The sequence below is a fragment of the Typopeltis vanoorti genome, chromosome 13 (assembly GCF_054136105.1).
Source record: "Typopeltis vanoorti isolate ZY-2024b chromosome 13, IOZ_Tvanoo_1.0, whole genome shotgun sequence".
In the NCBI taxonomy this organism is placed as follows: domain Eukaryota; kingdom Metazoa; phylum Arthropoda; class Arachnida; order Uropygi; family Thelyphonidae; genus Typopeltis; species Typopeltis vanoorti.
In genome coordinates this window covers 80,521,936-80,666,114 of record NC_143561.1, presented here as the reverse complement: position 1 = coordinate 80,666,114, position 144,179 = coordinate 80,521,936, and the positions used below count along the sequence as shown (strand labels likewise).

The 144,179-nt window shown below is 35.4% G+C and overlaps 1 protein-coding gene across 2 annotated transcripts; it reads right to left on the bottom strand.

The window, feature by feature from the left end:
- Positions 1–50,690: 50,690 nt before the first annotated feature.
- On the bottom strand, positions 50,691–93,987 carry LOC150100310 (cytochrome c oxidase associated subunit FA4L3-like). 2 transcript variants are annotated; one of them, XM_090402498.1, is made up of 5 exons: positions 93,926–93,987; positions 84,236–84,335; positions 53,193–53,281; positions 52,993–53,050; positions 50,691–51,008 (listed from the first exon to the last, which is right to left on the bottom strand). In XM_090402498.1, the coding sequence occupies exons 2-5, from the start codon at positions 84,323–84,325 to the stop codon at positions 50,925–50,927; spliced, it is 321 nt and encodes a 106-aa protein (XP_090258624.1). In that variant the 5' UTR covers positions 84,326–84,335; positions 93,926–93,987; the 3' UTR covers positions 50,691–50,924. The 2 variants fall into 2 exon arrangements, with proteins under 2 accessions (XP_090258624.1, XP_090258623.1); XM_090402497.1 differs by lacking the exon at positions 93,926–93,987 and adding an exon at positions 92,589–92,708.
- Between the last annotated feature and the right edge of the window lie 50,192 nt (positions 93,988–144,179).

Sequence of the window (144,179 nt, the reverse complement as noted above, 5' to 3'; positions counted from 1 at the left end):
CTTTTATTTCATTTTTAAAAGCAATGCAACGACGTCGAGTGAAATATACATTTTTCTTTGTTCATTTCCATGTTTATAAACTTCCTTTGGCTTAAAGGAAAGAATAGGATAGGATAGGACACTTTATATGTATGAATTTTTTTTATTTTATTTCATCAAGATAATGTTGTGTACAGTACAGTACTTTGCTATAGTTGTTAATCTGATGGCTAAGGTCTGATGAATATGATGGATGTAGATTTCCCAACCAAGCGTCTAGATTTTAGTATAACCTCATCGTAGAAACATGCATTATACCTGTGAAAAACGTATAATCTCTATTGATCAAAGAAGAAGAAGACTTTCATGCAGTACGTTGATAAACCTACGTTGAATTTGCTGAAACAGTTTAAAATAAATAACGACCTAACTATGCCTTCCAGCCCATATCTTTTGTGGGACGAAGACCAACTTTCAGTTATGGTGTATCGAATTGTCCACCAATAATTCATTGATATCACCATCATGATAGAGCACCACTTCTCATCTTCAATAATGAAGCGGTTCAGAAAATACTTGACGGTCAAGAGAACACAGTGAAACCCAAATGTTTACCTCCCTAATTGCCTGGTGACATGTTGAGAACTGCACATTCCAAGTTTTTTGAAAACGCTTCCTAGACTCTGCGGTGTGTACTAAAATCTGATCTTTTGAAAAAATATTTGAACAGCGATAGATTCTTATCAAGGTCAGCTATTTGGGTGAGCGAATAGCAAACAACAGGCTGTGTGTTTTGAATCTCGTCTTAGATATGAAATCTTTTAGGAAGTAAACAATTCAATTTTCATCTCCGAGGCTTGAATTAGTTTGAAAAAGTTCCATGTTTACTCTGTAATGCACTCTCCAAATTAACCCTTACCCCACTTACAAGGGGAACCAATTAGTTGTTCGATATAATTATATCGAACAACTACTTTGTTCTATGTAATTAAAAAAATATCAGTCATAACTTGTCTCACTCGATTAAAATTTTCATTTCGACAATTAACACAGTCGTTTTTGAGCTTAGTGGTAAATGTCGGATTCGTTTCAATATACATATATATACGCTATGTTTTCAGTATACATATATATAACCACACGAATACCTGCTCCTTCCTCCTGCAGAAAAACTGCTTGCTAGTGACAAATCGTGTGGCACAGGCAAAGTACAAAGGTGAGAATTCCCACTAAATGAGTGTAATTATGTACAATACTGGAACCGGAGCGTGGTTCGGAGTTAACCGATTTTCATAGAAATATTATCATAAGCTGTCAATTATCCATCAGTAATCGCATACAATTAAGTTATCCAAGACAGAAATGTGTAGTGAACAGTCACCTAAGAAACAAGCAGGTCACATCACATAAAATGAAGGAAAAAGAAAGTAAGTGCTGAAAAAGAATTGCACCTTTCTCTCACTGTGCATCAGCGAATTCCCTTACCCCGAAGTTTAGGACTTTGCAGCAGTAGAAGTTAGGGGCTAGTATATTACATACTGAAATCCATAGCTTCGATTTCGATAGACGAATTGCTACATCAACAAACATCGGGTTGGACTTATTTAGTGCGGAGCTTGCCAGAATTAGATGGTATACCATTGAAAAGCTGTGATACAGAGTGATGAATTACAACACATACCTCTTCAAATCAGGATGTGTTTAAGTATGGTGGTTGCCAGGAGAACGTCATTTATTAGTGCTTCATCCTGTTTAGTATGGCGGTGGTGTTATGATGTGGTTTTGGTTCTTGTGGTTATGATCAGGAGTGCCCGGAAAATGAACACCGAGCGTTTACATTGACACTTGAATAACTCTTGTGTTCTTTGACGCTTTGGCATTTTTATCACGGAAATCGATCCCGTTGATTATTAATATGGTCATGCACAAAATGTTGTATTGTAAGAGCCGCGACGAAAAATCGTTTAAGGAAATGGGTTTGCGAAGATTAGACTGACCGAGTTCCGATCTGCACCCTACAGATCATTTTTGACAGAGTTAGAATGCCTGTCGAGGACAATACAAAAACATCCAAATTCACTGGAACTCAGTGCAATTAAGTGGAGGAATGAATGGAACTGCTTGAGTCTATTTATTTGAATATTTAGTAGAAAGGTCTGCTCAGTAAAGTGGCATCTGTAGTCACGGTCAAAGGCAGATAAGGTTTTGTGAAAATAAAATCTTCATGAAACACTGCCGTCCCGTATAGTTTTTGTAACATGATATATATATATATATATATATATACGTCTGTCTAGGACACGAGGTACCTTTATAAGGGCTTTTCAAATGAAGTGAGTTAGTTGGTCTCAATACGGAGGCGGTAGTTTTCCTCCCGCAATCTCGAGTGTTTCTTTTTGCTTGTCTAACATGCTCAACTGCCGAAGCAAATTAGACTGTGAGACAACATTATGTCTGAGTCATTTGTAGAAAAATGTAGAAATATAACTGCATATACGCAGGAAATTTAAAGTCATAGGATACTCACAATATTGCTGCTTATTCTTGACAGTAAGGTAGAAGAGCTTCTTCACCGTAATTTTCTAGAATGTGAAAAAACACGTCATCTTTAAAACTATTATGGCTTATTTAAAAATTTCATTAAAACATTGGAAATAGCTTCAAATATCTTAATCTTAACATTGCAGAAATCTAATATTTTTGTTCGCGAAAAAAAAAAAAAGATAAAGAAGTTTTATAAAAGAGGAATATTTGAAATTACTTTAACTCTTATTGAACTAAAGGCGTAGATTTTCCTCTGAAGCATTTCATAAAACGTTATAGAAAACAAAATGGTCGCTCATTCACAAAAGTCTTAGAAAATATACTATAGGCTCATCACAATTATGACTGCGACTGAAAATACACTCTTCTCTCGCACCCTAGCTTTCTTCCTAAGCAGACCTCGGAGTCGCAAGTGGTGAGTTCCTTTTCCTGTATTTATCACAGGAATATCGTGATGGAACAGAGATAAACCAGCTAGTGACATAAAAATTAGTCGCTTAAATTATAAATTTTAGTGCAACATACATCACATATTGTTTACTTAAACTTAATATACTTACTAATTTAGCATTTCTGACAACCGTTTGGATTTTCAGAAATACGACAAATAATTTCTAAATTTGTTTCCCAGTGTTATCGCAGTAGTTAAATTCGTTGTAGATGCTACGCACAACGACCATTTCTGCACTTAAATGATGGTGATATTATGCAAAATGGAATTTACTTCTATAATGTCGATAGTCTCTGATCTAAAAATGCTACCTTGGTATTCTTATGAACTAGCGACAAAGCTAGATTTTTATTCATTTTTTCGTATGAAAACTGTTTTCGAAAATCTTAATACTTTGTTAAGAGTGAAAATGTCAGATTGCATTATGCGGTTTATGAGACTGTATTCTGGAATTGCATGCATGCGGCGCATGTTGGTGTAATGTATCATGTGTGCATTCAGTGAATGTGATAGTATTATCTAAGAAGAAAATGCAAGTAACATGCTCCAGTTTCTACTATCTATGCTGGTTATTCATAGCTGCCTAGATTCCTCGTTGGAAATTTAAAAATTCAACAGCCGAGTGGTTTCGTGCATATCGGGATTTCTCCGCTGTGGAGTTTACAATAGCGTACATTGAAGCAACTGTGAAACTGCCGCGCTATCTCTGTTTTCCTCGTTCAGTGAAGAAGCGAAGAGTATGGAGAAGAGCATCTTGTTGATGCTGTCGCTATGGAGCCATGGGTTGCGGAGCATTCTTTAAAACTTATTTCACTCCCATTGAATTTTATCCTCCAGGTCAGACTTATTGAAACTTACTAAGCCGTGTGCGTTGTTTTACTTTTGTTGTGGAATTTTTGGATTTAATGGGATTTAAACACGAAAAGAAAAAGAAAATTGAACAAGCATATTCACTTTTAAGCAGTAATGGACGAATAACTATGAAGAAAATACTGTTTAGACTTTTGTAGCATAATGCCATTCAGATAAAACCAGCACTCTTCTGTCAAACTGATTTTTATATGTTTTTCTTTGTTTTTTGCCAGAGCTTTTCAAATATCTATAATTTTTTTTATTCAGACTTTCATGATAATTTTTTAACAAATATTTAATAGATTCATATATTTGAAAGTGAGTACATGCACAATTAAATTTGATGGTGACTAGTGGAGTGTCTCACGGTTTGGTACTTGGGTCACCCTTTAATTTGCATATCAATGATAAAGATGATATAGATATCCTGCAGGATGATTTAAATAAATCGGCATTTTGGACAAAGGATAATGATTGTCAATTTAATGTTGCAAAATGTAAGGTTATGTACTTCGGGTTGGAAAGATTGCATATGGTGTATCATATTGATGATATCGGTTTGCAGGAAATTGATGAGACTAAGGACTTGGGGATAATGGTGGACAAAGAGTTGAAGTTCAGAGGGTGTGTTGCAAAATTTGGTAAAATAGCTCAACCAATAACTGGATGTTGAAAAACGCTAACAAGTAAAGATAAGGAAGTTATTATCCTCAAACATGTAGAAAGGCTTATGTGTTCATCGTACATGTTGTTTAATTTTGACATTATATATCAGAACACAGAATTATAAGTAAATAATTATTTACTGACTTATTGCTGATATTTCGCTAGTGTTATAACCAGCATCTTCAGAGCAAAAAAAAAAAAAACAGTTTGTCACACACAATACGCGAGGCTTTTTTTTTTTTTTTTAGATAGAGGGCGCCTAATTAGGATTTTAGTCTTTGTGTTGTTGCTACAATTTTGTTAAACTAGTCTGTTTGTTATACCATGTTGTTGTAGTCTCGCGTACTGTGACAAACTCTGTTTTTTGTGCTCTGGAGATGCTGGTTATAACACCAGCGGAATATCAGCAATAAGTCAATAATTGCAATATCAGCAATAAGTGAATCGTTGTTTAATCAAAATTAAACAACAATTCAGCCATATCTTGACTACTGCGCACAGATTTGGTCACTTGGGTTTCTTGGGGACCAGGAGGTGGTCGAGGGATTCAGAGACGAGTGACCAAGATGGTGACAGGTCTGTGGAATACTCCATACGAGGATAGGTTGAAGGTTTGTGGGTTACAAAGTTTAGTTGATAGGCAGAAAAGAGGGGGCATGATAGAAACTTTTAAGATATTTATAAAATTAACGTACATGAAATTTTTCAATATATGACAAATACTCAGAGAACAGAGGGCCATCCGTGGAAATTGTGTAACAGTGTGGTTAGTAGTGGTGTGTGTGTGGATCAGTTTTTTTGCGGAGAGAGAGAGTGGTGAGTGAGTGGAATGGATTCAAGGAGAGGTATGATAGGATTTGTGTGTACGATGGTTGATTTGGGTCTCCCGCGATGAGTCTCCGGACTCCATGGAGAAGGCGTTAATCATCATCATAATAATATTTTTTTTATTGATCTCAAAAATGTTTACATATATATACAATAATCGTCTTGAGTGACATTTCAACATGTTATTTTACAAAGTACAGCAACTAACTGCTGCAGATTATGGTTCATTTTTTCACATTAGATTTCTATAAAAAACAATTTTTCATAAATAATAAAATTATGATTATATATTATGGGTTAAAACACGTATTGTTCTGGTTTTTAACAATTAAATTCATACAGATTCCCCCCCCCCCTTTTTTTTTGTATATTTATAGTTGCGGTTGAATAAGATTACATTTTAAGTATTTGTACAATTACAATAAATTATATATATTTACAATTTTTGCTTTAATGTATTTAAGCGCTGTAACTACAGCATTTAAATGTAATGAATGGATTTTTTTTTTCCTTTGTGTTGAACTCGGTTGGGATATAATGTTTCAGCTTGCATCCTTGGAAGCTTTTTAGTAAACTTATCTGAGGATGACACTGATTAGTTATTGTTTATTGGGGCTTACAGTAGGCTGATGTTTGATAGGTCTGATATTCACTACAGCCGTAGGATGAGAAATTCTCTCACACACACACACACACACGCACGCATACGATAATTTGGAATGTCATGATTTGTCATGAATACGATAATTTGGAACGTAATTATTTTTATTCTGAGATTCTAATGTTGTTTGCCACGTATTATAGCAAATGCTTTTTATATTACAAATTGACACACTATGATAATATAACATAGTATTATATTATCCCTTGAGGAATCCCTTGAGAAGGATTCCGTAAAACGAAGTGTACGTGTCATTCCATAGATCTTTAAGGAAAGCAAAAAAAAAAAGCAGTGTTATTATCACTATTATATGCCTAAAGAAATCCATAATTATATAGAATGCATTTCTGTTCAGTTTGGAGAGAACACTTTCAGCGTATCAAATTAGACCACTATATCAACTATACATGTGACAAATATCAGACTATATAAATGCCAGTTTCCACACTTCTGTATTACTGCACTTTTTTTACATTATTTCAGCTTTCTTGAATAAATATTACTAATCATAAATGCATCAAAAGAATTTTTTGATGTATTTACAATTGAAAGAAAGAAGACTATCGTCGCTACTAATTGAGGCTAACCACGATTAGTAGCGACGATATTCTTTCGTCAGAACGACCTGGATTCAATCAATCCCCTCTTGAGCAACCTTTATAAGATTAAAGGTTCCTCTCACTTTTAAGTAAAGATGAGTTAGCTGTATAATGTGGAGATAAAAAAATTTCCTCCACTACCGTGAACATACACACACACATTCCTATAGACATAACATAACATATAATACCTGTCACTGCCACCCAAACAGAAGGGTAGCTAGGAATAAGACTAGTGCAAAGGCTGAACTAACACGCTGATCAGTCCAAGGATTGTGAAAAGGCCAAAGAAGAAGAAAAAGGGAAAATTACGAATACAGCCGAGAACTGCATTATTGGAGACAGCAAAACAGATAGCGACTCCTTACAGAATCCTTTTGGCAATGCAAAAGTCAGAATAAGTTAGGAATCGTGGGGTAATTCCGTTACTGTACGATTCCTAATTATATCTCAGGCCGGATGGGCTGCATTTTACATTGTGTGCTTTCTCTATACAAAGCATGCACATTTAAGTATTATTTTACTAGCAGTCTTTTTTATAATGTACCCTCCCCCAATAGTAGTTGAGGATGATGGCGTTACAGTTAACCTATTAATTGCATTTAATTATCAAAGAAATAACTGATGGCAGCTTGTGTCAAGGTCTAGGTGTCAAGGATAGTATTCGCTCACGAGAATGTGTTTTCAAGTGATTTCTTGATAAATCACTTATCAAGTGAGCGCAAAAAAAAAAATAAATAAATAAAATAAACAAATTAAATAAAACAAAGGCACGTCTGTTGTAAGTGAAAGATCTACCTCATCACTATTATTATTGTTTATTTATTTTATTTTCGCCGGTTCATTATTAAGTTATATGAAAAGAAAAAAAAACCCTCCAGGTTTGGTTGCTTTTGGACAATAATTCCTACTGATTATTGGCATGTAACAGGAGTGAAATACGTGAACTCACTGCTAGTTCGTCATACGGGAAACTTCTCTCGTCTCCTGTAAGGCACGCAGAGTAGGAATTCTACTAGCGTGTAGGGTGGATGTGAAGGCGCGGGTTTTTTCTCTCATTCGCGCAGCCTTCACCAAACGAAAGAACGAGATGTTGTTTATCGACGTAAAGGGTAAGTAGTACACTGCCAAGACAGACCGGGGTCCTTGAGACAGTTGCCTCAACAGTCACTTTCCTTGCCGTCAACAGTGGGTGCGCAGTCATAAGCACAGTGTCGCGACACGGAAGGTTCCTATCTCGCTCCGTTACCGCACAGTGTCAGGTCAGGGGTGAAATCACAATTGGAAACGACACCAGTCCAGAAACACGTCTCTGCACTTAAGGCTAGTCATCGTTATCTACCTCGTGAGCCGACACTTCCTTCCACCTCGCATGCCACTTCCTGTTCTGTTCGCCGCACACACTTGAGATCCCTGTTCGAGCCAGATAGTTGCAGGCGATGTGCGACGGACACACCGACACCCGACAGATGCCTGTGTATGGGTGTTTAGATGTTAATCTCTCATCTTTCTATTTCTCACTCTTCTGATTTTCTCTTTCGTTCTCTTTTTCTGCTTTTACTTTAGATTGGATTTTTATTCATCTCTACCTCTCCATTCCCGCTTCTTTTTCTTACCTCTTGTTTTCCTTTCTCTTCCATTCTACCCAACTCCCGATCCCCCAAGCTTTTATTTTTAAACGAATGCGAATTTTTTGACATTTTATGATAATTTCCTATCAGCACATTCCATAGGCTGCCTTTTTTTGAGAGTCTAGAGTGCTATGCAGCATTAGTTTTAGCGGAGCAGTCATTCAATCAAGTGTGTGTGTGTGTGCATGCGTGCTCACATAGAAATAGTTCCAACAACATAAAATTCTTAGCAGTTATTTGTATAATTCATGATATATATTTTATTTCTCCTTAAGACAGCACTGAATATGTCACATAATCATCCTAAAATAAGACTGCACATTGCGCATATCATACAACTTAAAAACCTTTTCAGTAAATGGACATTGTATTATGAGACATTGTAACTGTTAGAAATTAAGGATCTGAGAGAGAATTAATGCACGGCACTTTAGTTCTCTATCTCTTTAAATTTTACAGCAATTTATTGATATAATTGGATTGACAAAACTAGTAAACGAGATCTTAATTGTGAACTGGCCACTATCATTTCTATAAGCCTGTAAAAACACGAGAGGAGGATGAAAGGTTGGTTCGGCAAGTTGGAAACATCAATAAACAGGTTAGTTTCTAACTTGTCGAACCAACTTCTCATTCTCCTTCTATTTTATTCCATCTGTTTCTGTTTTCTCTCTCTAAGTCTTCTCCACGATTATCCCCCCCCCCCCAACAACAACAACTGTAACTTCCAGATGGTCAAGAAACACATCAATAGGTTCCTTATTTTTCACTAATCACTTGTCCATAAACAGCAATGTTTTGTTTACATGTTACGACTTCTACATAAAAAAAATAAAAATAAAAAAAAAACGATGAAGAAAAACTTGCCGATTGCAAGTTAATAAAGAATATAAGTCAATTTTATAGTATGAAAAAAAAAAACTTAAAAAGGTATTGACTGAAAGACATAAGTTACATCTTAGATATCCAATGCTAAGTAAATTCTCTTCACAGATTATTTTATGAAAAGTAGCAGATGACCTCTGCTTTTAGGTCTTTAACAACAATGTCCTTTGGTTGGAAAGATCTAGGTTACATTCTAGTTGCAGAACGAAAGATACCTTTATATTATAGTCCTTTATAAAGTCCTTTATATAGGACTTTTCAACTAAAGGGTGAATTGTGAGGTATCATATGGAGCGGTATGGGTTTACTCTCGTCTGCACTCAGGTAAAACTGTCCTGTAAATGCACATTGCAATAGTATCTACCACTATTATTTAGGCAAGCGATTCGAATGGGATCAGCATGTGTGCTAATATTTAACAAATATGTTTAACCATAACAACAGGAGAAAGATAGAATAAGAACACTTTGTCAACAGTAGCAAAATTGGCCTGGTGGTTGTCAGATAAGCCTACTAAATTAGACCTCCAACTTTTAGAGTATAGTAAAATTGTAAAATACTCGTATCTTTTATTATAAATGCACCATATAGAACACTTTTGAATGTAGTGAATCGCTGTGTATAGATATAACTGTCCTTGGAAGTTAATCTTGCCACGAATCGATGAAAAATATTTTGTATGCGTTTTCATATCACAACAATCGGTAATCAGTATCGCATAACTTAATTTTCTATTGCAGCATCAATAGAAAATCTAAATCCTCCCAGAAGTTGGGGTTTTTCATTTCGCAAAAGCAAATAGATCGCACGCAATTTACAGACGTATAACAGTGAACTCATAGCCATAGTCGCGGCTTCCGTAAAAATGAATAGAAATATTTTTACGTAGATTTCTACAAACGTTTCGTTTTCTAACACTTAATCAAAGATGAGAGAGAGAAAAGAAATTGCAGTTGCTAAATAATGGAATTCATACTGTGGATTGCTGATTTTGTGAGCGACATTCGAGTTATTGCAATTGACTGTTTCTAGAGTTTTTGATTATAACGTTAATATACTTTATAAATAATTATTTATAAAGTATATTAACAAGTATCTTCAGCCGAAAGTGGATACCAGTAGCGAAAGGAGAGCTTAAAAAGGTGACACCAAATGGAGATCATTTTCGGAGCATGTTTTGAGAACAGCCGGTGAGATGCCTCTGAGGACACTACTTTATAGTGATCAAAATCTTTTTGTGATCTTCTACGAGTTTGAAGAAAGACATGATGATAGAAGATTGTTTGTGTTATTTGGTGCTGCTGCAGAAAGCATTCGCCTGCATAAACGAGAAGGACGGGCAAAGTTGCAAATGGGACAGCTGTAGGTGTGAGATCAGCAATCAACTGCTGTTGAAATATGAGAGTTTTTCAGTTTTTGACCTTTCGGAATCGCGTTTTGATATTAATTGTTTTGAAGGTTTTGCTTTGTAAGTGGTCAGCATATCCAACCAGCAGGCTTTGGGTTCGAATCTCGCAATGGGCCTGGATGTTTGAGATTTTCTTTAGGTAGGAGATGAAATTCATCACCGAGTGTGATTATTAGAGGACTGAAGTGTGATTATTAGAGGACTGAAGTGTCTGCTTATTTGGGGCTGAAGTGGTTAGAAAAACTTCCACGTTTGGTCACTAGAGCAGAGTTTCTGGATTACGTAAAAAATACTAAAAATATATAAAATTATTAAAACAATAGAAAAGGTGCTTAACCCCACGGTACTAAATTTCTATAGATTTAAATCTTTCATGGATGGGTGTCATAAAAACGAAAAAAGAAATTTAAGTTTGGAAAATTTGGTTACAATTTTAACGACTCTTTAAATAACTTAATCATCGTGTACTTTCGCGAGAATAAGTTTCTAGACCGAATTCCGTCTAGAATTCGGGGAATGTTTATTATGCCTTTTGGAGTTTCATCTTCGATTGGAAAATCAGGAATTTCCTCCAGGAAGCTTAGTTTCCTCCTCCCACCGCATGCAAAGCAGATAAGACTGACCGGAGACTTTGATTTTTCATTCCAAATTAGGAAAAAAAAAATCATGACTAAATAAAACATAACATGCTTGATGTCATAAATGAATTTTGTGAAGGATTTACAAGTATTCTGAAATCTGCAATTAGGGTCATCAGCAGGCAATATAAAATACACCGTTGTATATCGAAATCAGTTGAAACATTAACTCAAGGACAGATAACAGGCTATTAGTGGACAGACGGCTTTCACTCTTCAAGATTAGTTTAACCATTAATTATTTCTTTATCAAAAGAAGTAATTCCTTAGTTAATGATTCCTTATTGGAAACACATACCTCACATGATCCACTGAGGGAAAAATGGACTAATTGAAAGTAGACGATGGTCTCTAATGGTACGCTGATGACGGTCTAATGATCTTACTTGGACTTTCCTAAACATCCATGTGGTGTCGTCTGCTGTCGCTCTGAATGGCCGATAACAGCGAAGGTTAACGAGGCCTTAGCGATGGCGTCGCTTTCGATTTGCAGCTGAAAATATCATCGAGCATGACACGCATACTAGTTAACGAAAATAGCTCTGGGTAGGGGGAGGAACTGGGAAAGAGAACGAAACAGGGACACGAAATAACGATTTCGTGTAATTGACATTTTTAGAACCTTTTTGTGTAATCTTGTTTCACGTAGTCTTAGTTGGGCGTGCAAATTTTGCACCCCAAACTGAGAACTACGTGAACATTTGCATCTGAAGATCTTAACTTGTCATCCAAACCGCCAATAGCATGCAATTAGTAGGTGTTGAAGGCTCATTATAACTCTTATAGGAGTAATTATTATTTTAATTTACCCTTTGTCTCAGATGAGGCAAAGGGTATAAACTAAATTAAACTAAAAAAGGGTAAATGCTTTGACAAGACGACTTTTAATTGACCTCTTTAATATAATCTTATTTTATAATATTGTAATTAATTTGCATAAAATTCTTATAAAATAAGCATTTTATTTTAATCATTCAATCGAACTTTTTTTCTTTTTTTTTTACCTCTGAAACATGCTTCTTTATACATGAAACGCGCATATCGAGTTCTGTCCTGATTTTGCACTGTTCTTGAAAGATGCTAGTCAATAATGATTGATTGTCTAATACGTTTTGAAGTACAGACAGTTTTAACACTGGGACAGCGTCGTGATAGCTGTTTATTCACATGTACTAAATTCAGAACATCAAATTTTGATGTTCTGAATTTAGTGAATAAACAGCTGTGGGTAATTACCACAGAACTCCTCAATGCACAGGCGAGAGCTTAACAGGCCTTAGAAAACTGTAAATGACATACTAAAAGCTTGTTACTGAGTGACCGAAAAATCATAGCATTTACGGTTCAAAAGGTTGTGAATGCCGCGGAAAAATCAAATGTATCTTGGTCGAAACCCATTAGGCAAAAACAGAAAAACTCTTGTTTGCCGATATTACGAATTCCATAAGACGATAGTCATATTTTAATACATTGGGAGCCCGTTAAGGATTGGGACCCTGGATTTTTCGATTGCTTTTATTCTATAAGCTAGTACTGTACTTTAATTGATATAGCATATATTAGTGGAAATCATATGATTCTTGTAAGCCCTCATAATGTTAAGAATAATTATTTTAATAAGGGAAAATTAGCAGGAAAAGATTGCAGTATAGTAGGACAGTGATAGTTGGCATATGAAAGGAAGCAAGCTTAGTCCGGTGAACTCGAATTTGTACTGTGGATGAATATTAGCAATTTGTCGCTAATATTTGAGTTTTGAGGGGAGAAGCGAAATTATTCAGTAGCTACCAATTAGTTTGATGAATATAGTACAACAGACTTAATGTTTATGAATTTTCAAATTTGAAAGCATTGAGTCTTTAATGGTGGCAATTTTTTTTTTTTTTTTACATTGTGAAACAGACGGATCGCAGCATAACAGTTTTCAATCCATTATAAAATCATTATTTACTGTACGTTAACACATTCATTTATCAGATACTTATGAAAGCAGGAAAATTTTGTAATTCTGTTATTTTTATTATTTTTGACGCTACATATAGTTTAACACTATGAAAAGTCCGAAGAATTCCCAAGATTAAATAATAAAATACAGAAAGGGCAAACAGTAGAAGAAAATATAAAAATATATGAAAGGAATGGGTGATTGCAAGAAGAGAGGTAGAAATGGCGGGCGGGAGCGAGGAGAAATGTACCTGACGTATTGGTAAACTGAATATAATTTCTTCATTACTTAATCATTACGTCGAAGTACAAACTATTTCGGCTATTTTAGAATACGTATCTGTACACTAAATGTATTATTGTGCCGCAAGTGTTTATAATTAGACAAAATAATTTTGATAACTTGTAGCAAATATTAAAAATAAAGGACTGCATCATGCATCGTTTATAACATTGGATAATGCACTTGTATATTAAAATCTGCATTTCCATCTCCCGTAATATTTTTTTATTATTCGTTTATTCCAACTTGTCTTTTGAAATTAAAGTTTAATTCTATTTGTTTCAAGCATCTTAGCAACATCACTTTAAAAGATTACATAATTCTTTTACTCTGCCGTTTATTGTCATAAACACTGAGGTAGAATAATATTTTAAATTCATTTGTTGTCAGCTGTATAAGAACGAAAAAAAGGAACGCTAAGTATTCATCAAAACAGCCTCGCTACGCTCCTTACAGATTTCTATTTTTACTTGTAAAATTCGGTGATAACAGCTTGCAATGGAAATGACTCTAGACTGATTCCCCCTTTAAAACACACTTCACTGCAGTGCTCACAGGCGAGCCGACGTTACAAAATTGAGTTGGCTGGTTATTTTATTTTATTTTTTTTTCTTCTTCCTCTCCCTTAAGAGCGCAATTTGATGCAGTCTTCCCGCTACTGACTTCACCGTTCGTTGGCGCATGTCGAAAGCGTACAGTGCCACCATTCACAATTCCCCAAGGAAACAGGAAAACGGCAAGAAAAGATTCATTATTTAAGGCATTTCCAACTCTTCCGAGAGTTCATTTGGGTTGGAAATACGATGACAGCGGGTAATTCCTGGCAGTGGTAGGCGCAAACAGCAGCTCAATAGAGGGCCCTATTACATCCGAAGACAGCTCCGAGAGTCTGATTCGCGCGTGCAAACTCCCTGCGGAGGCTATATATTATTGGCTATAACGGTGTTAGTTACAACCGTGATTATCCGAATGATCAATTAGGTGGGTAATTGTTAAATTCAGCTCGGGCGAAATGATTGTTTTTGCGCGGAAGTATTGAGATCGACGACTTAATTGACTCCCATTCTGTGGACGGGAGGCACACAGGGATCAGTAACAGTGAACGAGATAACTGGATGATTTGACGGAGGCGGAGCGCAACTGTGTTGATCGCCTGTAAGCGGTCAATGCTGCACGGGAGACGCCGGGGATTTGATCCAGGCTATTGTTGGCCAACTACTCAATTATCCATTTCCTCTAGTGTCAGCGTGAGAAACACCCGAACAGAAAAGAGAGGGCAGCTACGATGCAGGATGTCATAGAAGCAATAACAGTGCGGGATTGAAGTCGGGATTTAGGTAGCTGGCAGGCACCTGACCTTACGAGTTTGCAGGCTTTGATATAGCTGTCGGTACCTAGCGACGGGAGATTGGCTGTTGTTGGAAGGGACTTGTCTGTTCGGACAAACAGTGTTATCATAGAAGATCTAAGAAAATCTGCCATAGTCTCAGTTAGAGAACACGATATAATAAAAATGCTCCATGACGGGGATTTACTGCTGCCTACCTGCGCTAGAGGATGTACCAATTTAGACATACTATTTCTCCGCTCTCCCGGTTCATATCCCCCTGTTCCTGCAATTGAAGAATGACAGTGCAAAGAAAGTAGTCAAAGAGAGCGCGTATGTGTATCTTTTCAAAGAAATCCATTTATGAGTTGTCTCATCATCTTTATTTTATGACTTCCGGGTGAATTGGTGTGCTTTTGTAGCAAAACGAAACTTTTCAGGAAGTCACGCTGCTGTTGAATACATAAGAAAAAGAGAGGTTCAAGCTTCGGTAGAAAATATCGTAGCAATTGAACATGTATTAAATAAGCTGCATTCGTCTTTCTTGAAACGATATCTCCTCACATAAAAGTTACCTGTGAAAGTGGATTTTTTCGGAATCAGATGCAGGAGGGTTTGAAAGAATGTCAGAGAAAGGGAAGAGACTGGGATATAATCTGATTAGGAAATAAAAATGCTTTCAACTTCGCCCAAAACACGTAGATGGAAATTGTGAAAAGGGACAATCAATAAGTGTTCACAGAGACCTGGGTGTGTTGAGGGATATTAAAATTTTAATGAAATTATATTAGCGGACAGAAATAAACTGATAGAAAAATCAGCTTTTGACTTTATCATCACGTAGATTTAAATCAGCCTGTTGATTGTCGAAGATTAAAACATTTGATTCTAGGAAAGACGATTGAGTTTTTCTGAAATTTTTTTAATAAAACTGGCGCAGTTTTAGAAACACAGGATTCTTCACTTTTCATAATGCTACTGTTGAAGATCATAAAAATTTGGAACAGCGCCTCATAATGAATCAAAAGTACAATAAATTAAAACAGATATTTTATTTAAACATCAAACACTATCAAGAAAGACTATGTCAATATGCTGAAAATGTTTAAGCGCCTGCGCAGTGTAATTCGAAGAACAACAGGACATTAGGCGTTCCACTTGGAAAAGACGTGATTTCGATTATCGTCGTGAATGAGAGGAATCTTTATATGGACTTTTGCAGTTGAAGGTTAGTTAGAAAAAACGCTACTAAGGTAGCAGGGTTTTTCATCTCGCATACAGGCAAAGTGGCCATGAGAACACACAATTTGCAGACAAAAATACTATGTCGTTGTTTGTGGTAGGCAGGAGATGGCGTTGTGTATAGTTGGAGAATTAAGTAGCGGATACGATAGCAGAGTAGAGCGCCCTCCTGCGATGAATTCTTAAAGATGTAACGTGATACTAATAATGTTTTTTTGAGATGTTCACCTAATCTTTCTTGACATTGTTTGCTGTTTAAATAGATTTAAACTGCAACTTACGAGTTGAATTACGCAAAATCATTTCTAGTATTTATCATCACGAGTCGAAATGGGGTGATATAAAGAATCTGTTTTAGTTATGATGAGAAATGTATACATTATTCAAGATGTAAAGCGACCAAGGTTAAGTAAAATAACTCGCTAACTTAATTGCCATGTAATTTACTGCAACGCAAGCTCTGCAGTTTTTTGGTAGAAAATGCTTAAAATGGTGATGCAGGATATTGTGTTAGTACTTCATGAAACGTTTACAGCATTAATAAATACCTGTTGACAATTTTCCTCCAAATTAATGTTATCTGTCAGGGATTTTCTTAAATAATATATATTAATATAATTTTATCGTTTCTTACAGTGAAAATGTATATTTTTGAAATTAACCTAGTAATTCAGATATACTACAATACGTTGGCTGACAGAATTTGTTTATTCCTCCTCCCCTCTACTTCCCTACTAAATTTCAATTTTAAAACCTGCCAATACAGAGGGTCATCATTGTTTTGGGGTGTTTGTTTTTCGTAAATATTTCTCTAGCAGTTATTGTTAGTTCTTGTAAACGTAATAGGCTTTGTAACAAATGTACAGAGCTTATCAAAAATATTTGTTCACATACTAGGGAAATGGACCCCCCCCCTATTTTCTTGCTTTTTTTTCAAACACAGTAATGTTAAGACGATGACTAAAGAAAGTAATACTACTACTGAACAGAGCTCTTTCAATATGTAAGTTTGTCACATATCATGATGCGTCGCGCGAAAAAATGAAATATCGACACGAAATATTAACTCTGAACAACTTCAACTAAGAGCCTGCTCAGCCTAATGTTCGTTTGGTTGTGTACTTTACAGTCCATCCAGTAATTTTCGTTAAGGCAACCTATGTTGAAGATTGAAAGCTTTTTCTCGTTATAACAATTCTTATTTGAAATGATAATTTTTGTTTTAGTTCGACAATTTTTAATTAATTGGTAAAACGATTCGAAGTGATAATAACAATAATAAATGTATCCCTGATTGATATAATTTAATTAAATTTGGTATTTAGACTCTGTGGTAAAATTTTTGTACAATACACAAGTACATAAGCCAAAAGCTTCAAGGTTTGTTATTTTGATAATGAAAGGTAATGTCGTTATACAAGAACACGATTGCGAAACGAACATTTTTATGACTATATATATGATCATTTCCTTACTTGTTCTACTTATACCTGAAAGAACTTGACTTTGGGCACCAGTGTCAACGCAACATATGAACATATGCCAGTAAAAGCAAAACGGCTCTACATGTATGACACCTGTGGTACCTATTGGTTTTATTCCAGTTTTTCCTATCGTTACTCAACAGACATTGCTCATTCTCTCCAAATATTCTTTTTGCGAATTCTAATACTATTATTGGTAATATTGTAACTGACAAAATACAAAATTTATTCCTTAAATAGGTTATTTAAGGAATAACTTACGAAATTATACTTTTTTGCTGACTACATTTTGAGAAATTCATTCACTATACAGTGCTGTCATTTGCATAGTTGTGTAAAGAGAGCAGACCTCAGCTCAGAACAGGAATTGCTATTCTGTTTGTTATTTTATATTTCATGGCAGCCATTGCTAAAATAAATACTCTGCAACTGAATTCAGTTTTTATTTATTTTTTTTATTTTTATTTTTTTATTGAATCTTACATTTAGATCGTCTAAATAGATACATTAATCATCTAGGTCTTTCTGCGGGTATTTTTATTGCCATCCTAGCATTGATCATCTGTTTTACTTATCTCTCCTGTTCTATTCAGCTTAAGTAACTGTATATAACTTTAAATTTCAGCCCTACTCAAACCTTTCAACTTCTTTTTTTTTTAATGTCTTCATTTTTAAGATCATCACGTGATTCTACCATTGATGCCATTTGTTAACTCCCCTTACTGTATTTCCCTTAGTCATATCTGTAGTCTCCAGTCGTTGATTTTTTTTTAAACTCAGCTTTCAAATTTATACGTTAAAATTAATTTGAATACTGTCTTGGATGCTGATAATTCATAATTTTATTCTGTTAATTTATTCAGTCATTATTTTCTGTAAGTTTACTATTGAGAGTGCATTTAATGTTTTCTGTTTATGCTCATTTTTAGGTTTTTCGCCATGCTATTGGCAAAATGTTTACAGTAGACATATATTTAATAGAGTCCTGAAGACTTTTAGTGGATTTATTCAGATGTATAGCATTATCTTCATCAAGTAAAGAACTCAGTTTTATATCTGCGATTTTGAGGTCAGGTTCAATGTCACTTTCTAGGAAGCTTCCATAAATCAGTAGGTAATAACAATGCCCTTTGATTTGAAATACTGGATTCGAATCCGGTCTGTAGGACACAAAGAACCGTTATAAGGGCCTTTCAGCTGAAATTTAGTTAGCTGATCCAGTTTTTCATTCTTTTCCGAGTTTCTTTAGAAAAAAAGGGTTTTTTTTCACCCCACAAAATAGGCAAACTGTCTATAAGAACAATCGCAGCTAACAATAACAGCACCACTTTACTTCATATATGATGAATCAGAGCGAAATAACATGCATTTTTGCTTCATATACCTTATTTCACATCTTTCAATCCTGTAGGCTCTATATTTCTCTTTATACCTTATATTTTTTCCCGTTTTTTTTTTCGATTCCTGTTTTTCCACAAGATTTGAATACAATCCTTGTTTTGTTCTCACAATTTCTCAACTATTTCTCTTAACTAGTTGAGAAACCTGATTCTAATAATCCCTATTTGGTCTGGACGCATCTTGTTCTTTGCTGTCTTTTTTCCATAATTTTTTCTTGATCAAGTGCTTGCATAAATCTTCAGGTTTATTTCCATTTTGATAGAAGAGTATTATGATTGCTATATTCCATCATCCGGAATTCGATCCCTCTTACCACTGTGTTAACTTTTCCATATTTGAGCATTTCTGGTCAGATATCATTCAAATTTTCACATTACAGATTTCTAACAGCTTTTTCTACCTCCAATATTGAAATATATCCATGACTGCATTCCTTCTAGATATTTTCTACCATTTTGTTACTACTTATGTCATTTAATATTTAAAAGTAATTACTTAAGACATCTAGAATATCTTTATCTTCAGTTCTCATTTCACCTTTATCATCTCCGATTCCTTTTACAGTCCTCTTTTCCCCATTTCTAAGCTTTTTCAATAGTTTTCAGAATATTTTGTTGTCTTCATGAATGTTTATCCTCTATATTCTTTCCTGAGAAATTAGTCTTCTTACATTTTGCTCTGTATTCTCTGAGTGCACCTCTTCTTGACTTGTCAGGAAATTTCCATATGATTACTTATTTTCTAGATCTTCATCTTTATCATTTCGCTAGGAGGTTCTGATTTTTCAATCCTTATAGACAACTTTATCATATGCTTCCCTGGTTGAATCACTTGGTGCTTCCTTCAGATTTTGTCACTCCGTTTCCAAGGTTTTGATTTTGTTTTTTATACTCTTTCACTTTTTATCCGGTAATATTTGTATATTCGCTTTTGGAAACTTGACTTTTATTTATTTTTAAAACTTTCGTGCATTCTTTTCTTTTTATTATGATACTCATTTTTAACTTGCTCAATACTAAACGGTCATGACTTTTTATTCCACATCCTCTAAATACTGTTGAACCAGTCCAAAAATATTACTATCAAGAATAATCACTATATTAATATTAGCTTATTACATTGAGGTAGATATTTAATTAAGAGTACATAGAGTTGCGAAACATTTATTTTAGTCCCTAATTAGTTCGATTAATAGTCCTGTCTGATAAAATCATTATCAGTAGTTGATATTATTATTATTCGTAGGTTCTGGCTGACCGGGTTGTCTGGTTGTTAGTGTATTTGGTCTCCAACCTGTAGACTGTGAGTTCAGATACCGCCTTGGTATCGATGTCTGTGAATGTCTAAGTGGTCGAAATTTCATCGCCCAATGTCAAACCTCCGATCAGTGTGAAATTATCTAATCCTTACCCTATTCACGGTACTAATATACTACAGTTTTTAAGCCTGTAGCAAAGGATTCACATACGAAACAACAACAAAAAAGCGCAGTTTTTAAATGATTGTAACATTTGTTTGAAGTCTTTGTCATTTTGCAATAAAATATTTTATTATACTTTATTTAATACTTAATAGGATATTTAGAAATGCTTTAATAAGAAAAGCAGAGTTTTTGCATATCAAGAAATGATGAAATAGTTTATATCTTGATATTTGTATCGAAATTGGAAGGTTTCTCATGTATAGCTATGTTCCGGAAAATATATTTATAAATTTATTCTGGAGAAGTTTAATTAGTTTTAAAGAATTCGTGTGTGCCTTTCAAGCATGGAATTCCATAGTGCAGAGCAGCCGAATTGAAGAGCAGTGGAAAGTTAATGAAATGGCAATATCAGTGGTATGTGTTGCCATCTGTGTAGTATATTATTCTTACCTTTACTATTTCCATTTTACATTTTCCTCTGCTGTGATTTTAAAATAATGATCACTCGACATCCGTGGTTGAGATTTAGCCACCCATCACTTGATTGAACGGAGCTCAGTTGAAGTTCCGTCTTTGAACGAAAGAATTTTTCTCTGAGAGTTTTCTAGCAAGGCTAAATTATCCTTACCTGACTCCGTGATATTTTTTTTTTGATTTTATTGTGTTTTTTGTACTACCGAACACATTTATCGATTTCATTTTTTAAGTTTCAGCGAAGATTATATACAGAGATTGCTGGAAGATTATTTGTGCATATGCAGAATTTCATTTTTCATTAATTTTTTTTAAATATATCAGTTATGATACATTTATGAATTACTATTAAGTTATTATTATTATTCCTGACACCTCCAAGGAGTCCGAAGACTCATCGCGGGAGGACACCTACAACTGTGTTATATTTTAAAACGTAAATTATCAACACCATATCAGCAAATATATTTAATAGGTAGCTATGCATTTGCAGGTACAAAGTTGTGAATAATTTGAAATAAGCATTAGTAAAAATGAAATTCACAAAAAAGCTTTGATATCATCCAACCGATAAAATAACTTCGAAATTTTCTACAGATATCTCAGGAAGGAAGTGAATTAAGTTAATTAATGATTAAATTTGCTGTATAATTTTAATATTGTATGTAATTATAAAGAAATATTTCACAAAACGAATCACATCAACTTCTCTTAACTTGTTAGGCTCAACATTTCTTATTAGGTACAAGTTAACTAGTTTCTTAAATCCTAATTTTTCTGAGATACGCAGTTAATCATACTTCCACTTTTTCCCCTACGGAGCCCCCTCACCTTTTTTTTTTTTTTTTTTACAATTACCATATCATACTAGCTAATATAAAGGTTTCTCACATTTTAGACAGAATTCGAACCCCGCGTATTTCCGATCAAAGAGCTTCGTCGCTTAGCGATTGCGCTGCTGGAAATCAAAGTGCTTGATGAAATATAATGCTGAATTGATGTTTAATTATATGACTTCCGAATTCGGGCTGTCGCGATTTTTAATTTATTTTTTCTGAATATACCAGTTAATATTAAAAAAAAAACATTATGTGCTTTTAATATTAATATATTTATGCTTTTATCGGTATGGTCTTTATTTCTAATAATTTCATCGTTCCTTGTTTCAGCTTATTTTTCAATTTACATTTATTTATTCCAAATGCTGCTATAGCGCAATCAGTAATTTGTTCAGGATGTCAGGAACCTAAGGGCCTTCAAGTGAAGGTGACAGTGTTTTTCCTTCCCAAATCTTAGGTTTTTCATTACGCATAAAAACATGCAGATCGACCAGAGAACAGGTATTATTTCATAGACATAATATATTCGTATCACAACCTTAAATGTTTTGTTTGACGTAATCCAAAAGCTACCAACAAACTGATCGAATGCTACTACCAAAAAACTGATTGAGGCCATCTTTGTTAGCTCCTAGTTTAAAGCAATGTGTGTTTTATTATTCAAGTTTTATGATATTTAAAAAATAAAGTAATAAATATACAAATAAATAAATGAAACCTATTTTTGTCGTTCCTCGAAAACATTTTGCAATACCTTCGAGTATGTTTTTATTGTTTTCAATGAGTGGTTGATGAGTGCTGCCATCTAGGAACAAAATGTGATGCATTTATGAGTCAGTCATTACTTTTAGATCGCATTTATTTCTGTTGATCTTTTATTGATTAACACCACTGTTTTGCTTATCAGCACTAATGAAATTTTAATGTCATGTTACAATGAATGCAGCGTGCCAAGCCGGGGTGATGATAGAGGAAAGAGTTCAAAAGTCACCATGGCGCCATAAGTGGAATCTCTTCCACTACTGAATCTTCAATCAAAAAAAAAAAAAAAAAGTCAAGTACTGAGCAATTAGGAATTTGGCTAAAATTCGAAGCGATTCTTCGAATTTTAATAAATAGATAAAACATAGCTTAGGAATATTGGGAATCAGTTGAGTGATGCAAATTGGAGACGTTGACTTGTAGTTCGGTGGATCGGGAATAGTCTTCACCAAATACTTCGGTCGATTGCTGCACACAGGAAGTTCTGTTTGTCGGTACAAGCCTTCTCAGACTACCGCGATCACGTTCCTGGCAGACTGTCTTAGGACCACACTTACTCCTCTTAGACATGCAGGTTATTTTTCCACTGATTAGACGTCAGAATATCTCACCTTTTGAGAAACCACATTCGAACTCCGAAATATTCTTTGTTTTTCCCATTACGATCAACGCTATTGACTATTACTGACCAGCAGCATTCTTAAATAGTTACCTAGAAGACGTGGTGACGCATGACCAAGTATTTTGCATATATGCTACGTACGCGACGTATACACACATCTGCATGAAGGTTTTTAATTCAGCGGTCTGTATATGTACCTCAGCCATACGTATTTACCTAACTTGGCAATCTTTTTTTTTGCACATTTTGGATATAAAAATGCACTTAAAATCGGACATACTGTCTTACATTTTTTTTTTTTTTTTTGGTACTTAAACGAATAGTTTGATAGTTTCAAGACAAACGAAGAAGAAAGACTAATATTACATATTAAAATTATTTTTAAAAAAATGGGATTTTTGAGAATAGATGTCCCCGGCTAATTTATATCTATCGTCTTTTAAACTTCGTATAGAAATATGTAACATAGCAAGTGTATTTTCAATATGTAATTTAGTAGAAAAAATATTAGAATCTGTTAAAGTATAAAAATTAATGACACCTTCAAAGTGGTAAACAAGTGGCAGATTTTATGCTGAATCAGAAGCTTAGACGGGCTGCGTGTTTAAACTCAGTTCAAATCGTGTCTGGGAAGGCGAAGAACCGTTTTAAAAGCTTCTTGACTAAATGCGGATTAGATGGTCTACACACGGAAGTGTTAAGGTTTTATTACCTTGGAGTTTCTCTCTATAAAATGGACCAACCTTCCAGAGAACGCATGCACTTTACAAATTAATGAGAGGTCGTTTAGATGTTCATCTCAAACCAGTCTAAAAAGAAGCCAGGAAGCCAAATTTTCAAGTCCTCGTCTGACTGCAGACATGGTTTCATACTTTCTTTTTGGAGGGGGGGGGGTCTCGGCAGCACGGAAGAAAAAGAATGGGGGAAAAACGAGATCTTATTTTAGTGACCTTCGACGGTCATGGTGTACATCTTGAAGATGAATACATAATCCGTAGAATGTCTCATTCTGAGACACACAGAGTTCTGAGAAACACTTCACTCAGTAGGGAATTACTTGATAATCGCTAAGGATGGAGCAATACCTCCTCCTCGTGCACTTTGTCACATGCGCAAGCGAATGTATTTAGTATAGCGTCACTCCCACTTTCCGGTGTGAACTATTAAAAGCAACAATAATAGCTCACGCTCGCCTTTGTAAGACTCAATGTTGGAATTCATTGGAAGTGTCATTGTCTGACTTGTGAAGCAGCAAAACGAAGATAATTCGTGAAATTTACTTCAAGAAAGCCTGGAGCTACCCCCCCACCCATCCCCCTAACAATGTTGGGTAACGGAGAGTTAAGCATGACCTTCCCGTTTGGTCTAAAGCAAACTCCGTGTTTCTCAGTGGAATGATGCGCTTAAAGCTTTTTGTGGGCATTTTCAAAGAAGAGAAGATTTAGTGGCAGCAGGACGCGTGCAGGCATCTGGCACCTTCTAATTGGTTCTTTGCAGGAAGCGTCAACAAAACGTGCCACGCGATGGTCACAAAATTTCAACTACGCCATCAACGCCCGTGTCTATCTGACAAGTCATTGTTTGAGATGGACAGCTGGCGTGGAGGCTAACATTTCAATCACGCGCTCTGCAGTCGTTTGTAGCTTTAGCAGTCAGGATGCAGTGCGGAGGGAAAATGTGTTCTTTGATCTTGGTTTGTACAGAGATGCCATAACCGAGTATATTTAGAGCAATTGTAGCACTTCTAAATGTCTACTGAGTCATCTTTTGCAATCTACTATAAGGAACACAAATTCCGAGCAAGTTATAGCAGCCAGCAATGCAAGCCGTTATGTAAACTAAACGGTAAAAAAATAGTCTCCACTGAGTGGGTAATTAAGATACTTTTCTTCGAAATAACTTGATGTATAGGAACGTAAGGCATAATAATTAATAACATAAAACGGATTTACCTTACGTATATATTTTTATTAATATAATTTTTTCTCCCTACTGTCAAGGCTTCAGTATAACTTTCGAATTAAACAACCAGAACAGAAACCGATATATTCAATAATGACTCGAGCGAACTGCACGTACATGACTAATTATTTTTCATCTCATATCAGTTATATATGCCGATAACAGTTGCCAAAAGATCAGTGATAAATCTGGGCACCGCTCATTTTTGTAGGCCGATCTTGTGGCTAAGAAGTATACTTTCCTTAATAGGGGAAGAAGAGGCCAGACAAGTATGGATCTTCTTCTTCGCATACGTCGCCACGGTTTTCATTTAATTACATTTTTTAATTTGTAAGAAATATAGACAATAATGAATTTTCTAGATTTGCAATGTATTTCTTGAGCAATTAAAATTGAATTTGTTCTACAAAAAAGATTGCAAAATTTTTGCAAATATGTTTTGTTGTATTTTCTTGTACTTTATTCCATCCTATCTTCCTTTTTATAATTAGACACAGCAAATGAGTAATCCGGCTTCTTAAGCACTTTATTTTGATAATGATAGAACAATTAATCTTTGGTATTTTATTACTCCTTCAATTTTTTAAATTTTTAATTGATCTTTATCTTTTAATATTACGACGTTGAAAATTACTGAAAGTTCTAATCTAGAGAGTTCTTTGTCATTCAATATTTGATGTATAGCAGTGTTTGAAAGGAAAAAAAAAAAAGGCAGATCCTTTCAAGTTTTGCGCGGAGGTCTATCGGAAGGATTATTCATACTTCTTAGACATGTTTTGATAATCTTTCAAACGTCTTCGGTCCATTGAATATCCGAAATGTGAGCTAAACAAAGAAAAATTAGACGAATTTGGATAATTCGCTTTTAGGTACCACATCCTTCTTACAATAATCGGTAAACGTAAGCATTGCTTCCCAGGTAGAACTTGGGTCTAAATGCTTCACATCCTCATCTTTGAAGACCATTTTCGAATGGGAAATTATTAAGTTCTAAAGATACAGAAATATCGTGTTTGACAAAATGAGAGAAATGCCAACTAGTCTTTAGTGGATCGCTTGTTGACTCGTAAACAACTCGATTAGTTTTAGTTTTGAAAAAATGTCGTACCAGATGAAAGATCTGTATAATGATAGACACATTCTGCACCTAAAATTCTTCATCATGAACCTAACATTGTCAGGGATATGAGTTCAGTACATAAACCCCTATCTATACCCTCTTTTAGCTAGTCTTTATTAATAGCATCAGCAGCATTTGAAAATCCTTATCAACACTTCAGACATTTTAAAGTTTTCATGACGTTTAAGTTTTAAACTATGTCTAAAGTTTTTATCCAAACGTGGACATGATTGTGTCTGCAAGATCATTCAGTCGCATTCAACTTTATGAGAACAGACTTGTTTAGCAATCTGTCGTCGAATAAATTCTTCGGTTACTTAGTACACTTTGTTTCCTTTAAAATTCAACATTTCTTTGGGCGATCCAAAATTTCCATTTGGGACGTTTAGATAAGAAGAATTTTATTTTTCATCGTTGCCTTGCATTGATGTCAGTGCACTGATTGCAATTTAAAGTAGTGGCAACTTTTTAGTAAGCTGGATTACACTTTCTAGCCCCGGATTAAAAAAAAATACATATTTCAACTCGTTTTCTAAATCCTCTGAAAATCAATTTAAATCTTTGATATTTTTATTTAGGTTAAATACTGAAAACTTTAAAAGCAAGCCTGCAGGCCAGATTCCATAATTATCAAGGGATTTTTCAACTTAGTGTTGGTTCTTGGAATTTTCTTCATTCGTGTCGGTGCGAAACGGTTTTGTATCCACGAGGTGGCTTCTTAGATTGGCAGCACCGCGCCTTTTCATAACGGCAGGTTAAGCGAACTGAATGAGAGTATATTTTAAGGACACCTGCGATGCTTGTCTACTACAATAACATATGAAACGCGAATCTTTGAAAAACGAAGACTTCGTGATGGCAGATAAGAAGAACTTGTCGACACAAAGATCCAGACAGCTGATCGGTCACAACACAGGGAGGTCATATTTCTTACAGAAGTCGCACAAGGCGAACCCATTGTCTGCATCATCCAGAATGTAATGAATCTTTCAGCGAGTTCGAAGAAAGGAAAGGGTTAATGAAGTTGGGACCAGAGCCGGTTAAGCACGCAGGTCCGGACAGCTGCCAGGATGAGACTGCGTTGTGCATCTTCCTCCCATAAATCTCACCAACGATAAAGGCCCATTTCAAGAGGATACAAAAGGATGGCTCTGCCAGTTCGCTCGCTGCGTGTGACGGATGACCTCCGACTGTTTTATTGCCACTCATTATCTGCCATCATTGAGACTTGGCAGCGGTCAGGTTATCTTCTTCTAGGTGTGTCTTACGGCCTCTACCTGACCATATCTCATCCCTACCGCACGCACACTTGGTCAAACGATGCTCACCCCACCTTGACCAGTGTTTGGAATGGCTAGCAAACGCCCCCTAGTGAGATCCTTTTAAAGTGTCTCCATTACAACACGTCGAAGCCTTTTCGAGGGGGAGTATGTCTGGTCCGAGCTGTGAATAAGAGGTGTTTGTCACGTTGGCAGCTCCCGGCCGGACAGCCGTCAGGCGTGATAAACTCGTCGGAATGGCGTGAAAGGCCAGCGCGTGCCACATGTCTGTACTACAAGGTGACACTGATGTCACCAAGGTTGCTGTTTTACATAGCTCTAACAGATGGACGCATCTCTATTGTCTGTGTCATCTTGCTAACCTCCAGATTCACTCCCGTTCCTCCTTCTTTCATAATTATGGTGTTTAATGTTTAACCGCAAAAATGTGCACGACCAACTTCGTGTAGCACTGCTATGACATTGAACATTACCAACTCCATCCTGTCATTGTCTTCTGTCTTTTGTACTCAGTTCTATTTGATGCATCTCTCTCTCTCTCTCTCGTTCTCAGTAAAATACAGAATTACTCCTGTCTTAATTGATTCTCAACTTAAATTTAGCAACTTATAATTAATGTTGAGTAGTTTCGAAATTTAATCCAGAAGAAGTGGAAAGTAATTAACGTTGATACATGGTATATTGCTTTTAATTAAACATTAACCTATACTATATTATTACAAAGTTACTGCATTCAGCTGCTTGATTTTTTAACAAAATGCATTCTACATAGGGCTATTGAATTAGCTGTCGTAATGGGTGCTGCCATCTATCCGTGCACTAAGAAACTGTTTTCCTGTATAAAGTATTAACATGCATTCTGTTTTAATTTACGATCTCCTTGCACGATTAATAATTTAAACGGTATTTTATTAACTTTAATGGAATTCTTGTTTATTGCTCACACCGCGCACACATGTATAACTGATGTATAAAATTTGCCGAAATGAACAAAGGTTTATGAATCATAAAAGTTGTTTTATGCGTCTGTAGGACATAATTCTTCTGCTGTCAGGTATTATAGGTGACTAACTTGATTGTTGTGCAAAGTAAACGGAAAAAATTTAGCAAAAGGAATGTACTGGTAGAGTGGGCTTAAGTTTATGATCCCAAGAAATCTGACTTGGCAAACTTTCTCTTCTTATGAGAAGTGATACTGTGTTTAATTAAATCATAAAAATAATTAATATAAGAATAATCAAGCTTCGAAGCCACAATAACATTACGCTTATTTGACAAGAGGAGTCAGTTAAACCTGTTACAATGAAAAATACAGGAATATTGCAATTATCGCAATAAAAACAGCAGAAGAATTAGTGGTTATTCTTAATAATTCACAGAAGCAGTTATATAGTATTATATGAGCTATGCATTCAGGATTTTTGCTTTATATATTATAAATGTCGTTATATTTTTATTTCTAGTACTGTATATGCATTTTTGTGGAACACCTTCCATCTGAGTTTCTTCTTTATGATAATCTCACGTACATATTATAATCCTGCAGTACATTAATATCCGTAGATGTTTTTTTTTCCTGCGGTGTATTGGGGAAGAGGTCGTCGAATAAATGTAGAATATATATATATATTTACAATAAACAACAAAGAAAAATAAATGCTTGTTGAAGCTCTAAATTATGCGATGAACTTGCTGCATGTATTTTCAGCATATCACATTCTAAAACCATTTAAGCTTTTTTTAATGGACGGAGCTGTTTGAAATTAGCTGAAGCAACCAAGGCTATGAAGCTATTCATGGTCAGACCAATAAAATACATAGAATTTGTGCGTAATTGCTTAAAAAAAAACTAAAGAAGGCCTGTAATATATCGACGAAATACAGCGAACAATTTTCATATCTAACAACGCTAAATCTTGAGTCTAAAACAGTGACGATGCTGCAGTTCAGTCTATCTTTCCAATTTGGGTATATGCGAAACTTTGGATAAATTTGGTTAGTCTGCAGCCAGTGAGAAGTCAAGCAACCAAAATAGCCTATATATGAAGAAGAAAATAAAAAGGGAGGGAAGAGAACTCCCAATAACTTCCAGATTCACTTCATATATATACGTGCTCTTACTTTCAACCTCAAGAATATTCGTTTCCATCAGTTTTTAAAACCACACCTAGTTTCCTAAACAGAAACTCCAATTTCATCTCCTTCGAGTACTATTCAGTACTCGAAGAAGATGTACTTCGAGTACTTTTGCTTTAGGTTGGTAACATCACTTTATTGATGTTACCAACCATTCTGAACATTCTGATTTCCTTTTTCTAAATATTTCTTTTATCAAGTCAGGTTTCTTAACAGTGAAGTCATCTTCTTCAGAGATTTTAAATGTTCTCAATTCCGACTTCACTGATCCAGCAGATAGAGATGCTGAGGTATTTGCTGTCGCTAGCATTCCCACACAAATTATTCATATGCCTATCGGAATAGCAAACAGTAATAATCAATTTTAAAAATCTCTTGATCTGTTCTCATCTGTGATCCTTTTAATATATTGTAAATGTTGTTTATCCTGTAGAGTGCAGACATACAATATACTTATAGTATTGATTTCTTCTTTCATGGAACACCTAGGACTACGCATCTTTATGTAGTTGAATCTAATAGGTTTTGTGAGGTGAGGTTTACCTTTTCTTTATGTATCCTATTTCTCATTCTTGACAAAGCCACTCGCATGCACGTTGTCTGGCATTATGGGAATGCCAAGTGATCTTGATTCCATTTCCTTGGATTATTGTTTTGAGATTTCTAACTCAAATAGTTGTATTGAATGCATCACTGAAACAATTCTTATAGTATGGGAAATATCCATTTCAAAATTCCACTTTAAATTATCGTCCCCTATCTAAATCTTGGTCTCCAAAAAATGTTACATTTACAAGGGAGGAATCAGGCATGCTTAAGCTGACTTGCATCGAATTTCCATCCTCATTTTCTGCCTATATATATATATATATATATATATATATATATATAGGCGTTAGCTGAAAAATGTTAGGTGATATATATATATATATATATTATGCATAATATACCCAAGTTGAATGCAGGATATACCCAAGTTAAAAAACTTTCTACATATATATATATATATATATATATATATATATACATATAAAACTCTGAAACAGTTGCAAGAAAATTATCGCTGCATCATCCAAAATTAGCTTTAAAAGGACAAAAAGCGGAAACTCGCGTCGTGTGAAATGGTAGTCGTACTTTCTGCTCCTTTTGCCAAAGGTGTTAGTCGTTGGTTTTGTCTATCCCTGCTCCCATTCATTTTATTTTCTAACTTCGCACGTGGTCGCACATGTAGGACTAGAAGAGGCATAGGCCTCGAGAGTATCCTGTGTTATCCAACTCCAGACCTGGGGATTCGAGAAGTCATTCTTTGGCAAAGAGAGTGTCTAAAATAAGCCCGATGGTCCAAAGCTTAGTAAGTTCATAAATTTGCTGACACCATACACCTTTTAAGGATACAGTTGCAGAGGTAAATTTTGGATGGTTTTCAGCACAGTAGGCTGCTTTTTCATAATGGAGTAGTGAGTGGTCGTCAAACACCCACAATTGTACGTTAATAACGACTAGCTCATCTCCTCTTTTTACGACAAGGTTAGGCTTCCTTAATCCAATGTTAGTCCTATAGTGCGGTTCTACTGCTGTTATCCAGCCTTTGTTCTTCAACCTGTTCTCTATACCCTCCTACTGCATTGTGTCTTCTGACACTTACTTCACGTGTGTGATAACAACACTGAGCAACATGAGCCAAAATTTGTCTACTCCGCAGTTATTGTCATCATTTCTTCCTCGAGTAGAACACCGATTCTTCTCCTAATTAAATCTGTATATTCGAAGCCAGGCAGGAAGCGAGTTCCATCCTTGATCCATTGATGATGCTGAGAGGGAACGTGCTTAGATTCTTATGATGCAGCGCTATCGACTACACTGAATGGTGCAACATTAAAGCCCATCTCCTTACGACAGCCAAGGCAGTGGTAATCGGTGTCCTTCCATCAAGCACCCATCCAGAGGTACGTCGATAATCATCCTGAATACATGAAGGCAGCAAGACATACTTCTGAAGTGAAGAAAGAAAATTTCTGTAATCTGGATAGAAGTAATTTAGACAACTAACCATGGCAATGAGGGAATCCCAAGCCTCCATGTTTACAGTAGCATGGAAAAAACGCTAATGGCACATCGTGATGAAGACATAAACACGAACTGCTACATCCAACCGGGATGGATAGTACTGAGAAAGAGACTTTACCTAGGACTAAAGGTAAGAACGGAGATTGAAGGCAAGGACATGCCATGCAAGGAAAACTCAAAGTTCTCAACCTTCAATTTTTGCCTTGTCTCTGCCTGGGACAAGAGAAAGCGTACTCGACTTTGTCACACCATTGTTTAAGTCTCGCGCTTCAAAGAAGTTGACGGCCTGGTTGAGAAGTTCCCGCAAGCCTTGTCTAGTAGAGGCTATGAGTGTAAAGTGACCAGCAAATGCCATAGCATTAACAGTAGTTGTGTCAAGAGAGTAGCCAAATATAGATTGGAAGAGAGCAAAGGAACTCATCAGTGACACAAATGAAGAAAATAAGAAGGGGAGGAAAAGAGAGAGAATCTCCTTGGCATATACCCCTAAGTGCTGTGATGGACGTCAATTTGTGGATGCATGACTGTAGACGTTTAGCTACCACTTTATGAAAGAGGTGTACGAGAACAGGAGCAACTGTAATTGGACGGTAGTCAGATGCATCTTCCCTTTTTTGGAATGAACACTGTTCTTGATAAGATAGTAGACATTTGGTAAACAGAAGTAGATGAATTAAATCTTGCAAAATCTGATGAACTAGTTGGAAGTGAAGACTATTTCATCAAAAGAAGATGGACGGAAAAGTTCTGCTTCCGGAATTGACTTACAAACAGAAGGAAAGATTAATCAGGTATGGTAGTGGAGTGGAAAAGACATCCCTCCAAAAGCGGTAAACTCCTCTTGCATCTCACTTGGAGGAGAAGGAGATGCTCCATCTGGCATTGTTCTAGCACAAACGCTTCTATTATTTTTATATAATGCTTGCATTTGAACACAAAGACGCTTTCTCTCTTTTTCCGCTTGGATTGAACAGATGATACTGGAGAACGTTGCCTGGAAAACTCCATTTCCAAATATTGATTCAACTTTGTCCTCAACAAAGTATCTGTTACAGCAATCTAATAATATATTTTTAAAACCCTATGACTATAACGAGAGAGAGGAGGCTGATCCCAAAATTTTGTAAGGCATACTTGAAGAAGCGATGGAATTGTACTGGCCCTTCTCCTCTCTTGAGATGATAGCGATGGAACAGGGGTACAGGGACATTTCCTGCTTTTGAGGGATCTTCTAACATAGATGGTCGCACTAGCATCACTAGTTCTCTGTAGGATGGTAATTTACAATACGATCTGATTGCAGCCATTGTCCGCCTACGCACAACCGCTACCAAAACTTCATTAATATGAGCTATATCTTCTGTAGCTAACGAGGCTTCACGGAAAGCAAGACGATGTCAACAGTCCACCGTGTCTTTGCACGTTCAGTACAAATTTCAGCATCAACAGGATATTTTGCATGGACGTGAATACCATGACCGACAGTGATGGTAAAAGTCTCGCTGACACTCTAGGTAGAGTGTCTTTGAGATGATATTTCTGGTTGGACCAAGATATTTTGATAGTTGGATGTTGTAGGAACACTGGAAATTGCAGAATGTTCCTTTTCAATAGTCCATTGTGCTTTTGTCTGGTCGGTATAAACTTCAGCATTGGGATATTTTTTGCATAGAGGTCAACACCAAGACCAACATTGGTGATAAAGGCTATCTGATGGCCTGAACAGACAAAGTGTCTGAGATAATGATCCTGGTCTTCTCATGGATGTGGTTGAAGTTACATTACAGGGGACGAGTGACATGTTGAAAAGTAGCATTGCAGAGACATCACCATCCCATCCAAGTCATGAGGAAGATCAATCACAGGAGTGGAGTTCCATGGTCCCTCCATAACAGATAGAGAGAAGGACCTCATTTTACTTTGTTGAATTTATAGTGATGGAACGATCCCTATTAGGGCTACTAACCCCAGACTCCCGTTTGGGGGGTTAAATCAAATCAAACTGTTCTGTTTGATTTGATTTAGAAACTGACTGCTCATGAGGCAGTCAGTTTCTTACTCCAGCAACCCCCCCCCCTCCCCCGCCAACAGGTGATACCATATTGCTGTGAAAAATTTTCTGCTAAATAGTATAAGCATCTTAAAAATACTCCACTGACAATTTTTTTAACACGTATATTCTGCTAATCGCAAACCTCAACTTATTTGTTGAAAGCGAGATATGAGAGTTTCATTTTACTTGATGTGGGCTGCCTCCATTTTATGGTTGAATTCTGATCTAGTTTATCCGTTTTTAAGCCGAAATACATATAAATTTAATTTTAAGACTATTATTGCTAAACCACTTATTTATAGCTTATCTTATTTTCCAAATCTTCAAGGGTCACCTCAGTATATATTAATGCCATTGCATCAGCGAATGATATCATTTTCCTAAAAACGTTTCTACTCACACATATCATTAACACATTAAAAATAGGATTGGTCATAGCTTAGAACGTTGTGGGACTCCACATTTTATCATTTTTATGTGCGCTATTCAAGTTATCATAGTAACATGTTTTTTTTTTTTTTTTGTTGTTATTTAAATAGGGCTTACACCAGTCATTAGTAACACCTCTATTTTACTATCTAGACATTCTCAGGAGTTAAGTCATGATATAAACGGTCAAATGACTTGGAAAAGTGGAGAACCTCAAGCGAAACAAGGGTTTTGGCAAACTCTTAATATCTCTACATTTCATAAAATTATCTCAGGGATAGCACGAGATTTGGTACAAAAACCTGTTAAATAAACCCATGGCTACTTTCTGACTTTGGTAACTGAATCGCCGGCTTTCTCTGTGCTCACCCATTAAGTGTGATGATGGAGAGATCTTTATGCTCAAACTTTACAGATAATGCTGGAGTAAATAGGACTCCTTTCCCCACCCCGTTTTCTTAACGTGTATATCAGTGACCTTCTCCATTTGAATTCGAATCCGATTTGCGATTCTAGTAGATGCGCGATCTGCGATGACAGTAGATTAAATTATGATAGTGCGTTGTGTCCCTTTTTCTTAGGACAAACCACGCATTATTTAAATAATCAAAACCTCTAAAATAACCTTTTCTTCAGTTGTAAATTCTGATTTCCAAACAGCTCTTCATTGGAGTTCTTGACAACCATATTAACACTAGCGCTGTCTCACTTCTCGCTTTTTTTTTTTTTCTCTTCTAGTTTTAATTTTGAGAACACCTAAATCATTGCGCAAGATGAGATTTCTCATTTTGGGAATTACTCATTTTGGTAAAGTAACTCAGTGAGTTACTTTACATATATATAAGCAGCATTCGGCAATAGGGACTGATGGGATATCAGCAGTGGTGTAGCTAGAGCTTTTGTCGTCCCTCTCAATACAGACCAAAAATACTATAAAAAGTCAAAACGAAATAAATTAAAACACTATGTTTATTTTTCAAGTAAAACTTTAATTTCAACATTCTGAAATGTTATTTTTCTTGCTTTTCTGTTAGCAAAATCGTCGATGACCTTGGCGAAGTCTATTTCATAGTTATGTAGGTAATTCTTAATCAATTTTATTTAGAAAAACTCCTCTCACAGCTAGCAACACTTACAGCAATTGTGAGGAAAATTCGCAGTAGTATTACAATATTTGGAAATGAGTTCTCGAGACTGTATTTTAGAATTAACTGCAAAAGTTCAAAAAGATTCAAAGTGCCGCCTGGGGAGGATCGCTCCCTCCGCCCCCGCTAGCTACGCCTCTGGATATCAGCACAGATGTCAAAAGAGTGTCAAAAGACGGTCAAAGCATAGCCAGTTACAATGAACTGGCTATGCTTTGACCACACTATATAATTTGAGTAATATATATATATATATATATATATATATATATATATATATATATATATATATATATATATTGCTCAAATTTTGAATTTATTTGTTATGATTTTGATAATAATAATTTATATAATTTTTGAGCTTTGAGGATGTTGCTACTTTTAGAAACGACTTGCTACTTGTTGCTATTTCATATGATGATGGCGGGGTTTTTCCTTCTTGAAACTGGTGATTTTCATTCCAGGGACTGATGGGATATCAGCAGTGGTGCATTGGCAATTGAACATATTTAAAAAAAATCTAGTATTAAAAGTAGTTGTTATCATAGTTAAACATGTTCTGTAAATTTGTTCTCAAAAAGTAAACGAAATTAACGCCAGATGGCGCCACAATATAAATACGAGAAAGCCTTAAAATAGTGCAGATTTTTCTATTTCGACGCAACAAGAAATACAGTTAATATTCCTAACCGATCTGGGAGGATCTAAGATATAAAATACATCTTACTTTCTGTTTTTGCAGCTTACAAAGAGAATTTTATCGGAAAAAATATTACCAGCCACAGATTCTTCCAATAAATCGATTTTAACAAGAAAAGAAGGGGAAAAATCGGATTTTCGTATAAGAGATAAAAACGAGAGCAGTGATAATGGCCAGGGGCACTGCAAGGAGGGGTGGAACCATGTGTGAAGTAAGTCCCTTTTATACTGATTCCGAGATTAGTTTTATTTTATTGAACTGACAAACAGTAGAACATTAAATAGAGTAGGCCACTGCAGAGAAAAGAACTGCTCGAAAAGAATTTTATATACTCAGCGATAATTGGACTCGTTTGAGATGCTTTACTAAAGCAGCCAAGCCACGCGAACGTGCATTTTTTTTTTTTTAATATACATTTTTGGCGAACGATATATTTTTCGGAAATTATCCAAAAGCGTAACGAAAAAGTTAATCGTCCTAACTTGGTATAAATACTTTGTTTAAACCAAAAGTAAAAATTTTGTGAATTGATTGAACTCGGTAAAATAAAATTAAAAAAAGAAAAAAGAAAGATGGGAAATTCGACTAAGGACTCACCAATCGACCAAGAAATAATGTTAAAAGAAATGGACATATCTATACATTTCTCTGCTTGAACCTAACTCAAATTTTCAAATAATAGTTTTTAAGGAGCATTTCGAAACACAGATTTGCACGCTATGCAAACACAGGAAAGCTGGAACAGGCGATTGTTCCGTTGTCTTTTTGTATTTACGAGGGCTGTTCAATAAGTAATAAGACTAATTTTACTGTCGCGAAACCACTCATCACAATATTAATTTCTTTGGAATCGAGAAATGTTGCTGTCTGTATTAACAAAAGAGGTTGATAGATGGCGTATACGGACTGATGTGCCAGAGTTTCACGTGACTAAATGCAAGCTTGTTTCGGCGCGCCTACGAATCTCGACCAGTCGTTGAAATGGAAGCGTCCTTGGAACAGTGTTATGCGATTAAATTTTGTGTGCGTTTGCAAAAATCGGCATCGGACACTTTTAACATGACACGCGAAGCTTTCCACGATGAAGCAATGTCGAGGGCAAGCGTTTTTCGTTGGCATAAAACTTTTAAAGAAGGAAGGCAAAATGTGTAAGATCTTGAACGTGAGACCTTCAACGTCCATCACAGAGACAATGATCAACACAGCAGCGATTATCATCAAGGAGGATCGCAGAATTACAGTACGCCCAGCTGCATGTTGTCCTGAATATTTCTGTGGGAAGTGTTCACTCATTTGGGACTGAAACGTGTTTGCGCCCGATGGATTCTCAAACTCTTGACACCGGAGCAAATGCAGCATCGAGTGGATGTGTGCACAGAATGGAAAGAAAGACTGGAACAAGAAGGCGACAACTTCTTAAGCTTCTCTGATGCCAATTTTTGCAAACGCGCACAAAATTTCATCACTCGTAGGCGCGCCCAAACAAGATTGCGTTTAGTCACGTGACAATCTGGCACATCAGCCCGTATACGCCATCTATCAACCTCTTTTGTTAATACAGACAGCAACATTTCTTTATTCCAAAGAAATTAATATTGTGATGAGTGGTTTCGCGACAGTAAAATTAATCTTTTTACTTATTGAACAGCCTACGTACAACTTACATTACAGAGCAGTCAAAAGCTGTCGTTTGCTTTTATTGCACATTTTGTATATATAATTATATATGTTATTATTTCAAATATTATAAAGGATATATTGAGATTACTGTGAATGGCGATCGTGTGAATATACGATCAGTGATTAGCATGATAAATATTTGTAGCCTACGATGTGTGTCCAAATAGCAAGTCTATTTTTAAAGAAATTTGCAGTATCACAATTCATTGTTAAGTTATTTACTAAATGTCATCGAATATCTCTCTCGCATTGATCAATAAAATTTTCATTTAGAAAAATATGCATTGCTGGCCTGGTTGGCCGAATGTGGATGTTGGTGATTGTCTTTAGGTGCCCCACAGTAGTAATGTATGTTATTAGGTTTATAATCTTTCGTGGGTAAGTTTTACATTAAAAAAAAAAAAGAAAAAAAAAGTAAAGAACTCTTGGTTTGATAATTACGGAAGAGGCAACTAAAGGCGAAGACGACGTATGCATATGACTATTACCTGAGGAAATGTTTCAGGGCAGTTTTGCTAGATATGAAACATCTGGATGCAGGGAGAAAAAGTCCTGCTGCAACAACCATAAATGAATGCTAATTAGAAGTTTAAAAACTATGTGACATGTGTAGCGAGATCATTCATGCGGACGTGCCAGCCGAGTGCGGATTATATATAGAATGATGTGCTATATAGTCTGCACACAACTTTCGTGAATGCATACTGTATATTTTATCTGTTTCAGTATTATCCGCCCGGCGCGCATGCTGAATCGAATCTACACCACTGCTGCCAGTGAAGTCACTGTTTTGGTCCTCAGAATGTCTTGCTATGTGTAGCGGTGTGGTTGGGAATCTAAATTGATTGCCTCATTTAAATTTCTGCTCCAAATGGAGTGACCGTTGCTGGTAAAGTTTGTTTAACGGGTGTTTTAAGTGCACCTGCACCACTTCCACGGAGGTGATGTATGGAGGGTGTCGTGTTCATGAAACGACTCGGAAGCTGTCCTTTCATAAATCACTGGGTGACCTTCACAGCAGCCATTATTCCAAGTAAGAGAGAGAGAGAGAGAATGTAGTTTTCGCAGTGAGAAAACGAAAAGAAATAATGGAAAAACTCGTGAGCAACATAATCCGCAACCGGTAATTATCTTGCACAAACAGACCATGATAACGATGTATTCATATCTGTTGGAAGGGAAAGAAATTGCAATAATCTGACATCCTTGTAGTGGCTCTCACTACTAACCAATTGGTTTAAAACGAGACCAGCGTTCAAATCCCATCTGTAATGAGAATTTTTTTTAGCCCTTTTCATGGTAGCAGTGGCCCTGCAGAACTTTTTCTAGCACAAAATAGGAAACTAGTCAGTGAAGAATGCGTATCTACCGGACAGTAATAACAGACAATGGACGTAACTATGACAATTTTATCTCATTAAATTAGGTCTGAAAAGCCAGTTACTTGACCGCGGATGCTTCATTCAAAAGAAGATGTGTAAATCGTAGGTTTGCGCCATTTTCAGCTTACCCAAGAGAATGACTGCGCGTAATTACTTTGGTTGCAGTGCTGTGGAGAAGTAATTTAGTGTCTTAGGGATAAGATCTCATTACATTTCCTCTCCCCCTTTCCTGTTTCTTAATAGCTAAGGACTGTTCTTCCAGTTCTCTTGTACTCGAATAACAAAATTATTTCGATCTTCAAATCACTTCGAAGAATGCTCAAAAAATAAATAAATAAAATAAGTGATGATATTTAAATTTAGAATAATTTGTATAAACTGTGAATTTTCAGTAGATTAATTACAAAATTAATTATATGAGTGAAAGAAATATTATTTTAATACTAAATCTCGAAATCTGGGTTAAGGACAACACTTCGATAAACATCAATCTACAGAATGAACAGAAATACAGGGCGGCCTATAAGTCACGAAAGAGATTAAACATTTAATAACTTTTTTATTTATTAATTATTTTTATTCTTTTTCTGTTATAATCAAATAAAGAACCTTTAGAATTTTTTTTTATTAGTTATGAAAAACCACATCACGTAATTTCTACGGCATGTTCCATGAAACTGCTAATGTTTCTGGCTGCAGCAACCTAATTTCTGCACGAATGTTCTCCTTCAGCTGTTGGATTGCCTGGGCTTGTTCACATACAACTTTTCCTTCAGGTAACCCCCATAGGAAGAAGTCAGGAGCTGTCGGATCTGGAGAACGTGATGACCAGTTAATTGCAGATCTTCGCGAAATCATTGCAGATAATTGCAAAATTGCATGATTTTAGTTCGTTGTTGGGTTTTGAACTTTTCCATGATTAATTTCCCAAATGTTCCTTAGAATAAAGAAAAAATAAATAAAATGAAAAAATTAATAATCGAAAAAGTTATTCACATTTTTTTAGGCCGTTTTAGCCCTATCAATCTACTGCATACTTTATGGGCCACCTGTACTTGGAATTCGATAAAGCATTTCCAGATTTTACAAATCTGAAATGTGAATAATTCCACACATTCCAGTTCATACAAATCTCGAATGGGTGGAATTATTCATATTATTCTGCTCAAAGCAGGCTTAACTGTAGAAAGTACTGGGGGGGGGGAAAACGTCATTTTTGTTTTCTAGAGTTGAGCACGGATATCTTGTTATTGAGAAGAATCATTACCTTAAAGAAGGAGGAGAAAAAAAAACTGCAGTGTTCTTGATTTAATTCGAGGACATCACGAGACATTTTCCAGAATTTTTTTTTGGGGGGGGGGGGAGGGATCCAACTGCGGATTCTCTGAAAATTTATGCAAACGATTTTGGCTTCATGCTTTCAGATGTATAAAATCGATTAATTAAAAAATGAAGTACCTTTTAATGTGCGATTTAACTTGTGAGCATCTTGCAATCGACCAAACAAATTCACCTCCTACATGCACGGATGTAGATGGATAAAGATGGTGAAGCTAGAGTTCGCCGACTAAAAGCGTGGGCACCATTGCTGGGAAGTAGTTGCGTTTTATTATTATCACCATTATCAGCCAACGCCTTTTATTCTCCATAGCTAGTAGGAAGGCCGTTTTAGCCCTATCGATCTATTGGATATTTGAGAGGGAAGTAAATCTCCACTGTTAACCAATCACAGATAGTTGGCCCAACACTATCACTAATTTTAAACGGCATCTGGTAAAGAGAGGTAGGCAAGTACCGCTATAGCGTGTCCTCTAACCAAAACGCAATATATATTGTTGTTTGAAAAGATGTGGGTTCTATGGCCCGTTGTCTTGAGTTTACGGAACGAAAAATCGGAGTTTCTGGGGGAAAAACAGCTTGCCCATTACAGATCAACTAACTCGAAAACCAGTCGAAGAAAGGGATAGAAAAAGTTCTTCTTGCCGGTGCTAGAATCGAAACCTAGTGTTATGGATGCAAACGTCGTCCGCACAGGCCTTATTATAATTGGGATTTTTTTGCATGCCACTCCCGCTCACAAAACGGTGCCTATAGTACATTAGCACTGTGGACAGAACATGGAATTTTTTCAAACCACTTCGTCTTCCGATTAGCTCGTAGGTGGCCTCACACTGGGCATTAAAATTCATCTACAACTTAAACACAATCGCATACGTCCATGTCGACCACGAGATCCGCAGCCTATTGGTTAGAGCAGATTACCTTTGGCAGCATAAATGTATACCTCTTATGTTCCTTTCGATACGCTAATTTAGTCATCATAAATAACAAGCATTCTTATGTAGAACTGAAATTCATTCTACAAGGAATATAAACTATGTAAATCTAGCAACGCCATAAGTAAAATTCTCCCCTAGTGACAATCATTAATGAGAGGAAGCTGTTTGCATACAAAAAAAAAAAAAAAAAAATAATTCAAAAATATAATAGTAAACTGTATATTGATCATTTTATTTGTATTCTTTAACTTCTTAATTCAGTTATGCTACTCATTGGAAGAATTCGACGCGTGCATTTTGAGATTCTCTTCAGATATACAGGGATTTATTTCCAGCTTAATGCTTAAGTTTTTGTTTTGAAAGATTAAGCACCTCTTATGAGACAGTTAATATGCTTACAAATATATCTTCGTTTTCACCCTGGATCAGTCCACTGCTGGACTGTCTCTCCTGATTTTCCCCCCATTCTGTTCCTTTTTCAGCTTTTCTCATCAATTGCATTCCAGCAATCTCGAAACTCTTGCCATTTCTTCCATTTGTCTACTGCCTATAGATAGCAGTAGCCATAGTTCATCTTGCAATGTGTCCAGCCCGTCTTCATTTTGAATTCGTAATGTACACCCACTTGTTCTCGATCATTTCAAATGGAAGGGTACCCTAAGTGTTATACCAAGCATATTCCGTTCCAGTCCTCTCTGAGTAACTTTCAATTTGTGCGTCATATTTTAAGTCTACGTTTCACTACCATATGTAATTGCAGGTAAAACACCCTGATCGAAAGCTTTCCTCTTCCAACTGATGAGAATATCATCTTTGACGATATATTTAATCCTGCCAAAAGCCATCCATTCTAGCTGTATTCGTTTTATTTCTTCTATTTATTATTATTATTATTTGCCACCTCCAGGGAGTCCAAAGACTCATCGAGGGAGAGTGTGCCAACAGTATCGAACGATTGGTCCCCTTCCATCTTCTATTTGCCCATCTTTAATTTATATATATATCCCAGATAAACACACGAGTCTACCTCTCCACTTATCTATCTTCCAGTATAATTCTTTATTATAAAAGAAAGAATGAAACGCAGGCAAACATAAGAAACCAGTTGCCACGAAAAATGTCGCCTTTTATGAGTTCGCGTTCATGATTAACAGATTGCCCGTACGCTGATTCTGTTATTCCATTCAACGAAGTAAAGTACGACATTTCCCCACTAGATGGCCACACAGTTTTTTCCCTTAGCTTGAAAATTATTATCGGACATAGAATCGATACTTTACATCGAAGCGAGCTGATATCAAATATAGCAAGTTTTCAGATATTTACTTGGAGTGCTACAGCAAATGTAAGGAACTTACATATATGGATCAGGCACTTTTTCAATAACTGCACAGCTAGATCTGAATCTTTTTATTTCCGAAAATGATCATGCGTCGATTTTCTTATAATGAACCTGAAAACGATGTGCGAAATTCACTCTGGAAAGAAAAAATGGGGAAAAAATATCATTCATTTTACAGATATTCATGGTATCCGTTTATTGACGTACCAACTCGCACTAAATTCCACTTTTATGTTTTCTGAAGTTATCGAGTTGTGTTTCTTTATTCCGAATATTAAGCAGAAGGAAACAATTGGTGTTACAGTAATTTTAATCACCTTTCATTCGTTACGCTATCGATTAGATTGAGACACAAACTTTGCGTGAGAATTTTTGTACGCATTCCGGTTGGAAAACAACTGTAAGTAATCTATAAGGTTATGGATGTGGGAGGAAGAGTATGAATTTTTATGTGAGAAATACAATTTGCACGAGAAATAAGAATTAAACAAGATAAGTGTCTATAAATTTAGTTTGCACACACTGCGAGGCTTAATATTTTTCATTCTTTTAATCGTTCCCCCAATAAAAAAAAGTATCAAAACGAAATTAATGAAATGTTTTCCTCATTTTCAATAAAAATAAGGGGTGCTTTAAGAATATTTGGTTTATTACTTTTGATCAAATAAGGCTCTTAGGCAAAGATTATTGGCATAACAACCATTAGCAAGAAGGGGAATTTTTTTTTTTTTTTGTTCAACTTGGAAAAAAAAAACGGAAAATTTTCAGATATTTACTACATCTTTAGGAAACGACGTAAATATTTTAATATAATTTAAGTAGTTCAAAATAATAATTATATATAAGATAATTATCATAACATATAGACTGTATTCTTTTTATAAGCTTTAAGAAAGGTAAAAACGTTGATTTGAAACGGCTATCTAGAATATCGAAAAGTCTTCAAGTTCATTCCAAGAAACGCAGCAGATGCAAACTTTCTGGTTGAAAGTAATATTAACATATTCCATTACTTTGAAATAAAAAAAAAAGTTCATTTTGGTGATCAAGCTAACCTGGAACAAGAAACTTCTTAAGTGATGACAGGATAGTTGATGCTGCTGTTGCCATTTTTGGCGTGAGTTGGCATGGTACTGTTTTCCCGAGATGGACCATATATATTTGCTTCTATTAGTACTTTCAATCAAGGTTGCGCTGATCTGATTGATTGGCCTTTCGAACTCTTTTTCTCAGACCATGCAATAACTTCTTACAAGTTATTTATATGTAATTATTAGCGTGTAGCTCACTTATTTTATCCTTCTGAATTTTGATAACATGAATTTCAAGGTTAGGTCATTTCTCCCCAGTCAATGCAAATTTACAAAATTCACATATTTTTAAACGGGTGTCATTGCAGGCCTCTGAGGAAAACTCTAGCCAGTCATTTGCAGGATGAAAGACCCAAGTTTCCAAGAGGAAATGTCAGGCAAGTGAGACGGTGAAAACCATTAATAAAAATGACATATACAATCTCTTTTTCTTGGAATTCAGGTCTTGTTACTGTAGTAAGGTAAAACTGATAAATTGTTTTGTTTTTATTTCGTTGTTCATGTGACTAACAGATATCCATTTTTTTTTTGTGTAGTAGAATTCAAGTTAACTAAGTATTGCAAGTAGTTCACACCATGAAGGAAAGTTAATACTAAAGTCAACTCAAGTCATAGGTATGTTGTTCCAGAAGCTATTAATAATAATGTAGTGTTCGGAAGCTCTTAACATATCTTAATTTGTTTCCTATCGAAGATATATGTTCTTTTAAATATTCATTATATAAACATTATGTGACATTTATCTTACTCATTCTGTAAAAAAAAAAATTAGCTTTCATGTTGATTTATTCCTCTGTCATTATACAGAACAGGATTGTCTTCACTTGAAAGATTCTCGATATTAAATTTTCTCAATCTTTACTGACATTAAAAGTATTATTTTAGTTTTTTGGTTGAAATTACCATTTAAAGCAAAGCTAACTCTTTAAGATGAAACTTGCTTTCTCCTTGTTTGCCAGATCATTTTTATCAAAAAATGATATTTTACAAACTCCAGGAATATTTCACATAATTATATTATCCTAATATGTCTAACTGGCAATTTTAACTTAAAAATCCTGCAGAGCTTGCAGGATTTTTAAGATGCACTCTGCAAGATCTGTCCTTGTAATGTAAAAAACTAAGGTTGGTTGATTATATTAATGATCATACGGTGCCTGTTATTCATACTTGTAGCAGAAGGGATATTGACTGTCCTTAGGGCAGTCGATATGGCGTAGCTGGGGGGGGGGTCGCACTTTGAACTTTACCCTATAAGTCGTTTTGATTTTTTGTGTGTATTGAGAGAGGATGGCAAACTCAGGGACCGCCTTGCGCAGCAAAAGCTATAGCAACGCCGCTGCCTTAGGGATTAGTAATTCTTCATTGAAAGAAGGGTACAATACACTGATAGCCATACAGTAGATTGTCTTTTACTGAAACAGTTGTTAGCATATAACAGAAAGGTGTAAAGACCCACCCCAGATGAGGAAAATTCTGCATAACTATGGATGTAGTTCATATTTTTTCATAAATATGAATTACATCCATAATTTAATTTGTGTAGTGAGAATCAAGAAGAACACTTAATTTATATACAGTGTGTCCCATACGTTCCTAGATATTTCAATAATTCATAAAAATTATTAGAAAAATTGGTATATATTAGAGTGCGGTTTGCACGACAGTGAATCGCAAGGAGAGGGGGGGGGGATTACCTTAAATTTTCCCCGATGGAGCGCGCTGTACAATATGCATAATTTGCAAATACAGGTAACTCTCGTATAACGCAGTACTTATACAACGCGGTTTCGATATAAGACGGTCTACAAACTGTAGTAACCCTTTATCTTTTAATATATTTTTCAACGCTCGACTTAAAAATCAAATTTTATCTTCATTAAATTTGCGTCTGCCCGTATCGCGCATGTAGTTATAAGTTTAGCACAACATGTACGTCAATTGTTTACCGTATAGTGCTTATTGTTGAAAACTGTCTTCGTTTTCTGCGGAAAGCGCATTAAAAATCATAAGTGTGTTAATCTCAAGCTGAACACTATTTTCTGGTGAGTTACATACAATATATATATATAATGCATTTCTTTATGTAAAAAAATTATTTTTATAGTAATGGCCACTTAGAGCAGTTTTGCGATACGGTTGAAAACGAAATTAGTGAATTAATTGATGGGGAAATAGATTTAAATGAGGAACTGGTACAATCAGTAGATGACGTCGAAAGTTCTGCCGAAGATTCTGATTGCGATAAATCCGTTAAAGAAATTAGCAGAAGGATTGAATTTGGCAAGAAAGTTATTTTACGGATAATGATCTTTCAATGGAACATTCCGGAAAATTCACGAGACAATTAGATATTTGTTTAGTTGCATATTATGAACTTAATAAAAATTGCAGCATAGTGGTAAGCAAGGTCTTATTACTGACTTCTTGATAACTAAACCAACCGAAGTATACAATGAGAATTATACTAATGATGTCCAAGAGATTTCAAATGACGACGCCGTCCAGCTACTCGTGAATAAAGAACATCTACGAAATATTAGTTTTGAAGAAAGTGATGACGATTAAAATATGCACTTTATTTTGCCTAAAACATTTATGTATTATGTGCAATGAAATTTACGTACAATTTAAAATTTTATACTATGTATTTGTTTCATAGTTTTCTTAACTTACATGAATTAAATTAAAATATTTTTTTTGTTGGATATGTCATTGCTTATATAATCTTAAAAAAAAAAACGATTTCGGAACCTAACCCTACTTTTTCTATGTGATCTGAGTCTCGTATAACGCGATTTATATAACGCGGCATTTTTGTGGAACCTAACATCCGCGTTATACAAGGGTTACCTGTATGTGCGAATGAGACTTCTGTAAAATGCAGGGTGTACTGTTGACAGCTCGTAATAAATGCGCGAAAATTACCAGTCATTAGGAATGAACAAAATTGCTTTTGTGAAAAGAAAAATTTGTTGCTTTGATGATTATGCGCCATTAAGGATGCGGAATAGTGACATTTTCGCTATGCCTGTGATTCTTGCAACTTCCCGTGCACTGCTTACACCATTTGTTGATTGTGTAAGCAGTGCACGGGAAGGCATTCATTTGCGATACCACAACGCTAGTACTGGCTTTGGATAACACTGGTCTGAACGTTCGAGTGCGATATGACAAATTTCCAGTTTTCTCGAATCGTATCAGACAGTATTCTGGCAGCGGTGACAGGACCTCGAATTTCTTCATTCTTTTTTGTGTTCGAAACTTTCGTAAAACTTCCGCTACCGATTCCCCACTTACGTAAGACAACTTCACTTACAATATCTTATCCACCAAAGTAAACATCACAGCTACAAAGTTTTCTTTTTACAGAAACAATTCTGTTCACCCCCAATGACTGGGAATTTGCATGCATTCATTACGAGCTGTCAGCAGTACACCCTGCGTTTTTATAGAACTCTCATTTGCACGTATTCGCAAATGATGGCGAATATATATATCAATTTTTCCAAGTTTTATGAATTATTGGAATATCTAGGAACTTATGGGACACCCTGTATTACCCAATGCAACAATGCCATTGGGTGGAGAATTGTTAGTTTAGAGTGATTTTAGTGTTTCTGAAGGATAAATATCGTTTTTCCTATTTTAGTTGCTATTAGGTTAACTTATTGTAGTTTTTGTTTTAAACAGGTGTGTGTGTGGTTGACTTAGCTATTTAGTTTGTAAGTAAACCTTGCATTTTTGTGTTTAAATACAATACTGTCAGCATGGTATCAATGGCCAAGTTGTCGGGCGATTTGAATTTGGGGGATTTTGTGCAATGCAGTGTGTGTGTGAAATGTATTATTCAAGAAAATTAAAAAGGATACATGGAAAGAAACTGAAACTGGAGAGAATATGTATATTGAATGTTTCAAAAGTGAGTGCTTATTAGGTGACAAGAATACAGCAAATGCTAGTAGAGTGGACAGTATCGATGAAGGATGGAAAATGTTGGAATTAATGTTATATGGTCCTGCAGAAATAGAGAACGAAATGGACATTAATAAAGAAATAGTATGCTTGAATGTTATCCTACACAGGAGAAAGTGTGAAACTGAAAAATTGCAGAAGCAGCAGGAGATTAGCAGGGCTGAAAAGAGAAAGAAGCAGGTGGTCCAAATAATAGACCAAGCAAACAAACAAGAATAGGTTAAGGAGAAAATTATGTATGGAGACTATGATAGTTTGACAAAATTTTTCTCTGAAAAAAATTAACAATATTAGTCATGCCATCTGGATGCAAAAAGGTAAGGTGAAGGAACTTATTGTCTTCATTGGCACAAATGCTTTGAGAAGCAAGTATTCTATGATGGAGGATGTAAAGTTGTTAGAAGAGGCAAAATTGAAGAGCAAGGTGAAGACTAAGTCACCTGCCACACTATGATAGAGGTAAACTGAGGAGGAGGACATTGGTAGCTAATGAATCTCTATATAGGAAATGGAAAAGATTTGTATAATGCTAATGGAATGGTTTTGGTGTTTAGAGAGAGCTTTGTTCACTGAGCATGCTGAAGTACAAATTCAAGAAAACTTAAACAATTAGGATGGAAGCAAGTGAGTTTGTCTGAAAGCACCCATGAAGCAAGTGAGCGTGAGAATGGCAAAGTGAGGAATCGAGTCTCCCAAGCAAAAATATTGACTGAGATAGTGAATTCAGGAAGTAAAGGATGTGGGGCCTAAAAGGGATGCTGCAGTTAATATATAATAATGCCAGAAATATCATATCACGAACAAGAGGGAGGAGTTTATGCGATGGGTTAGTGCAACTTTGCCAAAAGTAACAGGCATTAGTGAGACTTGACTAACGGCAGATGATGTAATTACAGGGATAGAACGTGAAAGGTTTCGTATTTTCAGGGAAGATAGGATGGGAGGGGTACTGCTGATGATATACAATACCAAAAAGAATAGGAGATGGGTGGGAGGATGGCTGTTCATTTGAAGATTGAGATTAAGGCTAGATATACAATTAGTTGTTGCTATATGCCAGGGACTTCCACAGATAATCTGGAAGACATGCATCACCAGATTACAATAAGTACAGGTTGAGTGGTTATTATTATTATTATGGTGGGGGTTCAACTAGGGAGATATAGACTGGAAACAAGAAAGATGGCAGGAAGGAAATGGAATTTTTGCACCTACTAAGAGATAATTACTCGAGGCAGCATGTGATAGGAGATTAGGGGTGCAAGAGTATTGCACTTGGTCATAGGATCAGAAGAGCTATCCATAACCAAGGCGACAACGTTGCTTCCAGTTGGTGGAAGTGACTGTGGTCTTGCCTTGGAAGATTGTTAAACATGAATTGCAGAATAACCTTAATATTTTATCAAGGAGTATTTGTAGAACTACAAGGCAGGCAATTATGACATGCTTAGGAAGAAGCTTAAATCTGTACCATTTCATAAGACACTGCAGGGGTAAGGATGTTAGTAGTACATGGGACATAGCTAAGGGGAAGTGGTATTAAATTGTATATCTAGGGTAAGGAGGGATAATCAGGCAGGAGTTAGATGGATGAGTAATATCATTAAGCATGAGCTGCAGAAGATGCATATAAAGAGAAAGATGACCAGCATAGCAAGGAAGGCAAAATCAGATTATAAGAATGTAGCCAAGGAAATTCCAAAGAGTTCTTTTGTTGTGGCAAGTAAGAGGAAGAATGACTATGGAATATTAACTTTAATGAGTGATGGTCATGAGGAGACAGAAGCAGATAAAATAGTTGAGTTACTGAGTAACCATTTTGCAAGCATATCTTCATAGTGAGGTTATTGATGTGAGAACAGATGTGAATGAATTGAAGGTGCTTAGGATGTTGAAGAATCTCAATGTAAATATAGCTGTGGGATTAGATGGGATATCAGCTAGGGTTTAGAGAGAAATGTGCAAAAGGGAACTGGCAATGCCCCTGACTAGGCTCTAAGACAGCTCTGGTAGAGTTCCAAGGGAGTAGCAAGAGGTAAAAATAATTCCTTTACATAAGGGAGATTCTAAGAGACTGCAATAGCAAATAATAGACAATGATCTCAATATCTCAGGCATGGTACCAAAAGTACTAGATAAATTGGTCATAAAGAGAATTCAAGAATGGATAGATAAAATTATGATACTGTATGATGGAGCAACATGGCTTTATGAAGGATCGGTCATGCCTTAGTAATTTACTACCTTTTTATAATAGAGAAATAGCTGAGTTGGATAAAGGAAATTGGTACACGATGATTCTGTTGGATTTTGCAAAAGGCATTTGACAGAATACTACATGGAACTCTGTTACACAAATTAGAACAAATGGGGATGGAATATGACACTGGTTAAGTGGATAACAGGGCGAACAGATATCAAAAAGTGGTATATGGAGGGACAGAATCAAGGCAAAAACAGGTGACTAGAGATGTGGCACGAGGTTCAGTGCTGGCACGATTGCTGTTTAATTTGTATACATAAATTATATTGTAAATAACCTGAAAGGAAATATTCAGTTGTTTGCCGATGATGCGAAATTAGGTGGATTAATCAAGGTGATTAGGAGCACTTGTAGGACGATTTAAATAGGCTCTCAGTATGAGCAAAAGATAATGGGTGTTAGTAAAAATAGTTTTCACAAGCAGTGTACACCAGGAAATAAATGAAGATAGAGATTTAGGGATGGTGGTAGACAGAGTTAGTTTAGCAGACATATTGCTAAGGTAGCCCATAAGATTACTTGGCTATTGCAGAACACACTGACAAGTAGGAATTCCTGGAAGTTGATTAAAGGTGTGGTTAGTAGGGATGTGAGGACTAGATTTTTTGTTTGGAGAGTTGTGAATGAATGGAATCTGTTGCCAGAGTCAGTTGCGAGTGGTTTGTTTGTTAATGGGTTTAAGGAGAAGTATGATAAATTAGGTGGATAGATTGGGTCTCCCATGATGAGTCTGACTCCTTGGAGGTGCCTGTACAACAACAATAATATTGAAAGTTTGCAATTATTTTGTTCATTAGATTTCCATGGTAGTGAATGTTTTTAAGGTAAATAAAAGACAAGGACTTATTTATGTACTTTTATTATACAATCATTTATTTTCCTTTGAACTAAGAACAGATGCCACAAGTTAAATTAAAACTTGGCTAGGTTTATTCAGTATGACCAATATGTACACTACAAAATCTCAGTTATATTATAACAGATTTTCCATTTCGTTTGACTTTTTCCCCCGCCATTATCACATATTAATCTAGCTATATCCAAATTTTTGAACAATGCCAAACCTGAAAGTCCGAATTATTTGTTCATGTAGGGTCCAATTTCCTTTCTAAGAGCTTCCAGTTCAGGAATTTTCTTGTACTCTTGCTCAACTGTAATAAGCTGTATAATAATAGTAATGATGAAAACTATTTATTCTCACGCATTTGTGAATAAAAAATAAAATACTACAAAAAATTTTTACCGTCAGTGAAGATAAACTTTGATGTTTAACTAATCAATGCAAAACTAATAATAAACATTATATATGTTTTCGTTAAAATTATTTTATTCTAACTATATTTTATTTCCCATTTGGCATTTATGAATACTACACAGCTATTCGTTAACAAGATTAACGAATGAAAGGCTTTCTGTAATTCTAAAAGCTGGAAGACACTACGCACAATGAAAGCAACTACTCAGAAGGCGGAGTTTATTAAGCAAGATGCCATTATGACGCGTTCGTTACCATGGGAACAGGTGGTAAAGTTCACAAAACGTAAAGCATTACGTTTTTAGTGGCCAAAGAAACGCGATACCTTCTACGTATTTGATTTTTTTTGGTGGGGGGGGGGGAGAAGAGCTTTTCTTTAGATCGAAGCATACCATCTCACCTTCATTCTTAAAATTGCACTAGAACACAGTAAGAGGTCACTTTTAGAAATATAAATTTTATGTCGTCGTCAGCTGCTCAAGTGGAAAGTTATTTATGATAGAATTTCCACAGATAAGTCTTGGCTACTGGTGAAAACACGACTACTAAGATTTTCCAAGTTTGTGCAAAAAAAAAAAAAAAAAAGACGGTTTCTCAGCGTTGTAATGAACGCCGTAGTCATGGGCGACTGCAACAAACACGCCAAAATAACATCAAGTCCCGAGTATCAATCCATATCATTATATCCGTGCATTTTAGGCACGCCTACAGGTCGCCGGAAACAGCGTCCTCTCATCTTGTAGCCACTCTCATGGAAGAGATGAGGAACATTAAACGGGACTTCGGTAAACGGCATGCACATGCTAAAAAACGTAACCAATGATGACGTCACGGGATAACCGGATAACCCTGAGAATTTTTAAAGCATCGATTTTAAGCGAGGTAGATTACCTAGAAAGAGCGCATGACTATTCGCCATCGTGTGTGTTCGAAAAATGATTAAATTCGGCAAAAACCATACAAGCTGATATTTACGAATGATTTTTTACAAGCTATGGGGTTTAACTCAAGAAGCTTTTTCTGCGCATATTAAAAGAAATTGGAAGCTTTAAAATATGCCTTACATTTCCTAAAGGAAACCATTATATATAGCGCAAGGTCCGAAGAAATAACTTAAGCCTTACAGAAATCGACTATTTCGCTTGTTCGCTAAAAGGCACCGCTTTTTAATGTGTGTCGGAAAAGAAACCTAAGATAGGCGCGGGACTAATTAGAAATCGTGACGTCCACAAAGGGTTCACAGTAACAGGCAGGAAGACATAATGAGTGAATGATACTTCTTGAAATGCATAGCCCAAACTCTAAATGGAAGCCTTTTCAAAAGAAAAAAAAAAGGGGGGGGAGGGGGGCTATTTCGAGCTAACCACGTGCTGCTTCATTCTCCTGTAGCACGCAGCCAATTAACAAGAGAGAAACCTGACACTACATTCTAACGAAAATACCGGAGTAAATTAAGGCAGGAGATGGTGCTGCGTTACGATCGACCTTGAGGTTTCGTTTCGCTGGAGGGGGGGGGGGTAGAAAAAATGAGCACAAAAAGGAAAAATGCGCGCGCGCACGCACGCACACATACCGCGACGCGATTATGATTTCTTTTTGGCACGTGCCCGATTTCTTCTGACTGCTGTGCGGTCAGTGACCTTGCGGTAACAAAGGAACTAGTTCATTCAATTGAAGCTGTTCAAAAACTTATTAGCTCCGTTATGGAAATATGGCCACCGGCATGATCATATTCTCCATATATAGACAGGAACGATTAAGTATGCCTCGACAACGTGCCCACTATTCGCGCGTGCAATCAGCGCAGTTATTAAGGTCTTGCCATGTTAGTAGCAATCTGAAAATTAAAACAATGTCCTTCGTCCTTTGAACTACTGCTAACATATTTACCTTTTGTGGTTTCTCTGGATCTATGCGCTCGTATGCAGGGCCCCGACTCTTTATTATCCTAAAATATATGATACAATCAATGAAATTCAGATCTGAGGAAAACGTGAGGTAAAATGTAGCAATATTACACAAAGTAATTAAACTTTAGATTCGCATGATTTATAGACGCTCTGAACCGTTACCCAAGAAAACCAACTTACCAGACGTCACTTTTATGAACAAAACAATAAACAGAATAAGCAGCGACCCCTACACATGCTGTACCAATGATACCGACCAGTGGAACAATCTGAAAAAAATTAAAAATTAATCACAACTAATTATTAGCGCTTGTAATAAATTTTTTTTTTTTTTTTGTAATTTCGAAAAAAAAAGGCTGCTTATTTTTATAGGCACACTATACGAAATTTGCTATGAGAAATGTGAAATCAAAGAAAATAGCTTTGATATTCAAGTAACGTGTTGTGAATAAAAAAATTTTTTTTTTTCGCAGTACCTCGGTATATTAAAATCGTACTATGCATAATATGAAAGTTTTGAATTGAAATTATCATGGAATAATTGCACACATGAAGTCTCAGTGTGTCTTTATATCATGATAAAGTCACTGTCAGCATAAACCAAATAAACCGATTTCAAGTGGAGACGGCACAATAAAATATGGAGGGGGGAAAATTCCTATAAAATGAATAATACCCATCAGTTATACTTGATGATGTTCAATGATTCCATATGAATTGCAACGAAAGTTATTAAGCCTTACTAATTTCAGAGAGGGCTTAAAATTAACGATCACAATTCCCCACACACACACCCGATTCAACATTGATAAGGTAGTTTCGTATTAAAAACCCGGAATTATATATCTTACACGTTTGTTTCATTATTTTTAGTTAGTGAAAGGTAATAATTTGTTTTTGTAAATTTTTGCTCATCGGAATTAGATGACAACGATCGAGATAATTCATTATCTCGATAAAAAAATTTCGATTTTAATATGCATAAAGTTGAGATACTGCTGTAACCAAGCCCACACCAAATTTCACAACTGAACACGTAACTGTTTAATAACTGGAACGTCTTTTTATGTTATGACACTTATTCATCAGTAGTAGAATTAAGTACATTTTGGTTTTTAAAACTATAGTTTCAATTTTGTAAAAATTGATAATGGGCAATAGAATTGCGGCTCATTATCATATCAGATGTACGTTATTCAATCATTACTGAAAAGAGTTTCTGTTCAACTTTGATTTAAAAAAATGCTATTGTGTTCTGAAGTACTGATTATTTTTTAATTTACTAAAACTTCATAAGTTCAAGAAATTTTAACCACTTATTTACCCGAACAAAGACAAAATTGTTCACTAGGGAACAACGTTTACGTTACTATTTTGTAATATATTCTGGACAACAAAAATCGGTAACGAACGTTTTTTCTTTTCCTAAGTGTTGTTTAATCTATGCTAACCAGTCTGGAAGAGAAATTCAGTCACAAAAATTGTATCGGAACCAATGTTTTTTATTATGTTCTTTTGTTTCTTTCAAATTTAACAACATAAGATGAAGATTTACACGAGGCCGTATGGGAATAACGGCTACTTAAGATTTTTTTATTTATTTCCTTTATTTGATATGCCCATTCTTGAGTTTAGCCACATCGCAGCCAAAAATAACTAAATACAAAAGAACGAGATTACAGTATATTAATACTACGTGTGTTCGTGCCATGATTCTGATATTCTACGAAATTATATATATAATTATAATAATTAAAAAGTACTCTTTAATTCACTTTCGGACACAAAGAGTTAAAAATTTTCCCATCAGTATTTATTTTGAGGCTCGAAATAGAACTGATTGCTGATGCAGGAGACACACGAACTTAAAACAGTATAAAATGATCTTAAGTTGAATAATTACAGAAATATAAACATTTTAAAGTTTTCGTATTGGATGAACATGCATGCAAAGATCTTAAGAAAGATACAAAACGTATATAACACTTATCACGTTTTTATTGTTATTTTCTCTCATCACGAACGCTATAATGGCACTTAGCACAGCCAAACTATTCAACTATCGCATAATTTGGATGATCGAGTAGTGTCGTGACTAATCCAACAGCAGCATTACTTCTCAGCGAATATTTTGAATATTTAATGACGAGAATGTGCAGAAAAGTAATGCATGAGATTCGAGTGCCTAGTTCAGTTTCCTTAGGAAAAAAAAGAATATGTAAGAAAAATATTTTCGTTGAGCATTCTGATGAAAATATCGTTTTGAATGAATGCAATTTACGCATTACTTGCATTTATTTATGGCTTTTCAATGATGCATGCAAATAAAGAAGGAACAGTTAATTCGTTGGCGATAGATGGCAGCATAGTATAATTCAAGCCGTAGGTCTTTAGGATGGAACAAAGTACTGTGATCAGGGGAAGATAGGAATAAAAAGGGAAGCAGTTGAGAGAGAAATCGTATTCAGATTATTCAACATTGAATTGTGAATCTTCTATTACATCTACCGCACTTGACAATCTGAAAGTTATATAAGGTTCACATATGTTGTTCAATACGGTATTAATCTCGCATTTCCAGGTAAAAGGGGAAAAAATGCCCAACAGCAGTCTCGTTTCTTTATCCTCAAGGTGGGTGTTATTTAAAGGAAAAGGTGTCTGAAACTTGCGGCACATTTACGTTTTTTCCCCACTGCAGCTAGCTCAAATCTTTAAGTTAAGATTAAAATTTCCGTCCAAGCAGCGATTAAACTTTTCCTTCATACGCTTCATTAGATTAGCGATTAAAAAGAACTTTCGTAAGACGGCAGGAACATAAATCAAGGCGAACTTACGGAGTGTGACACTGGGTTCACTGAGACTAGCGTTCATCGAGTGGGCTGTCCTCTTCACACAGTGGCGGAACTTGGGGAAACGAGGCGATCAAAAAGCTCGCTGTTTACTGATTAAGATGCTTAAAAAGAGAAGATCATATCTTGTAATCCGAAGAACTGAAAATAAAGTTTATTTCTTCGGAAAACTTGTGTTACGCATTGCAAAAAAAAAAAAAAAAAAAAACTTTACATCGATTTTAGCTAAGCCTACGACCAAATCGCAATGCAAATTCAAACTGCATAGAGCACAATTTCAGCTATAGCTAAGTTATTAATATTATATCATTAAATAGTCGCTCGATATGGATGTTAGAAGTGATATTTTAAGATTTCATCGGCAGTTGGCAATTTTTTTTTGCAAGGAATATTGCTTTATTCCAATTAATATATCATTCTACTGGTCTATTTTTAGAATCGCCAACCAGAATAAAAGCAATTTCAGGGTTAGTAAAGAAGTTTCATTCGCATTCGTTACACATGTCCTGAAATTCAGTCATTCTCACCGTAACATTGGAAAAGTTTTCACTCGAATTTGATACGTACATCGTATTCAGCGAACAAATCATTCGTATTATGAGTGCATAGTCATTGGCGAAATGGATTACTTCAAAATGAGATGACAATATTGATAAGGTGGGTAGGCAAAAACATCAAGAAAAAAAATATTTGGAATATTTTGAAAAAGCAAGTGTTTCGTGTATTTCAGGATGTTAAGACAGTAAACAAAAAAGCTTACTATAAAGTAGAGCAAGTTTTATTTCCTGTAGTCTGATTACCCAAATAATAAAGCCATCTTCCTAGTTTGGACCCAAGTTCATGTCAGAGATTTTTACGACTAAGTAAACGTAGGATAAAACGCTCACACTAAAACACCAGTTTTAGTGTGAGCGAAACTAGTCGTGTGTGTATACATACAGGGTGTTCGGGATAAATTTGACATATTTATAATTAATTATATTTTTCCGTAAGTTACATGTATTAACACACACTTCTCTTCATTTAAAAGTTTGGACCCTTCTTCATTCATATACAAGATGTCAGAAAGGATGGATAGCTGGAACCCACCTGAATCATGGAAGAGAATAACTTGTATCATGATGATTCGTGCCCGCCATCAAAATAAGGATATTACGACTGCTGCCCAATGCTCCCTGAATACAGTAAAAACAATCAGGCATGAACTAGAGACTTGCAATGGTGACTACGAGGATGTAGCAAGAAGAAAGATCCCTAGCAGACGATCTGATTGCGTTCGTACAGCAGAATTCCTCGCAAATCTGCAGGAACAGGTGTTGAAGAACCCTGGCATTGGAATTCGGGCTTTGTTCGTGGAGTTGCTAACTGTAGTCAAGCCCTGGATAACAAGGGTAGCCAATGGTAGGCCGTATGTATGGCAGCAGGATTCGGCCCCTTGCCACACCTCTGGGAAAAGTCAAAAATGGTTGTCTGAAAATTTCTACGACTTCACCAGTCCAAATGTTTGGCCTCCAAACTCCCCAGACCTTAACCCCATGGATTATTTTGTATGGGGCGCAGTTGAAAAAGACACCAATCGCACTTCCAGTAATACAAAAGCCCAGTTAATGGATAAAATTAAAACAGTTTTTGCGGCCCTTCCCAGGGAGACTGTAGCATCAGCTTGTTCGAGGTTCCGAAGCAGAATTGAAGCTGTGATCGATGCTAATGGTGGTTATTTTGAGTAAATCTTGTTGATAGTATTGTAATTAACTCTGCCTGTAATGTTTTTTTGTCAATTCATTAAATTTAATAGATACAAAGAAGATTTTCTTTTTCCTTACGAAACTGTCAAATTTATCCCGAACACCCTGTATATCTGACGACTGTTCATGTATACAGTAGCAGGTTTAATCTTGGGGGGGGGGGGGCGAGTTGAGTAGACGATTTGAGAATACACACTACGCATCGCATACGATCAATGACTGAGCATCTGCAATGATCGCTAATTCATAAGTAGAATAGAAATAGAAGACATGATCCAACAAATAAAAAAATTAATTTTATTAATTAGGAAAATATTTTTGGAAAATTTTCTAGTGTTTTTTTCCTTTGGGGGCCCTTGCCCTGTCCCCCCCCCCTCTTGGTGCTCCACTGCATCTATAAACCAGAATACCAGTCTGTTCTCCAGCAGAGTAATTTCTGGTTGGTAGACAGACTGTTTTTTCTTATCTAGTTCTTCCAAGTATACTGTAGAAATAAATTCAGATCATAAGGCCAGCAAGACAAAATATACAGTTAGTTGTTGTTATAGGCTAGGGAGTTTCACAGATTATCTGGAAGACATGCATCGCCAAATTAGTACAATAAGTACAGGTCAAGTGATTATTATGTTACACTTCAACTATGGACTGGAAGAAGAAAGATCACATGGCAGGAAGGAAATAGAATTTATACACCTACTAAGAGACAATTACTTAAAGCAGAATGTGATGGAGGTGACTAGGGGTAGGGAGTATTCAACCTGGTCATAAGTTCAGAAGGTAACTACATTGCTTCCGATTGGTGAAAGTGACTCTGCTCGTCTGACTAGGGAGATTGTAAATCATGAGGAATATTCTCTCAAGAAGGGGTATTTGTGGAACTACAAAGCAGGCAATTAGGACATGCTTAAGAAGAAGCTTAAATCTGTCTAATGGCATATACAACACTGCAGGATAAGGATGTTAGTAGTGCATGGAATATAGTTAAGGGCAGCGTTTCTCAACATGGGGCATACGCCCCACAGGGAGGGGTGGCAATTAGAAAATTATATTGCATTCATCACCTCATCACTGACATACTCAAAACACTCATCATTGTCGGCGAGGGGGGGGGGAGACATCAAAATCTTTGAGGCGTTGAGGTGGGGCATGATCCAAAAAATGTTGGGAAATACTAATCTAGAGAAAGCAGTATTAAATTGTATACCTAGGATAAGGGTTATTATAGGCCAATCAGTATCTCAGGCATGGTGATAAAAGTACTAAATAAAGTGGTCAAAAAGAGAATTCAAGAATGGGTAGATAAAAATATACTGTATGAGGGGGGCAACATGGCTTTGTGAAGTGTCAGTCATGCCTTAGTAATTTACTATCTTTTTTATAATAAAGTAACAGTAAAGTTGGATAAATGGAATGGCTGAACGATGATTCTGTTGGATTTTGCCAAGACATCTGACAGAATACCACATGGAACTGTTATGCAAATTAGAACAAATGGGGATGGATGTGACACTGGTTAGTGTCACATCATTATAATGAAGCATAACAAATGCAAAACAAAAAACCAGAAAAAATCCAAGTTTGAAAGAGGCAATTATCATCCTGTATGAGTGGCAGGCATGTCTTCTAGTCCCTTGTTCTTCAACCTGTGGTCCGTGGAAATTTCCTGCTGGTCTGCCAAAAATTTCTTCGTCTCTCAGAAACAACACTCCAGCCACGTATATCAAATTTTTTTAACCTCTAAGCAGCAGATGTCACACTAGCTAAAAATTATAATTTCGTAACATTGGATTTAATAAATCAAATACTATCTACATTGGGTTGTGTTTTGGTCTTAGCTGGTACGCAAAATATTTCTCCTATTTTCCCCGGTCCGCAAGTGTAAAAAGGTTGAAGAACACTGTTCTAGTCCATTGTAAAGCCAGCAGGCACAATATTTCTACTAATGTTTCCATCTCTCTCCCATCCAGAAGGCAACTAACAAGCTAAGATAAAACAGATCATCAGGCATCATTCTTCTCCTCCAATTTCTGTATAGATAAGGTCAAATCACCCATGATACCAGAAACAGTACAACATAACTTACGTTTTGCCAGGAGATCAAAAGAATTAATAAACTAGACACTGATGATATCTCCCATAAAAAGAATGATCACAAATTCCACGTTTTCCAATACAAGCAAACATGGAAAGATCACATAAGAAGTAATGTGTTACACACAAAATTTGAAGAAGTAGGAATTGATCATTTAGTTCTAAGTAGGATAAAGATGAATTCTACTGGAAAAAAAAAAAGGTTTAAAAAGAAAGTCTACAGTTTACCTCTGAAAGTGCTAGACTCAAAAATAAAGTATTACTGAAGGGGGGGGGGATTGAAAACAAGAACCAAACCTCAAATTCAGTGGCAAAATCTGAAAACGCCAATTTGGTCAGGGAGGCATTCAGTCAAGTAAAACACACACAAAACACAAGACTCAAGTTAAAGAAGCATTTGTATTTCTTAGCAGATAAGTCAGGTGTCCAGAGAGAAAAAATAAAAAAAATAACTAGCATAATGAGAAGATTTTGGCAAGAAGTAAATATCATGAAGGTAGCAGATGATATTCATCTACATTTTTCTTTGAATGACTTGAATGACCACCAGTGACAAAACAGTGGCAAAAAATTTGAGAGGAATGCAATCCAAAACCTGAAATGCAGAAAAGTAACTCAAGTAGATGATATTCAACCAGAAATGCTCATATATGGAAGTATAAAAGTTTTATGGCTGCATTGCATCATTCAGAAGAACTGATCAGAAAGTCAAATTACAGATGGAGTAGAGCTATCACACCACCCATCTAGCATTATAAAAATAGCATCATAAAGAACAATATATATTATGTTTGAGGTTTAATGGATTTTTTACAACACTCAAAAAGAATTAAATTAGAATTTAATACTTCCTATATTTCGTCCTAGTCACTAGGACATCTACGGGGATTACAAAAACAATTAATGTAACATGCACACAAAAACTTACAATACTAAGCCCAACCACGTGGGTGACACTAAAGTCCTATCTAGGTGGAGCGCCCTCTAAGGGCGATAGTAGGTGGCCTGGAATGTAAGGTGGGACCTCTGGTGATGAGTGTTTCCCAAATCTTCGGAAGCTTAATGCAACCATATTTATTAAGATTTGGTTGGTTTCTGAGAGCTGCTGCTTCTAAGAAAAGTCTCTCTTTCTTGAATTTGCTGTGGTGGAGCATGGTGGTTTTCTTCCATGATACCCTGTGGGTGGTGTCCAAAACATGGTCAGCCAAGCCTGAATGGCCATAGTTGTGTTTACAGATGTAAGACTTGTGTTCCTCCAGGAGGATGGATGCTGATCTGCCTGTCTGTCCAAAGTATGCAAGCTTACAGGAACAGGGTACTTTGTAAACTCCAGGCAAAGAGAGAGGAGGGAGCTGATCTTTCGTAGAACGGATAAGGGTAGCAAGTTTGCGGTAGGACTTATATGCTGTGTGTAGGTTATACTTTTTTAGTGTCTTGGCTATTTTTTCCGAAGTGCCTCGGATGTAGGGTATGGTGATGGCATTTTTAAAATCTTGTTGACAAGAGGGACAGGGAATGGGGGAGGAATTGATTATTTTTTTGATACTGTGTTCGCTGTAGCCATTGGAGAGGAAAGTTCTATGTATGTGGTTAAGCTCAGTAGTAAGGGCGGTTCCACTGGAACAAAGATTGTGGGCTCTCTTGGTAAGGGTTTTAATGATGCCATATTGTTGTGAGGGGTGGTGGTGGGAGAGTTTGTGAATGTATCTGCCTGTGTGTGTGGGTTTTCTGTATACAGCGAAGGCAAGTGTATCATTAGGCAGGCGCGTGACTAAGGTGTCTAGGAAGGGTAAACAATTGTTCTTTTCCTTTTCCATAGTAAACTGGATTCTTGGATGTAGGCTATTGAGATGACCGAGGAAGGAGTCTAACATGTCTGGGCCATGAGGCCAAATAGAGAACACATCATCTACATATCTTAGCCAGATAGAAGGTTTGAGTGGGGCTGAGTCTATGGCTCGTTTTTCGAAATCTTCCATATAGAAATTGGCAAGGGGAGGTGAGAGGGGGGAACCCATGGCGGTTCCTTCTATCTGCTTGTAGATTTTGTTATTCCAAGAGAAATACCCAGAGTTGATGGCAAAGGAAAAGAGATCTAAGATGTCAGAGGGGAAAACATTTTCTAAGAGAGATAAAGTGTCAGTTAAGGGAATATTGGTAAACAAAGAGGAGATATCAAAGCTTACTAATATGTCTGTATTGTTCAAGGTTAAATTTTCTGTGAGGGCTTTAAAGTGGGTCGAGTTTTTTATACAGAGAGTTGGCCAGCTGTTTAGACTGTAACAAGGACTGTAACTGCCTGGAGTTTACAAAGTACCCTGTTCCTGGAAGCTTGCGTACTTTGGACAGACAGGCAGATCAGCATCCATCCGCCTGGAGGAACACAAGTCTTACATCGTTAAACACAACTATGGCCATTCAGGCTTGGCTGACCATGTTTTGGACACCACCCACAGAGTATCATGGAAGAAAACCACCATGCTCCACCACAGCAAATTCAAGAAAGAAAGACTTTTCTTAGAAGCAGCAGCAGCTTTCAGAAACCAACCAAATCTTAACAAATACGGTTGCATTAAGCTTCCGAAGATTTGGGAAACACTCATCACCAGAGGTCCCACCTTACATTCCAGGCCACCTACTACCGCCCTTAGAGAGCGCTCCACCTAGATAGGACTTTAGTGTCACCCACGTGGTTGGGCTTAGTATTGTAAGTTTTTGTGTGCATGTTACATTAATTGTTTTTGTAATCCCCGTAGATGTCCTAGTGACTAGGACGAAATATAGGAAGTATTAAATTCTAATTTAATTCTTTTTGAGTGTTGTAAAAAATCCATTAAACCTCCAACATTATGTCCTCACAGCACTTAAGCCTCTACACAAGAACAATATATAGTTTATACTTCAGTTGTAAATCAGCTGTTAGAACTGGGAGATACTTGGCAATTGATTTTATATAAAATCAGGTGTAAGATGAAGGTACTTGCTATCTTTACTATTATTCATCATGCATAATGGATCACATTAAAGAAGAAAACTGGTATTAAATCATATCAAAACTGGAGATATTCAGCTCAGCTTTATATAAACGTTATACCCAGTGCCTTCTCATCCATTGGGCTAAATGGGCTATAGTCCAGATGCACCATTGATCCACATATGTATGAATTATATATATTAAATAATACATAATTAATTATATGTATTATTTAATTATTGCTCAATCCAATGTGATTAAGGTGCCAATTTTTTTTTTTTAGCCCAGGGGCACTCAAACTTGTTAAGATGCCGCTGATTATACCTTTAAATGAACACAGTACAATTCAGGATTTTTTTTTAACAAATTTGAAAAACTGCTTAACAAATTCAGCATGAAAATCAACAGTAGAAAAAGGGAAAAAAAAAAAAAACTATGAATTCAACAGTTGCATTCTTAGTGAACTTATAGAAGAAGTAAAGTACTTTGGTTTATTTAGGTACAATTTTTTTTAATGAAGATGGAAACAAATTACAGAATAAACAAAGCAGATATGGTTGGTAATAACTAGTGGAATAAATGAGAAATTAGTCAAAAACACTGAAGTAGCAATCAAAGGAATGAGCAGGTGGCATCAATGGTAGAGCTAATCTAAGGTTGCATGTCCACTTAAACAGAATGAATGGATGAAATGCTTTCTTGGTATCAAACACTTGATACCAGGAAAGACATAGATCTAGGCAAATTGATGCATTTAGCAATGCCTTTGACAGAAATGTTAGTTACAACCTGACAAATTAGATTAATTTGGAAGAAAATTGTTGATAGGAATCCAACATCAAATCAAATGCAAACTTAATCATGTAATATACCATCATAGAGAAACATGTACACCACATGGGGAGTGTATATATTAAATTTGAAAGTTAACATCTAGAATAAGATAATTATTTAGAAAATACTATTTTTAGAAAGGTGATGCTTTCGGGGTAAAGAATTTCTTGGAATGATAGACTAATAGTGACATTAACTTAATGAGAACTGGATGTATAAAAAAGTATGTGATAAATGCAAGAAATGCATTAATTAAGAAGGTTAGCATAGAAAGAGTTCCTTCAAGATACTTAATGATTTGTATAGAGCAGCATTTCTCAACCTTTCTAAGCCCAAGGACCAGTAAAATGCCCAAAATAATTCTACGGACCGCTAAGTTACAGAGGCGTAGCTGTGTGTGTGGGTGGGGGTGATATGCCCTGGGCAGCACTTTTTTTTGGCATTTAAGAATCTAGCCATACTGTCTATAAAACAGCAACTGAGTGATGAAATAGACTTCGACAATGTCATCGACGATTTTACGAACAGAAAAGCAAGAAAAATAACATTTTAGAATGTTGGAATTAAAGTTTTACTTCAAAAATAAATATTTTGTTTTTAATTTATTTCTCTATATGTCGTTTTTGACTTTTTGTAATTTTTTTAAAAACTAATGGGAATTACCAACATTTTGGAAAAACTGTGCCATTTATAACATAATAAATCTAAATGCATGTTTTGAATACATATGGAAACATAATTAATTAAACTTGAAGTAAGCAATTAAAAGTGTATCAAATAAATAATATAATATAATTATGTTACTACTTACTTTTAATGAGATGGTTGAGCTTCTTGGCCCTTGCAGAGTTGCTGGATATCTGGCTCAATATTGGTCAACTTCAGTCGAAGATAGGCGCACACACACACACACTAAGACGAAGTCCGTGTTTTGTTTTTATTTGAAGGAGCGATGAAAATCCTTTCTCACAAAGGTAGGTTGTAGAAAACTGCATGATGATTTTCAATGCTTCTTCAGCTAATTCTGGAAATTCACTTCTCACTGAAGGCGAGATCCAAAATCGAGCCAAACCAAGATCACGGAATTGCATTTCAAGTCCACTGTCGCTTGAAAGCTCAATTAACTGTTCTTTTTTCGATAACGAAAGGTCGTTCTTGTGACTGCAAGCCTGAAACGGATCACGATCCCACAGAAATTTATTATAAAGGTTATTTGGAAAATATGTTTAAAAATTCTGTTTCATATTTTTGAGGTGGTCACAAACCCTTTCCAGAAACTCAGAATCAACAAAATTGTCATTTTCCACTAAAAAGGATTCCAACGTTGGAAAATTTGCAAATTGCCTGTCTTTTACATAATTAATCCATAAAACAATTTTTTCTTGAATGCCTTTATTTTGCCATATGCATCAATAACAGTTAAAGAATTTCCCTGAAGGGAGAGATTTAGTTCATTTAATTTCAAAAAAATGTCTGAAGGATAGTGTTGATAACCATGCTTCATCAACAAGGAGTGATGCAAAATCAGAATTACGTTCATTTACAAACAATAAAACTTCGTGCCTTAATTGAAATAGTCTTGTTAGTACTACTTTGCCCCTGGAAAGCCAGCGAATTTCAGAATGAAGCAAAAGTTGTATATATTCACAGCCCATTTCATCGCAGAGTACTGAAAATAACCTGTTATTTAACGGTCGAGCTTTAATAAAATTAACTAGCTTTACAGTGTTGTATAGCACAGTTTTAAATTCTGGTGGCATTCCTTTGGAATGCCAATTCATATCCGGACCATAAAAATAACCCCACTATGCCTGCCTGTAAAGGCGCGAGCTCCATCCGAACAGAAGCCGATACATTTTTCCTACTGGATCCCTTTGTGTATTATTATGTAATTATTGAGAGAGTGAAATATTTCTTCTCCAGTTGTTTGGGGTGGCAAAGTTCTACAAAACAGAATATCCTCATGAATGTTGATATCTCACGTAGCATGTTAACTGCGAATCATTTGTGACATCTTGTTTATTTTTAACACATACTAAGGGCTCTTCTTTAACTCTTTCGATTAACTGAGATTCTATGTCACCTGCCATATCATGAATTCTGCGACCGACAGTTTCATTTGAAAGAGGAATCAAATCAACATCTTTTAGTAACTTTTTGCCAAACATAGTTTTTACCACATCTTTTATAGCTGGAAGTAGCAAATTTTCTCCGATAAAATGAGCTTTCTCTGTTTTTGCTATGCGCAAACTTAAGAGATAGGATGCTTCTAGTGCCTCGCTATTAATGGAACCCATGGCCGAAACTATATCTTTCCCATGATTTAATGTCCCTAAGCATTGCTGAAAAAATTCAGTTGGCTTATTTTTCACATCACGTTTAGTTTCTAAATGTCATTGGAGTTTCGCAGGTTTCATGCAATCATTCGACAACACTTCATAACATAAAACACATTGAGGTTTCTGTTCACTTTTATCTCCACACCACGTAAACCCGAATTCCAAATATGAACTGTTATATTTCCTACTGTATTTTTTTTTTTTTTTTGAACTGCTTGTTTCTTCTACTTTAATAGTATCAGATTTACTCGCCCTTACAACGCGTGTATCACAATTAGGGTTAGCAACATCTGTTTCATTTGCTCTTCTTTTTCAAATTCCTACTTCTAAGCCACTTTTTCATTATTAAAAAACGTTTCTGAAAAATATATAAATACTGGGGTTAATTCAGGACACACTTTGTCGAAGTATCACTTAGCACTTCTGAAGATATTCTGAGTTTTGAATTATTATTATTGTTCCGGGAAACTCCAAGGAGTCGACAGACTCATCGAGGGAGGCCCTAACATCATGTCAAGAACAACTATTCAACATTCACACAGTATCTATCATACCTTGCCTTGAACTCATTCACGGTCGTAGCACCCACAACAAACTCTGGAAGCTTATTCCACTCATTTACCACTCTCCAAGTAAAGAACCTAGCTCTAACACCCTTGTCAACCACGCTCTTGCCCAGCTTCCATGCATGGCCCCTAGTCCTCCCACCACCAGTCATATTTTCAAAAATATCTTCTGGATCAATCTTATAAAAACCCTTCAGTAATTTGAATGTCTCCATCATATCACCCCTCCTTCGCCTATCGTCCAATTTCTGCAACCCACAAATCTTCAACTTATTCTCATAAGGTTCATTCCACAGACCTGCTATCATCTTGGTCACTCGTCTCTGGACCCTCTCCACTTCCTGGAATGAAGGAAAGAAACCTTCAATAATAAAAATCAATAAACAACAAGCAATTGGTTGAAATGTGGATAATACGTGTTCACTTCAAATCTGAAAAACCGGAAGGGAAGGCGGAAGCAATAAAACTATACTGTTGTTCACTTCACCACTCTTTTATTATTTGTTATTCTGCCACTACAAATTTAGTGACGGAATGAAATAATAAAAAAGGGGTGAAGTGAACAACAATATAGTTTTATTGCTTCTACCTTTGAACATTCTGACAATATTTGTTGTTTTTTTAAGTCTCCATTTGATTTCAATAATTTTTACTTATTAAATTTTAATTTTAGATAATTAAAAAATATATATTTAATTAATTTAAGTCTCCCTGCAGACCACAGGTTGAGAAACACTGGTATAGAGCATTATCTCTATTTAAGATAATTCTTGGTGTAAATATCTGGCCTAGAAAGAAATTATGGACAGTTTTGCCAATGAGAGCACACTCCACTCATCTTCCTCATATGACAAGCCTTACAGTGCTCAAACATCAAGCTTAAAAATCTATAAATGCACTGAACACCAATCACCACAATATCCTTGATTGGAGTGAAAGTAACTTCAATGCTTCCAAAACAGTTTTGCTTGTTTTCCCATAAAAAAGACCTCAGATCTTCTCCACTTTTGACAATGTGCAACTCTACTGTTGAGACCAAATCTACTTCTCAGACTGACTCTTTCTCCAAACCTTTCTTGGCACAATTATATTCTATAGCTACGGTGGCCAAACTGCAGCTCGTGAGCCGCAAATGTGGCTCTAGTTTTATTGCAGCTCAACTAACAAATAAAAAATATTTATAATTTTTCTTAATTTTCTAGCAGACATGGGGCAATCACCTAGTAAAGTTTTTCTGAATGATGATAATAATTTAAAAAAACTGGAAGCAAAGCCAAAAAAAGCAAAAATAATCTATGTTTTTCTCTACAAATCATCAATGTTTGTTTGTTTGCCATCCCTAATAAGCTGTATTTTGCTGCTCAATTGGTCAATGTTTTTGAGTGGCTTTATGAAATTTGCTGTTCATATGCTGTTCGGCAATGTAGTTATATTTATATTACCTTGTCAGAAAATTACTGAATTTCGTACTTCTTATATTAATAAAAAAGGTAATAATTTAAATTCCAAATGATTTAAATATTAAAATTTTATTATAGAATATTTTGCAGAATGACTCTTGAAAATAAACAGAAGCAGAAGTATATCGACAAACATAGAAAGTTTAAAGAAGAATGGGAAGAAGACTATGCTTTTATTGAGAAAAATGGTAAAGCTTTTTGCCTCATCTGTAGTTCAACAGTGAGCAATTTCAAAGTAGGGAATTTAAAACGTCATTATGAAAAATTGCATCACGAGTTTTCGTCTCAATATCCAGAAAAATATGAAATACAAATTAAAAAGCATAAATCGTTGAAATCTTCAGTTAAGGACCAAATTAACTTCATGACAAAATTTACTGAAGAATTTAAAACTGTAATAGAGGCTAGTTTTAAAATATCAAGGAACATCGTAAGTGCAAAAGGCCTTATACCGAAGGGGAATTTATTAAGCAAAACATTCTTGATACAAGTGAGTCACTGGACCCTAATAATTCAAAACTTTTAAAGTTAATTACTGACATTCCTATCTCACGACATACAATTGAATGTCGAATTTCAGAAATCAACGTTAATTTATTATCAAAATTAGAAAACGATATAAAAGATTGCGTAGCATTTAGTTTGGCACTTGATGAATCAACTGACATTACAGACCAACCACAATTAGCAATTTTTATTCGTTTCATTCTTGAGAACGGAGTGACACAAGAAGAATTATTAGATTTAATAGCATTAAAAGATAGTACTCGTGGCATTGATATTAAGGAAGCTTTTGATGTTGCCCTTAAAATTGTTCCAAAAAAGTAAATTAGTAAGTGTGGCTACTGATGGAGCAGCAGCAATGGTGGGAAAAATGTAGGATTAATTGGACTTTTAAAAAAAGATGAAAGCATTCCAATTCATTGTATTTTGCATCGAGAACATCTTGTTGCAAAACACTTTAATTTCGAACATGTGTCTACACGACTCATAAAAATCGTAAATTTCATTCGGACCAATGCAAAAAACCACCATTGGTTTTGAAATTTTATTGATGAACTTGATTTTAATGAACAAATAAATGATTTATCGTTGTACTGCATAGTGAGATGGTTATCTATGTACAATGTATTGAACAAATTTGTAGCTTTATTGGAACCTATTATCGAATTCCTAGATATAAAAAAAAAGCAATCATATCCGTAATTAAAAAACAATGAATGGATCCAGGACTTAATGTTTTTTACCAATATAACGGAACATTTACAAAATTTCAACGTGTCGCTGCAATGCAGGGACAAGAATATTTCAGAATTGAGTCAATCACTTTCCACATTTGAAAAAAGAGACTTCAGGATGTCATATTCTTCCTACAGCCATGAGTAACTGTCGATCAAAATTAAACAACCTGTTGGACGATTTGTAGACTTACAAGAATTAAAACCATCAATCGCATTTCTATTAAATCCATTTGAAATTGATGTAATTAATAACAGTTTCTCGCTTTTAAAAAGCTTACTTCCTGGAACGTCATCAGGAGAAATGGAGTTAATAGAAATGCAAGAAGACAAAGGTCTTAAAATGTTACATAAATCAGTAAATTCAATCAACGAATTTTGAAAATGTGTACCTACATTAAGTACAGCCATTTAAAAAATGCAGCATATCGTTTATTATCAATTTTTGGATTGACATATGATGTTGAATCACTGTACTCAACGATGAAATTTGTAAAACCCAAGTATCATTCTCAATTAACAAACCAGCATTTGAAAGAATTAATAAGAAGTTCAATTACTAATTACAAACCAAATTATCAAAAATTAGTTGCTAACTTAGAAATCCATAAACCTTCTACTAGTGAAGAGTAAATAAAAAAATATGTATAAAAACGGGGTGCTTAAGGGTCAAAGCTGTATAACTGAAGGAGATCTCCACATAGCCTTTAAAGGAATGCGGAGAACCGACCAGGGCTTCTGACTTAATGTCCAATCCTCACCTCCTCGTGGTGCACCCTGTTGGGTATCTACCTGGATACGAACGAACGAATGAGGATGGGCTGGCAATTTGGGATTTAGCCGACCAAATTGTATTCTTATTGGCTTAAACCAATATACAAAATGATGGTACAACATGACAAAATTTCATGCTGGCTGGGGTGTCGCCCGGTTAAACAAGGCCACAGTTGTTTTCACCAGGAAAAACAGCGAAAAGTCAGCTACTGGAACAAATCTGAAAGCACCCCCCCCCCCCAACTCAACATCACCAGAGTTAAAGATCAGTACTATCAACATAATAAGCCTGAATGACAAAGAAATGGAGCTAGATAAGTACCAGATAAGTACCTGAAGAATTAGATAAGTACCAGATCGACATAATAGGAGAAACAAAAAAAAAAAAAAAAAAAAAAAGACAAAAACTGGTGAGATCTTTCTGAGCAATAAATACAAAATGTTATATTCAGGCAATGACAATCAAGGAAAAGGAGTAGCCATAGTATTCAACACTAAATACGAGGCTCATCTTCTTAAATGGCAGGCAGTGTCAAGTAGAGTGATGTGGGCAAATATCAGAATGGGGAACTGGACAATGAGACTTATTTGTGCCTATGACCCCACAAGGCTCTACTAAGGTAGAAGTGGAGGAATTTTTTGAGGCTCTAGAGAAAGCTGCTGACACAATCAAAAAGGAAAAGTTGGTCCTTGTTGGGGATCTAAATAGCAGAGTAGGAAGCGATTGTCAGACATAAAAAATGTTTAGGGGAAATTTGGAGAAAAGAGCAAAGCTAATAATAATGGCCAATATCTGTTGGATTTCTGCTCAGGACATGGACTGGTTATTACTAACACAATGTTCATACATAAAAATGTGCACAAATTCACATGGAGAGAAGAGGCAAGGAATAAGAAAAGTCTCATTGACTATGTTATTGTTGATAGTGATGTTTTCCCACTGGTGCAGGACACCAGAGTGTACAGAGGATTTGAAATTGGAAGCGATCACTATTTAGTCTTGAGCAGGATAAAATTGAATTTCATATTGAAAAGAATGACATGTAAGAAAGTTTTAAAGCGAATAAAAGTTGAGCAGCTCTCAGATGTGAACTATAGACTAAAATACACAAAGATTATTGAAGAAAAAATGAAAGAGTTTGAGACCAGGAATCAAACCTTGGAGATTCAGTGGCAAGCCTTAAAGACAACCCTGATTGATTCAGCCAGAGAGGCATGTGGTGAGATTGTCTGAAAGGATAGAAAAATCAGAACTCCATGGTGGACACAGGAAGTTAAAGAAGAAAGCATATCAAAAGTTCCTGGCAAATAAGTCAGCTTGTGCTCTTAGAGAATACAGAGACAAATGTAAGAAAGCTAAACACTGTGTAAAACTAACTAAACAAAAGTCATGGGAGGACTTTGGCAAGAACATAGAAAATAAATATCAAGAAGGTGGTAAGATATTCTGGAGGTTGTTGAAGAAGCTTAGGAATGGAGGAAAGAGTGCTGTAAAAGGAATTAGAGATCATAAAGGTGACATGAAAACAGGAGAAAAAGATATCCTTGAAATATGGAGTAATTACTTCGAAAAATTGCTAAATGAAACAAGCAGTGATAGCACAGTGGTAAAAAACACTGACCAGGCATGCAGTCAGGAATACATATCCATACTTGAAGTAGAAAAAGCCATCAAAGGCTTGAAATGTGGAAAGGCAGCAGGAGTAGATGATATTCGACCAGAAATGCTGAAATATAGTGGTATAAGTCTTACAGTGGCTGCACTGCATAGTTCAGAAGACCTGGACAGAGGGACGAATTCCTGATGATTGGAGTAGAGTTGTAATAGTACCCATATATAAAATAAAACTGAATGTGAGAATTACAGAGGTATTTCCCTGCTGAGTGTTCCGGGTCAAGATTTATGCCAGTATACTTGAGAAACAGTTGAGAAGAATTGTGGAAGAAAAGCTTGGTGAAGAACAAGCTGGATTCAGGCCAAATAGAGGCTGTCAGGATCAGATCTTCACTTTACGACAATTAGTTGAGAAAGCATGGGAATATAACAAAGATTAAGTTTTGTCGATCTGGAAAAGGCATACGACAAGGTGCCAAGAGAGAGAGAAGCTATTCAATACACTACAGTTATATGGTGTCAATGGAGTATTATATCAAGAAATACTTAGTTCTTTATTTGAGTTGTAAGTCAGCAGTTAGAATTGAAGGAAGTACAGGAAGTTGGTTTAATGTTAAATCTGGTGTGAGACAAGGATGTATATTATCCCCTCTGTTATTCATTATCTATATGAATCACATTATAAAGAAAAGTTGTATTAAATATGATATCAGAATTGGAGATGTTAATGTCAGCTCTTTGCTTTATGCAGACGATGTTATACTTCTAAATAAATCCGCTACAAGTTTACAAAATTCCCTGACTAAACTGAATAACTGCTGTAATAGATATGGTATGAAGGTCAGCAATAAAAAGACAAAGACAATGAAAATAGGTAGAATCATTGAAAATGTCAACTGTGTTTTGAATGGGGAACCTGCGAAACAAGTAAAACATTTCAGCTACTTAGGCACGATTTTTAGTGAAGATGGTAAATTAAATTATGGAAATAGACAACAGAATCTACAAGACTGGTATTGTAGGAAGTCAATTGAATAAATTCATATAGAATAAGAGAGAAATTAGTCGGAACACTAAATTAACTGTATACAAGACAGTGTTCAAACCAGTTTTAACTTATGGATCTGAGAGCTGGGTCAGAAGTAAAACACTTGACCAAAGACTGCAGATATGAGAGTTCTGAGAAAGATTAGAGGCGTGAACAGATGGCATTAATGGCAATATCATATTAAAAACGAGGATATCAGGAAAGAACTTGACATTGTCAGCATCCAGGAAAGCGTTAGCAGAGCTAATCTCAGGTGGTATGGTCACTTGAACAGAATTAGCGAGGAAAGATTAGCAAAATAAGTGTTCTCTGTCCGGTTGGCAGGAAAACGACTCAGAGGAAGACCAAGATATAGGTGGATGGATACAGTACAAAGTGCCTTAGACGATAGAAATATAAGATCTGATAATGTCGGAGTCTTGACAAGTAACAGACTGATTTGGAGGAAAATTGTAGATAGGAAGTTGGTAATGAGGTAAATTTTTCATTAAGTACTATCATATCCTGTACACCCCTTGAGGGTGCATGTCAGGAATTTGATGATGTTTCGCAAACTTTTTTTTTCTTATTCCTTATAAATGATATTGTATTTATATGTGTACGTATATGACTGACAGACCTTTGGGATGTGGCTCTTAACAATTTCTGGTAGGTAACTAGGGCTCTTGCTGCAAAAACTCTGGTCACCCCTGTCAAAAAAACTGCATCCTTTTCTGGTCAAGATGTTACTTCTCTTTGTGAGTATTGTTTTTTTTTTTTTTTGGCCACCTACTTAATTTTAGAATAAGATTACACTTTTTTTTTTTTTTTTGACCAATAAATTTAATGATAAATGATGCCAACAAGTTTCATCAACTAGGCTGTTTAGCTTCTTCAGGGCATACAAATGGTAAAGACAACTTAAAGTTGCTAGTACATAGAACAAACGTATAAAATATAACAAAATAAAAAAGACGTGTACCATCATAAGCATGGAGCGTGCATTTCATTAGTTACTGTTGTGTGTGCATGCTCTGTAGGTTGCAACGAAATTAAATTCTGGCAAGCTTAGCGATCTTATTAGAGTTTTCCATATGTTAGGCAGGATCATTCCTTGATCCTGCCTAACATATGTGGCTTGTGTGGAAGAAGTGGAGGGCTAATCTGGAACTATCTATTCTGTTGTTTTTAACATCCCTACGTGTTCCTTTTTTCTTATTTCAAGACTTCTTGATGTCTAACCTATGTAGTTTAGACCACAAGAGCAAGGGATGTTGTATACTTCAGCGTATTTGAAGAAGGCATTGTTGCCTTTTGGTGACCTTAATATGTTTTGGATCATCTTGATCGATTTCCAAGTTACTCTAATTTCAGAAGGTTTGAAGAGTGTTGCAATCGTTTTTGACACTGTTCCTGCATAAGGGATGGCAATTGAGGATTTATATTGAGTCTTGGCAGATTGTTGTTGTGTGGGGTTGCTATGAAGAATCTTTTTAATTAAATTTCTTGGATAGCTGTTGTTTACCAGGGTCTGTGATATATGAGTTAATTCATCCTGGAGGTCTTTTTCTTTTGATATGATGCTGGTGGCTCTGTTTTTGAGCATGTGTATGATGCTAAGTTTTTGAGAAATGTGGTGAGTAGACGAGAAGTGAAGATAACGTCCAGTATGTTTTTTTTTTTTTTTTTTTTTTTTTTTTTTTTTTTTTTACAGTAGACTTTAAGGCTGATATATCCATCTGCTTGTTTTTTGATTACGGTATCTAAAAATGGTAGTTATCTATCCTTCTCAAGTTCCAAGGTGAATTTGATTTTATGATAGAAGGAATTTATCTTTGTTAGAAAGTCAAAAAGCAGTGCTTTAGTGTTTCTCCAAATTATAAAAACATCATCAACAGACCACCACCATATTAATAGCTTAGGATCTAATTGGGAAAGGCTATCATTTTCTAGTTTCTCCATGAATAGATCTACACACTGATGAGATAGGGGACTGCCCATAGCCAAGCCAGTTAGTTGTTCGCAGATAGTGCCGTTCCATTTAAAGAAGTTTGATTTGAGGCAATGACTGAAGAGGTTAGCAGTATCTTGAGGATACAGATTGTATAAAATGTTGATAACTTCTTCTACTGGGATTTTGGTGAATAAAGATACCACGTCCAGGCTGGCAAGAATATCTGTTTCAAAAAGGAGATTTTTTTTTCAATTTAGTAATGAAGTGCTTTGAATTCTTTATGTAAGTATCAGAGTTTCAAATATGACCCTTTAGAAGATGGGCAAGGTGTTTAGAGACAATAGGTAGGTTGGAAAATTTCTTCCATCTACTATGGTGCATAGAGGGACTCCACTTCTGTGAACTTTAGAACCGTATAATCTCGGTCTCACTGGGTGCAATGACTTCAATCTCTGTTGTAGATCTATAGACCAACTATTCATATTACATAATAAATTATTAGTGGCCTCGTGGTTTTTCCATGTAGGGTCTGAGTCTAATATCCAATAAACTGATGTATCTGAGAGTAACTCTCTGATCGTAGCTGTGTAGTGTTTGGTGTTGAGGATAGCTGTCGAGTTTCCGAGTATGATGTTATGCATCTTTCTAATTTTGTTATATTTTATGTATTTGTTATGTGTCCTAGTGACTTAGTTGTCTTTACCATTTGTATACCCTGAAGAAGCCAAACAGCCCAGTTGGTGAAACTTGTTGGCATAATTTATCATTAAATTTATTTTTAAAAAAAAACAAAAAAAACCAGTATAATCTTATTCTAAAATTAATTACGTTACTTCTCTGTCAAACAGTTATTTACTCTGTATAAATCCCAATTCTAACCAACATTGGAACACTGCTCTCATGTATGGGTGGTGCACCTAAGACTACTTAAAAATTCTTGATTCTGATCAGAAAAGGGCATCTGGTTGATAAATGATACCTCTTACAGACTCTTCAGCCACTTTCTTATAGAAGATCAGTTTCTGCACTGTCTTATACAGATATTTCCATGGTCATTGTTCAGTAGAACTAGCATCCATTATGCATACTCACCAAACCAGCTTCTCCCAGTCATCTTTCATTCCTTCCACCTCAATTTTGTGGAACAGTCTCAGTCATGAAGCATTTCTAAAGGCCTAGAAATCTTCAACAGTTCAAGAAGATTATCAACAGATAACACTATTTTTGATCTTTCCCTCAAACAGCATCTGTTTGCTATAGGATTATAAGATAAGGATGGCAAAAAGATGAGAAATTGATGCTTTATATTTACTAACTTTTAGATTGAAGATATTCTTCTTTTGAGTATTATCTCCAGTTTTGCTTATACCTTAAGATTAACAATGAATGACAAATTACATTTTGTGCAGTTTTATGTAATTCCATGGTGCTTATCTACAGTACTAATGCACATAACACCATACTTCTAAAAATCATGACACATATGCATTCCGACAGAAAGCTAGCAACCTAGGTATAGAAGTTAGACTATATGATAGAAATTTTGCTTGAATTTAGCACAAAGGCCTATTTAATAAATTTCTTCATAGCAAGAGCAGTCACTTCAGGTTCCCCAAAACTTTCCATATGTCCTAAGGTGGGTAATGTAAGCAAGAAGCTCTGTTGATCAATAGGGTTAAGTCCATAACGGCAACTGTTCATCATTCGAGATGATTCCAAGTTGCTTAGCAGGTGATTTTTTATTTTTTGGTTTTCATTAATTTAAGAAGAACTCTAGTGAGTCAAACTGGATGACAATTAGATTGCAATGATTTTCACCCTTCTTTGGAAAGGGTTGCATATGGGATAATTTCCAGGATGCAAGACAAACACCACTGGTAACTAATATTTAAGGAATTGACAGTGTATACTGGAAATATAGATTAAATAAACTTTAATATGCACTTTCAGATATTTCGGCGAACGTTACGTTGCCATCTTCTTGGGAACTTACTAAAAAGACACGTGCACACAAGTACTAATACAACAAATGAGACTGAGGCTAGGACGCTAGCGTTTTCCTAAAGTCCTGATGGTGCCCCCTGGCGGGCTATATTGGTAGTTCTTGGCCTTTGGGCTGAAGTTCTTTTGATAAAAGTTTCCCAAATTTGGGGCAGTTTCATGCATCCAAATTTGTTGAGGTTTGGCATGTTCCTAAGGGCCGAGGCTGATTCCATGAATAGTCTTTCATACTTGAACTTGCTGCGGTGTATTACTGTGGCTTTCTTCCATCTTATTCTGTGGCGAGTATCCAGAGCGTGGTCTGCAAGCCCAGAGTGGCTGTACTGGTGAAATCGGATGTAATCCTTGTGTTCTGAGATTCTGATATTTGCTGTCCTGCCTGTTTGGCCAAAGTAGGACAGTTTACAGCTGCAAGGGACCTGGTATACACCAGGTAGGTCTAGGGGAAGTGGTTGGTCTTTGGTGGAGCGGATAAGGGATGCCAGTTTTCTATGTGGTCTGTAACAAGTGGTCAAGTCATGTTTTTTTAAGATTTTATTGATTTTTTCTGAGGTGCCTCTGATGTAGGGAATAGTGATGGATTTAGAGTAATCTTTTTCGGTAATCTCCTAGGAAATTACCGGCCGAGGAATTAATGATTCAAATTGAATGCGGGATCCGCCAACTTCCAACCCACATCGCCAACGACATTAGATTGGATGTAGCCTGTGTTCTCAATAAAGCAAAACCTCCAAAATCCAACATATCCATTAGTGAATACAAGGCACTACAAGAATTGAAGAGAAACAAAAAAAAAAATAGTGATCACCAAAGCGGATAAGGGGAACGCCACTGTGGTACTCAATCTCAAAGACTACACAGGTAAGCTCAAGGCTTTATTATTAGATCGCTCCACTTACCTCCCCATTGATTACAATCCCACCAGCTCACAAATTAGAAAACTCCATAGGCTCCTTAAGAAGGTCACTTCTTGGCCTGTGGAGATTACCAACAGACTAAAACCCTATAACTCTAGACCCCCCCGCATATATGGGCTCCCAAAAATACACAAAGAAAATGTGCCATTACGTCCCATAGTGGATGGCATTGATTCCCCCACTTACAAACTAGCCAAGCATTTAGCCAAAGCGCTCTCACACTATACTGGCAATACACCATCACACATAAAAAACTCAGCCCACTTCAAAGCCAGTATAGAAAACCTTACACTCCAACACAATGACATAATGGTCAGTTTTGATGTCTCCTCCCTATTCACGAATGTCCCTCTCAAAGAAACCTTAGAGCTAATCCAAGCTAAATTTCCTCCCGATATCTCAGCCCTATTTCAGTTTACAATGAACTCAGGCTATTTCGTTTGGCAGGAAAAATTCTACAAACAGATAGAGGGGACAGCCATGGGTTCACCACTTTCCCCACCCTTGGCCAACTTTTTCATGGAGATGTTTGAAGAGAAAGCCTTAAACTCAGCCCCACAAAAACCTACCATATGGCTTCGCTATGTTGATGATGTTTTCGCTATTTGGCCACATGGCCCGGATTCACTCCTTTCCTTCCTAACACACTTGAACAACCAACACCCTAGAATCAAATTCACCCTGGAAAAAGAGGAAAACAATAACCTCCCCTTCCTGGACACATTAGTCACCCGCCAACCTGATGGAACCTTGGTTTTCTCAGTTTATAGAAAACCCACCCATACAGGCAGATACATTCACCAACAATCCCCCCCCCCCTCACAACAATATGGAGTTATTAAAACATTATTCAACAGGGCAAAAATAATCTGTTCTAATGATCAAGCCCTAACCTCTGAACTAAATCACATCCGTGACACTTTCTCAGCCAACGGCTACCCCCTCCAAAAAATCCAAAAAATACTTAACCCAGTTATCCACAACCCACCACCCCCTCCCCCTCACAAAAAAGATTACTCTAAATCCATCACTATTCCCTACATCAGAGGCACCTCAGAAAAAATCAATAAAATCTTAAAAAAACATGACTTGACCACTTGTTACAGACCACATAGAAAACTGGCATCCCTTATCCGCTCCACCAAAGACCAACCACTTCCCCTAGACCTACCTGGTGTATACCAGGTCCCTTGCAGCTGTAAACTGTCCTACTTTGGCCAAACAGGCAGGACAGCAAATATCAGAATACAAGGATTACATCCGATTTCACCAGTACAGCCACTCTGGGCTTGCAGACCACGCTCTGGATACTCGCCACAGAATAAGATGGAAGAAAGCCACAGTAATACACCGCAGCAAGTTCAAGTATGAAAGACTATTCATGGAATCAGCCTCGGCCCTTAGGAACATGCCAAACCTCAACAAATTTGGATGCATGAAACTGCCCCAAATTTGGGAAACTTTTATCAAAAGAACTTCAGCCCAAAGGCCAAGAACTACCAATATAGCCCGCCAGGGGGCACCATCAGGACTTTAGGAAAACGCTAGCGTCCTAGCCTCAGTCTCATTTGTTGTATTAGTACTTGTGTGCACGTGTCTTTTTAGTAAGTTCCCAAGAAGATGGCAACGTAACGTTCGCCGAAATATCGGAAAGTGTATATTAAAGTTTATTTAATCTATATTTCCAGTATACGCTGTCAATTCCTTAAATATTAGTTATTATGTCTAACCAGCGTATAAGCCTCTCAACAAGAAAAACACCACTGGAATACAACAGAATTAAAAAAGGGGGGTGTCAGAACAGGAGTTAATTCTGGAGTATAAGTCTTCACTGCACTCAGAAGACTTTTTGTTCTTTAGCATGGACAAGATTCTTCCGATCTTTCTGGAATAAAAAACAAAGTGAGACACTAGATATTGTATGTCTGAAATGGTAGTAGGGTATTTATCAAGATGATCTATGCAAAAATTAGAGAAGTAAAAAAAGAGGAGAGACTGGGTTTTTCTGTGGGTAATGATGCAATGGAACCCACCCAAGTGCAAAAGATGGTGGAAGCATAGTTGGACAAAAGTTACAGCCATAGTTTTGGCAAAAGACCAGAAAGCATGACTGATTTGGACACAATGCAAGTTTCCTGAAACTATTTTGGACTGGTATAAACAGAGATGAGGTGAGGGAGGGGAACACAGTGCTATAAATTTTCATTTTGCCACTATCAGACTGTTTGGTTTCACTCTTCACACCTAGGGTGCAAGTTTTTTTTTTTTTTTCAAAGCACAAATTCTCTGCACCTTAAAACTAGTGGATATTTGTGGGCTTATTACATTGGTCCTTATAAAATATCAGGTATGACAATAAGAGAAGTTGATTTAGCCACAGAACTTTTATATCTAACATCCAAATACTTTTCCTTCTTTTAAATTGCAGTCAATGTGAATACATCTCATGTGGCACAAAGTGTGAGGTAACAGCTTCTTTTGTTAATGCACAAACAATGGTAAAATGCCAAACTGACTTAAAATGTCATTTATACCTACTTATATCCATCTAACAAAATGCTGAATTTAAACAGTGCAATTGCACCCTGGCAGTGATGGTGACGAAACACACCCAAGGCAATAATATATAATAAAAAACATGTTATGTACAAAAAACAAATTTAAAAAAAATAAGCAATGCCATATTCACACAAATAGCATTTATGATCAAACATGGTTGTATAATTCTTTGTAAAAAGTTCAAAACTTCATGCAATTTATCTAAGTCCAAATATTTAAGAATGTAGATATTCAATAACCCCAATCTTTTTTTCTTCTCCACAGAGCAGCTCATTGAGGTTAAACCTTTTAGTAAAAGAAAATGAAATGTGAAAAATCACATTTCAAAATGCATTTTAATTTACTTTTATGAAGTATTACTGTCTGACTACAAAGAATTTTTATAATGTACTATAAATCAGAAGTATTCATTAAAAAAAAATATATATTTCTTCAAAGCTGGAATCAATTTTATTTTAAATGAAAAAAAAATTCTTTAGATATTATAGACACAGAGGCTGTGAAGAACGATGCTGGAAGTTTTTTTTTTTTACTTGGTTAGACTATCAATTATATATTTAGTTTAATCCTGTATCCAAGTGTAAGCAAACAAAGTTCGATTAAACTAAATATATAATTCATAGTCTAACCAAGTGTAAAAAACTTCCTACATCGTTCTCTAATCCAGAGTAATTTATTAATAAGGTGTGATACCTTTTGGCAACTCATAGGTAAAATATGACTTCTGCATTGCCTTGGTATCGCCTCTGGGTCTGGCTCCCACTGAAGAGACCTCAATAAAGGTCGAAACCGGTCTGGATAGTGACCCTTTCCATAATGCATAGCATTATACATGTCCACAAGGAGATGTGCTTTGCATTATGGGATACTAAGGCAAGTGATGTGAAGTTTGTTCGCCTTTGCCACAAGTTGCCTCAGTCCTGAAGATACCTCAGGTGCACTTTGTTTGCTTACACTTGGATAAAGAATTAAACTAAATACAGTCATACTCTGAAGTTACGTGGTAGATGGGACCAACAAAGAGCGCGTAAGTCGAATTCACATAACTCGGGGTATAATTTTGCATGTAATTTATATATACAAACATAAAAAATATTAGTAAATTGGGACCAAAGGTTTACAAAAACACCTATATTTTTTAAGAAATATAATCATAATTGTAGTTTTTCGTACATAAAAAAAAAAGAAAGTTATTTCGATGTCAATGGTTTCATAAAACCTAATAGATTCATCTGACGGCATAATGTCTTTTTCTTGTAATGCAAAATTTCTTCATAGCAACAAGCTAATGATTTTTTTTTATTCCTTACCTTGTGGCTACAATTCGTTCCTTGTTAGAATCTATGTTCTCCAAAATCTGTAAACCTTTCTTTTATGATTGTTCTTACTGTGGATCGAACTTATTTACTAGCTCACAAATTTTCATTCCACCTTCAAAATCCTTAATAATATTGAGTTTTGTTTCCAAAGTCAATGTTTTTCTTTTCTTGCTAGCTGTAGAAGAATCGGACTTGCTTCCTTTGGATGACATTTTTTTTTATGTGATAAAATTTTCATCTCTAACATAACATTAAACAATCACAAGGATTGTAGACTATAAAAATTGTGTATGAATGGAGACTGCACAAAACATGTCAGTGCTTGTTCACAGCATGTGCAACACTGGCAAATGCAGCTGGCTCCGGAAAGATATGACTAGTGGTGAAGCGGGACGGAAATACCTACATATAAGAAACCACGTAACTCCGGATTCGCGTAAGTCGGGGTATGACTGTATATAATTTAGAGGCTATGAAATAATCACTGATTATTTCATAAGATAAAATTAATCACCCAAATGTCTACAATTAATGAAGCAAATAAAGGAATTATAAAGCCAGATTATCAAACAATACAAATATACAGTGGCTATATTAGCAAAGAATTAACCAATGCTTAGATAAAATACAAAAGAAAAAAAAAAGGAACACAAGTATAACATAAAAATATGGGATGATGAAAGTAAACAAAATATTACAAATGGTTAAGATGAAATAAAATATCAAAGAATAAGAAACATAGCTAAAAGAGAAATCAGAAAAAGAATCCTGGAACAGATGTGTTTCTGACTTAGAACAATAAGATCCAATGCACATAAAATCCTGAAGCATCTCTGTTCAGATAGATATCAGAGAAAGAGTAAATACAAGCAGTGAACTAAAAACACCAAATTTCTAAATATTTATTCAGAATTATGAGCTGCTAAATACAAAAGCATCTGGCGAACAGCTAAAATGATAAAGATTATAACAACAAAGAAATTAGAAATTGATTACAAAAGAAACAAAAAATGAAAAAACCACCCAGAGAAGATAAATTAAGCTCAGAATTATAAAAATAAGCAGAAATAAGATTTAGAAAGACCATTTTTAAATATTTAACAAGAAAATCACTAAAGGAATGGAGAGGACCAATACTAATTCCTATTCATAAAAAAGGTCAAGACAACCCTACAAATTTTAGTCATAAGCATTCTGAATTCCTATTACAAAATGTATAGCAGAATATTAAATAAAAGAAAAAAAAAGTGAAGACTATTCTGAAAGCACAGAATGGTTTTAGAAAAGGATGTTCATGTAGAGATCCAGCTTTCCATTTAAATTTCACAATACAAAAAAAGAGTCATTTAGAAACGCATCATATTTGTATTCTGAAAAACATTTCATTTAATATATTACAAGAAAGAAATACTAAATAGCATTCTAAGAGCTATTATATGCCTACAAAGATTATAAAGAGAAATAAACCAAGGAGTTAGGAATGTTCCTATCTGCAACTCTAGTTAATGCTTATTTAATTGAAATAGTAATAAAATGGAATATAAAATCCATCATGGTATTAATCTATTCTCTAATGTATATTTCAAAACATTTCTTTTTTTGCTGATGACTCGGTGATAAACATGGATTTTGAAGATTAGCTACAGAAATCTATTCTCAATCTAAAAAAAAAAAAAAGGGTCAAAATTTAACTGGAAGTAAAAGAGTAATACATAACAATTTTAGAGCCCATTAATTCTTTTACATATTAAGGATGTATGATTTCACGTGAAACGGATAAATATGAAAATTACAGAATACCTAAAAACAACAACAGGTGTAATAAATTCTGTGCTTAAACCTAACCTGGTACAAAAACAGAAATCAACAATGCTTACAATACACTAGCTTTACCAACACTGCCTTTAAAAGTTAAAAACACTAAAACAAGACAGATAAGCAAAAATTAATAGCAGCTAAAATGAAATTTAAGTAAACTGCAAAATATACCTTATTTGATCACAAAAGAAATACTGAAAGAATTCAAATAGAAACCAATAATAAAGAAACATGAATACTGTTGAATGGAACATGTCAAATGAGCAAAAAGAAAGACCTACCCAACCAAATTCATTATAAATCGGTTCTTTTTCCATCAAGAAAAAAAAAACAGGCCATCAGAGGCCTAAATCCTTGAAGTGTACAATGCAGTTAGCATATTTGGAATATGATATTGAACAAATTATCATTGGACAACTAATGTATACAGTATTATAATTACAGCTATTTTGCCTGCTTCAGTTGTGTATACAGAGAATTCAGTTATTAAATATGGTAATATGGACATCTGCAATAAATGTAATTACAAAAACAAACGTTTAAATGCAAATTTTAAAAGGAAAACCATATTTAATGGATTTTAAAATTATGTAACAGAGGGTGGAAATCTTAAGGTTTGTGACAGAGTATTCAAACATTAAAAAAAAAAAAAGGTACTATTTTAGGGATGATTCATATACCTTCTGAAGAAGACCTGATTACCAAAGCTATTAATCGCGACTAACGAACTATTGACCGAATTCTGACTGAACTAACCAGGAAGGATTGATTCTTATGTAATGCAATAGGAGAGGACGTTGCGAACTCGCAGCTAGCATCGTAAGGAAAAAAAAAAAAAAATATCCTAGTCACTCGTGTCAGACTTTTTTTCACCAAACCCTAACGATTTTGTATTTAATTATGTACAGATTGCAAGTCCTTTTTAATAAAAAGGGATTGCAATAAAACATTAAACCGGCCTTCGTATGAAATATTTTCAATTATCTTCCTAACCATTCGCTGATAAGTTTAGGTCAGTAAATATTTACTTAGTCTTGCAACATTTTACGCAACGCCTCGTATACCAAAAAAGGAATTCCAATAGGAACTGAGACCAAGTTAATCTCACTCACACGCACATACACGTGAAAGATATTTTCTCACCGAAGGAAATTTCCTTAGTGCTTTCCAGCCAAATCCAAATGTTTTCATGTCACCAGCATCGCCTCCTGTTGGTCGACTAGATCCTGCCATGGTGATGTACCTACAAACAAAAGACAATAAATAAGAATATTCTTCGACCGACCGTGATTTGTACATCAGATTTGTACAACAGGAATAATAACATGGAGTATAAACAGCGACATTTATTTGGATTAAGTTAATTGTAGGAATTCAACATCCTCATGAGTTCAAAAGATTTCTCCTCCTGGTAAACAAACATCCATTTAAAGTCGCGTCACATTGTTATTGTCATGTATACGCATCATCCCATATCAATTAGTCTGTTAAAGCGGTAAATTACGATTCCTACACCAAACTAAACAAGTTTTCTAAATATTTATATACACAGATGTTTACAAGTTTTGGAATAATTTGGGAGCTTGCGGCAAATAAGATCCGACTGTCTGGTTTCAGATAATGTGCGAGTCAGAGGAGAGACTTAGGCATCGATTTTTCCAGCTCTTCTCGGCACAGTACCGCGTGGGTGTTGGAGTCGCTGTGCAAACTGGCACGTGTATATCGACCCAATCGACAGCTTCTTCCCCCCTCTCCGTCTATTCCCCGCCGATTACCTCTCGCACACTATCCAGAGGATGGGTGGTCGAACCAATAACATGCTATTAAAAGGTTGGCACAGCTTCTACACTCGTAGAGACGAAGTCCGCGAAATTAGGCAGCTTTAAATGAAACAAGGCCATTTTAAAATAAAATAAAATACTTATTTCATATTTATGTTAAAGGATAATATACTATAAATTTATGCGGCCAAACTTTGAACCTTGTAAAAAACAAAAGAATTATGTGGAATTATCATGGCATTCGTCCTCAAGTTTTCTCAAAATATATAAAATCATGAAAAACGTGTGAGAAATTCATTTTTACTTTAAAACATCGGATTTCAACCTTTAGTAAACCAGGATTCCCATTTTGAATTGTTTGCCGATGATATTTGACATCTAAAGAATAATGTGGTAATATTAGATCGATACAGGATTTTTTAAAATAAAAAATTCATTATACATTATATGTTTTAAAAAAAATCAATTTAAAAATTCGATAATATTTAGATGTTTCTAGTTGAAAACAACAACAACAACTTGAAAATGAAACATAAGGCACGTTTGTAACTGCATCCACCACTAATAACAGCTGGTTTATACTAGTAGTAATTTGAAGTAATTAGTAGAAGACACGATATACACCGCTTTTTAGGATTACACGTCGAGTTGGTCAATCCTTGTAAAAACAGGCTTATTTATTTTATTCTCATTTCTTTTGTCTGTAACGCTGATGCATTCTTATTGAGAACTGACATTTTGTTTAATAATGTGCAGCTGAAGGTGGGTCGAAGGAGTATTCGTACCTTCAGATTATCAATTCTTTTTTCCCTCCCACTTCTATCGGAATTTTAACTAGATTCTAGAGATCCAATTGAAAATTCGAATATTAAAAATCACTCAAATTTATACAATGGGAAAACGTAATTTAAAATCAACATTTATTAACGAATTTTTTATGGCTTGTATATTAATTATACAATACTACTAATAATAAAAAGGACAAATTTGATGAAAATAAATATCACGTGCATGCGTCATCGTGGGAGAGCACTACATCATGCCACACAAAACCAACAGTTTACAGTATAAGAAAGATTCCGGTAATTGGACCACATATTTATTACGATAAATAACAATAAAAAATAAAATAAAAAAAAACAACCCGACAAGTTTCGTAAGTCGTATGACTTACATCTTCAGGGGTCAAAGGTAACTAAAAGTTAAAACACGAAATGAGAAATTACTCAAAATAGTTCATTCTACGCAGTTGTCTAACTGTTCATTAAATTGAATTTTTTTTTTTTATTGTTCTTTATCGTAATAAACACGTGGTCCAATTACCGGAATCTTTCTTATGAACTGATAAACCACAGAAACCTTCGCATACAACAGTTTACAGTACATCATCACACACCGCGCCATCTACCGCTCATTAATAGTATTTTTATCTGTTTTAAAATTAGTTGGAATTATCTGAAAATAACGGAATCCCCAATAGAAACTAAACATTAGCCAACTATCAGTGGGTCTTATTTTGAGTTTAAAGATTTAATAAAGAATTGTTAATGCATACTTTGTTTAGTGATGAGATGCTCGCCGCTACTTTGGAACGTTCTGCAATTCGAATCCAATTTAAAATACGCAAGCCTTGTTATAAGTGACTGAGGAAGATATACAAAATCGCTATAAAATTTCAATTCTTTTCTGGGAAAGGCGGCAACCTGCTATTCTTGTCTGAAACAGGATTTCTCAGTTTAAAAGATCAAGAAAATGTTCTTGACAGTTGGAGAGAAATCAAATCCAAGTATGCGACGTGTCATTTTTTCAACAACGCCGAAGGCACGGTATATCTATTTTCTCCTCTTGCACAGAGCACAAAATAATTCTGAGAAATAGCTCATTACCAAGTAGCTTGATAAACGGAGCCATATGAGAAAACAAGTGGGAAAATAATTCTATGCATAAAAAACAAGCTAAAAAATTCAGTGAATGTAATGCCAGCATAGTTGGCTGTGTGATTAGCGTATCCCGCCGTAGGCACGGGGATATTTGTAGCTGTCTTTAGGTGATAGATGAACTTCATCGCCCGGTGTGAGACCACCCCGCTTACTAGCTTGTAAAACTTCCATGGTTTTCAGACCAGGTAAAAAAGAAAGAAAAAAAAAATTCTTAGCACACCCAACATAGTAATGTACTATAGGGTTACAATCTTTACTGGGTGGGAGTAACAAAAAAGTTTCGTGAAGTTAGCCTAGCACAATAAAGCACGAACCATTAAGCCTTCTGCTTAGTCGTTAAATAACATGTAAACCGAGCTAAAATACTTCATTACAAGCTTGAAACCTTTTTAGACTGGAGTCTTTTTTAATGGTAACTTGAGCGGAAAGATTATATACACTATTGAGAATCCCCCCGGGGGGGGCTTCAGATTAACTCTAAATGCCTACTTAAGTGCAAGTCATTTTTTTTTTTTTTAATTTGGAAAAGTATATATGGAAGAAAGTTGTATCTGTTCTGCGAATCCTAGTAATAAATACGGAATGATGTGAATAAGAGATCAGGTTACAAACGTAAATTTAGAGAAAATCTGCCTTATAGAAATCGTTCTAATTTACACGAAGGTGAATCGCTTTCCCTTGGGAGTTTCGTGGAAAACGGCAAGAGTGACAACGATTTTATTGCGTACAGTTTTTGCACACCCGCATAATTAAACCAATTTTTGACGTGTGGCGCCTATACTGCAGTTCACCTTCGATTTTTTTTTTTTTTTTTTTTTTTTTTTTTTACCTCCTTTAAAATCTACTTTATGCTCCAGCGCAGGACACTTGGAAACTGAAACGCATCAAGATACTACTCAAACAGGAATCCCTCCACCCATTTGCTGCTATCACGAAAGCATTACATCACTTTCACCTATCGACTCAAATGATTTAGTATTGTGCGTGTATATGCACTTTATACACATACTTAGGAACCTAAAGGTAGATTAAAATGAAGGTGAACGGCAATACAGGCGCCACACATCAAAATATTTGAAATTCTACTGGAAAAATTTCGACAAAGCGGATAAGATATATTTTACACATCAATTTTAAGTTTCCATAACGTATTCAAGGTGGTCGAATGATTTCAAACAACTACGATGGCTATTCGCCTTTGACTCACTTCTTTAAATGCCAAAAACGATACTGAGTTCCATGCAAATACTGCTCTATAAGAGAAAATCGGTTCAGTAGTAGTCTGAATTGTCTAGAGCAAGGTTTTTCAAAACGGCGGACGGTACATTAATACAACATATTAACAAGGTAAAATAGCACCAATTGGTTTCATTTTCTTTACGTTGATGTTAAGATCAAGACAAATTTTATTTTTATTCATAACAGTTCCACTCATGTAGGGTCGAAAACATTTTAGCATAATTAGCAACTGGGTTGGCCAGGGTTTAGACAATCTAAGAATCCTAGTCAGAGACCAGACCTCCGTTTATCAAGGAGGTTGGTATCACTCACACCACTTAAAATTTGTCCAAGTATTTCAGTACTGTCGGTAAATGATAATTAACATACAACAGACCAATATAAAAATATCACGAACTTGATCTAATACAAAAATTTCATTTGTTCATTAACTTGTAACGCATTTCAACAACTACATATTCTATAAGAGAACTTATGCTTCTTATCCGCTATATTCCATAGTTTTGCTTTCTGAGAAAAGCAAGTTGAGGCTATCCAATTTCATAACGGGCCCGATAAGATGTAAATATCAATAGGAGTTCCATCAAGTCAGTGGTGCTGCATCGCCATTTTTTTAGAGTTAATTTATTTAATAAAATTTTATGAAATTAAATTATTAAATATTAAACTATTCGCCAGCTAGCAAAAGCGACTCACCAGAGGGCGAACGTATTTGTCGAGCACTGGTCATAACTAATTACATTGATTCCGCCCCCCCCCACTGATTCCAAATTAAAATAAATTATAAAAAAAATTGTTTTATTGCTCGTTGCACTGTAGGCATTACTAATCAATATACTTCGAAGAGTTACTATTGCGGAAGAGATCAAAGTTTTCAATGGGGGAGGGGGTAATGTTATAGTTATCTTCAGAGATGAAAATCTCTGGGAGATCAGCTTTGGCAAATACATAGGCATCTACTGGATTATGTAGAACTGGAAATGCTAGCTGGAGTTATACTAAAATCTAATCTATTGAGATTAAAATCTAATCTACAGAGGAAATCCATTCGCTGTTAGGAAAGTGAGATTTGGGGAAAATCGGATGAAAAGAAAGGGTTGTGGTTTAGATCACGAGGTACCCGAGCCACGTGTGTACTATGTCAGTTGCGCACATTTTCCAGCCGGTTTGTTTTGTGGGAGTAAAAATCAGTTTTCAGGAGGGAAATCCCTGCCGCTTTCGTGTGAGATTGGCTACTTAAACCTCAGCGAAGGAATATTCCTAAAGGAGCAACTGTAAAAAACTTCGCTTCTTGCCATCCGCTTATTCTAGTAATCAGACAAAAACGTAACATTAAAATTCTGTCATTATTATGAGATGTCCTTCCTAAATCGCTAAAATATCTCTTTATTGCCAGACAAGATTCACAAAACGTCTAGAAGTACTTAACAGTTGAAATATAACCGCTGCATCCAATTTTAACAGTATACATAATACCGCAGATCTTTCCTAGCACAACCATATTTCAACTATAGCTTTTGCAGCCGCCAAAAAAAAAGAAAAAAAACTGTACTTTTTCGCACAAGACACTACGTCACACTTTCACAGCTGCTTAACTGTATAGGGCCAAAACCCGCCCGGCCATGGAATACTGTTCCCATATTTGGGGTGGTGCACAAATATTCTCTCTAAGATTGCTCGACTATCTAGAAGAGGGCAATCTGGCTAATTAATGATCCCTCTCTCTCTCACAGACGTTCAGTTTCTGCCTCGTGCCTCTTCTACAGATACTTGAATGGACAATGCTCTGCTGAATTGGCCACTATTATTCCTCCAAAATCATTAAAACAAGAGCCACTGTTAACCAAGACCCTTTTACAGTTCTTTAAACACACTGCCTCCCCTCTCATTCCATCTACTTTTGCCCTCTGGAACAGTTCCTCCCCCCCATCACTCTGCCTTCCCTCAAAGATTACAACCATCAACTGTTCAAGCAAAATGCGATTCCTCCTCCTGCCCACACCAACGCTAATGTGCCATGTGTATTCAAGAAGAATAGAAGTCTTGTGATCTGATATACTAACACATATACCATCTCCCAGCTCACTGGAGATCTGAAGTGGCTTGAAAAAGTTAGGTTTGGTGTCTAGACCAAACCTAACTTTTTCTTTTTACATAGTCTGGAAACCTAACAAGGTTTTCAGACTATGTAAAAAATAAATAAAAAAATCCCAAAAAATATAAAATTAATAAAAAATCCTTAGCCCATCCACAGTATGAATATAGTATAGGTTTGTAATAAGAACCTTTCATGGTGGGAGCTGCAGGGGGGGGATTCCCTAGCACAAAATAGCTTGTCATTAGACCAGTGTTACAAAGTTGGATGTGAATGTGGCCCATAGACGAGACATATTGCCTATAGGGTTGGTGAGATGGATAAGAGGGTGGTTGATGGAGAGATATCAGAGTAGTTTATTCAGGAGTAGAGTCCAAATCTGGTCACCTAGGTTTCTTCTTGATGGGGAGGAGGTTGAGAGGATCCAGAGGCGAGTGACCAAGATGATAACAGGTCTATGGAATGAACCTTATGAGAACAGGTTGAAGATTTTTGGGTTGCAGACATTGGTTGATAGGCAGAAAAGGGGTGATATGATTGAGACATTCAAATTACTGTAGAGTTTCTATAAGATTAATTCAGAGGATATTTTTGAAAACAGGACTGGTGGTGGGAGGACTAGGAGCTATCCATGGAAACTGGGGAAGAGTGCGGTTAGTAAGGGTGTTAAAACTAGGTTTTTTACTTGGAGAGTGGTGAATGAATGGAATAAGCTGCCAGAGTCTGTTGTGGGTGCCATGACTGTGAATGAGTTCAAGGCAAAGTATGACAGATACTGTGTGGATGGTGAATAGCTGTTCTTGACATGTTGTTTAGGGCCTCCCTCGATGAGTCTAAGGACTCCTTGGAGTTGCCCATAATAATAATTATTATTATTCACGGTATCCAGTATTCTACACGTAAAAGCCACTGGTTATATGGCATAGAACTATGAAAGTCAAAAGTTGTTTCATACATTCCTATAAATTTTCGCACAAGCTTAAAATTCGCATATTTCACGTTTAGCCTTGGGTACCAAACGAAATACTCTGTAAACCGTATTTATTGTGTATTTACTATTTTAGCTTTTGATATTAGTATAAACCTAGGCAGATCAGATACTCGTAGATAAGTTAAATGGATATCAAAATAAGGGGCTCTTGAATTTTAAACTAAAAGTTGCAAAACAAAAGAAAATAAAATTAAGTTATAATTGCAAGAGTGGTGCAATCGAAATGAAGAGGGGGGGGTGTAACATACGACGATTCCCGCGCTGAGTCTTGACTCCATGGAGGCACCTTATATAGTGGCAAGTTACTATACCCAGTTCGAACTTTAGTATCTAGTACGTATATTAAAATAAGAACTTTTTTTTTTCTTGTTCAAGTAAATAATCGTCTGCAGCAGCATTTCTCAATAAAAATGTGCAATGAATTTCATATGGATAAAAATCCAAAACCATAATTATATACATCCCTTCATTTCTTTCGTTATGATTTTAAGTGTACAAATAACTCGTACATTTCGTGAAAAAGGATAAGCAACTTGGGTGTATGCGATTTCCACCCGTGGAATCTGTTGTAAACATGTAGTACATTAGTACTGTGGATTGGTTGCGGAATGTAAATTTTATTATTTATTTTACATAATTCGGAAATCGTCTAGAGACCAAACATGGAATATTTTCTTCAAGCCATTGCAAGCCTCGGAGGTAAAAGTTTCACGGTGATTGAACTAATCTCTCATCTAAAGACGAGCACAAATGTCTATGCTCACAGCGAATCGAACTCGCACCTTGCTAAAGTTTTTCCAAATTTTTTATGTAACTTTTTGGCATACAATTAAGCATTGAGAAATTTGTTTCTTATCTTCAAATTTCAGAGACTGGTTGTACAGCAAATTTAAAAACTATTAGAAATACCTATCCCCCTTTCCCTGGGGCAGGCGGAGATAATTGATAATATTGCCCTCCCACTAGGTTAACAGCATAATCGATTATCGGTATTATGATTCTAAAAAAACAAAAAAATCTTGGTAGCAAACACCGATAAAAGTTAAATTTCAAATGCCGACGCCATTGCACACGAACCGGTCTCTAACACGTTACCGTTCCTTATCTTATTAGCCTGGCCATTGCATGTCTCATATATTTCGCATTTCATAGTTCTACGTTTCCGCTACGCTGTGCATTTAATTCAACTCATGAAGATTAACTCAGAACTAAAATAAAATTCATTAACTAGCCTTTCCGCGAGAGAAATACGACGAATAATAACGCTCACGACGACGCGAAGTGCTATGCGCAGGGCTAAATATGGTGCAAGAGTCAATAAAGTACAACTACATCGTCGCCTTTACCTTCTCCAACATACAGTTTAGAACTAAAAGCACTACGCAGCATTTGGTGCATGCAATACGATCTACAGCTCTCAGCTAGCTACCTTTCATTAAGAACAACCTACCTGAAAATGGTGCCTCCTAAACTTGCTACGAGGTTAAAGAAAAAAAAATCAACTTTTACAAATCGTCTAACAAAACACAGCCTTCCACTAAAGTTCACTAGCCACTAGAGGGCGCCAGTCTCAAGGTGAAATACGTGTACGTCTAGCATGGCGCATGCTTATCGATATACTGTCTGGGTTTTGTGAACCAAGTTATTACCGTCTGGCCGGCATTCATATTGTGTGAGGATGTTACATAATGGGTCATATGTATATCAGTGGTAGTGCGTATTTGGGGGGAAGGGAATGCATACCCTGCATCAGTGGAAGGTAGAGATAGAAACAACTTTCCCTAAGAGCAAAATAATTTCTAAATTTTGCGTTAATTAACAACAAAAAATCAATGTATGTTCAACTATAACAGAAATTAAAATTTTTTAAATAAATGTCATTAAGTGAAAATTATATTTTGAAATAAGTCATTAAGTAAATCATATTAATAAAAAATTGAAAATTTAATAAATACTTTAGAGTGGGGAAGGCGAGATTGATTCCCAACTTCACCGAATAAGAATATTCATATCGTTAAGGAAGAATAACTAGTTTAAAAAACCCCTTTCAAAATATTAATCTGTCCGTTTTAGTTCCATTTACACGGTTATCATAACAAAGCCTTCTGACAACTAGTGCTGATTATCTGGAATTCATTAGACTGCTCAAGTAAAGTATATGCAAATCATTAATAATTTTAACAACAACAACAACAACAACAAAAATGCACTTGGGACAGTGTTGTAGCTTTTGTCGCCCAGGAGATCCCCGAGTTTTCCGCCCCTCTCAATACACACCAAAAAGTCAAAACGATGTATAGGGAAATAAATTAAAACACTATGTTTATTTTTGAAGTAAAACTTTAATTTCAACATTCTAAATGTTATTTTTCTTGCTTTTCTGTTAGCAAAATCGTCGATGACACTAGCAAAGTCTATTTCATAGTAATGTAGGTAATTCTTAATCAATTTTATTTAGAAAAACTCCTCTCACAGCTAGCAACACTTACAGCAATTGTGAGGAAAATTCGCAGTAGTATTATAATATTTGGAACTGAGTTCTCGAGACTGCGAAGGTTCAAGGTGCCGCCCGGAGCGCAGAACCCCCCCCCCCCCAGCTACGCCTCTGACTTGGAAAGGTCTACGTGTAATATTGCACTCATGCAACTATTCATTTTGCAGTAAGTGAAATCTTATCAAGCAGTTAAATAAATTCACTTAACCGTGCTTGGCAAAGATCATTTTATTTAATAATAATAATAATAATAATAATAATAATTCATTTAGATGTTAAAACAAACTACTTACTATTGCTTGATTATGGTTTTCAACACCGAAGCTAATTAATCGTCACATTACACTACATTTACTTCCACAAATGACCTGGAAAATAGCTAAATAACAAACAAGAAAAGATACGGATTAACTCCAAACAACAAAAGCAGTGGCAGGGTAAATTTTACTTATTCTGTCAAAAGTGTAACTAGGAGTTTTAAAAGAAATTGATCATTGGTGTGTGTGTGTGTGTGTGTGTGTGTGTGTGCGCGCGCGCTAACAATTACATTTCATTAACACATGAATTTTTAATACCATATATTAATTTACTTTTGTGACGCTAGATGGCGATAAGATACTGACACATGCCTATATTTTTTTCTCATTTTTTTTCTAACTATGATATATACATTTAAAACATCGCATTTTATGCATCAGTTCTTATTATTAATAAGTATTTTTATGATTTCTAATATTATGTTATGAACATTATCAATGATGATTAAAGAAATGAGCAAGGTAAATAAAACATACTCAGTATAGAACCTGCTGGGTTCTATACTGAGTATGGAATAGATTCTTAATAGATTCGCCTTAATAGATTCGCCGAATGCAGTTTTAATAAAACCAAGATAAAAGTAAAAATACACGTAAGACAGTTTTATACATAATAACATAATATTAAATTGGAACGGATGGGGTTGAACAGTAGATTGGTTCGCTGGATTGGAGACTTGCTGTCTGATAGGTATCAGCGAGTTGTCTAAGGAGGAGCGATATCCCAGAAGAGGAAAGTTACTAGTGGTGTACTTCAAGGGTCTGTTTTGGGTCCATTGCTGTTTAATTTGTATGTAAATGATATCTGGAGACGTCTGAATGGTGATGTGCAGTTGTTTGCAGATGATGCAAAGTTGGGGAGAGCTATCAGGAGAAGTGTGGATGCTGTAGTTTTGCAAGAGGACTTGAATACACTGGCTGAATGGGTAAATAAGTGGGATGTCAATTCAATGTTTCAAAGTGTAAGGTTTTGAAATTTGGGAAGCAGAGATGGGATGTAAAGTACACAATCGGTGCAAATATCTTGGAAGAGGTAGAGGAGATGAGAGATCTGGGAGTGATTGTAGACAAGGACCTAAAATTTCGGGGACATGTTACTAAAATTGTGAAGACAACACAGCAAATAATGGAAATGATGCGGAGGACACTGACTTGTAGAAGTAAGGATGTTATGGTTCCTTTGTATAAGGCTTTGATCAGGCCACATATGGATTACTGTGCACAGATCTGGTCACCTGGTTTTCAAAAAGATGAAATTGCATTGGAAAAAGTTCAGAGGCGATTGACTAAGGTGGTTTCTGGTCTCTGGAATGTAGAGTATGAAGACAGATTGACAAAATGCAATTTGCAGAAATTGATGGATAGAAGGAGGAGGGGGATATGATTGAGATATATAAGCTGTTAAGAGGTTATTACCAGATTAATGTCGGAGAGGTTTTGCACAGAATGGGTGAGGATAGCAGGAGAACAAGAGGTCATTCCTGGAAGCTGTATACGGAGGGCGTGAGCAAGGGGGTAAGGATCAGGTTTTTTGCATGGAGAGTGGTGAGTGATTGGAATGCTTTGTCCGAGAGTGTGGTGTGTGCAAAGACAGTGATAAGGCACAGTATGATAAACTGTGTGTATAACAGTGGACCTCCCATGATGAGTCTTTGACTCCATGGAGATTTTTATAATAATAATAATAACAACAACAACACATAAATTAATAAGGTGCACTTTATAGTTTAAACATATTCTTAAATATAAACATGAGTAGACGCTTGAGATCTTGATACCAATACTCCATTGTATTCTTTAATACACAATTGCCAAAACACATTGTCTTATCCGTTCACTGGACTCTGTACCAAGGTCCATCCCGTGAGTTCACAATGTTTTGGTTACGTATTTAAGAAAGCAGAAGGGACGCTTTAGTCGAGTGCGTTTGTGTCAAGAAAATGTGACTAAATCAGTCCATATTGAGAATTTGCAATTAGACGCTGAAGTAGATTTTTTTTTTATTATTATTATGAATTTTCATTATTCTACTTTTATTTTCTATTTTGGTGAGGGATTAAAATGTCTAATTCCGAGAGATTTCACAGTTCTTCAGTAATGCCCAAACAGGAGATGTTTAAATGTGTGTATTCGACGGTGAAACGAAGGCTCTCTTTATGTAACAAAAAGCTCTCTTTGTGTTGCATATTAGGTTTTTAAATGCAGCGCTGTAAAATATTCGTTATTTGGAGTAGTAGGGAGAATCTCGTTGAAGGGAAGAGGAGACATGTGAAGCTAGAGGGGGAAAAAAAGAGTATCATGTTGTATTCACAAACAAACATTAGATATAATATGGCTGTTGATTTATTGAAAGGTCTGAAGGTGGGGAATGAGATTTTCTTTATCAGAAAAAAAGATCATGAGTTAACAAACTAATTCAGAGGCAATAAATATTGCATTTCGTTTTACGAGGAAGAATGTACCGTAAGTAAGAGAGAATATATTAATAGAATAACAATTCAGTGAAAGTTAGGAAAGAGTGCCCACTACTCTGAAAAACGACCAACCTCTTCCCCAACTAAGGGAAAGGTTGGTTGCTCTTTGATAAAAGTGCAACCATCAAGAATCTGAAAACTTATTACTATAAGCTGCAGTTTTTGAACTTCAAATGATGATTCCTATTAAAAGTACTAAGATGATGAATAAGACAAGTGGACAAACCATTTGAAGCTGCTGTTTTCGCACAATTTGGGCACTCTGAACTTCCAAGAAGGGTTACCGGTTTTCTGTTAGTGGGTATCTTTTTCCCCCCCTTTTTTTTTAATCATTATTTTGGTTGTTCAGACGGATGCTTATTTATATGGTAAAACTTTTGGCCAAAGGAAGAATCAGGCGGTTTGGCTATGGATGAGAACTACCATTGCACACCTCTTCATTTAATATGCTGCTATGGTGGCTTCAGATTTGCAATGCACTTCACTTCCGTGAACTGCGAACAACCATGTTTCCATCGTGAATTTCAGAGGAAATTTGATTGATTATAACGGAATGCGAGGAATTATCCGGAGCACAATGGAAGTTATAAACACGATGTATATTGCTACCACTTCGACTGAATTTGCACACGCCTATTGTTTAATAATTGCTCAATGTGTTATTATACACGTCATACGCGTACGTTCCTTGGAACGGCAGTGGCATCTACTTCTGGTTATATACTTGAGCTCCGACTACGCACTTCAGACGATACCTCCGTGCAAAATTTCATCACTTAATGCAGTGATGATTCTTCCAGTTCTCTTTAATGGCTACCTACTGACAACGTTAGCGAACTGGCGTGTTTAAATGTGAGTGCAAGTAGTCTCAAACATGTTTGAGAGTCTTTGCACTCAAAAATTTCGTCTACAACTCTACATTTCCGTATCTCTTTACAACAGTTGAGTAAGACAAGATTTACATATGCGGGAAATTCTGTTCTGGAGTCTAAACAGGTTTTAGTGTTGTCAGGTCTTCATTAACCAAGATGGTGGGTGTGCCATCGAATAATGAAAATTATGTACTTTTTTATTATTTTAAAGAACATCCATAAAAAAATTAATATTTCATTTATAACAACGACTTAACATTATTAGCATTCAAGAATGTGTTACCAGAGCTAATCTAAGGTTGTATGGCCACTTGGATAGAATGGGTGAAGAAAGTTAGTGAAACAGGTGTTTGATGTCAAGATGGCAGGAAAGAGACCCAGAGGAAGATCTAGGTGGATTGATTTGGTCAGAACCGCTTTAGAAGAACGAAATGGCAAATATTTTAAGTATTGACAATATGACAATATTGGAGTGCTTAAGTAACAGACTACCTTTTTGGAGGGAAATTGTGGATAGGAGATTAATAATAATGTAAACTTAATCGTGTAGTGCTGTCATAGTAACCTGAACACCCCTTGGGGGTATATATATATATTAGGAAATTGATAATGGTGATGATGATAACAACGACGTTTAGCGTTACAAGTTCTATTTTATTTCAGCGTACTTGAAAGGCACGCCGTTTAGCTGTACGAGATGCACGCCTGTGACATGGAAGGTCAGATGAACTTCCCTGTGCATGCTGAGAGAAGTACTGTTTCTATTAAACTAAGTTAAATTCCAATTGGAGACTACGGTTGGAATTTAACTTAGTTTAATAGAAACTAAGTTAAACTCAGTTGGGTATAAACGAGCCCTTTGGGTAGAAAGACATGGGTTCGAAGTCCGTCTATAACACGAGGAAGCTTAATCAGGTTTTTCAATCAAATGGTGAGTTAGCCGGTCTGGGTGGAGGGTTTTTCGTTCCAGAAAACAGACCTAATTTACAGGCTTGCCCTTGGGGGATGCAGCAAAGGAGTGATGTGTGGGCTTCATTAATTTGCCATGACCCTAATCAGGGGATTGTACCCGTTCTAAGGGACGAATGGGTTGAAGAACATTCCAATTGTTTCCTCCCCTTTTTTTCTTTTTTCATAATATTTCATAATATTGAACGATTCCACTTTAGAAAAATAACAGGCTCTGATTTATTATCATAATTTGAGTTGTTATAAAAGTAATGCACGTTAGAACAATTATTGTTAAGATTCACATCAAGATACCTGTTGGCTGTTAATGTCTTCGTATATGACTAGCGAAGAAAGTTTCGTGAAAATATTAATACTTCCAGAGTTTTACAATTTAATATTTGAGAATGCCAGTGGTAATTAATTGCAAATCTAGACTACGTTTTTAAGTTTAAATTTTGCAGCAGCCAAAATAAAAAAAAAATTGTAATCTACGCTAAATTAATTACTGCCTATCATAAAACCTCGGAGAGGTGGCAATAAATTGCGTTTAATTATTAGCAAAAGTCGGCAAAGAACATCTGGTGTGAGCAAGCATCGTGTTGATAGAAAAAGGTTGGAGAAGTCAATAGTTGGGAACGTCGGGCGTATTCATCGTGGATTAGGGAAAACGGCATGACGTACATTAACTAGTTTTACACTTTAAGATTGGATTAAATTCTTATCTTTTATTATTCGTCTTAATTAGCTACATTTTTATCGTGAGTGTCTTTTGATCTTAAAAGAAACCTGATTGGATGTTTAGAGTGCTTTATAAATTTTACTTGCATTATTAAATTGATCTGCGAGTTCAATCAAGCATAGCACTTCAGCCAAGTGCATCCTTAAGTTTAAACTCTGTTAAATATATGAAGTTAAATGATTAAAGTGTAATTCCATTATTATAATAACGATTACTGAATTGTGCAATCGAAGATGTTATAAATAAATGGGGATTCATTAGCGAGAAACTAAAATGGACTGTATATCGTCACTAAGTATAGTATAAGTTAATATTTGCATCAGTGCTTCTTTAATTTCGTCTTGTGTTTTATTAAGAATGCATTTAAAATGTTTAAAAAAGTTTTTTTGAAGTTTTAGTTACATTCATTTATTCTCTCGTAGATCATTAAAATGAAAGGTGGAAGCATCGTGATTGGCCAGTCACGGTGTAATTACTCAGTCTTTTACACATCCGGCAGAGAGTCTATCTGTAATGAAATATTAATTGTATTAACAAATATTGATTCCTACAGCTAGCTTTAGCTGATTCAGCACATATTTTACAGCTTTTGCAGACGGTGGACAGCAGCAGAGCTCTCCTTTTGTATTGATTAAATTATCAATCGACCATTAGCTGATATAGAGTGGGAAGCTACTCCTTGGCTCTAACGTATGATATCACTCGCTTTAATTTTCTTTCCGCGTTGGATATAGACATTTTCGTTGTTGTTCGTTAGAATAGCCACGAGTAACCGATGATGGAAGGCCATAAAAGGTGACAGTCTAAGAAAACGGATGACATAAACTGAGAAAAACTTTTTGAACAATGGCGTTATACCGTACGCCATGGAATCGTTCAATGTATCTGGTTAATTAATGTTTGTACGTGCAAACATCTGAATTCAACACCAGCCGGATTCCTATTCACCAGATAGACCAGATTATTTTTGCTCGCCAGTATTCTATGCCTTAATGATTGAATAATTGTAGGCATCTACTCGTATAGTTGTGTCTATGATTTTTAAGACGAATAACACGATATTATAACAATTTATTTTATTTTGAAATAAAAATATAATAAATTAAATATGGTCGCGTAACTCCATTACTCTTATTTTGTACCACATTGACTCCGTAATTAGTTTGAAATTGAAGTGAATGATACGCTTTTTCCTGTTTCGGTTCAGCACCAGTATATATCTAGCTGGTTGGCTGTCTCTTCTCAGAATAGCCAAAAGTCGAAAGAAAAGTATGGCAATAAATGCCGAGTGGTTAGCGTATCCGCTCTCCAGCCAAAAGACTACGGGTTCGAATCCCGCCGTGGGCATGGATGATTGTGATTGTCTGTATAGGTGATGCAGTTCGCTGTAGTTAGTGGATTGAGTAGTGAAGACGAAGAATTGTAGGGTAGGTGCCCTCCCTCGATGAGTCTTTGAACTCCTTGGAGGTGTCACGTAATAATAATAATTCCAGTATCATAAAAAATCTTGTTTCCCAATTCTATTTACACGTACTTTCCAACAGATTACAGGACTGATAAAAGGTGCATTTTTTTTAAAAAAATTAACTATTACAGTGGATAAGTTCTCTAACATCTTTTCATTCTTCAGATAAAACTATGCATCCGACTATCACCTGTCATCATCACTATCGCTGTAGTTCAGCGCATTTCTGCAGCATGCTATACGAGAACAAGAATACCACAAACACTGCCTCTATAGTGAGTTTCTTCTGAAAAATCCCACTTTCTTGTTCCAAAGATCAACTGATGAAATCGTTAAGGAAATAAAAAAAAAAGATTTAGAAAACTAAGGATGCGAGGGCAAGTGAATCATGTCTGTTAATTGCATGCGATCTTCTGGGTTGTCTATTTTGGTAGAGTCAAAACACTTGGGACTCCGGAGAGGGAAGGCCTATCACTTTTATATGACACTGGCTAAACTGAGAAAGTAGTCATGTATTGATGCAGTACGATCTCCTGGATTTGATGCTTTAGAAATATCAGGATATTGAACAGGAACGTATTAGCAAACGAACCTGTAGTCTCCAACTATTCAAAAAAGAATATTTGAAGAGAGGAAGACGTCCATCACGATGTACATTGGACCACGTGATAACTAGCTACCAAGAGTGGAAGAGAGGTCATAAGATGACAATCTGCTAAACTGTCTGCTGTCCTCTGTGCCAAAGCCAATCAATTGCTTTGGTGCTTTGGAAATGTCAGGACCACACACCATTCATAACCATACGCCAGCTGCCTCTAGCTACTAAATTATGCGATCCATAAATATAAATAAAAACCCCTTTGAAGAGTAATAACATATTTTTAATGAGATATTTCAATATCCTCGCCAACCAGGGCGATCTGTGTCATTTCCTCAGCCAACTAGGCCTGGTTGGTTAAGGAAATACAGATCTTTTTATAACAATCATCTGAAATATTTCTCACCAACATATCCCCTTAAAAATCGATTGGCGCTGTGGTACTATATTTAAGAACTCATGAAAATCCAAAACTGAGAATGTCGTGTTGGTTTTCGATATGAGAACACAGTTCTGCTTATTAGAAGCCTGAATTGCCTTTAAAATACATTGTTAGAGCTTGGTTCAGGATTATTGCACCTTTTCGCAGACCCACGATACCAAGGTACTATAGGTTTCTCTAGAATTAAAAAGGATTAAAAACCTCAAGGCCACAGTACCTGCTTTGCATTGACGATTTGAAATAAGCGGTATCGCTGATATCCTGCATTTTCGCATAGACAATCATTTATATCCTTAACGCATGAGCAGCGCAAATTCCAAATTTAATTGAGAGAGAGAGAGAGAGAGAGAGAGAGAGAGAGAACGGAAATCCTAGAGCAGACTACTTTCCATATCAGGAAATACCGCAACTTCTAAAACGATATAGATATCTTCCCTTTAGGCTGCTATACGTTGTACTGATGGAATTCGAAAAAAAATAAATAATCGAAATTGCTTTTTTTTAATTCAGTCTTTTGCATGCAAGATCATCAACTTGTTCGAAACTGTATTATTAAGTGTGGTAATTGAGAGCAATAAGATTTTTGACCGTAACTCAAATGATGAAGATAAATGAAAAGAAAATAATTATTGCATTTAAAATACAATCGATATTTGAACTTTTTATCCTTAAAATTATACTTACATAAATACGTATCGGCATTACAGAGAAGAATGAATTTTTCATGCCAAAATTACTTTTTAATGATATCACACACACATAAGAATGGATCTGCGTGCCTATAAATGCATGGCTCTGTGACTGCTTCTCATTTTAGTTTGTGTTTCTGGACGAGAATGCTATTTGAATCTACTAACTAATTCCTTGTTTAGTGCTTCTTTCAGCAATGCGTATTTTACTCTCCCAATCTCATAATCTTAAAATCCTAAATCCTAAAAGTGATTTTTAAGTTAGCTTCTCATCTGAATATGAGCTAATCACATTATTTTCTGTTGTTCATTTACCCGTAACGCCAGTCATGACAAAAGGATTAGAAACGGACAACAAATATCCTTCACCAGCATAGGGAGTGGAGAAAGTCCATTTGTGCAATTGATTTCTTTGTTCTGAAGGTCAAAATCGATGGAATCTTCCATTCTTTGTGCTAACAGTAAATAATCAAAATAATTGTGACTCTTGTCTGCGAAAAAGTTTGTATACCAATACATAAGAAGCGTGGGTTGGTTAAAATTATGTTTCTTTTATTTAATTAAGGTTAATTCAACTTGAAGGAAAATTTTAAAAACCAGTGTTAAGATCCAGTGTGGAGAATTTACCATTGCCCTGATCCGTATATGATCTATGTCTAGTGCTTTAAGTTCCACACACACGCGCGAGACTATAAAGAGGAAACCAGTTGTCCATTGTGTTCTAAGAAACACAAGCTTAAGGGGTACTGACAAAACGAGTTGGATATGAACTGTGTGAGTGTCACAATCATAACAAACGTGCTGAAACGAATAATGAGGTCAATTGTAAGGACAGAGTACTAATGCTGCCTACTTTCAGTTACTACAGGCAGCTAATAATTCAAGATATTGACTAAGGAATCAAGCAAAAACAGCATTACGTCCCTCACGTCAAATAAATCTTTATTACTCCATCAAGGGTTGTAACCAACTTAACAGAAATCATAAAAAGGAAAAACATTGAACTGATATTTATTACGAAAGCATTATAATAGCAATATCAACGGTTTTCCTATTAAATATAAATGATTTTTCAAAGAACTGGAGAACGAGAGCATCATTCGTGATCAATTCAGACGTTGAAGTCATTTTAATTTCTGAGTATAGCAAGGAGGACCTGTACTTGGAATTAACGTTTCGCAGATAGCACGTATCTAGATTATCACAGCGACATTTTAAATTATGAGTTATTAAAATTAGGCTGTATTGTGAATTTCATGGCTTAATTCTCAAACTGGAAAACAATGTCCAATCTGGTTTCAGATTTAATGAGAAGAAAAAATTATCTGGAAGAGTTTTTAACCTCTAAATCTGCATATATTAAATGACGACATCAATACCTCACCTTGGAAAATAGCAACGTAAGCAGTTTCATCGATTTAGCAATCGCGAATGATAATCATTTTATGGTGCCTGGATTTCATTTCTAAATGGAATTGCAAGTAAGAAGAAAATTGTTGGGATCATCGTACAGTGTTCCATCATCAGCAATTTACTAGTCGAAATATACCATTAATATAATTACGTCGCTAAGAAAACCAAACAATATATTTGAAGACGCATTGAAAGTAGAACTTGCAAACGTGATCTTAAGGCATCACTTTATTGTTCAACAAGCAACACCAAGACAAACAGTCAGTGTCATAGTGACACAGACATAGGACGTTATAAATTTCATTGTCTCAGACCATTCATCTTGCTTGAAAAAATCCATCGAGTGAATCCTCAAAATACACGGAATATAAGATTAAAAAAAAACAAAAAAAAACGTTACCTAGTGCAAATGAGGAATTAAGTTAAGACAATGCTTATTTAAATCACTTCTCTCTCTCTCTCTCTCTCTCTATCAGAGAACAACAATCAAGATTTCAAAAAATCTTCAAGACATTATTATTAAGACAATCTAAAAATTAAATTCAAAGACAAAACCTGAATAATAGCAAAGAATTTTGTAGTGTTTCAAATGCTTTTATTTTTGGAATTGTATACGTAAGTTAATCGCAAGTAATAATTAAAAAAAAACTCTTAACATAATGAATTATTTATTAATAAGTCCATATTAATGTTATCAACAATTAAAAAAAACAGACGGATCCACATCTAAAAATTTAATAGAAACTAATTATTATGATGAACAAGTTTATTTCTGACGACGAATCACCCAATGAATTCACAAAATATACAAAGGGTAGTCAATAGACACTTCTACTTTCTGAAATTAAATCTAATACAATGTGAAATATGTGGAAGGTGGGATAATTGGCGACATGCCCTTAAGAATCTTTTTTCAATTCATGGCGATGAATTGTTCAAGAAAGAACGCATTCAATTAATATAGAATATGCTTTTAATAATGTATTTTACCTATCCAAGACACTCATTAAGTTGCAATCAGTATGCATTTAGGATCGCAATAAGTACTGTAGCGCCGACATGAAAGTTAAAAAAAAAAGATTTAAAAAAACAGCCTGCATGAAAAAAATGGCGTCTCTCCCTATCGTTCTGGGAGCCTTCGATGCTGTATTATTGCCGGTCATAATTAATCAATTAAGGGACTTGGATTGAAAAAAAAAATTAACTAAAAAAGTAAAGTAGTAGCCATGATAATAAAAACGACATTAATAACGAAACCAGTCAAACAAGGATGTCCTCAAGGCTCATGTCTTGACTTGCATTTCTGGAATATACAATACGTTTGCTTATTGCGACTTGCTTACACCACCGAAACAAAAGTTATAGCCTTTTCTCATGATGTAATGATCATGATTAGAGGATGCAATGGTTTATTCAGAAACAGGCAAATGAAGAAATCGTTAAAATTTCAGAATGAGCGTCGGAGAGAAATAAAGGATTTCATGTTTCACGTAAACGATCAAAATAATCGATTATGGTTTTCTTAAGCAGGAATATTCTAGAGGTACTCGGTGAGATTAGAATCCTGAAAGTAATTATTGATGACAAATTAAACTTTAAGAAGCAGAAGCACATGTCATATGTGCTTGACACACACACACACAAAAAAGGGTGTAAGTTTGTAATCGTACTACAATCTGCAAGCATTTTACATTTTTCTAGCAAAACTGTAAACAGTAACAAATCCCAAATGTTTGAACAGATGTTGATATAATTTTTAAATACGAATTAGTGGAATCTATTCAGATACCCACGAACACATTATCGCTTCAGAATACAAGTCACCAATGTCAAAACAAGGATTCATCCGAAATTATTCTTCAAAATTTTTCGTTTTTACCAAAAGAATTGATTTTTAATTATTGTGACATATGCTAAATTAAATATAAAATTATATTAGCAGCAGAATAATATCTTTAATAAAGTCATACACTCCGTGTAAAATGTAAACAATAAAAGTTTAAAATGTATTAATTAAAATTTGGCGGATATTTTTTTTCGATTCCCATCCACAAAAGGTTGAAAATCAATACAGTGCATTACTACCATGGATCTAATATCCCTGTTCTAGAGACCAAACATGGAATTTTTTTCAAGCCACTTCAGACCTCCAATAAGCGTGGAAAGTAATGATCTCCTAAAGACAATCGCAGATATCCATGTCTATGGTAGAATTCGAATTCTCAGTCTGTTGGTTGGAGAGTAGATACGCTAACCATTCGGCCCACCAAGTCGGCAATACATGACTTCACAACGGAAGATGCAAAGAATACAGTCCTCATGTTACGACGATGTGATTGGCGGTCTTTTTTTTTTATTGTATTTCTTATTATATTATATAGGAATATATACACTGTGTGTGGCCGTTTATCATGTACGCTTATCCAATAGCTAGTAATAACAACAACCCTGGTTAGCACCTCAGCTCCTCGAGATGCCAGAGGTGTTCCACAATGAAGTTGGCTCGTGCGTACTTTATCACAGTGCTTCCCAAACTTCTGGATGTCAGGGCCCTCTTTGAAAAATTAAAATATTTCACGGTCTCCCCCTCGAAAAAAATCGTAACATAGACATATATTAATTATACCAACTAGTTTCGCCGGCTTATGCTGTCGGCTTCATCAGAGTACAATCAAGAAAGCAAAGAAAAGGAAATTTACAAGCTAAACGATAACTGGCAATTCTATTTCAATTCATTGAAATAAATTCAGTCCGCGCGGTTAGCCTAGTGGCTATGCGCTTCGCAACCATATGCCTGGGGAAGGAGTGTCCTAGGTTCGATTCCCATCGGTGACGTGAGGAGCTGAAGGATCTTCCTCAGCCATAGCCAAGTTAGCCAGTCTTGGGCGTGGACAGCAGGGTTTTTTCCCCAGTTTATTCTGGGGTTTTTCATCCCGCAAAGCAGGCAAACTGGCCTTGAGAACTCAACACTACAGGCCATAGGATACACCGGGGCATAAGGCTGACCACCTTATCCTGTAAACGGAGTGAGGTCCGATGATCAATGGACCTTCGACACCGCAAGGTAAAAGAGGGTATAAGGAAGATGATGAAATAAATTCGTTTTCTTTGCTTTCCTGATTACCCTGATGAAGCCGACAGCATAAGCCGACGAAACTAGTTGGTAATTAAAATAGTTATTCACCTACACTTGACCAATATCTAAATAATAGTTTATAGACATATATTATAATAATATTTTTTATATTTATATTCAATACAAAACATACCCAGCGAATATTGCAAAAATCAAATGCAAATATTACATTTTTAGCATGTTACAGACACATTTGACATGGCACATTATCTCATATTTTTTATAGAGATAGATATATTGTTATTGTACATTTGCAGTACAAGCACATGAAACGTAAAACGATTAGTAATAAAGAAAGAATTAAAAACATAAGAAGTTCAATAACAATTTAATGTGATGGATGCGTTTCGATACTGCTACACCAATATCAGGAGAAATATTTGAAACTGCAATTCTTAGATTTCTGCTTCGAAATGAAACTTATACGAATAAGCATATATTTACTAATATTCATTAAGCGCCGAAATACGCAAGAAGCAAAATTTGTGAACCCGCATCAATGTGTGATTTTTTTTCATTAAAAATATAAAAAATAACAAGAAAGAAATAATAAATAATAAAAAATAAAAATTAAATACGTTTCTTTTAAGATAAAAAATCTACTTAGTCTTAAAACATTTTAAATTTGTTTTCATTATTTCACGGCCCCCCCCCCCATTCAACAAAACCTACGGCCCAAAGGGGGCCCCGGCCTACAGTTTGGGAACCGCTGCTTTATCACAATTCACAGTTGCGTCACGTTAGACTGCAGTGTATCACGTGAACGTCTTCTTCCTCATCCACAAATTCTCAGTTTGGTCAAGCCATTCCCATTCTTCTGGAACCATTCTTTGATAACTTGCATTACCACTACAATTGCGATTAATCAAATCGAGGAACCTTTTTCAGTCCTCCAGTCAAGTGTCAGTTTCTGTGCTTACTCTTCTTTTTAGTGGAGTAGAATGAAATTTGGTGAGGTCATATATGCTCCACATGTAAGCCACTATTGTCCTGCGCTGGCATTTCACTGATTGTAACTCATTTGAAGGCTAAGTGATTCTGTTAACGCTTAGTCGGTCTCTAACATCAACACGCTATTTCCGGCAACCACTCCCCCCCCCCCCGATCGTTGGACTATTATTGGTTTCCTCTAGACACTGTTTTTGTATATACATCCTATCAAGGTAGCAGTTTTTGTGATAGTTTCACGGGCATGTCTGGCGACAACTATCGCGCCAAGCTCAAAGTTACTTAGGTCACGTTGTCAGCCATTATTTTTAGGCATCAAATTACACGCTCACGCATTCCCTCGGTATCTGCTTGCTTCATACAGGTCAAGTGTCCGTTCCTATCGGAAACGGACACTATATCCGAAACGATGGACGCTGAATAGTTCGGATGTATTTAATAAACAGCTCACTAATCCGTATCCTTATACGAAGTTATACGAAGTGGCGATTTTAACTAAATAATTCCCTGAAAACAATATCTGGAAGGCGAATTTTCATTAAGACCTTCGTACTAAATTTAGTCAAATCCTTCAAACAGTTCAGGATATGAAAATTATGGCAGACTATCGCGTCACCAGTTTATTGTTATTATTATTAAATGTAAACTAAATTTTTTCTTGGATATCCATATAATTCCGCGTTGCTTGCAATACTTTATATTTTAAAATATAATGTTTATCCGTGTTTTAGTACTAATAAGCATTTCTAATTTCATTCGTCGAGGTGGCGCTCGCTTGCTAAAGTGATTCTGCTTGAAATCGTAATAATCATTTTGGAATGCATGCGCTCATTTCTGAACTGCGATCTTCAGTTAAATTGAACTGCTGCTAGAAAAAGCTTTACAGAATGAGCACAATATGTTCTATTTTACCTGTAAAAACTTGAATTCCAGCAATTGAATATAGCATTTCAATGAACGTAACACTTCATTTAACCTTGAGTCAATATTTATACGAATGCAATGCGTGTGTGTACAGATACCGGATTGTGGTATTCTACTTTATATGAATAGAAGGTTATGCCTGTGTCGATCATTACTATAGTAATGAATTCCAATTTAGATCTCAATGGAAAAAAGAACCGTGATCAGGAGATCATCGTACTGCATATTTTTCTTTCGCGGAGGCTGTTTCTTCGATAGAAGGGTTCATTTAACGAATTCCTCCTCCTACTCATTACGTACATCCAAGTAAATTCCTATCAGAAGCAACCACCCTAGGGAAATAACGTCGTTCTTAATCTCCCAAGAAGCGTTAAGGACACGGAGTTTTAAAGGTAGTAATTAAGTGATTGTCTCCATAATGACCCTGCCGTGTGGACGCAGCTAAAAACGTGCACCTCCTTTAATCCCATGCAGCTAATAATTAATTACAACGCTTGGCCCACTAAACTATTAATACCGAAGTGCGAAAATGATAAGACACGTGGGTCATTTTTGGCACGTTCTGGCTACGGGAGGAGGTAGCTACGTCAAGAATATTAACGGAGATGACGTAGCAAGCTGTAAAGAAAATATTTTCACCACTACTTCAAGTTCTAGGCCCCTTTTAATGAATTTTGTATAATCAATTTTCAGATAGCCTTCTGCAGTCACTTGGGCATAATTAAACTGTGGTATTTGAAGTTCTTTACATGTTGATGAGGCCGCGATCTTTGTGTATAAACTCAGGTAACTTCAGCTGACTCGGGAAAGGTCTATGGATGATTAATGTGCGGCTCCTATTTCTTCTATTGGGCAGAATTTTCTACTTGAGCTTTTTTTAATTTCCACTACGACCTTCATTTTAAGTGCATTCTTTTTGGAAAGTTCCTTCTCTAGACCAGGAATTAAACATCTAACCAGCAGCATCTTTAAAATGGATCGAACGTTTCTTCCAGAGAAACAAAATTAAAAAAAAAAAAAAACTGAATAAAAAATAAATAAAGTTATTTCCGAATACACCAGGTTTCATGTCGCTCTTGATTTTAAACATTGATAAAAGAGTAAAGCTTCTTGGATGATGGAGCTACTCTACTTCTTCAACAAGAGGCTAAGTTAAATAACTAATATAAAATTTCTAATTTACATTAAAAGAATAATTAAAAAGACATACCTGGCTGTAAATTTTTTAAAGGTAGGAATGACAGGATATTCGCAGTAGAATTTGATTCATCTGAAACATACGGTAAGAGAAAGGTGTGAACTTAAATATGTATAATGAATAGTCGAAAACGAAACAAATAAAACCGGCAAACAAGGAAAATGATGAATCAAATAGACTATAGATTTGAAAGATTAATGATTAAAAATATGAGAATTAAAATTTTTGAAAACTAAAAGACCAAATGGAACAAAAACTAGTAAAGTATATCCAGAACCAGCAACATGATAGTGTGCTGGCTGTGTCGTGAGAATCGTCGTCAAATGTGTTTCAATATTGAAATACAGTGAGTTGTCATGATAGTAATAAAAAACTATAAAAACGGAGGAAAATTCACATTAAACTTGTTAATAAATTGTTTGGTAATTAATTATTTTGTTTGTTAATTACATTTGTTAATCGTTTGTTAATAATTTGTTAATCGTTTGTTAATAATTTGTTAATTACATTTGTTAATTGTTTGTTAATAATTTAATTAAATTTGTAAATTGTTAAAATTGTTAATTTTTTTAAAACTGTTATTGTGCCGTTCTCTAATTCTGTACTTGAGATGCCTATGAAACTTAGGCAAAAATTCTACAAACAAATAAGTTTTTACGTGAGTTTTCCACTTTATAGTTTGTTGTTATTATTCGTTGGAAGTTTTTTCCCACTTGGTTAGAATAGAATAAATTTAGTTTAATCCTTTATCCAAGTGTAAGCAAACAAAGTTTGCGCCTGAAGTATCTTCAGGACTGAGGCAACTCGTGGTAAAGGTGGACCAAGCTCTCATCACTACTTGTCTTAGTATCTCCCATAACACATCTCCTTGGGGACATGTATAATGCTATGCATTAAGGGAAGGGCCATTATCGAGACCGGTTTCGACCTTTATTGAACGTTCAAGCACAAGTCAAACTCCAAAAACTCAGGGTTGTTCCCTCAGTAACAGGCTCGCCCAACCACCGAGCAGAGCCGCTCATTTGCTCATATGTCATCTGAGGGGTAACAACAACAGCCTTGCCTCAGTTAACTTCATGGACTACGGCATTGTCATTCATTACCGCCCCCCCCCCCCCAGGACCTGGGTGACAGCAACAGCCGAGCCTCAGTTAAAACTTCATGGGCTACAGCATTGCCATTCATCACCTAAGCTTCCAATCGGTTTCAACCTTTATTGAGGTCTCGTCAGCGGGAACCAGACCCAGAGGTGGCGATACTAAGGTGGAAGTAATGGCGAACTCATATTTACCTATCCGAGTTGCCAAAAGGTGTTTCACCTGATTATTAAATTACTCTGGATTTAGAAAAAGATGTTGGAAGTTTTTTCCCACTTGGTTAGACTATAATAAATTTATAATAAATAATAGTTTAATCCTTTATCCAAGTGTAAGCAAAGAAAGTTTGCGCCTGAAGTATCTTCAGGACTGTGCAAGGAGATGTGCTTTGCATTATGGCAGATACTAAGACAAGTAGTGATGAGAGCTTGGTCCACCTTTACCACGAGTTGCCTGAGTCCTGAAGATACTTCAGGCGCAAACTTTGTTTGCTTACACTTGGATAAAGGATTAAACTAAATTTATTATTGTTATTATTCGTCGTTAGATGATAAACAGCACAAAACTATGTAAAGCTCACAGAAATAATAATCATTTGTTTTCTATGAATCCCGATGCACTATGAAGATGTCCATCCTCGAAAAGAGAGAAAGTGATCTTTCTCAGTAAATCCAAACCAATTCCTTATTGTCGATTCTAAGCAGCAGTAAGAAACATATCGAGAATTGCTAAAGAATTTAAAGCCTAAAAGAAAGTGAAAGAAATCACTCTTGATCTGCATTCACCAGAAGAATGTATCTTGTCCCTCCGAGGAAATAAGAATAGTTATAAACAATCAATGCAATTCTTGAAGTCGGGGGGATGGTGGAAGGATAAGGACTGAGAAAAAATATAATCATTAGGGGGGGTGCCCCTCTTTTATTTTTCAGTTTATATTTCGCATATATCACATCTCACGTTTTTCGAACATATTTTGTTATTCATAAGCTGGGTTACCTTGTATTATTATATTTCTTTATCGACACTTCTAATGTAATAAATTAGTACTCACATTCTAATTAGCGTCGTCGTGATTATTATTGTATTTTGTTATAAGTAGAAAACTTTCTCTCTCTCTCTCTCTCTCTCTCTCTCCTCTTGACTATTGTGTCTTTGAACTCTCTCAAGTAATTACTAAATTTCTCTAACGTAGACCATAATTCAGCTTAAAAGGCGGATTTGTCTCTCGGCTGATGTTCCTACAGTAGTATTATGTGTCTTCAATGTCTCCTTGGTGAAATGACCAAGTTTGCTATTGATAACATCAAAATCTATCAAAGTTAAGAGCCTGTCTCCGTTTAGTGGCTTTTCGAAGCGCGCGATCTAAAATTTTAATAGATGAAGTGCGACGGAGATTTTAGCGAATTACTACCATCACCGCGCGGATACAAATGATCGCTTCTCACTGTGACAAGCCATTAATTTTGCAGGTTGCGTTATTCCAGAAATTTTACAGTTCCACTTCGTTTCACCTTAATATATTTCTGTGCTGAATGGGCTTTCTCGCGCAAACCTACTTTCGACAATCTTTCACTGTTCTCTCAAGGACAAATGTCTGCTGTTACCATCGTGTTAAAGTTACTTTCGACACCACTTGTCTTTATTAGACGTTCTCTCTCTCTCTCTCTCTCCTTCGTCGGAAAGTCTCAGTGTACTTCCGCTCTTCACTTAATTAGCCTGAAATATCTGTCTACCTTGGAAACGCCCCAACTTACATGTAGAATAACGAGAAAAATAATACTTCGTCAGAGAAGTGGAATATATATTCACATTACTCTTTCTGTAAGTGAAGAGCATGCTTTGTTATATGACTGCTTTACTTTCTATGTGCTGATTCCCACTGTCAGATTAAAGCAGCAGTTACCACTTCGGTCGAAATAGAACAAACATGCATTATTCCATCTATGTCAACGCTCCTAAGCATATGAAGTATGGTTTCTAGGTATTAGTAATCTCGCGGCCTGGTAAGTTAACTTGAAAGATTTAGTCAGTGTTATCTTTGTTATTGCTATTTTTTCAACGTTTTGCAACGTTTTATGTTACAAAGCTTCTGTTTGGCCATAACTTTGATAAGGAACCCTGAAATTGCACCACATCATTTATGCCTCTGTGGATCTGGAAAGATATTGATACATTACATCGCCAGATAAGTGTTAATCTCAAATAAAGGTATCCAAAAGTCAGTGCTGAATCAGACAACAGTGAGGGAATACGAACTGATGTCTCTTGTCATTGTCACAATAGAAGTTGAATGTTATCCCACATTCTACAATTTTAACCTTTGCGGTATCTTTGTTAGTGGCATAACTTGCTTAGCTGGCAATAAAAAAAAAATAATAGTTCACCACGTAAACAGTTTTATAAACGAACACCATTGTTCACATGCATGAGGTGGTGTGGATACTGGTATCAGGATCATAAAACAGTGAATTAAATGTAGACGGAAGAAATTTGTAGCATTCGATGGATCACGCCTTTATGCATAAACAAAAGAATTAAATTAGAAGAAATTGATTCACATGCAATGAGGTCTTTATCAATTACTCAAATTTTACACTTTTATTTCAGTGAAGTTGCTTGCAGGATGAATATTTCATCATCCATCATGATAAAACTAGGGTTATTTAAAAAGAAAATGTAATTTTTTTTAAATTTTTATAAATGCACTAGAGATGTATTCGTCATCGAGCTCTGCCAACACTGCTGTATTATTTGTGATCTTTATCAATGATGGAATGAGGCAATGTTCCTCTAGATACATATAAATTTAAACATCTGGACTTTATTTCACTTTGTGTAAGAAGCGTAATTCATACTAAAGATTATTTATTAACCCCCATGGGTCTGGAATAGAAAGCTGATATCGAGAATGTGAATGCAAAATCTACATTATTCTTAAAGCAATTTTTAATTTTGCAATTAAGTGTTTTATATAGTCTTCCATGTCACAACTGTTACGTTCATCGATTTTGTGTTTGTTTTAGGTAGGAGATGAATTCCATCTCCCTGTGTGAGATCATCGTCTCCCCCCCCTCCCCCCCATTGGAGGTGCGAAATGACTTAAAAAAAGTTTCATGTTTGATCTACAGAATTGGGTTTCCAAATTATATGAAAAGTGAATAAATAATAAAAAAAAGTCTTCAGTCATCCCCACATGGCACTAATATGCTACATGTTTACAACCTTTCGTGGGCGTGAGCCACATATAAAATGCACTCAAGTTTATTATGAAAACGTATCAAAAAAATCAAAAAATTCATAGATTGATTTTTTTTAAAAATTTTTTCCCCATAATGGTTTTTTCCATGTGATTGCTTGTGTATTAACTTCATCGTGCATTAAGTACACACTGAAATATTTGTTTTAACTTTATATTTCTCAAGAGAAAATTAACACAAAGCCCGTTGCTGTTTCTAAATACTAAAAGCTCATTTTATTTGCACAAGGATGAAGATAACAGCGTCATTAAAGTCCATTTCATCTAATTAAACTTGTCCTGGCAAGTAAAGCATTTTGTTCGTCTTTTTATCGGCTAACTGTTGCACAAATGTGTTGCATAGACTTAGCAGTAGTTCACCAGTGACGGAGCTACTATGATTAATGGACCTTTCTTGCAATAAAACCAAATGTGAACGCCAAGTTTAGCTTAAGAAAGATACGCCTTTCTCTGCCATCGCTATTCACGAGCCAAAAATCGATACAGCTAGACCTTTAACAGGTTTTCAAGTTTCAGGATGTCTATGCCTTCGAGTTGCAAGTATTGTGGGTGTATGTAATCAGCAATCGAACTGATCGTGGTGTAGGGCTGACTTTAAAGAAAAATAACCCATTCATATTAACGCCTACATACTCAAAGTAGCAAGAAAAAAATATATATATAATAAAATACAAGTAGTCTTGTAATTTTAGTCTGGAGAAAAAAAAAGAATTTCTGAATGTTTTTGGATTACATTTTTCATTCCACTTATAGTTTTAACTCTACGCTTTATTTTATACTAATAGTAGCTGGCGAAACGTAAAGAGGAAAATTGAAACAGTTAAATTTTTTTAATCAGATTACTGAATTTGTCTTTGCATATATATATATATATATATTATTATTTTTTTTTTTCAATAACTTTTCAACACTCGAATTGATTTTTAAGAAATTTTGTGTAAACATGTAACCATCCTACCTGAGGCCATCTTATCAACAGCGTATTTCAGAGAAATAGTGTGGTGGGACGTCTAAATGGCAAGATCGCATAAAATGTTATGCGATCATTAAAATCAAATTAACTTTCGTTCAGGTCATTTTTGTCAAAAGTCAAAACCAACAACAATATTAACACTTCTCATCTCCGAAAAGTAATGGCTTATCATTTCGAGGGTGGGATTCAGATGAAAAACTAACTAGCGCAAACAAGAACAGAAAGTAAAGAAATTTCACACTAGAAGAAACTTGGTAACGGCTTGTCTATCCACAGTAAAAGGGAAGGAATTCTCAGAAAGGCAATGCCGCAGAAAACTAGATACCTTTTACCTTTGGGTACTTAAGTCAGAAATTTGATATAGCGAAATTAATTATTGTATGAGCTTCTGCTATGGGTTTGTTCAGTAGAGCTAACATTTTGAGTATGATGCATACTTATATTAATACCAAACGTAATGTATTCTTAATTTATAACTTCCCTAAACTTAAACAGCCTCAGTGATTATCCGTATTGCCTAATGTTTTACCATGCAGGCGGTTGTCATATCTGCAAGGTTCCAGATACTTGGAGAAATTATCCGATTAGCCAACTTCCTTTGATTAGCTTGAGAGCTACCCATTAATCAATATTATATAGGGCGAACAACTTCAAGTTATCCCTTATACTAATATATGAGATGTCAGTCAGTTAATGGACCAAGATTTCAGACTATCGGGCTTCATTATCATACTAATTAATCTTGTAATGTCACTCGCAATATTAATAGCAAAGTTCTAATAAGCACCTACCCCGAAATGAATTTCAGACAGATGTTTAAGAGGTTTCTCAATTATATTTACAGAATGAAGAATCTGAAATCTTATTTGCCGTGTACAGACTTGATGAAGGTAATCAAAAGAAAATAAATATTACAGACAAGACAGAATACTAATTAGGTTTCTGATAATTGAATGAAAAAGAAAAAATGTCTTAGGGCAATTCGATTCAATTAAAAAAAACTTGAATACATTATAAAAATTAGTAATTTGGTAATTAAGGAAAATTACATAGTTTTATTATCAGCAAGTTCGTAATTTCAGCAAATAATAACATTGAATCTATCAGCAAAAATACAGATAATCTTTCAGCAAAATACAGATAATCTTTCAGCAAAATACAGATAATCTTTCAGTAAAATACAGATAAACTCTTCAAACTATAAATAATTTGCTGAGAGTCTGTCCTATTTGATAGAAATGTAATTTTAGGAAAAGGGTATGAAGAGAGATTATCAATGGTTGTATTCAGTAATTTATTTGAAAATCAGAATGCTTTTCATAAGTCTTTCGCCTCTTTCTCTTTATCATTAGAAAGCTGAGAGTTCTAGCAGCTGAGAGTAATAATGCGCGCCAGACTGGAGCCCCTTGTTGCCCGTCACACTTGTAGCAAGTGTGACGGCCAACGCAGGATGAAATCTGGGGACAGAGGGCCCCACCTAAAGCAGCCAAGGTCACTTGATTCGATTGCGTGCACATTCTATTTACAGTATTTACTTTTATTCCACCATTGTTGAGGAGGTGATTACCAGAAAAGGTTATCGAAAAATTCTATTAATAGTAAAATACGTAAATTTTGCTTTTCAAGAGCTGATATAATGCACATTCAGGATTCTTTGTGGTCTGAATGCTTCAAGATATAGATTAAAAAAATGCGGGGAGGAGGGAGAGGGGGGGGGTTGCGAATTATGAAGTGAGAGAGAGAGAGAGAGAGAGAGAGAGAGAGAGAGAGAGAGAGAGAGAGAGAGAGCAGAATTGACTACAAGGGTAATATATCAATTACTCAGCATGTTCATTGTTGCTATACTGTCAAAAAGATTTTCTTTAACAATAACATGTGTATCGATTTTCTCAAAACACGTTCCGTATTTACTACTAGATGGCACTGCTAGAGTTGTGTTCTTAACGCTTCTTTGTTTTATACGAACATACTCAGAAATAGTGTTGATTATTCTGGTGATCCACATTATCAAAAATCTTAATCTCTCTCCCATTCGATTCTAATTAATTAATTAAGAAAATGAGCAAATTCATAATTCATTACTTTAAACTCTTACAAGAAATTTTATAAAAATTTAATAACTATATATAAATAAAATGCTAAAGGAACCGAATCATTTAGTTATCAGATAATATTTGATAGCGTTTGTTAGAAACTACTTATAGGCAATTTTAACAAGTATCATTACAGTAAAATTTATTTAAAGATACGGGATGGTAGTGTAAACATGATAGCGATCTTTCAACAACAGAAAAAAAAAACCTTCATAGGTTTGTTTTGTGTTGTGTTGCAGCAAGTGAAAGGCAATAAAAATATAAATATTACTGCACATACAGTGGTTTACTGACAGCTCTAGTATGGGTCATAAAAAAGCATTGTTTTTGAAACATACAAGAAGATAAGCTTCCAGAGACTGTTGCTATATTGATTGTTGTTGCAGTGGAAGTTGGACGTTAGCGTATTTAGCAGTATGTAAGGTAAGCTACACAACTGAATCTTTTTTTCCCTTCTGTTAGTGCGGCGCCGGCTTTTATTGAATTAAAGGCTTTTCCCCGATGAAGGGGGAAATGAAGTACAGAAAATAATTGTGACGTTCATGCAGTTCAGATAATATTCAATAGTTTTTTTGTTTTTTTTCTCCGGGATGGTGTGAAATCAAGAATATTTTAATTTATTTTCTTAATTTTAATTTTTGATTCATTTTCGTGTTATTTAGTCATGTACTGATTAAAAATCAGCAACGAAATCAGATAAGTATAAAATATGTTTTATAATATACTGAATCGGTGAATATTCAGATATTTCGGAATTATGATTATGAATCTGATAAGAACTAACTGTTAGAGAAATAACATCTTTCTATTCTGAAGAACAGGACTTGCATCGCAGTTGTTTATTTATTTATTTTCTATTAGCACAAATATTTCTTAGTTCTAAGGTGTTCTTAAAAGAAAGTAATAATTGAATCAAACAGGACTTGGAACAAACTGAATTATAATTGAATACTGATGCTTATTTTGTAATCTGTAAGATTTTATTAAGATAAAATGAACTTTTTGACGTTACGGAAATTTAACTAAAGAAAGAATAATTATTAATATACATTAATAATCTCGTATAATTTATTAAATCGTTCATTGAAGTACATTTTTTTTTTTTTTTTTTTTGAAAACTAGACTTGCAGCTGGGGAAAGTATGATATGATTCTCTAATTATTTAAGAAAGAAAGAAAGAGAGAGAGAGAGAGAAGAATATTAACTAGTTGATTTCCAGTATTGACCAAACAAAATACAAAAATTAATCTAATATTTTTAGATTCGATTGAATTTTTCATTTCATTTGAAAACTAGACCCTAAGCATTTTATATCTCGATGGAAGTTTTTTATTTATTTTATTTTTATTTTTTTTTTAATGCGCACAGTATTTTTCATTTGGATTTCAATGTCCTTTGCTTTTGAACATTTTATTTCATGCTAATTTCCAGTTGAAATGCAGGAGTCGTTGCTAACTTTACTGACATAGTTTCCGGTTTTTTTTTCTTTTTTTTAAAAAAAAAAAAACTTCATCGTTCAAATTTGTAAGCTTGAAGGGTTTTTACAAAAAATATTCTCAAACACTGGTTTTCTCGCCGCGTTTCTGTGAAAAAAATACGAGAGAGAGAGAGAGAGAGAGAGAGAGAGAGAAAGAGAGAGAGAGAGAGAGAGGAAACTTTCCATGTAAATCACTAGCAGCGATTGCCCACACACACCACACTTATAAAAAAAAAGTTTTCAGAGAAAAACTTAATCGGCTTTCAGCTACCACGCCTAATCATAAGAATACTAAATAGGAGTTCTAATTTACGCTCGTGCTGATGGGAACAACAGGACGCTATCGACCAATTTCGTAGGTCCTTGTAACTAGATCACCACAAAAATTTGAAAGAAAAAAAACACGGAATCGAAAGAAGTGTTCGGATGATGTTGATTTTTTTTTTTTTTTTTCAGGAAATGGGTTTGGGAAGGTTGTGAGAAATGAGAAGACTAACTTCTGATTGGTGGAACTAAACTACGTTCCTTTTCTTTGAGACCGAAGACAAAGAAGCGGATGGCAATTCTCAATGAATTCTTTCAATTCTAACAAAAGTAGACTGAAAGTGTGAGAAATAAGACGTAGATACTTCTTTTTTAACTACATCATTTCGCGAGTTCTTTCCTACAGCTTTTTTGCAACCGTCTTTCTAATTACTAGAAATATAATTCACATGCCGGTAATAAGCAATGAACGTTATTCAGAAAAATCGATGTATTATTTTCTTTAAACGTGTAAGGAAGATGCGGCAAAATTATTATAATATAATCACTAACACTGACTAATAATTCTTCACTTATGCATATTTATTGCAGTCTAATGTTATTGTATTAGTTAATCGTATGAAGATGGTTGAAGCTACATTTATCTTAATCTGTTATTAAACATTCATTTTATTATGAGATCTTTTCTACAGAACTAAAAAAAAAGGATTCTTATTGTTATTTATTATTTTTTTGTTGATCCATTTATTTTGAGGATATCTCTCTCTCAATTTTTACCATCGATTTGTTGTGGACATGCATATTCGAAATCTAACGTGAGCTCTTTTCTTTTTTTCCATTGCTTTTTGGACCGTAAAATTCTTTGTCAGTATTTTCACTCTGTTATCGAGCTTTACAGCTAAATTATAGTTTTAAAGATTGATACCCGTAAAACTAGGTTAATTTACCATAAGTTGCTAAAGCAATAACTCAACGCTTTCTTATTTTGTTCTTTTATTATTTATATTCGATTTCTAGTAGCGTGTCCTTTTTTTTTTACTTGCATTTTATTTGCTCAGCATGTACAAGAAAAAAAAAAGGTGGTTATACGAGTCACGTGTGACAAAAAGAAGACGAAAATTCAAAAAAGAAAGAGTATCTGGAAATATCTACATCTACTAAATTCTGTAATCAGTTAATGTCGAACAATAACTTAATTGTGTATTACAACCATTAAAATATGCAGTAAGCATTTTCCTATTCAAATCCAGCATTCCCCAGGCATTTTCTTGCGATAATTCCAAATCCGCTTATAGTAGTACATGACTTTGACTAATATTATGTATGCATTTTCCATTCCTGATTTGCACTATTGTAACTTCCCTTCAGAACATATCGAATTATAAATGATCTCCGTTTGTTAATTCTTGTAATGCGACATAACTGCAGAGTATACCATCGAGATCATTTGAAAGGATTAACTCTTGTATTGTAGTACATGTAAAATTATATCCTAATTATGAGAGGAACAAGCATTCTCCTGTGTTCTAAGCCTTTACTTTCACGGAACAGTAGACGTCCATTATCAGGATTATCTTGGAGTTTATTTCATACGCAGAAATTAAATGCTAACATGACTCAAAAGGTGTGACCGATTCAATGATTTGAGAATCAAATATCGTCTTAAGAATGAACTTTCTTTGAATGCGATCTCATTTTTAATCACTTAACATCAGTTTTTGTCAGGAGACTGCTTCATATCTTCCTTAATGTCAGCGAAATAAGTCTGTACGTAATTTAGAGCAATCTCGAGGACCGCACACGCCGGTCTACACACCAAATCAGTGCAGCTTGAGAAGTAAACGAACTACACATTTTTCCAAGTTAAAACTCATCGATAATTTTCAACACAAACATTATCAGCGATTCCAATATGTTTACATTTATTACCGTGTGTGCATAATCCTAACGGCAACACAGAAATAATTTCGGACATTTTGATATAAACAAGTTGTAATGCAAATAAGTATGGAATTTATTTCAGAAAAATCATAAAAAATGTTTAAAAAAATGCTTATATGTTTCCTTTCTGTCCCAGATTTTGTTAAGAGAATAAAACAGTTTCCAGATCTATTATCACATCAATCAATCAGTCCATCATTTAGTTTTTCCTTCTTTCTAGATAGTGACTAAATAAAAAAAAAAAAAAATAAATTAGAGAATTCTATGCTGTTCAATGCAGACCCTGCTAATATCCATCCTCTCTACTCGCAGCACGGCAGCCATTAAAATAAATATAAATCCTCTGAACGCTTTTTAATTCTCCAAGGGAAGGGAAAGACTCTTTAAGTCCTCACTCTTTAGAAATATGTAAACAGATGAACTTCACCTTTTACCATCTTCCGCAGTTGAGAGCATTTCTCAGACGTAATAGCATTGTTCCCAATCTAACCGATCTTTATTGTGTGTTTTCTACAGTTGATTTTGCTGAGTTATAGCAAAAGTTTTAGACTAGGCCAGAAAAAACCTAGATAAAAACGTTCCTCTGGTTGGTTATTAGAATCCAACTTGTCTTTCTTCTTGCAAATCTAGCGTTATTGAGGTTAACACAAATCCGTAGGCACTAGACGCAGTGCCTACGGATTTGTGTTTTTTTCTGCTATTTTCTGCATTATTTGAGAGTGGAAAATATCTGATATATTGTTTTTTATTTCTCCTTCTTTTAAAAGAAAGAAACCAGCATGAGAAAATAAGATGCCTTCACTAATTCTACACAACCAACGAATCGATATTAATTATTTTGGTTTCCAGTTCGCCAGCACAAAAGGCTCATATCCTTAGCATCGAAACCATGCCTAGTTTTCTTTACAAGTTTGTATATTACTGTCATCATCTCAATAAATATGCTCAGCTACTTTTGTAGGAGTGTTTTTCAAAGTACTTCACTTTTCTTTTCAATTAAGAACTCCATAATTGAAATTTTATATAATCACGCAAAATATTACTTTGGAAACGTTACTACCATCGTTTCAACTCGGACGACTAACACAGCAAAGAGTGAACAAGGAAACGAGTCGAACATACAAACGTACACATTGAGACTTAAAGAAATATATTACTTCTCTGCATCATCTTAATACGTACGTCACAGCAAACACTGTAATAGAAAGGACATACTATTGAACACAAGAAACGAAAGTAAATTTCTTGTAATATTCGCTCCAAAATGGACACTTAAGAGAATTTATATATGAATCTTAAAAGATGTTGCAAACACCGCCCAGTTTTTCGCATTCTTATTTGTATACATACAGCAACTAGTGTTCTGCTGTCAACCAAATCATTCCCAAAGACTAAAACTGTGTTCGTTCTAGGAGTCCGCACGAAGTTCTCCCGACAATTTGTAGCCGTCATCACTTAGATGGTGAAGTGGCCACATACGGTACCCAGAAGCGAACCTTGTTACCTACTTAGGCCATTAAATTCTTGCTTAGAGAAACAAAGCAAATCGCAAACAGCCGGAACTGAATGAAGACAACGTGACTGGCATTTGTGATATGCATTTCCTGGTTAAAGGATGTGATTCTTAACGTGTTATGTTGCTTCGGGGGTACATAGAGTTATCAGACTGCTATCTTTGCAACGTTTTACTTGGGTGTCGGGCCTTCGAACATGCGCTAGTTGCGGTAGCTGACACGTAGTGGAGTAATCGTTTGTGGCATAAAAATGAGCTTGCTGTTAGAAACTTGGCACTTTCTTTTTAAAACAAACGATTTCGCAAATGTCCGAGAAGGAATTTAGATGTGTGTTAATGTTAAAGACGATGGTTAAGAAAATGTTCCCATTCCGGTAATGTTTACTCTGGAGAGAGAATGGGAAGCAATAGAATGCATTTAAAACAGAGAAAAACACATTACTTGTGATGTTGCTACATTACGACATACCGATCCAAGTTAGAACAGGGATTTTAGAGAATAAATTTAACTCGGGTACTTCGCAGATAATATACGAATACATCGGAGGTCATATTCTCGAAATATATTACGTTATCGGTTTCAATTCAATCGCATGAATTTTATAAATTTGCGCATTTCTTTGTAATTGGTAAGAGAATGAGATTAATATAGGGATCAGTATTTTTTTTAATTATAATACAGCTTAAAAAGAATGAAATAAATGTTGTCGGTGAAATATTGAAGTTACACTACTAAAAGATGAAATGTTAAAAGACCTATTATTTCTTAATCTTCCCCCCCCCCTCCCCCCACACACAACATTTAGTCTCTATTTTAAGTCAACCAATCAGTGAACGCACAATGCTACTTTTTTTGTCTCATAAGGATCGGGAAGAAAATTGGCAACTCTTTCTAATGTCTGTACTTTTTCTGATTTTAGTACAAAAAAAGAAATGTACAGAAAGTATAAGATAAATGATAATTTGACCTAATAGAGTCTCCAGATTAACAAAATGCTTATAAAGAAATTAACACAAGTAGTTTCGCAAGATTTTAAACTTCCGCTTGAAATCTAAATGAAAATTTATAAGAAATATATAAGGCAGAAAATAGATTTTTTTTCACATTAACAAATGATTTGTAAATTCTTTTTGCAAAATACGAGTAAACTGCGCAACACTGCTGTTTTATGTGAGATAAGCTAACTTGTAGAGTTGATTATTTCATAAAAAAGATTGCATTTGAATTATGTGTGAAAAAAAAAAGAAAAAGAAAAAAGAAGCCTAAAGATTGGTCTAAATAACTTCTTTAGTGATAGTTGCAGGTAATGAAGTCCGAATAGGTTATCTGAGTTTTATATAATACCGTGGCCGGTCTTTTCTGAAGAAAAAGATGACAAGACGAGTTAGTAGAATTATAAATGGAATTTTGAGGTAATTTTTAAAGAGAAAAGAAGAAGTAAAAAATGCTCCGAATAAATCAAAAACTACAATTTATAACTAAGTTACTCTTTTTATATTATACTACAAGACAGAGTTAAGAGAAAATAAAAATACGAATGCGGAAATAATAAAATATTAAACTACGATATATGTTGCAAATATGAGAGTAATTCTTAAAAACTATTGATTTGTAGTTTTAAATTGTGATACGAGAATTTCCATATCCAGAGTTGATAATATATTCGTTTTCCTTGAGCGAAGAAAACAAGTGAGCACAGTTTGATTGAATGATTTTTATTTTATTTTTTTTTCTAGCGGTGTTTTTAAATGTGTCTAATGAAATATACACACACACAAACAGCATAGCCACGTGGCAGTTTATTTTCTCGGACGGCTAAAATGAATTAAAATCGAAGACACGCTAAGCACCGACGAAATTGTCTCCGAATCAACTGATGCTTACATTCACCCCCACCCACTTCGCGTCATAATAAACTTCTTCGGCCGTAAATCTAATTTTGATCCGCCTAGCAAATCACTCCAAACAATTCTTCATTGAAGTGTCTACGTGCATGCCGAGTTTTTACACAACTAACGCAGTTTATACAGAAAGAAGGAGCAATTTGATTAAAGGGTGATGTTTGCTATACAAATATCCCTCATGTGTCGCAAGATGATGGAGCAGCAACTTTACAGATAATATCGGAGTCAGTGAGGGGGATTTCTTCATTCTGTCATCAGTAAAACGCTATCACGATTCTCACTGTTTTTTTTTTTTTTAAGAATTTTTTAATTTGCAAATTGCGATTTTTAAGAAGTGAGAGATCAAAGGTATTCATCATAAAAAGGAACTCAATTACTTGATGGAAGTAGTTTAATGATTTCTTTTAAGATACAAACAGTGAAACAGCAGAGAGAGAGAGAGAGAGAGAGAGAGAATACAACAACCAGAGTCGCAATAAAGTTTACTACATTTGTAAGTTAGATGCTATATACTTTTTTTAAAGTGCCCTGAATGATTCGGTTACTGATAATTGATATGAATATTGACATACATACATTGCATATCACATTCAGCTAGCTATTATGATTACCTGGGTGTTTACTAAAGCAGTTCATATGTGATCATAGACACAATAACTGCAAAAAAGGATTATCAGTGGCAGCAGTCTATTCATATTTTTTTTCTCAAGAGAAAACGCAACATAATACCACAATTCGAAATTATCTTATAAGAAAATAAAACTAGTAATTGGTTGGATTAGTATCGGGATCGGGAGGCATCAGTCATATCTAAATTGGGTTCGGGTTCCCAGGGGGGGGGGAGTATCTATCTGTAAGAAGAAAAAAACTGGGGATTTTCCGAAAGCATGAAAAACAAAATACAAAACTATCCTCCACCTGAGATAGGCTGTATTACCTCAGTTAAAAATTTTGAAAAGAATATTTGCGACTTCGAAAAAATCCAAACTTAAGTGTTTTTTAAGAGACAGAAAGATAGATAGATAGATAGTCTATACGAGTGAGACAGAGAATAGAGTAGTAGTAATAGAACTGAAAATTGAAATAGGCTATCTGGATCCTTGATTAGACAATTCTAACTCGTCCATAGACATTTAGAATGCCGCTTTTCTTGTTTCTTCTAACAAATGACACATTTATGGGGAAAATATAAGTAATAACGATGATAAATGGTAAATTGTTACCTTTTCAATGTCAGTGCATGATTGAAAAGATAACAATATTCAGTGCTCATAATGAATATAAGTTTGCATTATATTTATCCACGCAATTCTCGTTCGTTCTTAGACGGGTTGAGTCCTCTAATTTTGAGAGTTTTAGGCAATTTATAATGCAGCGTTTACGGGGCCAGTTTGCCTGTTTGGAGGAATGAAAAATCCGAGTTTCTGGGGGAAAACTCTCCACTTCGTATAAAACCGGTTAACTCACCATTAACTGAAAATCCCCTGTAAATCTCCACGTCATCGAATGGATTCAAACCCAGGTCTTTCCAACTAGAATCTGAATAACAAGTTAAAATGTATTTGAAAGCTACTTAAAATGATAAAAATGTCTGCGATCATTTTTGATTAAAGAGGTAACGCATTGATACATGTTTCATGCTAGTTGTACGACGGTATTTTCATGCTCGCCATGCATGAAAATCAAGAACATTCCAATGTAGCGAAATAAATGCAGACAGGAAAGGCTTCATCGCGTAACACTGAAAGGCATTGTGAATAAGGACGAAAGTCAAAATTCCATTTTTTTTTTCACATATAGAAATTCTTGGAAAAAAGTGGAATTCTCTTTTTAAAAAAAAAGCAGCTTTAGTTCCAAATCAAAAGAAGTTAGTAGTAAAATGTACTGAGAGAGAGAGATTTAAATAATGGATTAATAGTAAAACAGGTGATAACAACCAAAGATACTTTTCCTATTCGAAGCACAAGAGAAAACTTAATTCAGAATCGCTCAGGAAGAATAATTTTGGTCATGTAACTTAAGATTCATTCAACTTGCGTCAGACACAAAGCGAAGAGGCACGTGAGGATCATCTAACACCTCTAGGTCTGACACTCGAGGAACTTGACTAGAATCCGGAGAAGATCTACTTCGTCGATGATCCTTGCGATAACAAAGAAGAGAAGTCTGCACTTCTGAAACAAAAGTTTCCGTTTTTGTCGAGACTTTCTCGTGCCACCCGAGCTTCACTGTATAACGAACTGCAGTTACTAAGGAATCTTTTCCGTACTCTGTCAAAATGACAAAAGTCGAGACGATTGTCAGAGTGATGAAACTCTTATTCAGAAAGGCAAAAAAAAAAATTCTCTTTTGAGAAGGAGCTAATGCAGTAGCGAACAATTCGTTGTATGAGTTTAGCTAAGGTTGTGTCGTATGAGAAACTCAGTCGAGATGAACTTTTGTTGCAGGCGTAAATGTTCGCTTGTCTTTATCACGTATAGAAGGCAAAAACCTTTTTATCCAGCCTGGCTATAATTCACTTAAGTAGGGCTGTTTTCTTGAGTGTATTATTATTGTCATAAGAGAGGATCGCGATTTTATATATTGTGATTCAACAGACAGTTGTCTGCAGAAGATTTAATACATAGCATGCTATAAATATAGCAAAGCTAATTTTGGTTTGAACGGCGAAAACTGTAAACATGATACTTAGGGAAACCACGTAGAAAGTTATTTTTAATTTATGTTTAATCTATTTGTTCACAATGAGGCATTGTTGCTCTATAGGTTTTAGCATGAAATTCATGTAAAATATACATACTTGTATGATAAAACAAACTAAGTAATTAAAATGGTTCTTCCTGAACATCTTCACTCCAATAAGATTGATTATTACAGTAGCCAAGCCACGTTATTTCAGAGTAGGCCGTCAAAAACAATAAATGCTTCCATATCGCAGTCAGGAGAATCAACGTGTTTTTTGGCTGAAATGACCTGGATTCGCATCCCAATAAGGAACACTTACACGAACTTTTCAGATGAAGGAGTTAGCCGCCAGCATACTAGACAAGGGTTCTATCCCCTCTAAACAGACATTGGAGAAACGTGATTTGACAGTAATGACCTCATGGTCTTAGTTGCCTCGCTGTAATATTCTGCTACATTCCTACGAGACCGCGTTATTCACTTTGAGGTTCTACGTGTCTTAGGCAGGATTTGAACCCAGATCTTTCCAAGATGGTAAATGAATTTCATCTCCCGGTGCGAGATCAGTAACCTGCTTACTGGAGCTTGAGAATTAACGCACAGCTCTCAATAAATAAATAAATAGAAATAAAAATTAAAAACATTGTAATCGCCCTGCTGTAATCTAGTGTTGAACTTTGTTCTATAAAAGCTTCGTAGCTTGGTTTCAAGGATGTCGCCCATCGTTGAAAAGACATCGGCTTCCAGGATGCGAGGAGCCTTTTAATAAGGTAAATATTTAACATATTTTCTGAAAATTCTCTTCTGTAAATGGATTTTTGGTCCCTTTTTCAGAAATTCAAATTATCGATTCGATTAACTGAATTTCTGAGTAGAATTAGCTCGAAACTCATGGAAGAAATAAAACAAAAAAGATGCAGAAAGATAATTTAAAAATATGTTTTACAAATACTCAGTGAATTCGATTTTGCACGACTAGATGATGAAGTTCTTCCGAGCGTCCATATTTCCATTTGTTGAGAGAAATCAAAGAATCAAAAATGTTGTAGAATATAAGACAAATCTCCTAGTTTCTTTCTCTTTTTTTTTTTTTGAAGTACATGATGTGTACAGTCCCTTATTACAGTTGAGTATAATAGAAACTAATTTGAATGTAGTTTATTATGGATTCTTTTGGCTTCTCTACTAAACGTTACTACGAAACCAGCAAACAGTCACCCTTATAGATATAACCACGGTTTAAAATAACTCATTGTCTTTTTTTTACTTTTTTTTTTTAATCCCAGACTCTCTTACTAGTAGCACTAGCCATCAATGAAAACTAAGGAAAGAACTTGAACGAAAACTCACACAACTTGGTATATAAAAAAAAAAGTTGGATACTGACAAAGTTTCGACCAATTCACCTTCGTTTGCTAAAGGATACCCAAGTGCGAAAGCACAGAGGGATATTTTTAGCCACCCAATAAGATACGAATGGTACTCAAGCCAGTGTTCGATTTGTGTCCTCCAGGGACTAGTGTAGTAGAAGGGCCTAATCACCTCCGACCGGATACGAAAGCAAAAGTTTAATAAGGCGAAAATGACAAAGTTTCTGCGTTCGTGCCGTCTCTACGTCTTTGTATAAAAGAGATATTTAGCAGATTGCTACCAACAAATCCTACTTAAGCTAGAACCGGGCCTTCTCCCACGAGTCAAGAAAGGGGAAGAAACAACTAATCAGATTTAAAGAGCAAAGCCAACCTACAAATTGACCTCAAAGAACAGACCTAATCAGAGCACTTGGGAATGCCGCCATTGCTTCAGCTTCACCTTACTGGGCTCTGGTCATCAGTTTAATGATGTTTCTGTAAAAAAAAAGAGACAAAAGCGTTTTTTGTATTCTTTTGCTCCATTTAATTCGTGTTGTCGTAATGATATTGGATTAACTGAGTTCTTTATGTTTCGTCTGAACAATATTATTGGGATTAAATCATTGTGTTTATTCCCTCTCTCTCTCTCTTCCTTTATAGTGAAGGGAGAGCAGAACATATTTTTTTATTTTATTTTATTTTTTGCAGTGTTTAGTGTAGCGTAAGTCGCGATATCGCATCGTCTTTCTGCGTGTTGTTGGTTCAAATGGCCTTCGCATCTACGCCCCAAAATAATCGTAATTTCCTTTCCTATAATTAATTTGAATGAGACTAGTGTATCCACATCTTGACAGTATTAATGTGATTTATTAATATGAGAAGCTATGATTGTAGCTTATAAAAATATAAAATAGGCTGTTAGAAGAATAACTCGTTCTGTATCCTCAGATTACATGGCTTTATAAGGAGGTAAACAATTACCAATCCAAATTATCCACAATGAACTGTTTGGTGAATTTCATCTATCAATAAAGATACACTAACGCATGATGTATGAAGATACCTCAGCCCGATAACCTAGTAAATTAATACGAGAGGTACCTCTTCTAGAAGGCATGCCAAATAGGTAAACAATATCATCACTCACCAGGTAAGCAAATGATATTAGTTTTAAGCTGGTTAGTTATTCTCTTAATACTCACAGTATATTAAATTCCATTTATTATGTTTCCGATGCTCAAACTAACTTCGAAGTAAATAAATTAATTAGTTTGCTTACATATGAAACTAGGAATTCCTATAGCGAGGTAGCAAAGCACAATCATCAATCGCTAGAAAGAATTCACCAACATGGAAGGGTGATTTTAGAAAGTTTCGGTGATCAATACATAAAATAAAATAAAATAACTTGCATAGGATGGTGTAAAAATCGAATTGTGAGTGAAGACATAGCATTCAAGAAGTTTGTCTGCTCTCTCTCTCTCTCTTTCTCTTTCAAAGAACAAAACTGGTGGGCTAATTACTGTTTGGTGGCATCACATATTTATTTAATTCGCTGCCAAAGTGAAATCGGGGCAGAAAGCTCCATCGTTGGGTTGTAATTGAATAATTCACACTCCATTAACGTCGCGGGCGCTTATTAAATTACTCTCTTTAATCTAATAAACCATTAGCAATTACAGAGTTCAGAGGTAGTGAATCGTGAGTTTTCGCAGAGTAGTTGGTTTGATCCTTTGAATAACAATTAAACTTTTGCGTTTTTATAAACATCTAATATTTATATAATTAAGCTTTTCCTATAGTTATCCAAAAACGATTCTTGTGACTGCTCAGTCTTAATTTTCTACTCCCTGAATCGAGATCTTCATTATGACTTAATCCAGGATATTTGTTAAGTCTAATAAATTCAGTGAGGCAACCAGCTAAGTACACCAGGATGTAAACATAATCTCCCCCTGGCATCCTTGAAACGAATCTGCCAAATTTTGGGTTGAGAAATACTACTCCTGCATTTACAACAAATTCTGGCATTTAATATTGTATATATCACAATAATCTAGAACAGAATAACGTTACCACGACTTAGCTTACAGTGCACCTATCTTGAAAACGTTTTGGATATAGCATACCACAGTACGTTCATCAGATGGCTGCCGTGATTAATTTGTGCATCTTTCCGACATCCTGCTATGCGAATTCATTAATAATCGTATTATATTCACTCATCCATCCATCCAAAGTTTCGTTTCCTAGGTTTTCGGAAACTTCCTGAGCTTTTATTATCTGTTACGAGATTAATTATAAATATAGTCTTCAGCATGGACTACTGCCTTTCTTTTTAGGAAAGAAAAATGACTGATTTTTTAAAGTAGTTTACTGCCAATTTGTGTAACCTTTCTTATCTTCTATTGAGTCTCGAATTCTCACATTAAAAATAAAATCATTTTCATGATTATTCAAATTGTCTATGCTGCTCTTGGCTCTGCATTTTAAGGTTCATATGACTCTTACTTTCTTTTCAGGTTTAGGACTAACATCCCGTTATTGAACTCTCTTACTAGAGATGAGCAAGTGATAAAATATCAATATACTATTTTTTAATATTTCTATCAAAATAGAACTATGAAATGTAGTTCGTTTTCCTCTACTTTTAATGTCAGTTGTATTTTCTTTTTAGAGCTGTTAAGTTTTTTCTTCGAAAATTTCTGCATTTCTTTGGTATGGTAGGTGAGCAATCACAGCCAACTTTTGCTACTTTTCGTTAAATAATTAATTACATAAATATATGGAAGTCCGCATATTCACCATTGTAGACTTTGCTGTTCGAAAACAAAACCTTCATATTTATGATTATAGATTTTTGCCTTTCCATTTTAAAACGTTGTACGTAAACAATATATTATATATTTGTTTATTACTATGTAAGTTATATAATTCCTGCCTCTTTCATAACATCCTTTTTCTTTGGTCGTTACGTAACAATGCGCCTCAACCAATACTTCTTTCTAACTCCAATAATAGACAGAGTACATTCAAAGAATTATTAAATTCTTTCGCTACTATCAAACATTGCTACTATTTTTATACACGTACGTGTGAATATATATTAATTGAAGATATATTCTTAAAGCAAGAGCAAAAATAATAATGCCATTACTAAGGATGGAAAATCTTCTTCTCTTAAGTAGTCACATTCTATACTTTCAGTTTTGTATTAAATATGAAAAGAAATTTGAGGACGCTAAATATTCAAATGACACACGTCACTCAATCATCAACAAATGCACGCAAGAATGAACGTGATGCAAGTAAAGCGACATGCAACCTTTTCTTTTTTCTTTTTTTTTTTCCAGTAGGGTGTTAAACTTTTCTTTTGCTTTCATCTGAATCATGCGTCAAGAGAATTAACGAGCATGCGAACTCCTTATCGTTTTTGCGTAAAAAAAAAGAAGAAAAAAACGGGTACAACTTTAGAGTTTGAGTCTTCAGAAAAGGATCTAGAGTTGGGAAAAAGTTGGTTAAAAAATGCAATACTGACACTCACATCAGAGTCTGAAGCACAAAACGCGAGCCAAGGATCGAGTTTTCTTTTGAGGTCATTCCTCCGGTGATGTTTATTGCTTTGGAGAAAGATCTATCTGTTACCGCCAGTCAGTTTATTTCTACGGGGGTAAATTTGTCTGCGGCGAGAATCTAACAGCAACGTAGTAAAAGCGTCTATTGATTCTCGAGTTGTTCGCTGAAATCATAGAAGCGTTCCGTATCTTTACATACCCCTGAGAGGAGGTCACGCAGATAAATTGGTGTCATGTTCGCCATGACAACGAAAGGAAGCGGGTTTTTGAGAAAATGCATTTCCTCATGCTAGTTTTGCTTCAGTCTTTACACATATTTGCACACGTTACACATTATTATATGCGGAGCCGTAAGTTTTTATGTTTAGAGAAATACTGTTTCTGGTCTGTCCAAGGATGTGAAAGAAGTGACATTTCGTAAATTATGTCAACAAGTTATAAAGTGTTTACTTGTTGACATAATTTACGAAACGTTTAAAAGGGAGAAGAAATAAGCAGATGCCGTATATTTGGTTGTTTGGATATCCCAACGTGAGGCAACTAAGGTAGGTAAAAAAAAACAATTGTTTGTTAATAGTATTTCCCGGCCTGTTTAATGGGTGTTCAACTATTTTGATTTAGATTAATCCTACCACCTTCTTTTGAGGCTGTCTGACGCACCCCTTAGTTGAAAAGTCATTATAATTGTTCCTGGCATCCTAGATTGGATTTGAATCCGGGTCTTTCCAACTTCTTTCCTTGTATTGCGTTCAGGAGACACTCGAAGATACTAATTGAAAGGGGGATGTTAAATTCGGTGTGATTTATAAATGAATACAGTCATCATGCATATTAGTCTATCTTAATGTCGGTTCCGTTTATTTATTTTTGTTGTTGTGAAACTCTTTATTTCATGTCCAACTGTCGGCAAAGCTGTAAAAAAAATAAATTCGTTTATCCTCGATTAAACTTGGAAAAATATTCTCTGATTATTTTTAATCATTTTAAACCAGTTTTTGAGAGTACACTAGTTTTCTGTGTTATCGATTTCTGGAAAACGAGTTTATGGCAGTTCTTGCGGTGTTGCCACAGATATTACCACCCGTCCGTAATTTGCCACTTACTAATTAATACTTCAGACTTCGTTTGTTTGCTGTGCACAAGGATTTCTTGATTTTCGAATTTTTGCGTTAAAAAACTATTCTCTAAAATTTCAATTGTATACGATTGAAATTTTAGAAAATAGTTTTCGCTGCATGTGTAATGAATTTTCTTCACAACTGTATATAAACAAATTATGAATTTATTGCAATAAATAATGGATAAGTCTCCATAGCTCAGTTAGTTTACACAAGCCGCTTGGTTGGAAAGATCCAGGTTTGAATCTCGTCTATCTTTATCAGGTCTTTTCAATAGATTGAAAAGACCTGATAAAGGTCTTTTCAATCGAATGTGAGTTAGCCGGTCTCATACAGGGGGGGGGGGGAAGACGGAGGTTTTTTTTTCCTCCTGGAAACTCGGGTTTTATGTCCCTCAGAACAGGAAGAACACACTCAATATACAGACATAGAACACTTGTGGAATATAGATTAACAACACCTATTCCGTCAGATTTAGTTTCAAATACCTGCATGGCGAAGTGTGAGTTTGTTGCACAAATGTGTGGTATGAAATGAGAGGAAACACGTTAAGTACATTACACTTATAACAGTGCAATGTACTTAACCATCAAATTATAACAGTGCCAACTGTGGATGCCCACTTTGTAATTTTAAATAACTGTTGCTGTTTCCACTCTCATGAAACACACACACAGTCTCTCTCTCTCTCTCTCTCTCTCCATACACACATGAGATTTACATCTTACGTTATATTTTGAAGAGAGATAGAAAGAACATTAAAGTGCTTCGTCTTTCAAAATAAATAGCAAAATAAAGTTTCAACTATAAAACTGAATAGTTTCCGATAGAGTATTTGAATCGTATATAAACAAGGCTGTTTTCATTGCTTTCCTTGTTACTGGGCTGCTGATATGATCCTAATGGGATATCATTATTTAAATTGCTTTACTATGTTCTAATTATACAGGATAGCCGCACGCGTGAGATGAAATTACACATCCCAAGTTATTGTCTTTAAATTGCTAGACGTGCGTTTCCGTTTTATGAATTTTCGCTTAATGAACAATATTTCAAGAAGTTCCCCTTTCGATAAATGAGGAATCCTTATACTAGACTTAAGCAAAGCATGACGTAAGATGCGGTGATCCAACGGCTGTAAACAAAAGTGACAAAATTGTAATTGAAGAGTAACGAGTTCCTGTTGTACATATATAAGCATGCAGTTTGGAATGCAACTTGTTTTCTGTTTTTTTTTTAAGCACTATCAGCAGACCAGGTTGAGAAATGGGGTATTTCACAGATCCATGGCCTATCTCACTGACGTGTCCTGATTACGCAGTTGCTGATTCACATCCCCGTACCTATCGATCCCTATAACACGACATGATTAATGACAGGCTCGAGAGGAATGGAGATGACTAATTATGGCCACGCAAGGAGTTTCAACACGGTGACGAAGCAATCTTTCCAGCTCAAGCAAGAGGCTGAATCTTAAAGTAGTTTTCTTTTAGTTAAGTTTGGACAGACCTCATTATCTTCCTTTAGTTTTTGGGTTTACAAAAACCGTCCTACCTTCATTACGTTTAGCCTAACAACATGAGAGGAAGTCACTTGGAATGCACGTGCTTAAGAACTTCCGGCCAATAAGCCAGTAATTTCATGTAATGGAATGATAAAAAAAAAGTTTTTTTTTTTCTTTCTTTCTGTAACTGCATGTTCAACCAGTGCAGAGTCTGGATATCGAGTGGAAATGCGTTCTTGAAGATTACTGAAGTGCTACATTCTGCGCATATTCAAGTGGTATCTTCGGCTTCATTGTCCAGCAGAAATGTCAATAAAACTTGGAGTGTAGCTATCTAAAACAAACAACAAAAATAAAGAACTTGCAAGATATGCTACTCTAAGAAATCGAACTTTCTAGGAGAAAAATCAGTTGCTGCAATTTTGTGCATACACTCAAAGCGAATTAACTTTGTTCTTAGATATCCTAGTTAACAGAAAAGTGGAGCATGGTTTGTAATATCGTGCTTCAGACATGTCTTACCACAAATATTTCTTGAGGGGGGGGGGGTATATGAACAGTTTTGTCCTAATATGCTTCTAATATATATATATATATATATTTCTTTTATCCATCAAAAACCAACGAGAGATTCTGGGAGGTGGTTCATTAACGCACGAAAAAATCAAATAGTCATTAATGATTCGTTTCCCTTTCCTATTATTATTATTATTATTATTATTATTATTATTATTATTATTAGAGAATAAACTTACATTTCATCTGTTTAAATATACCATTCTATTGCAAGATTCATTCATTTTTGCCTTTTTTTCAGGTATCATAACATTAACAGAAAAAAAAAAATACTTAGCCGCCTACGGTGCGAATGTACTATAGGTTGACAAAAAGCTTTCGTGCGTTCCAGTGACATGGAAAAAAAAACTTCCTCTGTACACTGTTCATTAGGATCCTGTACGGAGGATGTATTCATTTCATTATTACAGTTTGATTTATGCAAAGGTGATTAAAGCAATCATAGAACGTTTATGTACAGTTTGAAGTGTAAAATTAAGAAGTGGAACAAACTCGTGAATATTCACGAAAATTCTTATTCCGTTTAGCATATTTTCATTTAAAAGAAACGAACATTTCCCTCAGCAGCAACAAATCATTCCCCTTCAACACAGAGAGGGGAAAGTAGCATTACCAGTTTGAAAAAAAAAAAGCATTAATATGGAAGCTCGATGTTTCAGAGCTCTAGTATTAAATCCAGACCTGCCTTGCCTCACCAAGGATAATTTATAAAACTGCTGGGGAGGAGACGAAGTGTCCATGGGGGCATTTTTTTTTTTTTTTTTTTGTAATGGAAGCGTTAATCTCGTTCATGCAATATCGCCTGTTCCCTTTAATTGACTTAGCAACGTGTGAGATTGCATTTCGTAAATTAAAGAATTGCATTCAGAATTTTTTTCTTTGTGAAACTTGGCTGTGGAGCTAGCATATTAAAATGTCATTCTTGATCAACAGATGAGCAACTGAGTAAAAACTGTAGTCGAATATACACTTCCTATACAAACTCAATGGCCACTTTATTTTGAACATCAGTTTAATGGTGTATGATATCTTTGTTGGCTTTCACAAACTACTCTAATTCTTTGGCATTGATTCAACAGAATGATGATATTCTTCAGAAATACTAGCCCACGAAGACAACTTTCTCTCAATGTTGTAAGGAAAAGGGGGAGGGGGAAGAGAAGGAAGTGTAAATTAATTGACTTTTTTATTTTTTAGATAATCGCATAACTGTTCAGTGGAGTTCGGGTCATATAGCTACACAGATCAAACAGAGTCGTTCTCATGTTCTGGAAATATTTTCCACGAAATGTTTGATGTGCTATAGATGGAAAAACCCTTCGCACACATAAGTAGGTCCCGTCTGATTTTCCTAATTAAATCTATTGTTGATGTAGGTACAGAAGATAAACATTAGAACACGAAGTCGAAAATCTCCAGATCCTAATGATCAACGCCACTGATGATCGCGGTTTTCTAATGACGTCATTAAAGTGAAGTTAAAGTATTAGGAATGTTAACCAGTATCCTTGAGAAAGCTGTGATTAATTTTCACATGAAAACTTGTGTGAGCATAGTTGGCTAATAAAGTTCTTAGTAGAAATAAAAATAGCGTCGTCAAGACGGAAACAGATGTAATTGCATTAAAGGACGATAGGGGAGACCAACTGCGGCTCAACGTCAGAGGTGTCTGTTTAATGTGTTGTTGCTGGAAGAAAAGTGTGTTGTAAAAGCAAGTCATTCATCACTCCTTTAGTAGTGGTTAATGCACAGCTGACTGGTCTTATGTAGAAAGACATAATGATGCAACTCATTATTCATGGTAATTATCCATTATAATATCATTAAGTGCATGGGAGGTAAACACAGTGGCAAGCGACATTATCGGATGTGGCATCCTGTTGCTGAAACAGAATCCGTTCTCTCACTCATAACACGCTTAATGATTTTAGTGTCTTTTTATTTCTCACAGCTCGCGACTTATTAAAGGAAAATAGAGACAAGCAAAGGACAACTCACTTAGTGACCAACGTCTCGCCAATGTTTTACTTTGTAGGTATCTTTATAAGACTAATATGAGATTTTCTGATTAGATGGTCAATATTGCTTTTCGTTTCTCAAAATGTCTATATGAGTGATGTGTGTATGTGTGTGTGTGTGAGAGAGAGAGAGAGAGAGAGAGAGAGAGAGAGAGAGAGAGAGAGAGAGAGATTTACATCATGTTTAAAATCTTTCCATCTTAGCGATTTCGATGGTTTCGGAAAGGTTCGTGCCGAACTAAAACATCAAATTTTTAAGTGTAGCATGTAAGGGTTGTTTTCTTTTTTGTTACAAATATTCAGTTAAATAAAAAAAAAAATACAGGTATTTTCATCCGATTCTGCTAGGCTCGTGGTAATCTACAAGGCTGTTCGCTCCAGAACTTGATGTGCGAGTTATTGCTGTGTACAAGCACACGTGAGCGGCTGTATTCAGATCCGCATGATAAATGACAATTTTTACATCACTTCGAAATGCGTTAGTTCTGTAGCTAGTCGATTTTCCATTATACACTATCGTTCAGTTGTGACGCTACAGTTATCAATCAATTGTGGATGGGCTCGCGCGCAACGTGAGTGTTACCATCCATCTTTTGGCAACGACCACTTGTTTTCTCTCTCTTTGCTTGTACTTTCCTTTTAGATCAGCAGTCGAAGAATTTATGCACGTAAGCATAATTTCCATAAAGACGTATGGAAACAAACAACTAAAATAAAATACACGCGCTGTTAGAGGAGTATCATAAACAGATAATGCATCCATTTATCATCCTGTCGCGTCACTTTATTTCTCTTCAAAATCTCAGCTTTAGGTTTCATCACTGTTTCCTACATGTAATTGCTTTAAATGCCTGTTAACTTATGAATGAAGAAAGAATAAGCATTTCAGTATTCTTTGACGATCCAGTGGATAATATGCTCTCTCTACTACCACCAAGCTATGAATTCGAAGACTTCAGCGGAGACGGATGTTTGCGACATGTCTTTATAGATGGCGGATGATTTTTGTCGCCCGATGCAAGCAAGACCATACTTGCCATATTCAGGGTACAACTTTATGATAATTCGCAGTTTCAGATGGTAATTTCTTCATACGTACCTTTGATATCCAAATGAAGTTTGGTGCTTTTAAAGTTCTAGATCAATAAACTTAAAAAAGGTAATTAAAAAAGTAATTATTCAAGCTGCAAATGAGCTTCAGTTTAAATGCTTTTGATGGTTTTCGGTGGATAAGAAACAATTAGCATTTAGAATCCCACCCTTCCCCATCGCCTGATGGGCCTTTCGAAATATCTTTACCTGCTTTGTAGGATGTAATAAGGTGTTTACACTTCAAACATCCCTTTCTACGGATAGGAGGGATCACACCTTTCCTCTAATTCCCTGATGTACTTTCTGAATAGAGGAAGTGTAGCTACCAGTTCGCGAAACCGTGCAATTCAAGTGACTGAGAGCTTAGCTGGGCCAAATTGTAGATATCAAAGAATCCACGGCTTTTTACTGGGAAAGAGCCGAATACTTATAGTTACATCATTTCTTCCGAAGAAAACTTCCAGAGAAATTGACAGGTGAATATTTTTAGTTAAAAATATTCACATTTTTAACTAAAAATAATAATAATTTAATATTTTGTTATATTTAGGTATACGATACATTTTAGAATTAATCATATGGAGTATGATTAATTCCTAAATGGAGTAATATGGAGTGTTATAAAAATACTCCATATTACTTTTCTTGAGTAAAAAAATATTATTCCGTTCTTTACAGTTTAATATGGAGTATTATATAAAATTCAAACGTCACTGCACAAATATTTGCATACTGTATACTGAAAATATCATTCAATCAAATATTTATTTCTCTTCTGTCATTGCTTATTGATGAAATTTCGTTTAAAAAATTTCTCATTGAGTAGAAAAAGTATCTGCTCTCTATTTTTTACAGTTCAAACGCTATAGAGAATTTTCTGTGGCTCGAAATATTTACGAATTAAGGCCTCTAATTTACCGTCTGACGTGATTTTGAAGAGTTTCAAAGTTAGGAGTTTTTTTTCTCCCTTCCACATCAGACATTTATTAGGTTAGAAGTTTTTCTAACCTAATAATATAAGGGAAGAATATAAATAAGTGCTTTTATTTCTTTATTTATGTAGATCACGTCTCTCTCTCTCTCTCTCTCTCTCTCTCTCTCTCTCTCTCTCTATATATATATATATATATATATATATATACCAGCTACAGAGAAGAAGAAGAAATTTCTTATTCGTTTTATTCTATCCTTATTAAAACTTTTCCTCCTCTTGGCTCATTCTGCTTCGTGGACTACATGATGAGGTTTTCTTCTAAGAGTTCTCAAGATTTCTCGGGTATTGTGGTTGATTGAGGGGATATGTAGCCGTAAAACAGTTCCGAGTATCTTAAACTGTTGAAAAAAGGAAACAGATATAAAGGGCTTTAATAAATAATAACTGCGTTAGCCGCTTTTAAGTATATGGATATTTGTATAGTGTTGATAGTTGACAGTAGCGTCACATTTTGAATGCATTTCTTCACACAAAACAGTTATTATTGTGTTAATATTAAGTTAGCAAGGCTACTTTTCGCAGATTGGAGGTTTCTTTGGGAATAGCATTAACACGAGTGCATAAGAGAAAATGAGGATTTTTTTTTTCATTTCTTCTTCGTCAGTTGTGGATAGCATAAAAAAAAAGCAATGGCGTCAGGTATTTAAGTTTAAACTGTATTTATTATTTATTTAGTTATTTGTATAAGTGAGATCAAATGAAGACTCATGCAGAGATTCGCTTACCACTGGCCGAAAAAGCAGAAAGAGAAACACAGGAATGTTCGTTTATGAATGAGAGAATGTCATGGAGTAGTTGAAAATCAGAATGGGAATACAGAGACCTGATCGTTGTAGTGCATTCTTTAGGAGTAAGTGCTAGGCTGAGGGAGGGGGGGGATAAATTAATAATAAATGCATATAAAAATACTGAGTAAGTCATAATGGGAGAATATGAATGTTTGTAAGACTCCAAAAATGGGTTTAAGGGATAGTCGATCCTTGTATGGATGACAACGATAAACTCTCCAACATGCTTTTCTCTCTCAAGTCATTTTAGTTGAGTGACCTGTTAGTATGTGATGAACTGTAATGCAGAGTGAAGGATGCACAAGTGATGTCCTGCCGAGATCAGATTCGATCTTTCTTTGGAGGCGACGAGAGTAGGACTGGTTCGAGATGGTCGAAAAAGAAAGAAAGAAAATAAAGAAAAGAATATATAGGCACTGCAAAAATGGAATACTTGTATAGGAAATGCGAGTATTGTATCTGTCTGAGTGAGAAACTAAGAGTTATGGATAAGAATAATGAATGTTGGAAGCAAAGGCAATAGAAACGTGATACCGACTCAAAAAGTAGCGTGAGGGATGTTTCAAGGAAGTGTATGTGCGCGGACAATAAGAAAAGGAAGGATGAAAGAGAGGGAAAAGAAGCATGAGAATGTTCAAGCAGGTGCAAAGTGAGATTGGGAAAGCTTCAACGGGAGTTGGAGGATGTTAAGAGTAAAATATGTTTGGGGTTTGAATCCCTTTTCTTCAAAATAATAAGATAAGGAAGCTGCTACATAATTCTCGACCTTGTTGTTGCAAGTATATTCAGGATATCTACTTGACTTTTGAAGAGCTCAAAACGAAGGAGTTCAAAAATAATGCTGCCAGATCAGTGAATCTCTAAAATTCGGCTTTACCATAACGCGGTCAAAAAAAAAAAAAAAAACAAACCAACATTTGCCTGGCTGGAAAGATCTGGGTTCAAATCTCGTCCAGAATGCAAGAAACTTTAAGAAGGACTTTTCAGCTAAAGGTGTGAGCAAGCACAGAGGTGGTAGTTTTTATTTATTTATTTTTATTTTTTTAATTTTTATTAGTTACAGATGATGTAAAACGAACACAGTGAACAAATACTATATGTGCTTTCGTAACTATTCTTGCTTCTTTCTTAATTCCATTCAAACGAATTTGTTTTAAAAATCCATTTTTAAACATGCTTTTCAGTTTCGTTTTTAAATTTTTTTCAGTATGCTGAAAAAAAATACTCTTCGAAAACAGTGTTCTGGGATCATGCCATTTACCAAGATAACTCATGGCGGTGTAGAACGAGTACCATGAATGATGGTAACTCTCAATTTCTGAAACTTTTTTCCAGCCAATCTAGTTATTAGTCTGTGTGTTTGAAAAATATGTGGCTATTTTATCTTTTAAATTAAAGATGCCAAGAAATTATATTCTTCGTTTAATCCTTCATCCAAGTGTAAGAGAACAAAGTTTGCGCGTGAAGTATCTTCACGACTGGTCTATTTATATATAAAGGTTAATGACTTCACATCAATTGCTTTAATATCCCATAATGCAAAGCACATATCCTTTGTTTTGACATTTATTGAGGTATCTTAAAGTGTGGAGATACCTCTCCAAAAACTTGAGTGATCTACAAGATCATTCTAAATCTCACTGAGTGACCCTAAAAGATCACTACTAAACTCACCATTCCTGACCTGATCTGAATCACTCGAGCACAGGAAAACTCGGCAGTGGCTACACTCAATGACAGGCAAAAACCCGCTACCGAGCAGAACCTCTCTTTCCCAGGAAGCAAGCTACCATCAATGGGAGCCAAATCCAGAAAGGATGCCAACGTGAAAGCAATGCAGAAGTCATATGTTTCTCATGTACAAGTAGTGAAAAGGTGTATCACCTTATTATTAATTCAATCTGGATCAGCGGAAATCCAAGAATCCTTGGAAGGTCGTGGGAGTTTAAGCACCAATAGGTTCTTAAGCTTCCACGACCTTCCAAGGATTCTTGGATTTCGTAATCATAATTAGAGGATAAATAACGAGGTTATGCTTGCCTCCTGGCTGGTTTGCCTGATTGCACAATGGAAAACCCTTCCGTCTCCATATGAGATCGGCTAACTTACTTTTTGATCAAAGCCTTGATAAAGGTTCTTCGCTTCCTAGACCTTTCCAGCCGAAGGGCATCGTCTAAACCGACTGAGTTATAGAGACTTTTTAATTGGTATACATGATTAGTATTAAATTTGGAACTCAGAATTGTAATTGAACAGAGCAGATTGATTTGTTAATTCTAGATTGTAAGAAAAAAAAAACTAATTTTATTGCGTTTACTTTTTACTATTGTGCATAAAAAGCCTTATCTAATATACTTTCCAACATACGCTTATATTCTCAAAATTAATTTTCTCTCAGAATATACAGGGTGGCCATAAAATAACTTTCCCTCTTTGGAGGCATCTGTAGGTAAAACCAATAGACGGAATGAGACCAAATTTTATATTGAGACGTTTGAAGGCATGGGGAGATGATTTCCGCGAAAAAAAAAAATTAGTACCAAAAGTCACCGATAGGGGAAATTTTGGCGCTGGCGGAGCCGAAAACAAGCAGATAATTACATTAAAGGCAGATAAAATGGAATAATAATATTTCGCCGGCGACAGCCGCGTCACTAATTCCAGCTGGATATGTGGCGCGTTACAATGATAATACTACTACTAATGATAATTAAAACTAAAACAACAACTTGCGAGAGACAAAAAATTAATGTAGTGATTGAACTCACAGGAAATAATGTTTTATTCATCAGAATCAGGGTCCCTTGGACCACATACACGATTTTCAATGTGCTGACCTTTCTTGTGTACAACAAATTGCATCCGGTGTGCGACATGCTCTACAGCTGAGCGTAAGGAGTCGGATTGGATGTTCATAACAGCCCGTTTTATGTTCTCTTTCAAGACATGCAAGTTGGGAACGCCACCAACATACACAACGGATTTCAAATACGGCATTGCACTGTTTAAGGTAAAACAACTTAACAAGTAAAGCATGCTGAGGGAATGTAGGACGCATATTGAGCACAATTCGTCAGTCATTCGAATAACTGCCTGAACGTTCCCAATCCCTTTTTAAATAGAATTGGTGGCGCTGCTGTCACGTAAGCACAGTAAAATTTACATAATCCTTTTACCTGCGTTTACTGTAGATATCTGACTGCTTTCGGCTCCACCAGCGCCAAAAATTTCCCTTATCGGCGACTTTTGGTACTAAATATTTTTTTCGCGGAATTCATCTCCCCATGCCTTCAAAAGTCTCAATATAAAATGTGGTCTCATTCCGTGTATTAGTTTTAGCTACAGATACCTCCAAAGAGGGAAAGTTAATTTATGGCCACCCTGTATTTCTGAGAATTATATATTCTCTCAAACTTATATTCTCAGAATTAACACAAAAGGTTCAGCTCTGCAGAGTTGCCAGAGTGCAAATATCATGAGTTGTCCAAAAATATGTGAAGCAGTACTATGATAGCGTTTTTCGTACCTGTCCAACTGGATTGACCCAACCGAACATTGTCTTGTGTTCATTCAAAGTCTGAGAACCATGGTTCATTGGTATTATTGGCTTATGAGTTGCAGCTTTGCAAAGAGAATCAATGTTGTGTAGCCTTGTATAGGTAGAATAGATGTACCTATAGATATACGGATAAATCTCACGTTGTAGGAAATTCTTCGGAGCTAGCTAGCTGCTTTTTATTGATCATCTTTTTTGTCCTATCGTATCATTACTTCACTGGTATTTCATTCTCCACCTTTTTTATGACTTAATTAGCTGTTATTGCTGTTTATGTTTCTTTATGAGTACATTTGTTAGTCTCAAACCCTCCGAAGATTGTCCAAATACTTTTGAGAATATAGTGCATTTTGTTTTTCGTACTGAAAATGAATACGCACAAGAATTGGCTACAGTAAGCTTCTACACAGGCAGGACGAAGAAAAGCAAATCTCTTAGAGAAATTCTGGTGGGACTGGTAGCTTGTTACTCAAGAGTGGCCTGTAAACGAGCTACCATTAGCTAGCACACATTGAGAGGAGTCATTTTTAGCTAATCATCATTAATTAACCTAACACAGTTTGATTTTCTCGACTATAATTATAGTTATCAAAACGCATCTTGA

What these genes read in the sequence shown, in the direction of transcription:
- LOC150100310 (XM_090402498.1), bottom strand. Translation starts at nt 84,325, where the DNA reads ATGGCAGGATCTAGTCGACCAACAGGAGGCGATGCTGGTGACATGAAA. An exon ending in CACTAAGGAAATTTCCTTCG is followed by an intron (nt 53,282 to 84,235) that starts GTGAGAAAATAT and finishes AATTTTTTTCAG; the next exon opens with ATTGTTCCACTGGTCGGTAT. An exon ending in ATCCAGAGAAACCACAAAAG is followed by an intron (nt 51,009 to 52,992) that starts GTAAATATGTTA and finishes ATTATTATACAG; the next exon opens with CTTATTACAGTTGAGCAAGA.